At 51.6% G+C, this 127,840-nt stretch overlaps 4 protein-coding genes across 8 annotated transcripts; 1 reads left to right on the forward strand and 3 right to left on the reverse strand.

The window, feature by feature from the left end:
• Positions 1-14,284: 14,284 nt before the first annotated feature.
• Positions 14,285-24,426, forward strand: CTSB (cathepsin B). Of its 2 annotated transcripts, none has more exons than XM_066995082.1 (10): positions 14,285-14,309; positions 18,811-18,962; positions 19,229-19,314; positions 19,731-19,845; positions 20,109-20,227; positions 20,731-20,816; positions 21,456-21,602; positions 22,206-22,322; positions 22,832-22,960; positions 23,067-24,426. In XM_066995082.1, exons 2-10 carry the CDS (start codon positions 18,837-18,839, stop codon positions 23,162-23,164), a joined length of 1,023 nt encoding a protein of 340 aa, XP_066851183.1. In that variant the 5' UTR covers positions 14,285-14,309; positions 18,811-18,836; the 3' UTR covers positions 23,165-24,426. The 2 variants fall into 2 exon arrangements, with proteins under 2 accessions (XP_066851183.1, XP_066851182.1); XM_066995081.1 differs by lacking the exon at positions 14,285-14,309 and adding an exon at positions 14,364-14,521.
• Positions 24,171-38,541, reverse strand: FDFT1 (farnesyl-diphosphate farnesyltransferase 1). The gene is made up of 8 exons (XM_048079337.2): positions 38,357-38,541; positions 36,537-36,634; positions 33,206-33,389; positions 31,725-31,853; positions 31,109-31,300; positions 29,977-30,153; positions 28,842-28,994; positions 24,171-26,924 (listed from the first exon to the last, which is right to left on the reverse strand). Exons 1-8 carry the CDS (start codon positions 38,456-38,458, stop codon positions 26,703-26,705), a joined length of 1,257 nt encoding a protein of 418 aa, XP_047935294.1. The 5' UTR covers positions 38,459-38,541; the 3' UTR covers positions 24,171-26,702.
• A 1,791-nt stretch (positions 38,542-40,332) lies between these two features.
• NEIL2 (nei like DNA glycosylase 2) lies at positions 40,333-45,508 on the reverse strand. Of its 2 annotated transcripts, none has more exons than XM_013184421.3 (5): positions 45,297-45,508; positions 42,923-43,114; positions 42,300-42,616; positions 41,176-41,372; positions 40,333-40,847 (listed from the first exon to the last, which is right to left on the reverse strand). In XM_013184421.3, exons 2-5 carry the CDS (start codon positions 43,058-43,060, stop codon positions 40,531-40,533), a joined length of 969 nt encoding a protein of 322 aa, XP_013039875.3. In that variant the 5' UTR covers positions 43,061-43,114; positions 45,297-45,508; the 3' UTR covers positions 40,333-40,530. The 2 variants fall into 2 exon arrangements, with proteins under 2 accessions (XP_013039875.3, XP_047935297.2); XM_048079340.2 differs by lacking the exon at positions 45,297-45,508 and adding an exon at positions 43,360-43,992.
• Positions 45,509-47,759: 2,251 nt separating this feature from the next.
• Positions 47,760-73,033, reverse strand: GATA4 (GATA binding protein 4). 3 transcript variants are annotated; one of them, XM_066995079.1, is made up of 7 exons: positions 72,887-73,030; positions 72,044-72,285; positions 54,685-54,854; positions 52,645-52,770; positions 51,639-51,726; positions 51,231-51,373; positions 47,760-50,106 (listed from the first exon to the last, which is right to left on the reverse strand). In XM_066995079.1, exons 2-7 carry the CDS (start codon positions 72,138-72,140, stop codon positions 49,924-49,926), a joined length of 807 nt encoding a protein of 268 aa, XP_066851180.1. In that variant the 5' UTR covers positions 72,141-72,285; positions 72,887-73,030; the 3' UTR covers positions 47,760-49,923. The 3 variants fall into 3 exon arrangements, with proteins under 3 accessions (XP_066851180.1, XP_047935296.1, XP_013039877.2); XM_048079339.2 differs by having other exon boundaries at positions 54,685-54,851; positions 72,044-73,033; XM_013184423.3 differs by having other exon boundaries at positions 72,044-73,033.
• Positions 73,034-127,840: the final 54,807 nt, after the last annotated feature.

Raw genomic sequence — 127,840 nt, forward strand, 5'->3', positions numbered from 1 at the left:
GGCGCCGGGAGCAACTGGGAGCCTTCCTTTCGCAGCCGCCTCCGCGCCTTATCAGGGGCAGGATGAGATCTCGGGGACCGCGCCGATGCCGGGGCTGCGAGGGGAAGGAGGTGGGGAGAGCTTGAATGTGAGCCTTGTGAGAAGCACACCCGGACGGACGCGTGCGTGTGAGTGCGTGTGTGTGTGTGTGTGTGCGCTCACTGCTGGAAGCCGCTCCTGGCAGGAGCCACGCCGGGAAATTGCTCCCAGCAGGATGGAGCCAGCTATCAGCCGAGAAGAAAGCGCCTCTGTGCCCTGTCGCCCTGCTCCTGCTGAGTTTAACCTCTCCCGTTCCGGGCAGGCAACCTGGAAAATCCTACGGGACTATCTGCGAAGGGTTCAGAAGGACCCCTTGCCATCAAAGGAGGAGGCCAAGCCCTGTGGGTGGAGGGAGGGAGGTGGTGGCATCCGTCCCCTGCCCAAAGTGGGGCTGGAGGTGCTCTCAGGAAGGGCTGGCTGCAGATTTACCATGGAAATGGTTTTGAGATGGAGCATCGGGTCCTCCTCCAAAAGATCTTGGCAATTCTTTTCCTTCTCGGGACAGAAAACCTTCATCCTCCATAAAACAGCAATAACCCCTAACGCCACTCATTCTGCTTCTCTCCCCAAAATTAGGGTTTGATCAGAAAATAAATCAATATTTTTAGATAAACCCCAAATCAGACTGTGCTTCCTCTCTCCTACAATGCTGCCATGGGGAGAGAATAGCCTTTCGGACGTGCGAGCTGCAGCCCAAGGAGAGAGGCAGCTCCAGAGAGCCATAATCTCCAAATGTTTCTGACCATGCACCCCATCGGTAAAATATTTTTCAGCATGAACCTCCAATATGCATATGTTTCTGGATTTATGACATTATCTACATATAATACTGTACTACCATATTGAATACATTATCAAACATACATGAAAATATAAATTAAAAAAGGATGAGATGAAATAAGCATTAATTTTATTATAGTATTTTATTTATTGGTGGTGTGAAAAAATTTTCTTCCTGCACCCTAACAGGTTATCTTGTGCATGACCCACTTTGGAGACCCTGCTCTAGAGGAAAAAGGGGGTTTGGGACTACAGCCCTCAAGGCATGGGGCAGTAATGTAAACACTGAGCGGTTCTCTTTCCAGCTGGAAATTTTTAAAATTGATTTTTCCACTTGGAAAAAAAGAATAGCATTTTGAGTAAAAATCAAATAGATCTTGAAAAACTAGGAATGCTTTAAAATCTGGGTCACCTTCAGGGGCTCCTCCACACCTAGCTGCTGTTTCGGGATAGCCCTTCCCATCCCAGCAGAGCCGAGCCTCACGCGGGGTGAGCGATCCGAATACCTGCAGCACAAAGGTCTCCGTTTCCTCTGGCCTCCCTGGCTCCCCTGAGAGCCAAAGGAATGGGCTCTGAGCACCAAGAATCACGTCTTACAAAAGTTTTCTTATCTCTGCAGAAGGAGAAGGGAGCCAAGCCGACCAGGCACCATGGAGACACTTGTGGCTGTTAAATTAACCCTGCCCGCAATGCTTGGCACCTTTTTTAACGTGAATAAATGGATGTCCTATTTGGATGCCCCTGTGGGAAAGGGTACGGCCATGGAGGCTGCTCCGTGCTGACCTCTCCTCGTCCACGTCAGCGCAGAAGCGTGTCAGTTGGTCAGCGCCGATGGCTCGGCGTGTACCGAAGCACATTGTCCGGGCGTAAATAAATGACTTCATCCTCTTGGCGAGGCGCTCGGGGCTCTTTCGGGAGCGCCACGTGGAGGAATGACAGCGCGGGGGCCACGCAGCCCCGCTCTCTGCAGGGATGGAGCCGGTGGAGGGCTCCAAGACAAACACCGCTGAAAGCTTGTGGCTCTTGGCCTGGAGACGTCCTGGGACGAAATGCAGGGCTGAATTTGGGGAAAGCCCCCCGAGGAGAGGTGCCGGGTGAGCCTGTTCTCCTCTCCATCCTCATTTCCCCGTGGAAATGGGCCGTCAGCTCCGCCAAGCATCGCTCCTCCAGCCCGCAGTGTTCAGTGGAGCAGGACCCTTCCCCAGGCCTGGGAGGGACGCGGGAGCTGTCAGGAGGCGTTATTGTCCAGATCTTCGGGCTGCTATCAGCGACTCCCACGCGCTGGAAGTGAGATATGCGTGACAACATTTTTTCCACATGCCGGCTTATCGGGGCCAAGAAGAGGGGAAGGGGCTGGGGAAGGTGATGGGGAGGAGAGGGGGGATGGAGGGGAGGTGTGTGGGTATGAAAACCCAACCACCTTGTCCTTCACCCGCCCTGTGCCCTATGAAAGGAGAGAAAAATATTTTTTGGGGGGGAGGAATGCGTTCACGACGTAGTTGTGTTGGATCCGCAGCCTGCTGGCCCACTGGGGACCATCCTGAATTCCTTGGGTAAGATCCTAAAACCTGCTTCCTGAAAACCTCTCTCTCAATTCATATGGGTGTATGTACAAATGGAAAGACCTTCTGCAAGGATATTGGCCGGGCTAGCAAGACCCCACGGGGTACGATCCCAGTTGTCAACTGCATCTCGTTGAGTTTTTTCAAGCCCTGGGAAGGCAGGGTCTTGGCCCACAACCCTGTTTTGCAGAGCAGAGCCTGAAACCTGGCTTTCCCAGTCTTTGGAGAAGACAGGGGGAGCAGAAATCCAGCACAGCTCTTCAGTCCATCGCCAGCCTCTGATCAGAGTCGGTACCACCAGGGTCACGTACGTAAAAACCTTCAAAATGCCTTCTGAGGCCAGGCAGAGCCATCCCACCAGCCACTGCCAGCCCCCAGGCCACCAGCTGGACCATCCTGAGACAAAAACAAACCCCAAAACATGTGGGGACACATCCTGTGCCTCGAGCGTGGGAGAGGCAAGTGGGTTTTGCATGGACAAGCCTGCAACAGCAATGCTCTCATGAGGGCTGTGGTCGTCCTTTGCTCAATAAATGAGGTTTGTAAAGGAAAGTGGTGTTATAAAACCAATAAATACCCTTGGCAGGGCGGGTGACTCGTTTTTCTGGAAATTCTCTCCTTTCTGTGCATAAGGACAATGCATCCATGTCCAGCTCTTGAGAACAGAAGACACTTGCCACCTTGTCCTTCCACTGTCCAGGAGATTGAAGAGGAGAGCTTCACTTAGCTCATGAAAGGTCTTCCAAACTCAAACACCCAAAAGATAAGTGGTCCAGCTGAGCTGCAGGGTTGGCAGCCTGGCAGAGGGCAGAGCCACCTCCCGTTGTGTCCTTGCCCAGGCTCTTTTTGCTCTTCCCTTTGCTGTTAGCTCTGCCCTTGTGGCTTGTGGTCACCAAAGGGTGACCTGCTCGGGGTGGGTGGTAAGTGCACCAGGGGGAATGAAATTGGGGTAAGGGCCATGGACTGGGTAACATAAAGGCTGGCCAGCTTGCATGTGCACACAGAATTAGGAACAGGGAAAAAAAATATATGGGCCCAGTGTCAGAGGACAAACCGCCACACGTCATTGGGAACAGAAAGAAGGCAGCTCTCACACGGAGCAAAAAAGCCATCCTTTTTTCCTTGAAAAGACAATATTTTTCAACCTGCCGTGCACATGCGTCTGTGTGAGCAGCAAGCTGTCCCCAGGGGTCACGCCACCCGAGCTGGCAGCCCTGCTCCCTGTTCCTGGGACTGTCCTTTGCACTCACGAGGTTAAACACTGGGGAGCAGAGCACGCACTGCCTTCCTCCTTTCCTTTCCTTCCCTCCCCTCTCCTTTTCCCTACAGCAATGGGGCAGTGAGTACACAGACAGGCTTGTGACGTCTGCATGGGGAAGGATCAAACCAGACTGGGTTGATTTTTGAGAGATGTGGGGAAAAAAGTGCTTGTTAGCAGGGAAAACCTGACGTAGCAGATGGCAAATGCCAAGGCATCAGTGCACCACGAAGCCTTTTGGGAACTCGTTGTGGGCCCAGCAAGCAACCACCCAGCAAAAGGTTGTGGGGCTGCAGACCTGATCCCATGGTCGGCAAAACCACCAAAATTGGGGTTCCCTTCCCTCGACAAGCAGCGGCCATAAGAGTCAGAAGTGGCTGCGCATGGCTTTGCCATAAGCACGTGGGGCAGCACTTGCTGAGTGTGCCGATGCTTCTGGAGGCAGACAGATCCCAAATGAGCATTCAGCCATGATCAGCTGTAGAAATCACTTGTATGAGGCACGGGGAGAACAGACAGGAGGCATCCCCCAGTGTCTCGTCCTCCTTGAGACATCCTGGGACTAAACTAGGTCTTTGGACTCCTTTAGCCACAAAATCAAAAAACACATGGAGCAAAACAATTACCGGTAACATCTAACTTTCATGGTGCATCCGATGCTGATGCCAAAACATCCCCAGTGCTGATGCATCTTCCAGGCAGCGACACAACTGCTGAATCAAAACTCTGTGTTTTATTCCGGGCTGAGCCTGCCTGAGCCCATGTTGTGGCAAACAGGAGGTCAATAAAGGCTCGCCGTGGGAAATAATCTTATTTTAGGTTTGGCGCTTTTTCAGCTGCGGGGTAGAGCTGTTCCTACGGCACGTGATCTGTCACGTGGAGGGCTGGCCTCCGTTCTTCTGAACGGCTCTGCAGGCTTCTCTGCCTCAGTTTACCTATCTGTAAGATTAAAGCAAAGATAAAGCGGTGTCCCAAAGCTGAACGCTCATGAAGAGATGGAGGAATTGAGGCTGGATGGGACCTCAGGGTGTCTCTGATCTTCCACTTGCTCCCAGGATAAGCTGAAGAAGATGCCCCAGGGTGTCAAATGCCATTTATTAGATTTATAAGAAATACCCTAATATATTATCTTTATAATACCTTTGCAATAGTGAAGGCTATCTTGGGATGTGGACCGTTGAAGACATCTCTACCAAAGAAAGTGATTTTTGACGTGATTAAACCTCCCACAGAAACATCTCGTGACCCTGATATATTTTCTTTCCCTTGAGTAAATTGAAAAGAGGAAGCAGTCAGCATGAAAATCCCTCCATATACCGTCCAGAAAAGAAAGAAAAAAAATCTAAAAAAAGCGATTTTCACCTCTTACCATGCAACTTTCCTTCTCTGGGGGGGGGATGTGAACTCATTTCCCTCCCCACCCGCCGTCCCTGGAGAAGACAGATTGGAGGGGGTCACCCTGTCACCCTGAGCCTCCCCCACCGGTCCCCAGGGTGCCCGGCTGTGCCTGCAGAGGCCGTGGGAGTTTGGCTACCGTTATCCGGCTCTTATCAGCCCTAATGTGCAGCCTGTCACCGATCCCACTTAGCTCAACGACCCCGGAGCGAGCCCCGTCTCCAGAGGACCCCGCTATCTCCGGACCGGCGCAGACCTTGGCTGGAGCCGGCGTCTTCTGACGACAGAGGAGCTGCCCCAGCTCCCCACCCTCTCCCGTTGCTTCTCTCCCGGGTCTGGCACGGGCTCGCCTGCTTCTTGCTGACTGAAATAGCAGCAGAGATAACAGCCCCAGGCGGGGAGGCAGCGGTAAAATTTCCATTCACAAAACCGACCTCCCCAGCGCCCCGGGGAGGACAGCCTGGCCACAGCCGTCCCCTCCTCCCCATCTTCTCTTCTCCCTCCGTCTCTCGTGCCTTCAACTTCAGGGTCTCCAGCCTTACAGGTAGGGAAATGGGGGTGTGGAGATGTCCGTGGTGGAGCTGGTGGCTGCCGGGTTCCTGAGCTCTCTCCCAGACCCACAGTGTCTCTGTCGAGGCAGGCTGGAGGCCTGTTTTCATGTGTGGAGTTACCCAGATTTTCTTTTTGGAGGCATTTTACCACCTGGAAGGCCACGAGGGAGCTTGTCCTTCCCCATCCCAGGCACCTCCACCTCATCTCCGCGTTCCATGTCATGCCCACGACGTGGTCTCATGTCCACTTGCAGACCCGTCAGATGAGGACACACAGTACCCATCCCTAGGGACTGCTTGGAGACACCCAGATGGATGCCGAGGGATCACACAGCCCCTGGAGTTCCCTGATTGCTTTCTCCCCTTGGTTTGACCAGGCTCACCACCACATGTTTGTGGTCCAACCCACCTCTGCTGATACCAGCTGGAGACCTGTGGGCAATCTCTTCCCTCCTCCCCTCTTCTCAAGGCTGCCCAAGCCATGTCTGGAAATGTAGTTTGGCTACCATAATGCAGATGTTGTCACCACATGATGTCCCATCCTGCTTCAGAGAGATGGGACCCAGATCATCCCTCCTACCAAGGAGGGAATTAAACAAGTGTCTTTGTCCACACTCTTTAAGGACTAGGCCATTGCTCTCAACCCCAACCAAGGAGCACTGAGCCTTACAAACCTTGGGCAAATTTTGTCCATCAGTACATGTCAGAGACCATTCCCAACAAGCTCTCCTGTAGTGAAGAGGTCTTAGACCTAACACACTCCCAGCAGACCATGAGACTTTTGAGCAGTCCAAAAGACTTTCCTGGTCTGCCTTTGTCTTGGTGGCTTCCTCTCTGTCTGCAGTAAGAGAATTTTAATTTCCATCCTTCCCTCCATTATTCCCCTATATTCCTCTTCCAGCTTCTTCTCCTTATCTCCCACCACCTTCCTGTTTTTCTTCCTCGCCCAGCACCCTCCAGCCGCCCCGGCTCCTGGACCATTGGCTTCCTCCTCCGGCCAGTGTCCTCCTGGAGATAGCCCCAGGCCTCCCCGGGGGCCACAAGCAACCCACGGGGCCCCCATCAGGAGAGGGTGGTGGTGCTGACCCCGTGCTGAAGGAAATGGTGCTCGAAGGAAACAACAGCAGAGGGCTCCCAGAATATCTCCTCATAGGGCTACCCCAGGGATGCGGAGATAAGCAAAAATAAGCCGCCTTCAGGGAGGAAGGAGGAGGAGGTCAGGGCTGTTCGCCTGAGATGTTTGTACATAAACACCAGTCCTGCCTTTCCCGGCGGGATCCTGCATCCTTTTCGGAGCGGGGATAATTTTTATTCAGGCTCTGCTCACCTTGGGACGTGCAGCTTGGCATCCAGGGAGGAAGATGCTCCAAGCCATGGGGGTGATGTTAAGGGGGGCAGACCCTGACGCAGCCATTCCCAGCAGAAGAGCCTCACTTTTTTTTGGTGTTTGTTCCTTGGGTGGGTGCCAGTTCAGGGTTAGGACCTCATTTGATGCTGGAAAGACTCAGGCCTGTGAGATGGGACCACCACTTGTCCCTTGGGTGAGGCCTACAGGCTCTTGGAGGACACATGGGCCCACAGGCCCTGTCCACCACGCACCTCGGTGGGCCGGTTCCAGAGGCCTATGGCTAACAACCCATTTCAATCTAGCTGAATTGCTACCTAGTCAGCTAGAAAACACCCCAACTTCTGACTTTCCTCCCCAAAAAAGACTTCTCCAAAGCCCCACGACAGAGTCATTCTACCCTGAAGTCTCAGTTTAAACACATGCATCTGGTTCTACTGCAATTAGCACAGAACACATTCACCGTCTCCATCTGCTCTTCCCAAGCCGAACCTGCTGCCCTCCTCCCGCTGAATTTATCAGATATTTGGCTGGAAAGCACTTCAGGAGGCAGCGGGGGTGGCGAGACCTTGGGAATGAGCCCTGGGAGGAACCCGCAGCTGCCTGCTTCCCCCGTGCTGTTGTGGCTGTCACGAGACGCTCTCCCGGCTCCCCCGGGTAATCCCACCGCAAAGCTGCTCCTCATTAGCTCCTGCTCTGCCTATCTTTTCTTTTCAGCACCTTTGTGTGCACAGCCAGCTGGGCCCATCATGCAGGAGGCCTCTCAAACCTTCACCATCCTCGTCTCCAGCTGGAGGTTTCCAGGATCTGCCAGTGCCACGTTTCCTTTGCGCAGGAGATGGGCTGGAGCAAGTCATCGCCGCCCTGCCCCCCCTCCTTGCTGTCCCTGTAATCCTGTAGAGACATCCAGCCGAGGATGGCAATGCAAGTTCTCGCTGACGAAAGCGAGACTGGTGCATTTAAGTACCTAAAAATACGTCGACACCTCCACAGCAACCTGTGGCAGTGAGACCCAAGACGAATAATGCACAAAACCTTTCCGAGGTGGTGAGAAAGGACAGCATGCAGCTGCAGTTTGCTCCCCGCTTTTCTGCATCCCTTGGCAAGACCCGTTCCCAGCTGGAAGCCCCAGCCAGGAGGCACTTGCCCAAACCTCTGTTTGCAGCTGCAAGGGTTGAGGAAGCCTCTCGAGCACACGGGCTCCTGTTAGGCAACCGGGTGTGCAGCAGCAGGGGTTCAGTCCCCTGGCCACAGAGATTTTATGGTGCTCAGCTTCCTATTCATTCCTGGTGCACATGTCCCTGTCCCTGTTTTTTTTTTATTTATTTATTTATTTTATTTTTTATTTTCTGGTGCGTTTTATTTATTTATTTTTTCCTTTCTGTGCTGTGCTGAAGCAGGGCTCCTTGCTTAGCAGCCAGCGGGCATTGGAGATGCTCCCACCAATTTCTGCTGGGGTCAATCCTTGCTAGGAGCTGTGACACCAGCAGGGCTGGGACTTGATCCAATCCCTCCTGGAGGCACAGAGAAGGATCCTGCAGCTCTGTCTCACCCAGGAGATGGGATGAGAAGCAGCAGACTGTCCCACCTCCCTAGGGGAGCCATTCCCAAGCATCCACGGGTTGGGATGACAGCAATCATCCCCCAGCAGTGAGATCTGCTCCAAGATGGGCCCTTTTGTGATGCCCTGCAGCACTTTTTTTCTGTAGTTTTCTGCACAAATTCCTCCTGCATTTTATAAAACCTTCCCGGACCACCAGGTGGCACCAAAACCCAGCCCAGCCCGCAGCAGTTTGCTTTCCCCTCGGGTCTGGCCTCATCCTGCAAACCCTGAGGTCCCCAGCGGGCTGCTGCTGGGATGGGTGCGCACAGGCTCTGTCCCCGCAGGGCCTCCCTTCCACCCGTGGGAACTTCCCCATCAGCCTCTGCACAGTTTTTTTTTCTAAATAAATTAAAATTAAAATTTCCTTAGATGACTTTTAAGGTCCCTTACAGCCCAAACTGTTTTGCGATTCTATGACTCTGTGATAGGAACAAGCCCATCAGCCAGGAGGCCAGGTGCCCACCCAGCTCAGGGTCTTGTCTTGGCCGTGGCCAACCTCTGAGCCTGCAGAGAGAGGCGAAATTATTGAAATTATTAAATACTTTCCCCAAAGGAAGAGGGTGAACAGGCAGAGCTGCTTTCGATGGAGGACACCGGAGTGCCGCTCCTGCAGGAGAGCAAAGGACACAGGAGGGGATTTTGCTTTATCCATCCCAATGTCCGTGTGTGAAGCACCCACAGCAAAATGCTCTGCATGCAAATTGTCACAGCGTGTGTCAGTGCCTCAGCTGCTCTCTCACTTCTTCTTTGCAGTTGATTTCCTCCTCCGGGGCCAGCTGGAGGTTTCTGTCAGGCATGAGAGCAGTCCCTTCCCTGGTGCCTCTTGTGCAAGCCCACCATCTGAGCAGGGGCTGACCGCAGGAGGACGAGGAGGGGAAGCCGGTTCTCACTTCCCATCACAAGCTGGGACAGACGGACAGAGATTGCATCCGTCACAAGCCGGGACAGACGGACGGAGATTTCAAAGCACAAGCTCAGCAAGTGCTGGAGGGAGGAGGTCAGGAAGAGGCGCACGGGGAAAGCAGCTGACGTTTGGCTCACACTAAACCACCTCTCCTGGGTTTTCTGGGGATCGGGGTAGGGTATGAGTAAGAACAAAGGCAGGCAGGTCCCGCAAAGGGAAATGAAAGCACAGTGTCGGCCCCAAAGGGTTTCAACCCTCCTGACACGTGGGTGGAGAGCACGTGGGAAAGGTGCCCCGGAGGGCAGGTGTTTCCCAAGAGGGACACCATGGTCAGCCTGGGATCCTATCACCTGCTGAAGCCCCAACCACAGGAGCGAAGAGAGCGCTTTTTTCCAAAACAGCTGCGGCAGCAGCCCCCCCAAGAAAAGAGCGAAGCAGTTCCCATGGATTTAAAACTCACTCCAAAATCCATCCTGGACTGCTAAACACAAAGGCTCGCTGATGGTTGTGCCTGCTTGAAGTCAAAGGAGGGGAGACACCAAAGGGAGATGATGAAGCAAAAGGATATTTTCCATGTTTTACATACAAAACGCAAAAAAAAAAAAAAAAAGCAATTAATGTTTAATTTAGATGAGGATTTTGCCTTGCCAAGGATTAAGCGTGCCCAAACTCAAAGTCCTGGCAGCAGCTGGAAAGCACCAGGAGCAGAAGCCTGGAGTGGTTTCTGCCTTCATCCTCCCCTCTGCCCATAGCCAGAGCTGTGCAGAGGGACAGAGAAACACAGAATCCCAGAATCATTAAGGTTGGAAGAGACCTCCAAGATCACCTGCTCCAACCATTCCCCTACCACCAGTGTCACCCACTGAACCATGTCCCTAAGCACCACGTCCAACCTCTCCTTGAACACCCCCAGGGACGGTGACTCCTCCACCTCCCCGGGCAACCCGTCCCAATGCCTGGCTGCTCTTTCTGAGCAGAAATGTCTCCTCATTTCCAACCTGAACCTCCCCTGGCACAACCTGAGGCCTGATGAACCTCCCAGGAACAAATGATATTCCTGGCATTGCCTCCCCGTGGGGCTCTGCTCTCACCAGCTCTCTGCTCACCCAGAGCTGGATTTGCTGCTTCCCAGCCACGGTGGGAAGAAGCTTTTTGCTTTTTGCTTATGTCGTCCGGCAAAGTCACTTGATTCCTCGTGAGCTCACTGAGTCACCAGGGCTTGCACAACCAGAGTTCCCTGTTTGTGAGGATCTGCTGGGAGAAGGGGGAGGATGCTGCAGGACGAGTACCGAGCAAGAAATAACCCCAGCAGGGACCTTCAGCCTCGCGGGGAGCTGTAAAGCAAAAAGGGCTCAGAGGGGGGTTAAGGTCCCAGACTCGAGCTGCTGCTGGGCAAGCTGAAATCCAGCAGAATTAGCTGACAACCAGCATATTTGTTGATTTTTTTTTTTTTAAAGCCACATGCTTCGAGAGTTAGGGTTTGAGCTCAGGCATCCCAACTCCCACACCAAGCTGAGAGTTGCATCCTTGTCCAGCTCCTACAGCCAGCAATTCTCAGGCAGGGTCAGGGCTTCCCTGTCCTTTTAGAGACGAAAAACACAGATACGTTGTCTAAAATGACACAGGGGACCGATGTAGGCTGGCTAATTCTCAGCTGAAAGCAATAAAACCTGGCACATGTACTTGAAGGCAAAAATACGTTTCTATTTCACTACTGTTGAAGAAGCAAAGTCCTCAGGTTGGGTAATCTGCAACGTTTTGTAGACCGGGTGCTTCACCGCCCCGTGATGGGAAGAGGAAAGCTGGTGCTGAGCTGGGCAACGTCAGCTTTGGAGGGTGAACCGTCAGCAGAAGATGCTCGAAGAGGGCTGCAGTGACACAAAGTCAAGGAGAGCCACGTGAGGGAATGGGGTGAGGGCAGGAATATTAAAGATCTTCAAAGAAAATACTATAGTGCTGTTTCAGAAGTTAAATATTAGTGATTAAAAGTGGCCTATTAGGGTGAATTAGGAAAAAATGTGGATGCACATACCCAGAAAGAACCCACGTGGAGAAGCACACTTGCTCTTATCCCAAGCCAAGGTTTTTGCTTATTAACAAAACCTGATTTCCATCCCCTGGTCCTGTGTGATAATGGTTTGAAACCCTAGAAATGCAAAAAATATGCCTATATTATTTAGTTCTTTCTTTCTTTCTTTCTTTCTTTCTTTCTTTCTTTCTTTCTTTCTTTCTTTCTTTTTCTTTCTTTCTTTCTCTTTCTTTCTTTCTTTCTTTCTTTCTTTCTTTCTTTCTTTCTTTCTTTCTTTCTTTCTTTCTTTCTTTCTTTCTTTCTTTCTTTCTTTCTTTCTTCCTTCCTTCCTTCCTTCCTTCCTTCCTTCCTTTCTTTCTTTCTTTCTTTTTCAGTGAAACTCTTTCTGAATTTAGCCATGTGAATCCTGCAGCAGCCCCTTAGCAGCTCGCTGCCACGTGATGTTGAGGCAGGTGATTTTACCAGAGATAAGAGGAGGTTGCCCAAGACCTCCTGCTGGTTTCCTTATCTCATTCCTGTAGTGGTGGATTTTGCTCCAAAGGCTGAAGCTTGCCACAACCAGAGCAAACATCTTTTTCTCTGATACTCTAAAAATCCCTGCGAGAGTAAAAATTAAAATTAAAAATATTATTATTAATAACAAGAATAATGATAATAATAGTGATCATAGTAAAAAGAAGAAGAAAAGGTTTTCTTTCCTGCCTCATTTGGGCACATGAAAGATTTGTAGGCTCCTTGGAAAGCATCTGTAATGGAGAACCTTTCTGGGCTGGATTCAGTTTCGTCTACCAAAGGAACCCACCTCAAAAATGGGCATTTCTCCTGCCCAAATGGACTGAAAAAGGAACGGCGACTTCATCACTTCCTCAGAGAAGAGAGAGGCCAGCTCCCCGTGCAAAGCCTTACTTTGTGCTTTCATTTCTTGAAAAAGACAACGAAGCATTTGCCAAAAACCAGGTGGCTGCTCCGGGAGGATCAAAAAGGACAGCTCAGAGACCCCAGAGCAAGGCAAAATAAATGCTTTTGTAAAGGTGCTGGTATGCCACTTGTAGAAAAATAAAATAAATAAAAATAAATAAAAATAAAATAAATAAAAATAAAATAAAATAAAATAAAATAAAATAAAATAAAATAAAATAATAAAATAAAATAAAATAAAATAAAATAAAATAAAATAAAATAAAATAAAATAAAATAAAATAAAGAGCAGCAAAAAAACTATTTGGAAATAAGGAGGTATTGGAAAAAAGGGTAAGGAGCTTGAGTGACGGTCTGCAGCACGCATGGCCAGCGGTGCTGAGCACTTGCGAGCTGCGTCGTGCAAAGGTCAGGCCACAAGTCGGGTCCTTCTGCCTGTTGTCAGCCAACAAAACCTCACGGCAGCAAGGAAATATCTGCAAAAGCAAACAAGGACCGGCACCGCGAGGGATCGCTGCGTGAGGCAGAGTCTGAGCGAGGCTGGGCAGGCCACGAGGGGTTTATTTGCGTTTCGCTGATGATTTTCATTTCCAAAGCACGGAGAAAAACACAGCGAAGGGTGTCTTTGCTGGTTAAAGATTATATTGAAAGGAAGCTGCTGGTCCAAGGGCCTTTGCCCAGTGTATCGAAGCATAAACACACCTAAGGACATGCCCCAGTGTTTGTGCAGTGTTTATTGGAGATGTTACTGGTGTATTTAAGTTTATTAAATGCAATTGCTCCTTTTTCTTTTTTTTTTTTTTTGTTATGTTTTGTTTTTTCTTGCTTTGCCCAAGCTCAGCAGGACGAAGCTGGGAAGAAGAGGATAAATGGCCCGATTTATCTGGTGCTGCTTGGCATCACCTTGTGCCCTGCAAGTTCCCACAAGGCACACATCACATCTAAACCCAGCAGAGCCCACCAGCTCCTCACATCCCTCCCGCTGTGTGTGCAGGGCTGAGCATCTGCTCCCTGCTCCTGCTCGCGGAGGATCTGTTGTATCCCCACCTCTCCCAGAGGGGGCTGAGAAAAATGTATATACACGGTTTTTCTGTTTAAAGTGAACCTTCGGCACCCTCGTGGTCTGGAACAGGACATGAAACCGGGTCTTAGAATGACCTGCGGTGTTCACGGTTCTTGCGAGAGCTGGCCAAAATGTCAAGTGGAGAAGAAGTAAATTGGCACGGTGCGGATTTGCTGGGCTTCCGGGGGAAAACTGCAGGGGATGGTGGCAGGATGGGGGTGGGATGGGCGGGGGGTGGAGGTGGGATGGAGATGGGGTGGAGGTGAGGTGGTGGTGAGAAGGAGATGGGAAGGAGATGGGAAGGAGGTGGGATGGAGGTGGGATGGCCATGGCATGGAGGTGAGATGGAGGTGGGATGGAGGTGGGATGGAGGTGGGAAGGAGGTGGGATGGAGATGGGATGGAGGTGGGATGGAGGTGGGATGGAGGTGGGATGGCCATGGCATGGAGGTGAGATGGAGGTGGGATGGAGGTGGGATGGAGGTGGGCAGGGAGGAGGAAGGAAGCAGTGGGATGGAGGCAGAAAGCAGGCAGGCTGGAGGAAGGAATCACACAGGTTGGAGAAGGGAAGCAGCCCGGATGGAAGCAGGACAGAGGAGGGAAGCAAACGGGCTGGAGGCAGGAAAACAGGCTGCAGGCAGGCTGCAGAAGGGAACTGGGAAGGCTGGAGGAGGGAATTAGGCAGGATGGGGTGGGAAACGGATGGGGTGGAGGCGGGCCGGAGAAGGAGGAGGAGGAGGAGGAGAAAGAGGAGGAGCAGAAGGAGGAGGAGAAGCAGGAGGAAGAGGAGGAGAGCAGCGGGCTGCAGGCAGGAAGGGCACAAGGTGTGGGGGGGCGGAGGCGGGGAGCAGCAGTGGGCGGGCGGGGAAAGGGAAAGGGGCAGGGAAAGGGGCAGGGAAAAAGGGGCAGGGGCTGGCAAAGGGGCAGGGAAAGGGGCCGGGGCAGAGGAGGAGCCGCCTGCCCGTGACTCAGCCGCCCGGAGCTGCCCCTTCGCGCAGCGGGGCCGGGGCGAGCAGCGGGAGCGCAGCGGGGGACGGTGAGGACCGGGGCGGGGGGGACCCGGGGAAGGGACGGGTTCAGCCTTTGGGGGGGCTTTGGGGGGCTCCGTGCTGCGGCTTTGCAGCGGAACCGGGGGCAGGGCTCGCAGCTCCGCTTGTTTTTCCGGCTTGGTTTTGGGGTCGGGGGTTCGGGGGGGGGATGCTGGCGCAAGGGGAAAGAGCAGGGGAAGGGCAGGGGAAGGGCAGGGAGGGGGAGGACGCCCTAATTTCCTAACAGGGGTCGGGTGGGAGCGGAAGACGGCGGGGTTGTTGCTGAAGGGCGATGAGGAATGTCCTGTGGGGCTCGCCTGGCTGGGGACGGGGATGGGGATGGGGATGGGGTTGGGGATGAGGGTGGGGATGGGGAAGGGGATGGGGGTGGCCATTCAAGGGGACCCTCTCCCATCCCATGGCTTTCAGATGGAGAGGTGAGTGCCGCCACTTGCATCAAGATGCCCTTCCCATTTGGCCAGGTATCCAGCCTGTGCCAGTGGCTTGGCTTTCCTGGGAAGGGTTGGGTGTGGGGACGAGTGGCTGACGCATATATATATATATTATTATTTTTTTTTTCAAAAAGGCCAAAAACCAAATCTAATTCTCCCCATACAGTCACAGGTGGAATGGAGTCACCACGCCACGGGTCTGGTGCGTGCCCCTGGGCCACCAAGCTCACCCGGCTGGGCTGGCCAGCTCCGTCCCGACCCTGGCTTTGTTGTGGCTCCGTCACACCGGCAGTCACACCGGCAGCCGGAACAAAGGACAAAGCTCATTTGGGGCAAAAGGCTGGAGGAAAGCACATGACAAGGGCTTTGCTGAGCACCTCCTGCCCCCGAGGGCTGGGGGTACTGCAGCTGCAGGGGTGGGCCAGCTTTTATCTTCCTCACCCCTATGGAAAAGGGCGTGCGGGTGCCTCCCTGGGTGCCCGGAGGGCTTGGTGACAGACGCTGAAGGAGCCACGAGGTGCTTCAGGGCTCTGACTTATCTCAGGGCCTGAGCTGCCCAAAGTGGGTGCTGGTATGAGCAGCCTGTTTTGGTGTGGTTTCTGTTCTGACTGGGGCAGGAGGGCGGGGAAACGCCCGCTTAGACGGGGCTGACACACAGATCTGGGGGCGAGAAGACCTTTGCGGTGGGGCGCTGCAGCGGAGGGGTTTGCTCAGCATCCGCTGCGTGACCCTGCCCGGCTCCGGGCTGAATATTTGCGGCTCTGTCCGTGGGAAAACAGGCAGGGGAGCGCCTCTGGCTTCGAGATTTGATCAGGAGAGATGGAGAGAGCAGCTGGGCCGTGTCTCCTGCCCCCCCTGCAGACACCCGTCTCGCTGCGGCTGCTTTCCTCCCTCGCTCGCTGCAGCTCCTCTCCGTGAGCCTGAGGGTTGCGCTCAGCCCAAATTTCTTTTCAAGCCTCCAGATGGCTGAATTGCAGGCGTTCTGCCCAGGTAGCTGCTTTCTGGCCTCAACTTCTTGCTCTTTATTCGAGAAATGTCATTACTGGATACGTTGGGGCCCAAAGCAGTGGGGCAGGGGATTTGCTGCAGCCCAGGAGGAGGTGGAGCAGCTCGGGGGGCTCGTTGCACGCCCCAAGCACCCTCCTGCGACCTGGAGAATCGCCCAGGTGAAGTCTCAAGAAGTCCAACAACCTTTGCCAGGGCAATATTGAAGCTGTGAGGCTGTGAGTCCTGCAGGAGAAAGGACTGGGCTGTGCACGAGGCCAGGCTGGGTTTGCTGCTGCCTTTTGGGTTTTCCAGGGCTCGTACAGACCAGGCGGTGGTTCCTCCACCCACGTAGGCGAGGAACAGGGGCATTTGGTGGTAGGGACCCTCCCCAAAACCAGCTTTGCCTTTCCCTGTTGCTTCTTCCCAGCACTGCAAGCCTGGTGAACGGGGCGAGTCGTGGCTTTTATTGCTGAATTAGCCTGCACCACCCCTGGGAGAGCTGCACAGAAGCAGAACCGGCGCGCGTGGGGACGGTGCCAAGGCCGGGAGGGGCAGCAGAGGCTGCCTGCAGGTGCCCCCCCCCCCTTTGGAGACCTCTGGGGGCAAAACCAGGGCTGGAAAGGGAAAAGATCTCGCTGGAGCAGCGTGCAGGAGGAAGCAGAGATCTGCAGGCACGGCTGCCCTTACGCAAGTTTGGGTTTTGGTGCCGTTTTCGGGGTGGCGGTGTCTGAAATGGCCGCAAAGGTCTCCGGGGAGGGGACGGGTGCGCAGGGGAGATAGCGGCAGTGAGGAGCGGTGACGGAGCCACGGGGGGGCCGTCTTCCTCTGCCTTTTCAGGGGGGGGGAAAGAGGGTGAAGGCAGGAGCCAGCAGCCTGTTTTCCCGGCCGCAGGCTGCCCCCGTGACTCGCTCTCAGCGGAAATTCGCTCTCTGCAGCCAAGATTTACCGCACGCAGGGCGCTTGCTAAAGCTGGGGGGGTGGGGTGGGGAGGAAGAAATCACGTGAGATCGAGGCTTTCCCCTTCCTTCTCCACCCAAATCCTCCGGCAAACCTTGGGATAGCGTCATCCAGCTGAGAGCATCGGTCTTTACCCCCCAAAAATGCCCTCTCTCAGCCCGTTGCAGGCTCGGCAAGGGGGTTGTTTGCTGAAATGGCCGTCAGGCCGCGGGTTGTTTGGGTTGCACAGAAGGAGACGAGGCTGCTCCTGGCCACGAGCCACGTTTTGGGGTGTAAGCAAGCTTGCAAGTGGCGGTGTCCTCTTTCAGCTCCGTCTCTGCTTGGCTGCAGCTGGAGGTGTGCAGCCCGTGCGGTCTCGTAACCTGAGGATTAACCAGGCTGTTGTGCTGCCAGACCTGGGGTGGTGTAAACTGGGGGGGACTGGGCTCATCCTGGGGGACAGAGGGGTTTGAGCCCACTCTGTTGCTGCTGCACTGTGCATCTTGGGGCATGGAAATGCCCTGGGTGCAGCTCAGCTGCCTCTGGTCAGGCTGCTGCAGCTTTATCCGGGTGCTGGGAGATAAATCCATGCCTTGCCCGCCAGCGTTTGGGTGCTGTGACTGTCCAACCCAACGGGCAGGGTCCCATTTAGACCCACTTGATGCAGAAAAGGCCTCCCAGAGAGGCCAAATGGTCCTGTGATTGGACTGGGAACACCTTCAGAAAGGTGAGATTTGGGGGGCAGGAGGCCCCACGCGTTGCTGAAACTCAGCTCAGCTTTTGGGCTGAGCATCCTGCCGAAAGCACGAAGGGCTATGGGGGGGAAAAAATCGATAAGTGGTGGATGAATGGGGGAGAAAAATGAAAGGGGGAGGCTGCAGGCGCCTGGGCTTGCTGCTGGCAGAAAGTAGGACACTGCTGCTGGGCTTTCTTCCCTGGAAAGGCTAAACTTGGCTGCGAGTGGGTGGAGGCAGCCTGGAGATGTGTGCGCGTGTCCCCATTGCTCGCAGAGCTGCTGATGGGAGCTGTGGGGCTGCTCCGGCGTGTTTGGCCACAGGGGTTTAAGCCTGGGCTTGCAAAGGTGATTACGCACCCGGCTTGCTGAGATGAGTAGGAATTAGAGCCTCAGCCTCTGCCGCTCAGCGCTGCTGTGAGTATCCGAGGTTTTTAGGGCTGCTCAGGGGGGGTTTGGAGAAGGGTTTTGGTGGAGGGGGGCACCTGAGTGTTTTTGCAGAGGTCGAAGAGCTCGTGGCGTGCCCGAGTCAGGTGTGGGGACGTGGAACCAGCTTGTGCTCTGACATGGGGGGGCTATGTTGAGGGCTTGCCATGCCCCTGTATTTCCCCTGTGTCTCCGTTCCCCAAACTGGGACTTTCTTGGCATGCTGCCACTTTTCAAAGCCTCCTGAGAAGTCCCCATGGGATGGGAGCTGGTCGCGGGTCACCTCTGCGTGGGCTTGAGCTCCCCACTCTGTGATGTGAGCACGTTTAGGGTCCTCAGGGCCACTAGCTGGCCAAAATGAGGCCATAAACCCCGAAAATGTGCTCTGCAGAAGCATCTTCAAAGAGTGTTGCAGCAAAGAAGGGACTGGCGAGTTTCCTGGGGCTGCAGCCCTGCAGTTTGATCATTTATTCCTTATCCTTTGGTTTTATGGAAGCAAACACAGCTCTTAATGCACTCTAAACTCAATCCCTTGGATCTGCTTCAAAAGGGACTTTTCCTGCTGCTGCTAATCCCGCAGCAGACGATGAGCAGGGGTGCCTTGTCCGACGCACTTCTGAGTGGCAGGGGGGATTATTAGTGTGCTCTCATGTCTTCTCCTGACCTTTGGGGTAAATTGGGGTTGTCAAGGGCTTTGTGTGGGCAAGTTGTGGTCAGAGCCCACGCTGGGGAGGTTTCCAACGATTCCCAAATCTGGCTGCAGGTTGAGCGACCCGTGCCGTAGCCAAGATGTGGCCATCCGTGTCCATCCTGTGCGTCCTGGTGGCCTTGGCCAATGCCCGCAGCGTTCCTTACTACCCGCCGCTCTCCAGCGACCTGGTCAACCACATCAACAAGCTCAACACCACCTGGAAGGTGAGTACTGGGATGGTGTTGGGGGAGGACAAAGGGACGATCTCCGTGGGGCTCGGTGGCTGTGGTTTGGGTTTCTCGTCGCCGTGGTTGCATCAAACCAGCTTTGGTCCCAGTTGGCTTCTCCGCTGAGCTGGTGCCATCACGGATTCCTGCTGTGGTGGTAATTGGTGATGAGCTCATAGACCAGAATGAAGATCTGGAGCACCAGGCTTGTGCCCTTGGTGGCTGTGGAGAGTCCTGTGCCACCTCTCCTTGTCTCTCCCCAGGCAGGACACAACTTCCACAACACTGACATGAGCTACGTGAAGAAGCTCTGTGGCACCTTCCTAGGTGGGCCCAAGCTCCCCGAGAGGTGAGTGCTGGGGGAAGAAGACGAGGGCCCCGCAAAAGCTGCTGTAGATGCTCCTGGTGTGTCTGCAGTGGGTGGGGGGTCTTTCCTGGCAGGCTGTGAGCGGGGTTCCCCTGGGTACAGCTCACTTTTTGGTACCTTGTGGACATCTCGCGTGGAGTTAGTGTGGTGGGGAACTTCCATCCCGTGTTGTGCCAGCTACTTGAGCAATCATGTAAGTTGTAAGCCTCAAAACTCAGAGCACTGGAGGAGCTGCTGGCCTGGTCCGAGGACTTCAGCAGTGTTCATTCTCCTTCAGCAGTTAATAACAGGAGCAGTCCTCCTCCAGATCACCTCCTGAGCTGGCTGGAGAGGGCACTGCCTCCGGTCCTGCTTCACTGGGGTTCCTATAACAGGACTTCCCTCTTTCTCCCTTGCAGGGTCGATTTTGCTGCAGATCTGGACTTGCCAGATAACTTTGACTCACGGAAGCAGTGGCCCAACTGTCCCACCATCAGCGAGATAAGAGACCAGGGCTCCTGTGGCTCTTGCTGGGTAAGAGCACGGGTTTCAGGTCCTGTCGATACGGGGTTTGGCAAACAGCAAGCAGGCTGCTGAGTTTGCTACTGAGCTTTAAAACTGGGGGGCACGGGGGATTCTGCGATGTCTTAGCACTTCAGTGGGCTTGTCCCAGCCACACTTGAGCTTGGTGCTCTCAACTCCTTCCCAGGAGGGGACAGAAATCTGCCTGGTTTCTCTCCCATGGCCTACCCTAACCACCTTGCCTTGTATATTTTTTTTGGGGGGGTTGCCCACAGGCCTTTGGTGCTGTAGAGGCCATTTCAGACAGGATCTGTGTCCACACAAACGCCAAGGTGAGCGTGGAGGTGTCGGCAGAGGACTTGCTGTCGTGCTGCGGCTTCGAGTGCGGCATGGGGTGAGCTGCTGGGGGCACTTGTTGGCTTCAAAGCGGGGTGGGAGGAGCGGGGACACAGCCCGAAGATGCTGGTGTTGTTTTGGTCTTGTTTTTTTAGTCTTCCCCCTCAGCACAAAGCCCCACCGGTGGCTTGTGCTGTAGATGGTGGAGTTGGGTGGGAACATGGAGGTGACTGCATGGCCTGAAGGCCCATCTGGGCCATGTCCTGCCTCCACCAGTAGCTGGCCAAAGGGAGGATCTTTCAGTAGCCCCAAAGCCTTGTTTTTTTGGCAAAATTATTTTACCTGTGGCTTTTGCAGTCTTTGGGAGCAGGGCTGGGAGTTCGGTCTCCGAGCTGTGTGGTTCTGGGTGCAGAAGCTGACCAGGGACCTGGTGAGGAGGCCCCACTACTTTGGGATTTGGAGACATGGCTGCTCTTAGCTCCTTCTTGCCCTGAGGCTTTAAAGGATCAACTTCAGCTTCCTCGGCCTGGCTGGAGGTCGAACTTCTGCCTCTTTCCACAGGTGCAATGGTGGTTACCCCTCCGGTGCATGGAGGTACTGGACAGAGCGGGGCCTCGTGTCCGGGGGCCTCTACGACTCCCACGTGGGTAAGTCCTGGATCATAGCCTTGTGAAGGCCAAGAGGAGCATCCGCACTAAGTTATGGGACAGTGCCCTTCCGGACGTGCTGGTCTGCGTCCTCATGGCTGTACCATGGCCTTGAGCACCTCCGCTAGCCCTGCTGGCTGCTCCTGTCCCCATGGCTCCCTCTGGCCCCCCATGTGGGACAAGACACCCATGTGGCACAGTAGTCACACCTACCACCCCACAAAACTGGGGTTGGGGCAGGTCTGAATCAGTCCGTGGATGTTTTTGTTGGCCTTGGACCAATTTAATATATTTTGGCTGGGGGCAGGAGTCTTCCTGCCGTGTTTCACCTTCCAAAAGCAACTTCCAGACTGGAAACCTCTGCCACCACCTCCTAGCAGGGCCATAAGGTGGTTCAGGTTTCCATCTTTTCCCTCACCTTGTCAAGAGGGTGGCGGTGGGAAGCAGGTCCAAAAGGAAACCTGCAGCGATTGCTCATCTGGTGATGACCTCCTCTTGCCCTCACCGCACTGATCTATGGGGTTTCTGGGTTAAAAGGATCATAATTTTGCTCAGGGCATCTGTTGCCTTCTTCAGCTTGACTGCTGGGGCTGAGGGGTTGCTCGGGGACAGCCGGCTCATGCTACCTCTGCCTTCCAGGCTGCCGTCCCTACTCCATCCCACCCTGTGAGCACCACGTCAATGGCTCCCGGCCACCGTGCACTGGGGAGGGAGGAGAAACCCCCAGGTGCAGCCGGCACTGCGAGCCTGGCTACTCGCCCTCGTACAAGGAAGACAAGCACTATGGTAAGGAGGTGGCCTCCCAGCAGCAGCTCCGTGGGGTGCGTGGGATGAGACCTCTTCCCAAGCAGTTGTATGGCCAACATCCTCAGGATGGGTGCCGTGAGCCCGTCTGACGTGCCCATTTGTGCTAATTGAGATGGGGGAGGTGATCTGGGTCCTCTTGGTTGTGGTAATGTGGGTGCAGGAGGTGACCACCTGGGTTGAAGAGCACGGTGCTGAGTCTGGCCTCACATCTGCTTCCTTCCTCCCTACTGGTAGCCGCTGGGACTCTACGCGGAGGGTTGTCTGGCTGCTTTTTCCAGATTTGTCTTAGCATTAAGTAATTTTTCTTTTAGAAGTGAATCTGGAAAAGGGGAGAACTTCCCTTTCCACAGCTGTCTGGTATAGGTCTTTGGGTACAGAATGGGACCCTTGGGTTAAGCCAAGGGAAGAGGGATGGTTGGAGCCCACTTCCCCTGCTGAGCTATGCCTGTGTCTCCAGAGCAGCTGGGTTTGAATTTAAGCTTTAAGTGGAGAAAGGGCACACTGAGCGGTTATAGTGCAGCCATTTGGAGATACGGGCCCAACAAAGCTGGGCTGATGGTAGGACTTCTTCCACCTTGCTAGGCATCACATCCTACGGCGTCCCTCACAGCGAGAAGGAAATCATGGCTGAGATCTACAAGAACGGACCGGTGGAAGGAGCCTTTATTGTCTACGAGGACTTCCTGATGTACAAGTCTGGTGAGCATCGGCACTGAGGCTGGTCCCTACCTCGCCCATAGGGTCTGTCCTGTGTGGCCCTTGTCCCTGTACCCAAATCTGAAGGGAGATGTCGGGTTCATATTTGAGTATTTGGTGTTCTGAGAACACGAGCAGATAACATCTCCTTTATCCATTGGTTTGTAGCAAGGGGAATAGGTTTTTAAGAGTGGTTCAAAGGGAAGCCCCAAGAAGGAACTCCCAAAACCGCATCAGAGTTAGGATTTTAGGTAAAATCGTGGCAGATGGACCCCAGTTCCTTGCTCTGGGCTGCACTGCCTCTGGGCCTCTTGTTGAGTGCCTCCTTCCCAACTCTCTCTCTCCATTTTATCTTCAGGTTTGAGTTCATTTAACCAAAAAGGGAGAACCCCCCCAAAAAAAACACCAAAAAACCTTTCTCAGCTGGTCTCTGTTTTTTCATATCGAATATTTTGAAAGCTGGCAGCGCTCTGCGGGGGGAAAGCTGTTGATGTGTTGGTGCTGCCTTGCAGGGGTGTACCAGCACGTGTCCGGGGAGCAGGTCGGAGGCCACGCGATCCGGATCCTGGGCTGGGGGGTCGAAAACGGGACCCCCTACTGGCTGGCTGCTAACTCCTGGAACACCGACTGGGGGGATAACGGTGAGGAGCACAAAGCTATCGGTGTCAAGGGGGCTGCCCCCATTCCCTGGTCTCCTTGGGCACTCGGTGAGGCAGGGGAACTGACGTGCCCCTGGTGTTCTTCCAGGATTCTTCAAAATCCTCCGAGGAGAGGACCACTGCGGCATCGAGTCCGAAATCGTGGCCGGCATCCCCCGGACGGAGCAATACTGGAAGAGGGTGTAACTGGCCTCGTGCATCACTGCTGAGTTGATCAAACCACAAATAATCCCGAGTCCCTGATGCTTTTAACCGATAGCGGGTTGGGCGCAGAGCCCCCACTCTAAGAGACGATAGTTGAGGTTACTTTATTAAAGCTTTTTATCTTTTTGTTTTGTTTTTATTTTTTATTTTTATTTTTTAGTTGTATGATGGAGCTGGAGGTGGCAGGTCCTGTACTGGTGTCAGCTGCCGTCTGCAAGCCCTCTGCTCCTGGTGGGTTGCAGCTGGGGGCATTCCCTGCTCAAAGGACTGCTCGGGGGCTTGCTGGCCTCTTTGTGTCGTGGTTTTTGGCTAGCCCGGACCCCTTCCAGCCCAGTCTGTTACTGGGAGGGAGGGAAGCAGTAGCTTTGCACTGGGAGCAGGGATTTGGTGGGGCAGCAGAGACGGAGGCTGCTGGCAAATCCAGGCATGGCCGGTGCACCCCTGGCTGGGGCGGTCTGACTGTTAGCAGAGAGCGTGTGCCTTGTTGAATTGGCTAAACGTAGTCCCATTAGTGACAAAATACTGATGAACTTGATGCGGGGCTCCCTACAGCCCCTCCTGCCTGTGACACGTCCTTTCTGCATCGCTTGCTCTGCTCCATTATTTCGGCTGCTTTTTAAACCACTCATTCCTCAGCTGCTGTTTTGTTTTAATTATTTTTTTTTTCTTTTTCTGCTGTAATCTGGGGTTATTGATCCTAGGGAAGGGCCTGGCTGGAGCTCCATGAGCTTTGATCGAATGTCCTGCAGCATTCAGGAGCACGCTGGGAAGGGCAAACTGCTTTTGGCCAGGGCTACACAGCTCGGGCCATGCCTTGGCAAGGGTGCTGCTGCGTGTTGCGAGCTGGTGTAGTACTTTGGGACTGCAGATGATGTTCTCCAGGTCTGCCACAGGGAGCTCATGCAGATGCTTGGAGGTACCTGGCGAACTTGCACGCAACTGAAGCTTTCTTTGAGCCACAGGTGGCAAGGAAGTAGAAATAATCTTATTTTTGTTATTGGGGGAAGTGTAATAGCAGTGTAGGAGGAATCATGCGATTTGCCAACACTAATATAGTGAAAGAGCTTTTGATTTTCTTTTAAAGCACAAAGTATATTGCTGAGCTAATGCTACAGGGCTGAAATAAGTGAAGCAGGCTCTCCCTTGTACTGTAAAATAGCCCCTTACCTCTGCCTACTGAACCAGTGAGACAGAGCTTTGGTGTGTGTGAATGAAACAACCGTGCCAATAAACGATTTCTCCAACGTCTCGTCTCCTGCCCCTTGTTGACTTCTCCTTCAGGAGCTAAAACCATCCTAAACTCTTCTGCTGTTGCTTTGCTGTTGTGGAAGCCGGGTGAGGCCCTTTTGTGCCAGTGCAAGCTGTCCCTGCCCCATCCTCTGGCCATGCTGATGGCAGCGGGGCTGCAGCTGCTGCTTGGGACCTGCACTGGCCCCCGAGCAGTGCCAAGTCCTGGTGGCACAGAGGATGCTCCACCAGGGACCAGAGGGAAGCCAGGGGTGCAGGGCTGGGGAAACAGGGATGCAGCCAGGCACCGGAAAGCACGGCAGCAGCCCAAGGGTGCTGTGCCCCGATCCCTGCTGAACACACTGCGTTCAGCCCCTTGGACCTTCTGCTGCAGGCTTTTAGGCAAGGAAACCTCCAGACCAAGCCCAGGGCTACAAAGCTGGCACTGCTACGAGAGTATGGAGTAAAACGAGAGGTGGGATACAGCTAGCTGGGTAGGGTATAGCAAGGCTGGAGCTCAAGAGATGAGCAAGCAGCAGCTGTAGAATAGACCGGTCTTGACCTTTAAATGTTTCTAGAGAGCAGCAGAGCCCCCAGAAGGGCTGCCTGTAGTCTCCCAGCCTGCAACATGCTCTAAGGCTCCAACTCACCTCCTGCCCGGCTCCAGCTCCATCCCAGAAGAGCAGAGAAGGTCCCCAGTGTAGGCACAGCTTCCCCACTCCTCCTCTTCCCAACAGGGACCGGTATAAAAGTCAACATACTGAGCTTTAGCTGTCTCCCCCCTGGTTACGATTCAGTTTTCAGGCCCAACCTATAGGCTATTACTGTGATGCCCTGCAAGGAAGCATCTGCACTTCATGTAACTTGTGCAACAGTGGGGAACTAGCACAATAAGAGAAATAAAGGCAGAAGAAATTCTCAAACGCTTTTTTTTCCAAAGAAAACTTTAATGTCAACAAGACAGGAAGCTGCACAAAGGGAGCTACCGCAAGTTTCTTAAACAACAGCTTAAAACTATCTACATAGGTACTCGTGGAGTAGGGCTGCTTCCTCCAAGTAACAGTCTGGCCACACAGGCTTGGCCTTGCAAAGGCCACCAAACACCCCTGGTAGGGGTAGGCTTTGCCCTGTCCTGCCCCAGGCTGTCCCCCCCCCATCACACAGTCAAAGCAGCAGTGAGGGATTAGGGTCACTGAAAGCAAAAATCCAGGAAAACGGGACTTGAAAGTCGTTTCCTCTTCCCACCCCCGGCGTTCCCTGTGGGAACGCAGCCTGCTTGAAGTCCAGGCTTATGGGTTTCGAAGCAGCAGTGGAAAGCTCTTCCAGTTTGCACGTCAGACTCACTCGCAGCACCCCGAGCTGCAGCCAAGTGGGCCAGGAAAACCCGCCTGGGCCACCCCAGGCTCCCTCTGGGCTACTAAAGTGCAGAGCCCAGAGCATGCAGCAAAGGTGGGTGGCTGTCCTCACATCGCGCTCGGGGTTATTAGCCCAGGGCAACTCCTGCCCACTCCCTTTCACCACCTCCCCAGCTGCTAAAACCCAAAGCTTTGCAACGCACAGTGCCACCTGTACGAAGGAGCTGCAAGAGCTGGCTTTGGGCACGGTGCACGTTCCAGCAGCCAGAGCAGCACGCCTCCGACACTGAGCAAGGAAAGGGCTCGTTTCAAGCCTAGCAGCCTCCTCAAATACAACAACAGAAAGGTGAAGATCGCCCCTGGTTCCAGGTGCCAGGAGGGCAACCAGCCCGGGCTGGTGGCCAGAAGATGGCCAGAGCTTTCTGCTGGCTAAGTGCAGGGCCTCCTGGCTGAAGCCAGAGCCCTCCGCGGGGGGAAAAGGGGCTGTGTAAGGAAGGGAGGCCAAACCCAAAAAAGGCTCCTGTCCCGCGGCTCTGAGCTGGAAAGGGGTCTCAAATTTCAAGCAAGAAAAGAGGCAGCTGGAGTTTCTACTTCAACCTTCTGAACCAAAAAAAAAATAAAAATCAACTCAGTAGTAATCAGGTAAACCGTCCAAGAGGAAAGGAGGGAAAAACCAAAATCCAAATTCAACCCCAAACAGTAAGACTCCGATTGGTGCTTGCAACCAGCCACGCAGGCAGCAAGAGAGGTGAGGAGCGGAGCCTGGCGACGCCATGCTGTCCCCCCAGGGGCTCCAGGCCACCGGCGCCCCGTCCTCATCACCGCCCGCGGGCCCGGTGGCACCCGGCTGTCCCCACCAGCAGGGGCAAGGAGCCTCCCGCCTCTGCTGCCCGTCCGCCGACCCGACCTTCTCTTGTCTCCCACTGCCTGCCCGCCCTTCAGTTCTCGCCCGCCTGGACGTACTCTTCGGCGGCCTTGGAGATGGTGCTGAGGTACTGCCAGCTGAGGGCGGCCAGCAGCATGGCGCACGACAGGTAGATGGGGGAGTAGTGGTGGCGCGAGGCCATGGGGCCGCCGGGCAGGCTCATGGCGCGGATGGAGGCGATGATCTGCTGCGTCTTGTTGGACGAAGGGTCCGTGCTGGGGATCTTCTGGTAGATCTGGGGAGGGGAAGGAGGAATAATGGGCTCCCTAAACAAGGGAAACACATGCACGGAAGAGGAAGGCTCGTGGGGCACAAGGCATGGTCCTCAGGAGTAGACTCAGTGGGGGACTGCCCTGGAGCAGCAGGCCCAGGGAGGTGATCGTCCCCCTGAACTCTGCTCTGCTGAGGCTGCACCTCGAGGGCTGTGCTCACTTATGGGTCCCTCACTACAAGAAGGACATCGAGGCCCTGGAGCGTGTCCAGAGCAGGGCTACGGAGCTGGTGAAGGGCCTGGAGCACAAGTCCTGTGAGGAGCGGCTGAGGGCACTGGGGGTGTTTGGTCTGGGGAAGAGGAGGCTCAGGGGAAGCCTTATTGCTCTCTGCAACTGCCTGAAAGGTGTGGGGAGCTGGGGGTCGGCCTCTTCCCACAGGTGATAGGACTGTGATAGGACTATTAGGAAGAACTTCTTTACTGAAAGGGTTGTTAGGCACTGGAATAGGCTGCCCAGGGAAGTGGTTGAGTCACCACCCCTGGAGGTCTTTAAAAGCCGTTTAGATGTAGAGCTTAGTGATCTGGTTTAGTGGAGGACTGCTTAGTGTTAGGTCAGAGGTTTGACTCGGTGATCTTGGAGGTCTCTTCCAACCTAGATGATTCTGTGATTCTGTGACTAGAGGGAATGGCCTGAAGTTGTGCGCTAGCTGAGGTTCAGGTTGGACATGAGGAGACATTTCTGCTCCGAAAGAGCAGTCAGGCATTGGGACGGGTTGCCCAGGGAGGTGATGGCGTCAGAGTCCCTGGGGGTGTTCAAGGAAAGGTTGGACGTGGTGGTTAGGGACATGGTTTAGTGGGTGACATTGGTGGTAGGGGGATGGTTGGACCAGATCATCTCGGAGGTCTTTTCCAACTTTCATGACTCTGTGATTCTGTGATTCTAAGGCCCAGCTGCTGCATGGGGCCAGGGCCCGCTTCCCTTGAGAAGTGCATTAAGCCAGGCAGCCTCTTGAGGGCACCCCGTGATGGGAGATGGGCTGCAGGGCCTCCAACACAATCCATTGACTGACTACAAGCGGTTCTGCTGGGGCAAGCGGCTCTAGCCCAGCAAACCTCACTCACTGCTGGCATGCTGCAGCCCACCCCAAACCAGGTAACAGCCACCTCAGTCGGATAATCCCATTGTTTTGGGGGTCTTCTTTTCATGGTCTGCATGAGTTTTCTGGTGGCCAGCAGACCTTCCTCTAGGCTAAGGCGTCACTGTCCCTTCTCATAGGTTTGGTCTGCCTGCACAAGAAGCTCTAATAACTCACGGTTTTGGGTCTCCCGGATGCAGAATTATCTAACAGCCCTTTTCATCTAACAGCCCTCACTGGATTATTTTTTCCCCTAGGAGTCCACCCACCAGCTGTCCTTCCGCATAAACTCTTAACATCCACAGCGCTCCAAAGCCAGGAGTCCCACTGCTTAACAACCTGAGATGAGCTGCCCTCATTTACTGCTGCCCATGAAGTGGAACCACAGACTGCATCACACTCGCTGCAACTCCGGACACGGTGTAAACAAGAGCGCTCCCCATGGAGCTGTCTGCGGGCAGGTGATGCAACCTGTTCAGAAGCAGCAGTCCTCTTGCCCGCTCAGAGAGAGGAAGCCCTCACGCTGGGAAAGCTGACTCATCTTGCTCTTGACCAGAATGAAGGCGAGACCTTGGTCTCTGCCTCTCAACGCAGGCGCAGACCGAGGGCGTATTTAAAGAATGTCAAGCAGCCAGTTTGGTCCAGGCCAAAACCATGTCAGGCATCGCCATGCCCTGGTGATGGACTAATAGAGACGTAACGAAGGGATTAACAGGTTCATGGGTCTGCAAGGGACTGCCAGTTCCACACCAGGAACAAGAACAGCAACAGCCAGAAATGACTCGAAGCAAGCTGCTCAACCTACCTCTTCCACATACTGGTACATGATGGCTTTGACAGCCTGTATGTTTGTGGCATCCATCATCAGAGTGACGGCTTGTCCCTTCCGGATCTTCACTACGCCCCTGAACACCTGCTTGTTGTTATAGCAGGCGGCCAGAGTGGCGATGGCCATCACCTAAGCAGAAAAACAAAGAGCCCTCACTGCATTGCAAGGAGCCTGCCCAGGGAATAACCACGGCCCAAGCAAAATCAACGGCAAAACACCGGAGTGGAACCACAATCCCACCTACAGCACGCACAAGCAAAGAAAGAAGAGAGAAGAGAATAAAACAGGTCGGAGTTTGCTCTAAATAAAGATACCTTCACTGGGTGCATTTCCTGGCTCTCTGATGAATTATTGCAGCTGCAGGATGACTTGACAAAGAGGCAGCATGCATTATGTCAATTAATAATGTGGGTGAATTTGACAACCCAAATGTTGCCTGCCATTCCTCCCCCCAGCCCCATTTTGGACATTCAAGCCCTCTTCCATAGTTTTTTGGTTTGGTTTGGTTTAGATTTTAAAGACACACAAAATTTCTACATCTCTCAAATTTGTTTCAATTCAGTGAATAAGCCTAAAAGTGAATTGCGATTGAGGGTCACGTATCTATCCCCATGTTTTTGGCCTGACTTCAAATGGGAGGACAAAGAGGCCTTTGCATTCATGCCGTGGATATCCCCTGCCAACTGGGGAACCGGGCTTGGCAACCTGCAGCAGCCTGGGAAGGCGCTGCTGGCCTCCTGCAAGTGCAGCCTAAGGGTACCTAAGAACCAGAGACTTCCTCAAGATACCACCACCAAGGGCAAAAGCAAGGAACTAGAAGAACAACGGGCTGTCTAAGAAGGAGCAATTGCCTTGGGAAAGGTGCCTTTCTCAGAGACTAGGAAGTATCGGTGTCTATCGCTTGTCTCAGGCAAAGCACAGAAATTAGCAGCGTCTTTTGGCTGCTCCAAGGAGGTGGTGTCCTAGATTGGACTAGATGATCTTTCAAGGTCCCTTCCAATCCCCAGCATTCTGTGATTCTCTCACAGATCTGATACGTAACCCTTCTGCCTCCAACTCCTCATCAGCTGCGCTGCAGATGACGAAGAACCACTCGAAAGCGATAACCTACCTGGGGGATCGCACAGAAGTTGAAGACGCTTTGGTTTTTCAGGCGGGACAGATACGTAAGGACATCGGGGACGTGGTGGAGAGCGTTGGTGATGAGCTCGTTCAGACACTGGACAGCCATATCTATGTTCTCTGGTTTGGCAAGGTCCGAGAGCTTTTTTGCATATCTGCTCCAAACCTGAAGAGCAAGGTAAGAACTCAAGTTAGAGGGTACATTCATGCTGCGAAGGAGACATCAGTGAGTCTGAGGTCTGGGGGAAGAACCCCCACAGCCTTGAAGGGCTAAGGCTTATGAGGCTAAAGAAGAAAGGAAAGGCTCCGGAAACCTGACAGTAGCCTTCATATATGCTAAGACTATGAAGAAAAAGGATGTATCTTCATGTCTTCTATAGGTAGGGCAAAGAAGTACAGCTCATGTGCCAGGCTGGTATCGGGAAATGTTCTATCAGACAAGGTCTGCCATGTGGGGAGAGAAAGAAAATTCCTTGGAGGGCTTCAAGAACAGCAGACAAGCATCTGTCTGACAGGCAGAGTTGATCCTGCCTTCGGGAATAGACTAGGTAACCTCCCAAAAACCTCACCCAGTCTTTTTCTCCCTCATTCCCGGATCTGACTTAATAGGGAGAGGGGAAAAAGCTGCCCAACAAGCTCTTAGCAGTGGGGGGAAGACATCATCTTGTCACCACATCAGTACCCAACAGCTGTAGATAGATGTAGGACTTCTGAGTCAGGTGTCATTTGAAGAACTGCTATTATTAAAGGAATGTACAACCAACAGCAGCAACCTTAAAATTGAAGCAGACTGTCAAATCTCTCCCATTAACTTCGATTTAAAGGGATGTGAAAGACACCACAATTTTAGCTGTGCGTGGCCCATTAGCTACATCCACAACAGATCTTGGACAGAAGTCCGAGAAGATTGTCAAGGGACACGAACAAACAAGCCAAAGCAGTGGAAAAACCCTGGCCGTAGGGATTTTGAAGAAAATTCTAGGAGGAACTCTTCCAACGAGAGGCTGCAATGCACTATCAGAGCAGCCAAGACAGTACCTACATTATTTATTAGCACAGTACGTGCAGTTCCTCATGAAGCACAGCAGAAAAGCTTGCCCAACAGCAGTGCTCCCCCTTACCTCTCTGGGCCAGAACTCCCTTCCCTCCAGCTGGTCCTCCAGATAGTCACGGATGATGTTGGTTTTCTGCAGGAAGAGGCCCATGGAGTTTGCCAGCTCCGTGTCCTGTCCGACAATCGGATCTTCTAGCTCTGATGCAGAGAAGAGACGGGAAAGGCCTATCCCCACCAGCCCAGCTACGTAGTGACAGTACTGGGACGCACCGGGAGGGCAAGGGACAAAAAAAAAAAAAAAGATAAAAGGAACAGTTACAAAGAGCTGCCCAGTTTGCACAGCACATTTTACAAAAGTGATGCTTAGGAGGTAATTCGTGGTGGGTTTTCTGCAAGTTCTCCTTACACATCAGCTTTCCCATGCCCAAACACCTTGCCAAGGGTGTCCTCTGTCATGTCTGTGACTGTTGGTGCTACCAAATGAGCTGCCCGCAAGGGGACCCAGAAACACGTGCTGGTGGGGGACACCACCAAGCCGCTGGTGAAATCTTCCACACCATCCCTCCACAGCTGCCCTGCATTGAGGAATAGCTCCCCACAATAAGGGAAGCTGCACATGCAGACCTTCAGGCCCCAGCAAGGTAACTTTCCTACTGATGTTGAGCGTGTCTGGGTTGACTTACCTTATCCCACTCACGCTGAGAATCCACCTTCTTCTCCAAGAACTCGGCCATCCCGACGCCCATCTTGTGACAAATGTCTGAAATCACATCCTGGTAGACTTTCGACAGGTTCCTGAACTCCATGGAGATCTGCAGCACAAGCCAGCAAGAGGAAACAAAGACAGCAGGAAAAAAAATAAAAGTCAGCAGAATTCAACATTTACTAGCGGACGAGAAAAAGACTTGTTTAGCAGGCTCTTATCCCACACTGGCTAGAGATCTAGGACAACTCCCCCAGCAAGAGTTGTTTCAAGGCCCGCCAAGCACAGGCTCTCTCCGTCCTCAATCTCAACGGTACAATCTCTGGCAGCAGATCAGACACGGCGATATCTTTGGGAGGACTCTGCAGCCTTGGACCGGTATCATCTGGGAGGTGCAGGACAAAACTAGCTACGTGCAAAGTTGTTTCTCGAAATTTATGAGAGCATCCCATCATGACAACCATGGGAAGGAAAGGGGAGGTTCCTGGTGCTCTGTTCTCCTGAGCCTTTCCAGCTTTGGCTCTTGCAAGACACATGAGTGCCCTTCGCACAACGGGAAAGGCATCAAACAACAGGGAGAGTGTGAGATCCCCCTCCTGCATCTCCACAATCTTCTCAGTGATTCAGCTGCTGTGTAAATTAAGCGTATGGGCCCAGCTTCAGTCTGAGGGGCTGGGATCCCCTGCGCAGAGAAGAACTGCTGGTGAGCGCATCCCTACCAAATATTATTAAAATCATACCTGAATATGAACTGCCATCACCTGAGCGCATAACGCAAACAAAACGGAGAACAATGAAGTTCCCCAAACAGCTTACCTACAGAAAATCTCTTCTAAAGTACCACGGCAGTGGCATACAAGCCACGTCTCTATCGCCATACACTAACAACTCCCTGGCACAGCTCCCTCCTATCCCATGCGTCCCAGGCAGAGCCTCGAAATTTCCACTACCCCTTGTTTCTCCAGACGACTACCCCTTTCCCACTGCTACGGAAAGCCTGACAAGGACAGAAGAAATTTAAAGCGGAAGAAGGCTGAGCAAAGCAGAACTTCCTCCAAAAAAATGAAATGCTTTTTTCTATATTATACCGTTTCTTCAACAGAGCTTTAAAAACAAAGCAAAAAACCCAATCCACCAGCTATTTTTGATCAACGTGAGCAACAGCAAGACAGGTTTAATACTGTTTAACTTGCTGCGGGAGATGCAGATCCCCTGCGCCTTCACTTTAGAAAGATCCTTAAACTATGAACAGCAGCGGTGCTTTTTATCGTAAGCTCTACGCTGAAGACCTCCAGACTCCTGCAGATCCCGAGCAGATCCTGCAGGACTGCTGCAAACGTTGTTCCTCCCATAAGCTGGACACCAGGCAAGTCTTCCTCTGCTCGAAGGGTCATAGGACAGCAAACCCATAAAATGTACGGGCTCTGCACCAGGAACCCGATGCTCCTGCGGGTGCCTTACCGTGGGGAAGTCCTCCAGCACCTGGCGGTCCTTCTCCTTGCTCTCCATGTACTTCCAGTCCGGTTGATAGAGATAGGAGTGAAACTCGTGCAGCATCGGGACCTTTACGTCCAAGCTGATGGTCATGTCATCCTCTATGGTGTCCAGGGCACGCAGAACTAGGTAGAAGATACAGACGGCATGTCTGCGGGGGGAGAGAAAACAATCGTCCCTTACTCAGGATTGCTTGTTATTTGGGAAAAGCAGCTTAGGTTCATCGCACAGCCTCATTTCCAGCTCGCCACCACGCACGTGCCGCCAGATTGACGGTGTAACGTAACAATAAATGTCTTAGGAATGAGCTGCTCAAACACCAGGGCAGCAGGAGCGGGTTGGGGATGGGGAGCACCCGTCTGCCCTGCTCAGGACCCCGCAGCCCTGCTCTGACTCCAACCTAAAGCTCCACACAAGCTCCTCGTGGGCTGACCCCTGGGAAAGCTGCAGCACACCCGAGCCGGGGTTGGAAACCCGGCTTTCTCCTCGGAGCAGAGCGTTCCTTGCAAGGCTTTTCTGGCTATTTACCACTGGGCAGGGCACTGCAAAATCCAAGCCCGCGAGCGAGCTCCGAGGCTCTCGGCCAGCGCTCGCTAGGACCCGGGGGACAGAGCCCGAGGTCTGTTTACAGGAAAAAAAGCAAATTCCAAGCAAGGACGGGGAGGAAAGCAGGTGGGACTGTTCCTACTGCTGCCTCCGCTCTGCACCTGGAGCCCTTTTAGCAAGCCTGGGGGGAATAAGAGGACCTCTTACGGTGCAACGGGAACATCAGGGTGGGCAGACAGAGCCAAAAAGGCTCCAGATTTATCTCAGGCTTGCCACACCCAAGCCACGCAGGAAGGAATCGCAGAGGAAGGGCACTGCTGCGAGGGGAAGCCCAGAGAAGATGGCATTTCCCTCCCGTCCCCCTGGCACGAGGCACTGAGGCTCTGGCAGCGCCCAGCCCGCGTGCCCGAGCACCCCGGCAGAAACCTTGGGCTCCCCGCTTCCCCAGAAACCTCCCCAAATGAGAAATGCTGGATTTATGCAGTAATTCCCCAAATCTTAATGAGCAGCGACGCTTCGAAGAGGCGATGCGCTCATTAATTGCTTGCCAAACAGCCACTAGCTGGGATTGCTTAAGCGTTAATTGTTAGGTGAAGGCAGCGCTCTCCTGGGATGAGCAACGCACAAGCAGCAATTTGGCAGAGAAAAGAGTGGTCTTTCAAGGCAGCACTTCAATTTGGCACTTTTTTCCTTTAATTAAGGGATATCAGAAGGGTAATCTGAGTTGAACAAAAGCCACCGGCGAAGCCAGGCTTTGTTTGAGGACAGCAGCACGGTCCTGGAAGAAAATCACGGTGGATGAGAAGAGCTCGCTCCTACAGAAGAAGGCCCCCTTCCCAAAAAGATGCCCTAAACACACGGCAACAGGCTGGATAGGGCCCTGGCACACGCAGCACAGGATTTATAGGGCCAAAAAGAAACCAAGCCAGATGAGGCCAAGCCTCCCAGCCCAGCAAATCGATTCCTCCGGTACCGCTGCTGCTCCGGCGCCGCGAGCACCACCTGCCAGTCCTGCCTCTCTCTCCCTCACCCCCAAACTCTCCAAACGCAGCTTCGGAAAACGAATTTCTCCTGATCCGCTACAGAGCCGGGGCCATAATTCAGCAGCAATCCCCGCACGTAGGTTGCAAACAGCCGCCGACAGCATTTTTAGGATGCCAGGCAGGAGTTTCCGTGCCCTGGGGACAGGGAGCCTTCACCGTCCCGGTAAGCTACAACAAGGGGAGGATTAAAGAGCAGAAAAGACAGACAGGAAAAACCACCAGCACCCCGCGCAGATTACAAGACTAGCAGCACCCCATACAGACACCGCAAACACGTTGCGAGGTGTTTTATGGATTGGCACCTTCGCTTCTCCTTTTGGCTGTTATAACAGGGGAAAAAATAAGTTCGGTTTTTGGCCCCGCTGACGCTTTTCCAAGCCGCTGGATTTCTTGGCTTTTCCTGCAAACCGTTTCACAAACGCTGGAGCGCGGCCGCGGGGCAGCGTCCCAAACGCCAGCCCCGGGCTCGGGAACCAGCAGCTTCCCTGGGATTCGGGCACAACACACGCACCTAGTCCTGGGAACCCCCGCTTTTAACCGTTAACACGGTGCGGGATTGATCGGGGAAGCTCCCCAGACTGAAAATTAGGAACGTAAGGGAATATTTGGTGGGCGGAAAGAGATGCACAAGACCCCAAGCTTGCATCCCCCTTTTCTGCAGGGGTCAGCCAGGGCTGTAAAGCAAACCTGGGCGCCCAGCGAGCCTCGAAGACCCCCGGGATGGAGGTCTGGAGGCTGCTGCTTCCACACCCACCTCTCTGTCAGGCTCCAGACCCTCGGTCAGCCCCGGCTTTCTGCTCGCCTCCTCCCGCCGTGCCTCTCCAGCCCTCCCGGCCGGCGTGGCACCCAACGCCAGCTCCCGACGCTGCCAGGACGCGCATTCCCAGGGTGTCACGGACAGCACACGGGCTCTGCCTTTAACCTCCTGCTGCCAGACGAAATGCAGCGACCGTCGGCGGGCCCAAAAAAACCCCGGAGCCCTGCTGCGTGGGGAGGGAGCAGCCGCGCCAAGGAGCCCGGGGGCATCGCGTGGGCACCGCCGCGCTGATTTGGGCGGGAGGGCCTGGGGTCCAAGGTTCCCCCCTCAAAAAAAAAATAATCCCAAATGAGCAGACCTGGTGCTTAGGGGCACTGCACAGACCCCCCCAGTACCCAAACTGAGCAGCCCCAGTACTTGGGGGCATTACAAAGACCCAAGCAATGCCCAAACTGAGAAGCCCCAGTGCCTGGGGGCGTTGCACAGACCCCCCCACAGTACCCCCCAAACAGCCCCAGCGCTTGGGGGCATTGCGCAGACCCCCCCAGTACCCAAACTGAGCAGCCCCAACGCTTGGGGACACTGCACGAACCCCCCCAGCACCCTTCCTAAGCAACCCGAGTGCCTGGGGGCATTGCACAGACCCCTCCAATACCCCAACCAAGCGACCCCAGTGCTTGGGGTCACTGCACGGATCCCCCCCAATACCCGAACCGAGCAACCCCAATGCTCGGGGGCATTGCACAGACCCCCCCCCCCCCCCCCCCCCCCAAAGCAACCCCAGTACCTGGTGGCATTGCACAGACCCCCCCCAGCACCCCCGCCAAGCAACCCCAATGCTCGGGGGCACCGCGCAGCGCCCTCCCACACCCCCCAAGCAGCCCTGGTGCCCGGTACCATTGCACCCACACCCCCCCCACCCTCAGCTGTGCCTCCCCCCCCCCCAGCTCACCGCAGCTCTCCGTCCAGGGCCTGGATGACGGCGGCGAAGCTGCGGCTGGTCTGGTTGAGGTAGCGGTAGCAGGTGCGGAGGCCGAGTCCCAGCGAGTCCTGGGGGGACAACGGGGGGCACAGGGCGGGTTGGAGGCGAGGTGGGGCCGGAGGAGACGGGGGGCAGGGGGCGGCAGCCCCGCTGCGCTGCCCCCGCCGCCCCCCGCCCCGCAGCCGCCCCAGGGCTGCCCGGGGGGGTCCCCGCGGGGGGGACAGCGCCAGGGTGCGCTTGAACAGGGACACGGCTTTGGTGCTGGCCGCCATCGGGGAGGAGGCGGCGGGGGGGGGGGGCACCAAGGGGGGGTCACCGAGCCCGCTCCGCCCCGTGACCGCCCCCTTAACCCGCTGAGCGCCCGGCATGGCGCTGGGCACGGCACGGGAGGCTGCAAGCTGCTGGGAAGCACTGGGCAGGGGCAATGCATGGGAAGCACCGAGCTGTTGCAAGGCACAGGGGGCCAGGGCAATGCATGGGAAGCACCAAGCTGCTGCGAAGCTCCGGGCTGGGGCGATGCACGGGAAGCACGAAGGTGCTGGGAAGCTCTGGGGCAATGCACACGAAGCACCAAGCCGCTGCAAGGCACGGGGGCTGGTGCAATACAAGGGAAGAACCAAGCTGCTGCAAGGCACCAGGGCCGGGGTAATTAATGCACGGGAAGCACCGGGGCAATGCACAGAGGTAGCAAGCTGATGGGAAACTCCCGGGGTGCTGCAATGCATGGGAAGCACCAAGCTGCTTGGAAGAGCTGGTGCCCATGCGATGCATGGCAAACACCAAGACACTGCAAAGCCCCTGGGCCGGTGCAATGCACGGGAAGCACCAAGCTGCTGCAAAGCATCAGGGCCGGGGCAATGCATGGCAAACACCAAGCTGCCGGGAAGCACCGGGACAACGCAGGGGATGCACGAAGCTGCTGGGAAGCACCAGGGCCGGTGCAATGCACAGGAAGCATCAAGCTGCTACAAGGTGCCAGTGCAATGCACGGGAAGCACCAAGCAGCTGCCGGGGTAATGCACAAGAAGGAACCATCAAGCTGCTGCAAGGCGCCGGTGCAATGCATAGGAAGCCCCGTGCTGCTGCAAGGCATCGGGGCAGTGCAACGCACGGGAAACACCAGGACAACGCATGGCAATCACCGAGCTGCTGGGAAGCACCGGTGCAGTGCACGAGAAGCTCCAAGCAGCTGCAAGGCAGCCGGGCCGGTGCAACGCAAAGGAAGCACCAAGCTGCTGCAAGCAGCCGGGCTCGGCGCAATGCACGGGAAGCCGGTAACCGGTGCAAAGCACGGGCAGGACCAAGTCGCTGCAAAGCGCCGCTGTCGGTGCAATGCCCCGGGAGCAAGAAGCACGCTGCAGGGCAGCACCGGGGGCCTCGGATGCTCCGAACCGGGCGCACCGCCCCAGCTGCTGCAACGCACCGCGAGCACCGAGCCGCTTGCATGGGGGCTGCTGCGATGCGTGCAGCACCCGGGGGCGCCCAGGACCCCCGAACCCGCTGCAATACGCACGGGAAGCACCAAACCGGGGGGCGCGCAACGCCCGCAACCGGCTCCGTGCACGCCAAGCAGCGGTGCGCGCCCAGCTGGGCGCCGATGCAAAGCACGGGGGGCCGCGCAAATCCCGGGGAGCGATGCTCAGCGCGATGCCAAGCCCCGGGAGCATCGCAAAGCTCCCCCCCGGGCATCGCAAAACCCCCCCAAAACCCGCAGCGGGGCCGCGCACGGAGCCCTCCCGCCCCCCTCCATCACCCCGGGGCCGCGCCCCGGGGCATCCCCAGCCTCTCACCGGGTCGATGCGCGGCATGACGGCCCGGTAGCCGCCCATCTTGAAGCGCAGCAGGTTGTAGATGTCCTCGGGGTGCCCCAGCCATGTCCGCAGCAGCTCCATGGGGGCCCCGCTGCCCGCGCGCTCCCGACGCCGCCAGGCGCGCTCCCGACGCCGCTCCCCCCCCCTCCTCCTCACCCCCCTCCCGCCGCTTAACCGCTGAGGGGGCGGGCCCCTCGGGCCCCCTCTCCGCCAATCAGCCCGCTCGCCCCATGGCTCGGCAGGCAGGCGGGAGCGGCTATTGGTCGGCTGCTCGTCGCACCAGAGGGGCGCCGGCCAATAGGAGGGCGGCGCGGCTGGGGTGACAGCCGGCGGCGGGCGCTGAGTGGGCGGCGGGCGCCGCGGGCACTCGCGTGGCGCCGGGAGCGCTGAGAGGGAGGAGCTAAGATGGCGGCCGGCCTCCCCTCAGCGCCCGCGGGGCTCAGTTGCCGGCTGCCCTTGGTGGAGAGCTTGCTCCTAGCTCCCACCTGAGCCCTAGGAGCATTAAAATTGGAGAAGACCTCCCAGACTATCTCGTCCAGGCATCCCCTGACACCACTATCACCCATTAAGCCATGCCCCCAAGCACCACATCCAACCTTAAGTTCCCCCTTTCACTAATATCTCCACTAAACCCTGTCCCTAAGCACCCTATCCAACCATGAACTCCCCCTTCCACCACTATCACACACTAGACCCTGTCCCTAAGCACCCCATCCAACCCTTAAACATACCCAGGGACTGTGATTCCACCACCTTCCCAGGCAACCCATTCCAATGCCATGACACAATTTCACCTCAATTTTTATTGAGAAAGGGCACCCAAATCACCATACTTCATTTTCATTTCATACTTCATTTTTACTTCTCTTTCACTAAGAACTTGTCTCCCTCTGACAAACAGCCTCTCAGGCCTGGGCACAAGCTGAAAAACAGCTTGCAGGGCACACTCAGAAGTGACATTAGCCACCCCTTTTGTTACCAAAACCCCATAAATTCAGCAGCCCCATCACCCACAACCACTCAAAGGCATTGCAGTTCACAGGGGAGAGGCCATGAAACTCCTCTGGGAAGGAGCCTGCTATTGAGGCCTTGAATTCCAGCATTCCCAGGTGATTCACAATCCACCTTTAGATCCATGAGGTGTTTTCCTGCTGAGACACCCATACAGCTGAGCCAAGCTGCTGGTGGCATCCTCTAACAGGGCAGCAAGAGATTCTGGAGTCCTCCCATTTGTGCTTATACCTCATGTTTTAACCAAGAAACCATCAAAAGAGACACAATGAACTTCAGCTGAACATCACCAGTTCTGTAATTCAGTTTTTATTTTTCACTCAAAAGTCAACAATCCATTGTTAAATTAAAGCCAAACTCAGGGAGAGAGAACTGCAACACTTTCTGCCCTACTGCATGGAGAGAGACAGCTCTGACAAGCTAGGGACGTTATCATCTATTTCCAAATCTTTCTACTTTCAAGATACCTTGAAGATCATGAGTTTTATGCAGTCCCCATCACAAACATTGTTAGATACCCCCACGTTGGTCAGGCTTGTGATCCTAGTTGTAACTGGGGTCCTTTCTGAGTCCCTCTCTTTGGAACCACCCCAGTACTTTGTTAAAGCTGATTTTTTTGACATCAAGACCTGGATTTGGCAGAGTTTGCCAGAAAACATCAGCCTGTGGGGGCAGATGCTCTGGGAGGCAGAGCTGAGCTACACCAAGCACTGCTGAGGTTTTCATCCCTTGGAAGGAGGCAGCTGTTCTCACAAGAGCTGACAGAGGAACAAACACTCATTTTTTAACCACACCTAAATCACAGCCCAACACACGCTTAACTCTGCTATAAACAGAGGTAGGATTATCTAACACTGAAGCAATCAAGCTGTGTAGACAGCCAGACCTACTCCTTTAACTCAACTCCATCTGAAGTCACTTTATTTGTACCAGGGTCAAGGATAAGAGTCTCAGTGACAGTAGTCACCTGCTCAACACCCTAAGCTTCCCATTTGCTGAAGCACAGACACCTCAGAACTGCTCAAACTTTTTACACTGTTTTGTCACCAAAAAAAATGCAACCACTTTCTCCTTTTTGCATCTCAGGAGACCCTTCAGGGACACCTAGACACCTTCCAGGAATCGAGGAACATAAAACCAGGTCACTCAGTGACTGGGGTAGGCTCCCTGACCCCTGACAGCACTGCAGGCTGGCACTGAGGACACCACCATGTGAGTCTCTTATATCCACTCAAGGGTCCAAAGGTTGCCTTCATCACTGCGTGCCCAAGGGGACACCGCTCCTTGTGGTAGATCTGAAGGTGCAACCCTTCGCCACGCAGCTTGCTCTGTAGCCAGTCTGAGCTGAACTGAATGGCACAGTCAAGCAGATGCTCGAGATCTGAAGGCGCCAAAACAGATCCTCGTGTTAATGGATGGATCTTTGCCAGGTACAGGATCTCATTTTTTATTATGTTCCCTGCAAAGGGTCAGAAATAAGGAGACCATAAGGATATTTCTTATCGAGATGATGCAGACCAACAGCTTCCAGTCACTGTGACTTCTGCCTGGAAGATCACATCCAGCAATGCCATTCCCCATATCACAGATGGCATACAACAAGCAGACTTATAGGTGGGAATAAACCAGAGGACAAGTCCCTTCCCACTATCCATCGAGCAGATCTTCCTTTCTTTCACAAGTACAAGCCACCCACACTAAGACATTTCACTCAGCTCACAGGGTACACCCAAGTATACAAAACCTTTCCTCCCTTTCTTGCTCTACCACTAAGCCCTGGAACTCACCCAGCCCTGAAAAATATCTCTGGTCCAAGAGGGTGTAGCAGACAGGGCTGGGTGCGCGGAGGGCATCCAGTGCCTGGCCACGGTGGAACTCAGCAGAGAGGATATCAGACGCGGGATCAGCCACTGGAGACGAGCACCACTGCATTTGGCAGTTGTAGAAAACAAGGAAGCCTCCATTCTCAAAATGCAGAACCAGTCTGGGAGAAGCAGAGAAGTTAGTCTCTACCATAAACATCCCTAAACCATCTGTTATATTCTGGTCTGGCTGAAGAGATTTGCACAAAATAGAGCAGAAAGGCAGCAGCTTAGAGTTAAAAAACACACTCAAAGATTAGAAAGGGTCTGCACATAAGTTTGGAGAAAAACAGACTGAACATATTAGGCATCAGCCCATGGAGAGCAAATGCCCATCAGTTCCCATGAGAGCCAGGGAAACCTCTTGGAGGTACCAGTACCCCAAGGCTCCAAGGTCACCAGCTATAGTTTGGGCTCCGATAGAGGTATTTCGACTGCTGTCTCTAATAGCATCACTACAACCAGTGGTTTCAGCTACCCCAGATGTTCATCCAGAGCTTTTTTAGACATAACTGGGAGAAACTGGCATTTGGGGGCTATGATTCACTTTAGCAACCTAAAAGTTGTCTTTGAATAAAAGTCTTCACTGAACTGACACTGTGATTCGCCAGGCTGGCAGGCAACATGAAGCCCACAAGTGCCATCACTTAGATCTCTGATGAGATGAAACAAAGGAGATAAAACAGCAGAAAAAGGAAAGCATTGGAGAGGCCGTGGCTGGATGGAGGAGGCAGAAGGCAGCAGAGAGCAGAACACTTCTCACTAAGGGTAGAAGAATACTACTAAAACAAGGCATGTCCAAGGTAAACCACACCCAACTGATATTGCTGACAGGCTTCCACGACACCTACAGAACAGGAATCCCCAAACAGCAACCTACTATGGGGTCCCTGGTTGAACACACCCCAGACCTACTTAAAGACATACTTTTAAGATTTTAAGAGGAAGAAAACAAAAGGACAGAAGTACGCCCCCCCCCCCCACACACACACAAATTTAGTCTGCAACAGAAGACTGCCTCTCCAGAACGACAGAAGAACACCAAGTACCTGGGCATGGGGTCCTTCCAGTCTCCCCTCTTATTGGCCCGGTTTGCTCTTGAGAACTCGTTTGTCCGAACGCTGCCGAACAAGCCGAAGTGGAAGCGCAGCCAGCTGCCCGGACCCCCTACTGCACCTGGGGCATCAGGTCTGGAGCACTGGAGCTCCTGCGGCTCCTCTTCCTCAGGTTGTGTCTGTGGAGCACTGACCTGGGCAGGAGAACTTGTCCCGCTAGCAGCTTCTCCTTGCGGCACTGGCTCTTCCGTGCTTGGTCGTAAGGGACAGCCAGCTGCCACAAAGGCCAGGAATAAATTCTTCCCATGAACCTGAAGGAAAGGAAGGTGGGATGGACTGAGGATCTGCATTGCCTCCAACTGTTTCTGTACAAAGGGCTGTTATCTACAGCTTCTTCTAAGCAGAAAGCACATCACCCAACCCTTCACAGGATTCATTCGCATCTGAACCAGCCCTGGCAGAGCTCAGATCATCCCTTCTTCATCTACATGAAGCACAAAGCATCCAGATACTACTCTCATGTGAAGGCCTCTCAGAGGCTCCTGGCAGGCCAAAGGGCAGTGGCTTCCCTCCAGGGCCCACCATGGAGGGACATGGTCACCTTCAGCACAGCTCACCTGGGAGTCCTGGAGCCTCAAGGCATTCAGGTCATTCACATTTATCTTCCCGGTGCTTCCCCCCACCTTGGTCACCACCTGCCCCACAAAACGGGAGGCCAGCAGCTGGAACTTCCTCACCGAGGGGCCCTCTGGCATCCTGGCCAGCTGGTGGAGGAATGGCAGGACCTCCAAACACTGGGGACCCTAGAGCTGCAGGAAAATTTCCAGCTCAGAAACACAGTTAACAGTCAGAGGCTGAGCTCACATCCCCAGGAAGAGCTCACCACAAACCCCTCACCCCTGTTTTCCTCCTCAAGCCCCTTTGGCAGCATCCATGGAGAGAGACAGGTCCATTCCAGGACCAGGGAGGTGAGGAACCCCCATCCTTGGGGAATTTCACAATCCAGGTCCACCGGGCCCTGGGCAACCTGTTCTAACACTAGTTTTAAATTCACTTCAAGCAGGAAGTCGATGTGCAGATTGTCAGAAGCCTTTTTCCACCCCAGGTTTTCCAGGAATCAAGAAGGTCTTAGACTGCTTAGCATCTCTCCTCACAAGGAAGAGAAGCTCACTGAACTCCAGCCACTGCTTCAGTCCCAGCACAAAGCAGGAACACAACCTTACACAGATGTTCCCAAAACAAAGCCAGCTGAGGCCATGGCAGCCATCCTTTTGCTGATAAGGGCACAGAGGCAAGCACAGCTCCCTGATCACCACTGGAGTTAGCACATCCCCTTGCTTTATCAGCTGCTTGTCCCTCCGTCACGGCATGGAGCAGGTTAGGGAGCAGGCACACTCTATTAACAGAGCCTGGGATCAGAGCCGAGACAAGGCAACACCATCCCACAGCATCCTGTTCCTCCCCGGAGGAAGCCACATCAGAACAACGTGGTTATTTCCAGCACAAGATCCCCACCACACGCTGCCGGCAGTCCTGAGGATTTCTGCCAGGACTGAGAGTACAAGAAACTCGAGGACACGGGAAGCAAGGCTTGGCTGCCATCCCACGGTGCCAATTCCCCCTGCAGACCAATCCCAGAGACCAGAGGCTCTGCTTCAAACCCCACAGCACCCAGAGAAAGGCTCTGAGCTACTTGGCACCACTCTGAGCTTGGTTTTCACATCAAGCATGCACGTGGGCGCCCACCAGCAGAGGCATCTGGGCTGGCTCTGACACAGCTGCTCCCAACTGCTGATCCCACAGGGCCAGGCAAGGCAGCGTGGCTATAAAAGCCTTCATGTGCTGCAACGAGCACAAGCCCTTTTGGAAGAGCTCCAAGAGGAAAATGCGTCAGAGAACATTACCTGGATCCGGTACCTTTCATTTAATGCCTTAACTGGTCACACGAACTGGAGAGCTTTTGCAGCAGTAAAAACCTGAGCTTTATCCCTGTGTCTCCTAGGGCAGGAGGTAATTATTCGCAGGCTGGCTCCAGTTACACCCATTTAGCTACGTGTTGTGTTCTGTAGGCTAAAGCCAGTACCAGGTCAAGAGTCACCCAGGAGGTGACAGATCCCCAGGATCAGCTGCTGGCCCTGGACACCGCTCAGCCAAGTGGCCTGCCCACGCCCCAGGTCCTTTTGGTCCTCCTCCCGATTATGTAGGCACAGGATTTGCACAAGGCAGCACAAAATGAGCCTCAGAGCAGCTCACGGCCAGAGCTGAGAGCTGCAGATCACCTGCAGAGCTTCACAGCTGTGGTGCCACTGCCATGTTCTCCTACAAACGCTCCTCCACACAAACAAGAAGAGTGGTGGCACCTCCTGGGTGAGCAAGGGACATGCACTGGGAAAAAACAACCCATATCCCACCACAGCTTCACGGTGCTAACAGGGGTTTTGATGCACATGGGCCTGACTTTCCACATGCAGTTATAGGGGCACAGCCCTGCTCAGCCTACCACCTTCTACCTTCTCACCCTATAAAACCATTATCTCTCCAGTTTGCTCCAAACTTATGCACCAACAAGCCCAAGCCCCTCTACAAGGAGCCCCTGTAGCCACACACCAGCCAAGACCCCACAAGATGGGGGCCTTTACTTTTGCCTCCTGCCAGCTCCGCACTCCCTTCTCCCACCCCCCAAAATTGTATCCAATGCTCACTTCACACCACTCCAAAACAACCTAGAGCTTCCCCCCCATTCTCCCAGGGGCAGCAGAAGGAACCATATTATACCACATTCCTGGGGATAGGGTTCATCCAATGCCTTCACACACACAGCACAGCCCCCCCCAAAACAAGCACCCATTGCACATCCCCTGTCCCAAAATCCTACAGCCAGCCCCCCCAACTACTGCCCTTCCCCAGGGGCTGAGCAGTCCCCTCCCTTCTCCCCCTACCCGATTGCCTGCTTCTACTACCCCCAACCACCTCCCAAACCAGCATCATCACCTTCTTTCCAGCCTTCACAGCCCAACCTCTTCCACTCACATGCTTTAATGGAGAAAATGAGACCCTTCCCCTCCAAAAAAATTAGCAGGGGAGCTCCCTAATTGGCTGGCGTGGGAGAAATGGGTAAGGTTTCAAGTGGTGGCCCCACCCAGCCCACCAGTTGCCCCAGGGACTGGATGAACTGGGAAGGAGCCTGGACTCCCCATGGCTGGGGGGATTGTGTGAGGGTTGTGAGCGCAGCCTTTGGTGGAAAAGTGATTTTGGCTTATGGGGGGCAGCTGGGAGCTCAGCTGGGAACTGTCAGGCTGAATCAGCAGAACAACTGTTAGTAAAAAGAGCAAAAAAAAGGTAAATTATGAGGGTATCAAAGTGCCTGGAGGAGCTTATCCTCTCTCCTTTGTGCTAGTGGAATTACCTGCAGGTTGGAAAACATGTTGGGTGCTTTCCCCCCTGTGCATTAAAATAATCTTTGCTTCTTCAGGTGCACCGAATACAAGAATATTTACCCCCAGCCTTCCCAAGGAAGCCCCCCAGGACAGTCAGAGTCAGGCAGCAGCCTTCTGGTTTTATTGTCATTATTTTATTTCCATTAGTTCTAAAGGTGTAGAAGTTAAGTGGATCGGTAGCCATACTACTTCTTAATATATATTTTTTTACATCTTTAAATAATTACAGCTTGTTCAGTTGGTTGGTTTCCCTCTCCCCCTTACAAATAAGTGTCTGTTTCCACGGGACCTTCCCAGCTGACCTGGGAAGCTTCAAACTTTATACATGGAGGAAAAATAAAAGGCAAAACAAGACACCACCCCTGGCATAGTCACAGCTTCAGAGTTACACTGAGAGTCATTGATCGGTTTGAAAGCTCTTTTACAATATTCCTGAGCTCCTCCTGATTGGAGAGGGTCCAATCATCCCGTACGATTGCAAAGTGGAATACGGATCTCTTCTGATCGATTCACGCAACAAGATCTGACGCGATTCTAGATATTGCACTTTCACAACTCGGAAAGACATTTAGAGGTGGTGAATGACCTTTCCACCCCTCTCGCTCCCCACCCTGGTTCTCATCTGCCCATCTCGCTCCGGTGAGCACCGAGCCGCATGAAGAGGGCTTGGCACAATCCCACCTTGTGCTGCAAACCCTTAGGCATCAAAATTCCCGTGTGCCATTAACGATGAGCTCTAAGGGAACAACTTCCACAAATAGGTTTATATAAATGCTTAAGTGTTTTGCAGGACTGGGCCTTTTGCTCTTGAGGACAGGGATGTTTTTTGGTTCTGTTTGTGTAGGACCCATCCTGGTGTCACAGAAGGGTTGAGGTTGGAAGGGACCTCTGGAAGTCATCTGGTCCAACCCCCTGCTCACGGTGCTCAGCAGGACCTCCAGCCACGCCGCAATGGAACAAATAACAGCAATAATTGTCTTGTCGTATTGTCTCTGCTAATTGTATCTAATTTCCTTAGCAAAGCAGGCTCTGAATGCCTCCCCCATCACTTGAAGGAAAGCAGAGCTGGAATGTAACCCTGAATTTTGTAAGTCGCCCCTCTCACTAGAACAAGCTGAATCTCCTGGTGGTTTCCTTCCTTCATCCTGTGCGAATCCCTTCACGGGTCACCTCTGGTGCTTGTCGTCCTGAGGTGACAATCCCAGGCGCATCTGAAACATCAGCTGCTGGTGGTGTAAAGGAGCCTCACCTTTTGAAAGCAGACGTCTTGTTATCTAGGTCCATGTAAATGCTCTTCGCTGTGTTTCAACATCCGTTTTTTAAGGCTTTGTGGGAAGCGGAGAGGCAGTCAACCAAATTGTGCCACGGTCATTTAGATAACCTAAAGGGACATGAGCCAGAGGGCTACCAGGCTTATGTCTTGCAGGGTTTTTCCACCTTGCTTTGCAGGCAGACTCCTCTGTGGCACCTAGGAGTGTGGTTTAAGGGCAGGAGAGAATTTCAGCCAGGGAATTCGGCTTTGAGGGCAGTAGGAGGAGCACAGCAACGGGGCAAAGCAGGCAAAGCCCTCGGGAGCATCACCACGGAGAGAAACGCTGCGTGTGTTTGGTCTGCACCTTAGATCCTCTCCAGGAGGCCACCTGCTTCCCTCCTCCTCGGGCTGTGCAGGGTGGTTTTAGGTATCTCAGGTGTGTGCGTTGCCAAGAGGCATCTCCGGGGTGCTTCGGTGTCACAGAGAAGAATTCACAGCAAGACCCCAAGAGACCTCAACTGCCAGGTGCAAAGGAATATAGGACAAGGAGCAGGCTGGCTAAAGACCTGCATGCCCGGGGAGACAGACTGTAATGTTTTTACCCCAAATTCATATTTGTTAGGTGCTATTTCTGGCCTCTCTGCAGGCTACTGGCCTCAGCAGAATCACAGATTTTCAGGGTAACATTTTATTCATGTTTCACTGAATGTCTGTAGTTAACACACTAATGAGGTTAGACCCTACATTAGCTCCGTGGGTCAGAGTGCAAACTCTGGGGGCATCATGTGGGGGATGGAAAAAGTGCCCAGTTTGTGGGCTTCATTCCCATGAGCTAGTGAAGGGCACTTCTTGTCAACGGGAGGACCACACTTCGTATGGGGATGCTCACAGAGGAGCCTCAAGGTGCAAACAGCATCCAGCCATCCCTGTGGCATCGCTGTGTCCTCCTCCAGGGAGTGCAAAGGCTCCGTCACCCCTCCAAACCCCTGCAAATCTGAGCTACTACAGGGATTGTGGAGGGGCCCAGCTCTCTGCTGTGACTCCATTCCCAGTCTCTGTCGTGACCAGTCCAGTTGAATCCTTCTCCTTAAAGAAGCTTTTCAACCATCAGGAGGAAATTGGAGAGTTCAAACAAATACAAGTCATGCTTTTGCTTCAACCGTGTATGTGGCTTTCCTCTTTGCCAAGCCCTGTATCTTGGTACTTGGTCGGAAACACTCCTTGAGGGAATGGTAAAGAGTGAAAGCCAGAGGACGGCACCTTACACCCTTCAGCACATTTCGGGAGGGTACACGATCCCTCATCCAGGTAGCACTCAGTCGTTCCATAGTCAAGTTGAGGATGCAGGGAGGAAAGAGAAGAGCTTGGAAGGCGAGAAGAAGAGTGACGGAGTTTGGGAGCGGACAAAAACAAGAGTGGAGAATCTCGTAGGATGCGGTCTCCCAGAAATTCTCTTCTGTTCAGGCAGAGCTCTCCCTCCTTGGAAATGCCAGTGAAAACATCCTGGCAAGCATCCGGTGAAGCACTTAGATGGCACAGGGGAGCTGTGGTGTGTGCAGTGCTGGATTTTGTTCAGCACTTGCTGGAGGAAGAGCAGCCAGGGCTAGGTTACGTAGAATTGATCCCTTTGGGACAAGGGAATGAGTCAGCGACCTCTCAGCATCTCTCCCAGCTCCATTTTCTATGATTCCCCGGTTGCTGAGAGCCTTACAGGTAAGCAAAACCATGAGTTTAACACTTGTGTATGAATGGAGTTAGACTCCTCTTGCAGGCAAGCAAGTCTATGCACATGCCTGGTAAAGAAGATGGCTCCTGCCTGCATCCATTAAAGGCTGAAGGGTTTTCTTGTTGTGAAAGGTGAAATCCTTAAGGGTTGGACACGGAAAATGGTCACGAGCCAGCTGCTAGGGGCCAAGTGGGCACTCACAGTACAACAACAGATAAATGACAATAGGACTTCATCAATGACATCAAAAACAACAGAGAAGTATGCAAAATAATTAAATTAACTGTCTGAAAAGTGACAGCACAGCAGCGTTAAAGAGCAACTTTCACTTGCTGTGCTCTACAATAATCTCTAAGCCTGGCCTGTAGCTATTTGTGAGGAAAAGCCCAACACTTTCCTCCAGGATTCGATGACCAACGTGGGTCTCCTCTACCCACTTCCAGAAGGTTTCTCCTTCCAAAATCCCCCTTTGATTTCAGACAGACCTTCTCCAGGCTCTGACAACAACCTTTTGGAAACACATGATATTGTAATGATAAATAGGAAAGGAGTTACTATTAAATACGGACATTCATCAGGTTTCCAGACCATCTAGGAGAATGAAGGTAATGCTCTAGGTACGTGAGCTGAGGATGAGGAGGGGGGCCTCTTTTTTCTCTGCCCTAGATCATACCAAATCCACTAAAGACACCACAGCATGTCTCCTGCAGTCTGTTCACCAAACTGATCTGGATCTGGCTCCATTTGGTGGAAGATCACTGAATTTCAGTCATGAGAAGGTGACGGCATTTCCTCTGGTCGGGAAACAAACGGATGGTGACAGAAGAAAAAAATGTCTTTGTGCCACCATTGTCTAAGTCTCAAATGGCAGATGTTTTTAAATAAAACCCCAAAGCTTTGTCCATCTTTGTGTTTCTGGCTATTTCGTAGAAGGTGGTGACAATCTAATAAAGAGAGGCTTGTTGAAAAGGGGGGAAAGGCTTCAAATCCATCAGTTTCTTTGAGATTTGAGTCTTGGTCTCTTTTGTAAGAGCTCTCCTACACCTCAAATAAGTCCTCTTTACCTCTTTGCTGGAACATCTCGAAAGGGGAGAGAAGGCAGGAGAGCAGGGGAGGTGGGGAACAACATTGACTTGATTATTACGTGGCATCTTCTTTGTCTCTCAAGCCGGTCAGCCTGAAGTCTCTGGGTGGAAGACCAGGTTATGCAGTTATGATGTCCCCATGGTTTTCAGCTAAGACCAGGCTGTTCCAGGAGTCCTGTTTGGAGCTGGTTTGTGGAGACTGGCTGATGGCTGACTGGTAAGCCTGCGGGGAAAGCTTCAGGGCTGAAATCGCAGGGTGAATTGAAGATCCATGTCCAGACATGGCAGAGACTGAGAATGCCTACGGGAAAAGGAAAATCCCGTAAACAACACTTCAAACCATTGAGGACCCTCTGATTCCCTGTATGTGGGGCTGGTGCCACTGTAATAACACATCTGAGGATTTGCTAGAGTTTGCAGCTTAGATGTGATGCTTTGGACAGACTCTCCTTCTAGACCATGCTCTTTACTATTTGTGCACACGGGACATAGTGTTCTCTTCTAAATGACAGAAACGATCATTTAGCCTCCCAAGGCTTGAGATTTCATCGGCTTCGGGCACTCCTAGCTCACAAATGCCCTCCTGTGGACTGCAGGACACATAACAGCGCTGCAAAGGGTTGCAGGTGCAGGATCAGTCCGGCCCAACAATGCCATTTTTTCCCCCATTCTGTTTAAACGCTGCAGCTCCCTGTATGAACCCAAGGGGAAGGCAACTACCACATACCACCGTCTCTTAGCTGTGCTGGGCCATGGGGATCCTTAACACAGTTATTAAACCCAGAGAGGCTCCCAGACCAGCTCCCAGCTGAGGGTGCTGCTCAGCAGGACGCACGCCTTGCTGGAGGCAGGGCTCTTCCCAAGACATCTAGTGGTGGACGTGGCACACAGCACCCACTCACCCTGCAGCTCTCTGCCGTCACGCTGGCTTGCTTTTACCTTCACAGGGACTTAAATTTGGGCTACGTGAGTTTATTCTCACGCTGCATTTCTCATACCGTTCAACACACAGCCAGCCAGTGCAGATGAAGTAGAGTATTGCCAAGTTTTTCCTTGCTCAAGACAAATCAAACCGAGTCATATATAGGAAAGGGGTATTTTCTTGCCGTGGGACCCATACAGCTGCCCAGCTAGAAGGAATTTCATTTTTTCATCAAGGCTGCTACCTCTTGTTGTCCATTCAGAACTGCTATATGTCATTAAAAAGCCATCTGTAAAAAAGATGTTGTAAAAAAAAGGCATCTGTAAACATGATGCCAAGACCGTGTATTTTTACCCTGTCCCAGAGAATAGATCTCCTGCTGTGAAATCCTAGATCCCTGGGTTAAAAAGAGGCAACCTTCTACTACAGAGAAGGTTTTGGGGATACTCCCCTCACCATACCAACCATCCTAGTTCCCATGTCTGTCCCACCACCCCAAGTACCTGAGAAATGGGGCTGGGGTGCCCGTAGTGAGATGAGAGCCCTGGTTCTGTTTTTATGGGGCGCATTTCCTCGGTGGTTGTGGCACTGCTGCTGCTACTGGTGGAGCTGGTGGTCGGGGTAAGACTCTCACTGCTGGATGGACCTGTGAGAAAGCGAGTGGTAAGCCAGGCTCTTCCCAAGGACCTAGAGCAGTACAGATCTGTACCCACCCACCCAAAGTTAAAAAAAATAGGTTAAAAAAAATAGCAGGAAAGGCTTTGTTACTGCTGAAAGGCATTCAGACATTCCCCATTTTTAAGACGCAGCCCGTTTTGTGGTTGGGTGTTGGACTTGGGACATAAATCCAAATGGCCAGAAGCACGAGCACACACATATACACGCAATAAACTCCCTTGTTCAACACTTACCTGCTGGCGTCTTTGTTTTGTTAAGGTTCTTCGGCTTACGCTTCCTCGTTTGAATGCCCTCTTTTCTCATCGCTAAAGGCCGTGGAACCTATGGACCCAAATATAAAAGCACATTGGTTTTTGTATGTCCCTGTGGTCACCTAGAACATGGTTCCAGCTCTACCTTGTCGAACCTATGCAAAATTATCTGATTTAATTGCAAACAACAACAAAATGGAGCCCAAAGTCACAGATCAGCACTGCTGTATGAAGAGCGATGTCAAAGCTGCAAGGTGTGCTTCCGAGTGGGACCAGATGGGCTTTTTACAGCGTAGGTATTGAGAGATTGTTTTAAGGCCAGAAGGGAGCAGCCCATCTGATTTACTTTCCTGTTGAATTCAGAGCTGAAGCTGTCTTTCTGGACAATGCTTATTTTCTAGAAAACTACTAAATCTGTATTGGGGGACCTCCCTATGCAACTGATCCCACTGAGCCAGTCATCCTCAGAGTCAGAAACATGCTGGGAGTCCTAACAACATTTGTGGGGTCAGGTAAAGCTTCCCCTCATCCGTTGTATCTTCCAGCTTTGACCTATCTCTCCTGGATGCTCCCCCATCTGCTCTGAAGCACTGGAAATCCTTGAGAGCATGGGAGGGTATTAAAAAACAGGAGTAGCAATGGGGAGAAAAATGGGGGAGAAGAATGGGGTTTTCTTCTGCAGTCGCAAGGGTGGTGAAGGTCTCTGTCTCTGCCACTACTACTCTCCCACTGACTGGTGGAAGAAGGATGGGATATTTGCATCCTGAAGTCCTGCTTTGCCTTGGGCTCCAGCAGGACTCTTCTAGATCTATCAGACACGACATGAATGCATGGAGCCCCTACTATTAGGAAGAGACTATCCGGGCACCCGTGCAAGGGAAATCATCATCAGGAAAACCAAGACAAGAGAGCACAGAGTTGTACCCCGAAGCCAATCCCCACCACAGTGCCATCCACACCCTCCCCATAAGAGCAACGAAGGCTTTACCCCGTGGAGCTTCATGTAGAGCCCGCAGGCGTTGCAGACGGGCTCTCCCTCGGCGTTTCTGCGCCAGAGCGTGGTCGTCGTCGTGTGGCAGTTGGCACAGGAGAGGCCGACGCGGCGGGAGGCCGACTGGGATTAAAAACAGAAGAAGAAAAAGCATCAACCCTCCGCTGCTCCCGCCGGCAGCATCTCAGGTCCCTACGAGCTTGCTCCAGGTCCCCTGTCCTCTCCCAGCACCACCAGGCACACGGATGCTGTGGCTCTGGAAGTCCTCTGGTCTCCCTCTTTCCTCTCTAATAAGGAAAAGAGAGCTTCCAGCTTCCAGCAGCATTGTCTCCCTCAAGATAAAGAGGGATAAGTAATAGGAACCCCCAGTAATTAAATGTTGCAGGGAACAGGTCTTTTCCCTGTCTGGGTGAACTGGTTTAGGCTCAAAAGGCCGCAGGAGGAAGACAATGAGCTTGAGACCATGTAAAATAGCAAACGTGAGCTTGGAAGCGGTGGGAGGAAGAAAAAGCGTCGTCCTCCAAGCCTGCCTGACTCTCCCCAGCACCTTCAAAGCAGAGGTCTTAAGAGGCCTTCAGTTATCCACCTTTGTCAGTGGAAGAGGAGCTTAGAAGAGAGCTTGCAGCAATGGCAAAGATTTCGCCTTGCAGGGCTCTCTGGCAAATCTCGGGCTCTGAAAATAAATACTGAATGTATTCATTGAGGTAGAGGAGCTGGCGTTGCTTTAACCTTCCCCCTACGCTATATCCCTAGACGTGTCCCCCTTTTCTTCATGGCAATTGTTTTCCAGAGGAAAAAGCAGGAATCTGGCCATTTGGGCAAGATTTCCAGTTGCCAGCACTGGACCAAGTCTGGTTCCCAGCCGGCAACACCTGACCACACAGAAGCGCCCAGGGATAACACGGATACCAGAAAATGAAACAGGGCAAGGGCTTGGGTGCCAGGTTGCAGACACTGATGGTATTATGTTTCTCCTGGCCAGCAGTGTTGTATATACCCTGCAGAACCGAGATAGGTTTTGCAGGGACTCAGCACCCTCTGGAACAGACACGCAGGAGATCCCTTCCCCCAAAAAAGCAGTGGGAGCATCCAGTCCTTCTCTGGGGCAACCAGGGGTGGGCAGTCCCCAGATCCCAGTCCCTTTGGAGCTGAGGACAGCCCAGCTTGGCCCAGTTACTGGTAGAGGTGGTGGTGGAGCTCGGCTCCATCCATCACCACCAAGCGGTTTTCACAAGAGGGCGCTGGGTAGCTGCGGCCGGTGGCAGCGCTCAAACTACAAGCGACATTTTTTGGCACTTGCAGGGAATTGGCTGGGTTTGAGCAGAGATGGGTTTGGGCTAGGTGGAGGGCAGGGCAGCTGGGGATGGAGCCTCCAGGATGACGAGGAGCCCCGAGGGAAGGCTTGCTGGCTCCTTGCTACATGGGGTCAGGACAGCCCCGTGTCCCTGCGGCACGGACTGCAGAGGCCTTCCCAAAACTCCTCACCCAAACAGGCCGGGACAGGCAGGATATCATCACCGAGATATTCCACATTCCCCGTGCATGCCCCATCCCGATCCCACAGCCTTTGGGACACCCTGACCTGCCCCACAAGCTCTGCTTCAGCTTGCCCAAGGGAACAGCAAGCCGGGTGTCCAGGAGAGGTGGCCGGCCACCATGAAGTGAAGGGGGTCAGCCAGCAAGAGAAGATCAGCTGGAGGTGTGGTGGAGCTGGAAGGGGTTTCCATTGCTGCTGAAATGCCTACAGAGGTACTAAAGCATAGCTGGCTTTCTAGTTGACCTGTAGGCCCTTCCCTGCAGCCCCTTTCACCACCTGGCCTGGATCAGGTCTCTGCACAACTAGTCTGGACAGTACGAGGCCTTGCAGCTCACCAAACTCAAGGTAATCCTGCTTATTTTGGAAATCCGGTCCCAAACCACCTGCGCCGGACAGATGGGGACCCGAGGAGCTGAAATACCCCCGCCACCTCCACCTGGCCGAGGCCTTTTCGCCTCGTCCTGGCAGGCAGCCTTGCCCCACGTGTGATGCTGACTCACCAGCCTCCTCTGGGGTTTGAACAAGGGCCGGTTGATGCCGTTCATCTTGTGGTAGAGCCCGCAGGCGTTGCAGAGGTAGTGCCCCGTGCCGTCCCTCCTCCAGAGCGGGGTGGACATGGCCCCGCAGTTGACACACTCTCGCCCCTCGGAATAGTCATCAAAAAATTCTGCTGCCATGACGGGAGAGAAGGGAAAAGATTCGGTTAATTAAGCGGCTTTACGTTAAATTTCTGCTCTGCTTCTCAGTATTTGAACCCAGCAGTGACATTTAAAGAAATCACAATTGGATTTTATAGGGTGCAAGAAGCATCTCTTCCTTTCACGGGGAAGCCCCCAAGATTACAGGGAAGAGGAACCCCTTTCCCTGCCATACAGTGTTGGCTGAAGGACCTGTGTGGCAGCAGGGATGTGCTGGGACACAGATACAGGGAGACAGAAATAGAAACCTTCCCTTCTGCTCTGACGTTATCCAGTTTTCAAGATTGGACATAGCCAGGGCAAACAGATCAGGGCAGGCAAGCGGCCGTGTTTGCAACCCAGATGAATTGCCTGCGACCGGGGACAAAGAGAAGCCCGGACCCACGAAGCAGAACTGGCCAGAGAGCAGAGAGCTCCCCAGGCATCCCCTGTCGGAGCTCAAGTATGTGTGAGCAGAGAAAATCCTGCCTGTGCACCCTGCAGCCCCTGGCTCCCACCTGCCCCTCTGCAGAATTGCCGCAGAGAGCCAAAAACCAGAAATATTCACATGCCGTCACTCTATTCTCTGCACAAGAAGCAGCTCCTGAAAGGCAGGAATCCACAGGTATTTCCATGATAAACCCATTCCTGCCCCTGTATCCCCTCTGCACCCAAAGACAGTGACCGAGGCACGCACATGTCCTGCTACGGGCACCAGGAAGGGAAGACCAGATGATAAACTCATTGTGGAGAAGAAGAAGAGGGCAAACAGGCTGGGAATAAACTGTGCTGCTGAAAAAGCCTGATCCCCAACATACTGCAACACACATGAGACTTTTGGAGGATGGCAAGAGCTTTGCACTGGGGCCTTCAGCCGTTACATGCCAGCGTAGCATTAACTCTTCCAGTACTATTGTCCAACTTGCTCTATTTTCTGCCTGCCCACCTGATTGTTAGACAGATCTCACTTTCTGCTGGAGGACGAGGGTTCCCCAAACGGCAAACCAGCAAAATTTGACTTTTTGTGGATCTACGTCTCAATCCCTTGTGGATTCTCTGATATCTTGTAAGCGTTACGTTCAACCATCAGCCTTACGTTCTCTCTTCTTCTGCTCTGCAGGCTCTTTTTGGGAAATCTGTGGGAAGCTACGTAACCATAACACAACCAAAGGATTAAAAAATGACTGAAGTGGGGCCGGTAAACAGAGACACAGAGAAGGATTCATACAAGCCTAGTTATCCCTAGAAAACCAGTCTAAAAATGAGAAGAGATTACACCCTGTGGCAATAGGGAAATACTAGAAGAGAGGAAAAGAGTACACCTAAGGGGCTCTGGAGCCAGAAAAGAAGAAATACAATGTCTTCTAATCACCTTAGGGAACCCTCATTACATTTGTGCAGTTCTGGTGGTTTAGGAAAGATGGGAATCCCTCCAGGTGAGTTTTGGACTCGGTACTGTAACCATGCCTCACTTTCCCCTTTAAAATCACCACCGAGCCACAGCCAAAACCCAGATCAAATAAACTTCCTTCGAAAAGAGGAGGAATTGGAAGAGCTAGTCAGGAAAGAACTCATTTCCTTGAAAAATCTCAAGAAAGGAAAACACTTTGCTATTTTCTTTCTTAGAAGTAGCTGAGGTTTTTGATTATAATTTTACCTTAAAGAATCTATATTACATGTTTTCGGGGTAATTTTCATCTTATGAAAAAATCTTTTCATCTCTGAAAATAGTTCAGTACAAAGTCTTTGACACAATCCAGGGAGAAATGAGCAGAGAAGGGGTAGTCCAAAGACAATAGTTAAAACTCTTCACTGATTTAAATTGTTCTTGGGAGTTATTATAAAATGTTGCCGTTCCTGGAGAATTTCCCACCAGAAAACCAAAATCCGAAGGCTTTTAATCAAAGAAACAAAAGGGAAAAATTTCTAGCTGTCCCTCAGAAATGTTAAGAGTTTGACTAGCCCTTGAATAGGAAGGTACCTCAAAATGGGTATGATAAGAAGAAATGTCAAGTATGGAAATGCTTTTGTTTTTAAAGAAAACAGCCTGTGGAGTCCAAACCAGACAAGCTGTAAGTCTTTTGTTTTCTGATAATAATCAAATTTGCTACTGTAACCTAGCTCCGTGGTCCGTATTATTTTCACTGGCATGTAATCTGCCATCCAAAATCAAAATACAAAGCAGTCTTCAGACCTGCTCCCTTTGCTCTCCCCAGTCCATCTGCGTTTGTTTGAGCTATATTCTCCACTATTTTTTCTTTCTTTCTTTTGGGTTTGCAGGGGATTTGGACTGGAGCTTCTCTCCTGAGGGACTTTCACCGATTTACGTTTCTGGAAGACCTTTTCTGCTTCTGTAGTAACAGCATTTGTGCGATTTCTTCCTCTCAGCTGCAGGCAAAGGTGAGCTTCGTGAACATGACCAACTGGGAGTCGCTGGAGCTGGAGACCGTGAAGGAGCAGACTTTGCTCGCAGGGCACACGGCGGCTCCACTCAATGGGTGGCTCTCCCTGACCGCGGCCCTCACAGAGCGATATCGGATGGGTGCGTCCCCTGCGGACACCGCCCAGAGCTGAGTCAGAAGATGACATCTGTGGAGTGCAATCTCATTAAAAACATTCCCAGAGCCCCGCCGGGGCAGGGACAGCTCCTTGACCTCACTAGATCTCACCTGGAGGAGAAATATTGCATCAAGGTATGCCTGATGATGGCAAATTCCTCTCGGCAGAGGTGCTGGCTAGAAGGATGTGTCATGGAAATGACTGAATGTCTGCTCAGGGAAGACGACTTAGGCTTAATGCATGCCTGAATGAAAGGGTGACTCGTTTTGGTGCCAGTGGAGAAATGGAAGGCAAGGGACCGGATTTCTTTCAAAAAGAGGTGCTCTCATTTCACACCATCACTGAAATCAGGGTTGGGGTTGTGGAGGGGAGCCTTCTGAGCTGGCCTTCCAGCCATCCCAGCTGCTCTTGAAAACCTGGGCATCTATGAAATGCCAAGAAATGCCAAGAAAGTATCACCTTAACAGCAGCAACCCCTGCAGTTTGACACGGGCAGATGTTCAAGACCTAGGTAACGCAATAGCTGCTCATTTTGGAAGGTGTGGGCCATGGCCTCTGCCTCCCTCCCTCCCTCCCTCCCTCCTCCAGGGGCACAACCAGGGGCAAGGCTGAGCTATATTGGGCATGGAGGTCACTGGGTTTCAAGTGCACCCATTGCTTAATCTGCCCTTGTTATTAATAACGGGGCACCGTAGACCGGAGGATCCCCAGGAGAAGCAGTAAAGTGTTTTCTTGGCTGCCGTCTCGGGGCTGGAGCTCTAAATCCCGGCGTTATGAGATCCCCTGACACTTATTCGTTCCCTCTCCTCGCACTAGCAGCCGGCAGAGGAAACGTTTATTCAGGCAGCAAATTGCCCGAGCGGCTCCCGGCGGGACCCGAACAATGGGAATGGAAGGAAAGGCTCCCCCAGTCGCACTCAGGGCAACAATTTCCGTTTCGCGGCACAGGAGCCACCGCCTGATAATGGAGATTTATGGGTCCGGCCAGTGACCTCTACAACAGCCCTTCTGCTTGGAGGTCCTCCTGGAAAGGTCTGCTCCCTCTCCCAAAGCCGGGTATGGCCAGCAAGGCCAAGGAGAGGACAACGTGTATGTGCCAGTTGGGCTGAGGAGAAAACAGGCCCATGGCAGGAATAACCTCCTTCACTACATGTGCCTCAAGGTCTCAAGCTCCTCTCTGAAGGCTCAGCTCCCCTAAGTGCCTTTGCCCAGCCCTTATCTCAGATAATATCGGTCTTGGGGTAGTTCAGGCCTTGCTATGGGGTGAGTCCCTGAGCCTGGCGTTGACTAATGCTAATGGCTTTCTGCTGCATGCTTCATAAGACCCTGCCCCAAGACCATGAAGGAGCTTCTCACATGAGATCAGATCGTGAAATGGTGCTGAACAAGCCGGCCTGTTGAGGACTGGGGCCTGTCCCTGTCCCAGCCACCAGCTTGCCACATAAAAGGAGGTCCTTTTCCCCTCACACCTACCCCTTACAAAGACTGCAAGGTCCCCAGGGCAGGAAATGTCACTTGAATGTTGCACAACAGTCTCCTAATCTTGGGTGAGGCCTTGAGCATGCTAATGTCAGGAATGCTTTCCACAATGGGACGCTTAGTCCCTAGGGAGCCGGGAGCGATTCTGAAGTGGGGCACTGGGGTCTGTTAGGGGAAAAGCATTCTTGAAGGTGGCCTTTCATGGCTCTTAGTCACTGGGAGCGGCCCTTTACATCCACCACCAGGTCCACAGAGATCAGCCAGGGAGGACAATGCAGAGCTCGATGAAAAGAGAATTGGGAGCCGCCGGCCAGCCCACACCTACAGGCACTTCTTCCAGCATGGCTAGGATGTGACAGCATCTCTGGCCAAGGATATCAAGTCTGGGTACTTCTGCCTTCCCAACCAGGAGAATCAGGTCCCCGTGGACAACAGCTGGGAAGCAGGGGAAGGATGCCCAGGGCTTGGGTCTGAAGGGAGACTTGAACTCCCCTCTGATCCTTCCAGCATCTCTGCAAACCCCAGCTCTGCCATCATGTCCATTCCTAGGTCTTTAGCAAGCTTAAATTTGGAAGCCTTGGAGAGATATCTTGAACAGGTGAACCTGAGGGATCAGGACCCGAAAGAATGGTAAGAGTGAAAGCACCTCTGACGGAGAGGTTTTGATTCCTCCAGTTCAAAGCCAGCAGCCAGTTTATAAGTTTTTGTTCCCAAACCAGCCTCCAGAAGGGGACAAAGAACCCTCCTTGCACGAGTTTGGGTGAGATCTGGTTGTCTCTGCTTGAGAAACAACAACGAGGTTGTCTCCTTTCTTCTGCCCCCTCCTGCCCTCACCCCCTCTCTCTACTTGCTGGGGAGAAAGAGACTTCCATTAATATAGCACTGGAGTTTTGTTTACAGATGGAGGGATATTTAATATCAACATTTCCCCCTGCAGAAGTGTCTTCTCAACCCAGTGAAGCAACTCGGCAAAGGAGAAGCTGTCCTTCAAACACAGCCAGGCACTTAGAGGCTCTAAACAGAGCCTGAGAGCAGTTCTCCCTGCAGAGAAGCAGTTTCCTAAAACAATTTGTTATGATAAGAGGTGAGAGCCACGTTCCTGTGTATACAGAATCCCAAATGGACTCTCAGGGGCACTCGCAGCTGAGGCAAAGGACACTGGTCCCTCGGACACATGGACACCTTGGGCTCCAAGAGGATCCCAAGCCACCAGCACCTTCTGCTTCGAGGGACAGCCACAACAGCATGGCAGCAGGAAATGGGATTTACCATTCTTGGCTACTCAGGATGGTTTGTCCCAAATCCCAAGATTGTTCCTATTAAAAAAGAGACAGTATGGAAATCCTTCCTACCATTCAAGCCTTTGGGTGTCCCTTTAATAAGCGTTTTGCTGCAGCGAGTGGCTCAGAAAGTCACATCTCTTTCTTTTAAATGGGTTGAGGTTCTCCCATGACTTGTATGACTACAGGAGTTGCAGCTTTATGGAAAAAAAAATAAAAAAGAAAAAATGCCAAAAACCTTCTGGTCAGATCACAGCTGTTAAAAGTGCTTCTTGTTCCAGTGCTGTGTCTGAGTACAGGGCTAGAAAGGAAAACAGAGCAGCAGAAAACGAGAGACAAAAGCAGAAGAGGCAGGGAGTGATCGAAAATAAAAGAGCCCAGACCTATGCCTGAGAGAGCTCTGCAGCCAAGAGAAAGCTGTCTGTGAGCCTTTCCTTTTTCTATGGGGACATCATCAGCGTGGCATGCAGATGGGGATCAGAAAGCCCATGTGCATTATCAGCTACCAGAGCTGAGGATGTTTCTGTAAAATTAGGTTCTGCCCATTGGCTTTTTTTTTTTTCTTTTTTTCTTTTAACCCCTCCTCTTCTCTGCATGTTTCCCCTCTGACAGAATTTGGGGGAAATTCGTCCAGTTACCCACTGGTTTAGAGACCATTGGGACCTATGCACAAGGTTGGCAAGGGGAAGCAGGACGTTGCCTGAGTAGTGCCCATCAGTGAGCTGGTTGTGGCTCTCACCCTCCCATCATCTGGATTAGCAGAAGACATCCCCTGTGTGTTTGTTGATCCACAGGGAATGGAAAAGGAGGCAATTTCCCCAGCGTTAACCAGAAATGCTCTTTCAAGCAAAATGCGTCATTGTGAAGCTTCACAGAAAGGGCTTGATGCCGTCCCTGAATGTTTTGGGGTTTATCTGACATGTCTAAAATGGTCGGTCACTCAGTTGGCTGCTCAGAGCGAGTAGCTTTCCCCATGCAGACCTACAGCCCCTATTTAATTGCTCAGGAAGCATTTCACCTGTAATCTGCCTGAGCCACACGCCACTTTTGAGAAGGCAAAGAACTCTCTTGCCTCATGAAACACCGAGACTGTTCCTGCACGACCGTTCCCAGCCAAGTGTTTCACGTCAAGGCAAAGGGAACATTGCGTCCCTCCCCTGCAAAGCTCCCCGCTCTGCCTGCAGCAAGCCAAGGTCTATGGCACACACCACTGCCAACAGCCAAGCATACTCCTTTCCTTCACGGATATGTTTTCCCCAGCGTGAAGGACAGTGGAGGTAGAAGCAGCCAAGGGACCAGCTGAGATCATGTGCTAGAGGTACACGAAGGGAAGGCTGGTCAAAGCCTGGGCCTGGATTTGAGTTCAGTCTCGGCTCTGTCCTTGGGAGCAGGAGCAAAGGCTCTTCCATGCCTCACCGCGTGCCCACACGGGGGAAGGTGGAAAACACCAGGCCTGGGGCTCCGGGGACATCTCAGTGTGTAGTTTTGGGAAGGGGCAAGAGGTGGTACTGGGGGCTGGCCAGTGTGGCCACTGGGAAGGGCTCTCCACCACACCAGAGCCACCACCTCACAAGCCCAGAGGCTGTACCACAGCTGCACGGAGAGGTGGTCACCCCCATGCTGAAGCAGCATGGCCCAGACCCAAAAAGTGGGCAGCAGGCCGGGCAGGAGAAGGCCTGCAGCTCCCCTTGGGTTGTATTTGCACGGGGGGAAGGCCCAACAAGCTCTGTCCATGCTGCAGTGGAGACAGGCTCTCCTTTTTCCATGTCCACCATGAACACCACTCGTATATGGCCACTTACATGCATATGCGTGCAGGATGGGGGCTGTTCAGATGACAGAAACACAGCCAGACTGTTAGATCCCAGTCACCCCAGCATCCTAAATGGGCACAACCCCACACTACAGTCAGAAAAAGCAAACCCATTCCTTCTCCCCACCCATCCCTAGCAGCTCACCAGCAGGCCTGAGGCCCTCCATCAGATCCTGAGGAAAGCTTACGCAAAAAAAAAAAAAAAAAAAAAAGTTAAAAAAAAAAACAACAGCAAAAGCTGATTTTGGGCAGAGCACTTGCTGGCCACCCCTTTGATGGCAGAGTGGTGTCCTACAGCAACTTGTGCTGCCTGTGAAGTTGTGTGTAAGTGATCTCCAAGGCCTGCTTTCTTTTGCTGGGACGCAGGCCTGATCCCACCCACCAAGGTGACCTCCCCTTTCTTACTCCTACTTACAATTCTTACACTTGTAAATATCTGAGGCTCTTCTGATAAACAGGAGATTCCTCTGCTTATCGACTGTCCAAATATTTTTAACAAATCTCAGATTAGCATGGAGAGCTCAGGGAATGGCCAGGATGGGGCCATCCACAGCCTGGGGGCTGTTTGGCGGCAGGGACCTGGAAATGGTCTTTCTCTCACTAGACAAAGGAAAAAGAGCCACAGCATTTTCCCCCTTGAAATACATCCCATCTCCACGTGCACGTGCTTTAGCTCTCCTTTGATTACTGCAGGGACGATGGGGAGAAAATGGAGAGTGTCAGAGCCAAGGAAAGCTCTGTAGCCTTACGGCTGCTGGTGTGCCAGGCTCGGTGCCCATGTCTGGCACCTGGCACACGTTCATCAAGCATGACACAGCCTTCACGTGCCCTTGGCCTGCCTTGGTTGGCCACCTACAGCACGGTGGGTGAGCCGAAACACCTAAAACCACAGGAACCCGACGGTCTGTGGTCATACATCCTCCTGCAGCATCTGTCTGTCTGAGGGAGAGCATCTGTCCGTCTGTAGGGGTGGCCCAGGTGGACCAAAGTCAAGGCCCAGGCAAGTGGTGCTGCTTGGGGTCGTTACAAAGATATAACGAGGGAAGCTGTGCGGATATATGCTGACAGCAGGGCATTAGGGGAAGCTTTTTCATTAGGACATGGATTAGGTGCCCAGAGAGGTGAGGGCATTTCCATCCCTGGGCATTTCCAAACATCAAGACAAAGCCACAGCTGGCCTGAGCTAATTCAAGTGGCTAATTGCTTTGGGCAGGTTGGGGGCTAGAGATCTCCTGACACCCCTTCCAACCTGCCTTTCTGTAACCCTCCTACTCCAGAAACTCAGTGGTTGTTTTTTTTTTTATTTTTTTTTTCCAGACTAGTGCAGATCAGAGGAAAAAATATTTATCTGAATCAGGCCAAAATCCCTTATGGAAACACAACTGTATTATTAGTGTGTGTGTGTTACGTGTGTGTTTGCATGTATATATATACACACATACATACAGACATATATATTCAGTGTAGTTATACACTTACTGTGTCCTTAAGAACGCTGTTTTAGCCAGCTAGGAGTCATCTCTAATTAGCTGTCTTTGCTTTTGGTGTTAGAATTATTTTTCTATGGCTATGCAGAACATAGCTGTATAGAACTGCATATATATATATATGTGTGTGTGTACACCACTATAATGCACACACATATATACAAACACACACTTTATATATTCTATAAAGTATATATACACTGTATATAAAGTATATATACACTGTGTATATAAATACACACTTTATATATTATAAAATATATATACCACATATAGGAACATATGAAATATGTAGTCTATACATTGTATAATATGCCCAAGCCCTCTCTGAACATGACAACCTTAACAGAGACCTTCAGGTGCATATTCAAGCCCTGCCCCAGTATTTTGTTCAGACCCCGTGGGCTGACCAAAACCCACCAAAACCAGTGAGGTCGGATCCTGGCCTCTCTACGGGATGGCAGCCAGGCACAAACAGAAAGGTGTTTGGTACGGCATATGGGATGCTGGGTGCTCTGACCCCCGGCCCTCCTCTTTTCCTGTTTTAATCGTTATTCTGGACAGTAAAGTCAGCAGGGGTGGAGGACGGAGCGATTCTGCGATAAAGTATCTGCAGAGGTCAGCCCAGTGCTCGGCAAGCCCAGAAACTGCAGCCCAGGCCAACAAAACGGCAGGTACCTGACTTATCAGGGCAACATACAACTTGCAGTTTTTCTACCTCAATTGATTGGACTTTTTATCTAAAATAACAGACATTATAAGATAGGCGAAAGTCGAGATAAGGAGCAAAATTGAGTAGTCTTGAATCAGATCAGCTTGGGGACAGGTTCAAACTCCCACACCTGCCCCGGGGGAATCAATGAAAGTTTCTTGGCGTCGTCCACTCGTTTTGAAACGCTGCTCAAGTGGAGTGAACTTTGAGACCGTGGCGTTTATTCTGTGATTATAATTAACCTGCTCACCCGTTGTTATTGATTTCCTCGTGAAGGGAGGCGACGGGATGTTGGCTCAGGAATATAGATGGCTGGGGAGGGGAGGCGAGGGGGCACGCAGCCTAGCCCCTCTTTGTGAAACGATGAGGGGCAGGACATAGGCAGCTCCTGGAGAGAAGCCTCGGTCATGCCCAAGACCCTGGGCACGAGGGCATCCTCCCAGCCCAGGAGGCCAGGAGGAGAAGATATCCCACAAGCCAACTGCCTCCCTCTTGCTCGGAATCAGCAAGGCATGTCCCAGATCTGCATCCATCCCAGCAGTGAGCCCCTGGGGCCAGTAAGCCCTTCCCCAAACCCTCTCACACATCTGGGGCCAAAAGGGTCGTTCAGAGGAGTTCTGATGGCTGGGGCTCACCTCCTCACCCAGCACTGCGAGCTCTGAATATTAATTAAATAATGATGATGGCCTGCAAACCCAACAGCTTGACTTGGAAACTCATAGGATTTTAAATCATATATTTTTATGTCTCCTCTGGAGCACAAGCACGTAGGAATTGGGGGTTCCCAGGTTTCTTCTTGTCCGGAAAAGCTGCCTCTTTGCCTCCCTGCAAAAACAGAGCCTCACGTGTAACGCCACGGCTCCGGATGATGGAGCCTGGAGGAAAAGCGAGCCTCACCAAAGGGAACGAGGCACAAAAGCCGAGAGCCGAAAGGGAGCTGCCTGGGGACATTTGCATCGTCCCAGGACAGCCCGGGGGGACGGCTGCCCCAAGACAGCATCGAGGAGGCTGGGGAGGGCAGCGCCAGGACCTCTCCTGAGATGCTCCCCGGCAGACACCAGCCTCATTCCCAGGGATTAGGAGGAAACATTCCCAGGCAGGGATTTTGTTATCCCAGAGTCAGAAGCAGCCGGTACCAGGCCCTGTAGGAGACATGGGATCAGCCCCGCGCACCCCTGGTCCGCCTGCCCCGTCCCCACCTCTGCTGCCGATGGAAAACTTGCTTCCCCTGACTTTCCATGAATTATTTTTTCCCCTCCCTCACAAACAAGCCAAATTTCCGACTCCCTCTCAAGGCTGGCGTGGGCCGCGCGAGCCCAGCTGGCTCCGATAAGGGGCTCGCCAGCTTTGCGGGTCGCTAAAAATAAAAATAAAACAGCAAATCCCTTTGTGCTGCACCGCGTAAACCGAGCGGCTGCTTTCCAAGATGGAAAAAGGAAGGTGCTGCTGGCGTCTGGGAAGCTTTCCCGGCCAACAGCCTTCACCTCCCCGAGGAAAGCTGTAGGTTCCCAAATAGCTTGCAGGGGGCTGGGTTCCTGCCCTAGGGAAGCTTCTTGCACGGGCCTGATCCTGCAGCATCTCCCAGCCCTGGGCGAACCTCCTTTTGGGATGGTTTCAGCTCAGAGGGGGCAAGCTCCTCAAGTTTGCTTGGTTGGTTTTGGTTTTTTATTTTGCTAGTTTGTGCTTTTTTTTTTTCCGTAGCCCATACTGAATTTTTTTAGCGAGCGGGGGACTGATCCTGTAAGCACTGCCTGGGCAAAACCAGCAGGATTGGTCCTAGAAACATCCCTGCTGTAAATCCAGGGGAAAACTCGGTGCCCACCAGGAGGGGAGGTATTTCCAGCTCCCCTCCTGAAAGCAGGCTGGAAATACCTGGTGAAAGCCGGGGGAAACTGAGGCATGAGACAGCGTGCTGGGGCTGGGCATAGAGACAGGGGCATGAGACATTTCTGTGCATCCCCTACAGCTGATTTCAGCAGCAGAAAGACATGAGAAGGACACAATTTCGCCCCTCCAAGCAGAGCGTGAACCCTACAAGAACTATAGGTGTCCAGAGCCGCTAAATAAAATTACCCAAAGCTATCTCTGTGCGGGGAAATAACTGAGGAAAAATTTAAAAAAAAGTACACCGGGCATCTCTTGGGTAAAAATAATGATTTTCGCTTCCAGTTGATGCTTCCCCAGCCTTGGCTTTACAACCCAGGCCTTGCCAAAAGCAGAAGGCTGAAATGTTTCAGTGCTGCTGACGGGGTCAGACGTGCGGCCAGCCTGGGAAGTCTCTGCCCAGCTCCCTGCGAGCGGCCGCCCGGCTCTGAGCTGCCTGGAGGAGAAATCCCAGCTCCGGCTCAGCGCAGGGAAAGGGAAACGGCGACCAAGTGCATCGCCAGCTTTGCTCGAGCACGGGGGAAAGGCTGCAAACGCAGCTCTCCTGCGGGGATTTCTCCTCCGTGCTTTGCTTTTCCAGTGGGAAATGACCTGAAAAAGCAACAAGAAAAGCCCCTTCTTGCAACCACCCCGTATGAGCCCTAACAAAACATCCACGGCGTCGCTCGGCACGCTTCGACAGCAAAAGGGTTCCCAAAAAAAGCCCCGAAGCTGCTCGTCCCCCGCTACGAGTGGCAGTGACGGCCAAATTATTTTCAGCCGCTGTCACGCACAGGCGAGCACCCGCGTCTGAGGACCTCACTGCTCAGGAATGGCAGATAATTGGGTTTAATTTGTCATTATGGATGTATTTACAGCTTGGACTGGTCGCTGCGACTGATCATGTAAAGAAGGTTAGAGGGACTTGATATTTTGCCATACCACTGGAGGTTTAATAGGCAGCTGAGAGCCAACGTTGACCCAAAGGTTTTGTTTTTTTTTTTTTCTTCGCCCCCAAACCAAGCAAACCTCCACCAGACATCACGGTGAAATTTGCTTGTGTAATTTGGCGTCATTTGGGATGCAAAAGCACCTTCTCACCTATTTCCCTGCTTACTTAAGCAGCGTTTCGCAGTCGCGCACCAAAGGCGGTTTTGCACCTTCCTGCCAGACGGCCAGAAGGCAGCGGGAGCTCAGGACCCATCGAGGAGGCGAATATTTGAATATTCCCAATCCTCAGCCCCACAGGCATAATTACACACGATCCCCCCCCAAAAAGGGAGCCGGGACGGGGACAGCTCAACCTCGCCAACACGCACAAGGGGTTACGGCAGCGCGGCCGCCTTGCAAAAATCGGCATTTCAACAAAACTGGCTGCTTTCAGCCCAGGATCGGAGCCCCCCACTCATGTCCCTGCCTAGTTTTGCAGGCAGCAGCCAGCCCCAAAGGGGAGGCAGGAGCCTCGCAGGGCTTTTTTTATAGAAAAGGGGTGCAAAAGTCTCAAAGCACACAATATGTGCGGTGCTTCACTCCCCAAAGGATGTCTCCCGAGTGCAGAGACATCCCCAAGCGCTCTGTTTCTGCACCCTCTTTTCTGTAAGGGAACTGTAAGGAAGGACACACCAGGCTGGTGTGCAAGGAAGGGAATTTGGGGACAAAAGCTCCAAAAACGAGGTCTGTTTGCATCTCTTTTCCCTATGCACGCAAAGCTCTGTGGGTCTCAATGAGCAAAAAATTCAATCCGGAGCCCTGTGCCGATAAGAAAGCACGGAAAGTTTGGGGTTTGCTACTTCAGCTACGCTCTTAAAGGCTTTTTAATTAGATTTTCTTTGAAATTGCATTTTTTTCACCCATTTTTTGAACATTCCCTGTGCACGTCCCCCTGCAGCTGCCGACCTCCAGGCACAAAACCTCGCGCACCTCGCCGCGCGCCTGCTGCGTTTTCACCTGGGTTGGGATTTATTTGCAGGTCGGCGCATCGCTGGGGAGGGGGGGGGGAATTTCCCAAGGCAAACATTTCAAAGCCCCCGAAATATTGCAGCCGTCGGGGTTTTCGAAATAACTGGCCCCGTTTGGGATCACCAGGGAGCACCTCTGCCTGCCGAGCCAAGGTTTCTCCATCATCAGAAGAGCACGGAGACAGCAGGATCGGGTCCAATTTCCTTTGGTAAACACCGCCTGATACACGCTCCTCTCTCTTTCCAAGGATTTTGCCTCTTTCTACCCAAAACGGATGGAAATAAATGTGGAGAGAGTGAAACACGGGCTGTCCTCTTAAAAAAAGAAATCGCTGCTTTTGTTATGGGGGATAAAGATCAACGTGGGTGCGTGTACAGAAAAAATAATTCATCCTGGCTTAATAAATCTTAGATTTAGTGCCACTGCTCAATGCCTTCAATTTTGCTGCTTTGTAAAAAAAAAAATAATAAAAACCATGTATTATATAAAATATATATGGATATGATACAATACATGATATTATAGGTATTATATTACACTACACAACTATTCTATACAACTTGTATGATTGTATTCAGTAATTAAACCTCCCTTTCCAAGGATGGAGCTGTATCATTAACAAGGGTGGTGCAGCGTGACGATGATATTTTTACTATTATTGTTGCTTTATTTGCAATTTTAAATATGCTGTTTGGGGAGACGGGGAAGGGCATAAAAAGAAATCGCGTGCTCGAGCTTGAATCGTGTCTCCCCATCCCGTAGCCCTGCGGGTTTTGTCCCCAAAACTGCGGGGCTGTGGGGCTGGGGACCTCTCTCCTTGTCACCCGGTGACGAGAGCGCAGCAGCTTGTCGCGCCGGAGGGCTGCAGATGATGCATTTGCCTTTACCGGGGAATTTTGCAAATGGGGAAGGAGATGAGGGAGAAGCATGGCGCGATGCTTTCACCCTGAAGCCGCCGCGTTGGGAGCGGTGCCTTTGAGCACCCCTGCGAAATCCAGACCTCAGCCCTCCCTCCGCTGCCCTGGGGCATCGGCTGGTAGGGCAGGGGGACGTGACAAATGGGATGAGTCACTGGAAACGAAATGCCAGCCTGGGGATGCTACCCCGCCAAGCTCTTCGCATCCCTATGGGAAAGCGTAAGATCTGGTTCCCCGATCTCCCAGCAGCAGGAAAAAAAAAAAAAAAAAGAAAGAAAAAAAAAAACATTTTCCGACCGATGGCCGCATCTGCTGGGGGCTTTGATCTTCGCAGATGTGGTCCCGTGGAGCCTGGCCGGGGACTCCTGGTTCAGTGAAAGGCAAAACGAAATGCGAAGGCAGCCAAAGTGCCCCGTGCCCCGGCTCGCTCCCGACCGCAGCGGCAAAATTCAGCCTCCTAAAATATATATATATATACAGAAAAATAAAAAGAAGAAAAAAAAAAGACCCCCTACCTACCCCAAAAAAGAAAAATCCTTCAGTTTTACACGAGTTTGCGTTTTACACAAGTTTGCAGCTGAAGGGGAAAAAATAAAACAAAAGTGCACGGGGTGGGGATGGGAAAGCTGGATCTGGCCCCCCCATCCCCTGCGTAAAAGCCAGTGCATTGCCTCTGTTCGTGCTCGCCTCTCCCCAGCAAAGGGGGAACAGGGCAAATACACCTCCCGGCGGCTCTGGGGGCAGATTTTGGTGGCGGGGATGTCTCCTGGAGGATGTTTTGCCCCTCCTTAGCTGGGGAATTCACCCCAACCCCATGCCCCGGGGCAAGTTCATGGCTGCTGGGTCTGATCCTGCCCTTCAGGGTGAGGAAATGATCCCCAGACGTACCTCCAAACCCCAAGTTTGCTGAACAGGGGTGGTTTTATTTTATATATGCCCATGTGATTTATTTATGCCCCCAGTCTCCCCAGCATTTTATACCACTGAGCTGCTTTGGCACTTTTTAACCCCAAATTCTCCTGTTAGGGAAAAGCGAGAACATACATCTCTTAGTATCATTTTTTTTTATCACCTTTGAATGCAGTTTCACTAAAGTTTCACCAAACTTTTCCTGGAGCATTGCTTATCAGTGGAAAATAAACGCCATGCCCAGTTGCGTAGACCGCGCGTCTGAGTCTGCAATTCCAGCTCCATCTGCACGGACTTAACCTTCATTATTAAATAGTAACACTAATTAGTATTACAGTAACGGCCGGCTGCTCTGCAATTAGCACTGTCCGAAGGTGGTGTTTCTCCAGGAAATCACTGGAGGAAAACGAAAGCGCTGCAAAAATCCCTGGGCGCAGCAAAGCCTTGCGCCAAGGGTTGTGTTTCTCAGCGTGCAGAGAATAAGAATATCTCCGCTCCCAAGGAAAGGCAAAGAAAGGGTCTTGGGATTCACCATGCCCGGAGCTGCCCACCAGGGAGCTGCCTTCCACAAAATCCACTTTTCTGTTTGAATCCCGAATTTTTAGGCTCAATGCCTTTCAGGCCGTTTCATCCCATCTCCCTCATGCTACGCAAAAGCTCGAGCGAAGAGCACCCAGAGGCAGGCTCTGTCCACGGGACCGGCAACACAAACTGATCCCCAAACCCCAAAAACACCACAAACCTTAAAAGCTAACCCAGTATTTCTGCAGCTGCAATGCTTCATCTTGAATATTTCATTTTTAAGTTATTTTTCTTGCTAAGAGCCCATCAGTGACCGCTGCGAAAATGTGATTTTTTTTTTTTCCCCCCAAGGAAGAGATGGGCACTGAAATCAAATAAAAATGCACGACTGTCCTCAATGATACAAATCAATAGTTCCTGGTTTTCCTACATGTTCTGCCACCGCAGGCCTTCCCAAAATCCCTGCCTGGTCAACCAAAGCTTTATCTTTATAGCTGAGTTCCCCATTTTTACGCAATTTCTTAAAGCCCGAAGAAATGCAAAAGGCAATGGCAAGGCCAAGCCTTCACCGACACCCAACCTTCATTCCTATAATGCCTTAAAATAACTCTGAAGATTAAGAAAACCTTGCTGAAGGGAAATTTTACCCTCCTGAGTGCAACCCTAAAATGTATCGTCGGCCAAATTTGAGGCATTTGCTTCCGAGCGCCTTTATTTCTTTTCACTCCGGCGCCAGCAGCGAAGCCCCCACAGAGAGGTGGTGGGGAACAGAAATGGGTCTGGGGGAGCAGCCCCACAGCCCTGCTTTCCTCCCCATGTTGCCTTTTTCTTCCACGCAAAATACAAAAGCAATATTTTAAGCCTCTGGGAACAATTTCTGGTCTTAGGACCAGGGCGCTTAGAGAAATCAGCGTTTCGGCTCCAAGACGGGGATCAGCACAAGAAACCCGGGTGGGATTTTGGGCAGGGAGACCCCGAAATCCAGAGCTGGGGCACCCAGATGTGCTGAGCATCCCCCCCCAAAAGCAAAAGGGGTGCAAGAGGCTGTGGCTAATGGATTCGGATACATTTCTTCTTCTCTCTCACCTCTCCCCCTCGGCACTGAGTTTCCCTTCGCCTTCCCTTTCCCCGGCCTCTCCAACCATCCAACAGCTGCAAAAAGGACGTAACACAAAGCGGCCCGAGAGCGAGATGTGGGATTCACACACCAAACTTCGCTGGTTAATTCCATCCCTAAATTTCCCCCTTTTGCACCAAATCAGGCCGGGAAGGGGCTGCCCACCAGGGTTGCGCTCCCGCAGACCATCCCCGCCGCGGCCCCGAAATGCCTGCGGAGCTATCTGTGGAGCAAACCCTTCCACGGGAGCTCGGCACATGATTCTTGCAGCTCCAGGCCTACCCAAATTTCATTTAAATTATTATTTTTTTTTGCAACTGTGGCCTCAAGGACTTTTTGCAACGTTGCAGTGAAAGTGCATGAGTAAGGGTGTAACCGGCACCATGAGGACCCCGATATTCTGCATCCCCAGGAGCTCAAAAACCACAAGTTTCTCAATCCCACCCTCCTAAAACAGGGTCGCGCTGATGAAAACGGGGCGGGGGGGGGAAAAACATGAGAACGGACAGCACCCCATCCCAACGTACACCATCCCATCCCTGCCCCCGGGGGTTGCTGCGCTCACCGATGTTGGCATGCCGGGCGGCCGCGGGCGTCCCTCGGCTCTGCAGGTTGTGGAGCATGGGGCTGTCGAAGGGCGAAGAAGTCCAGGTGGTGGCCATTTCGGGGCTCACGTAGGCGGGGTAGGGGCTGGAGTAGGAGCCGCCGAAGCCCCGGCCGTACTGCTCCCTCCCGTTAGCAGAAAGGCTCAAGGAGCTGCTGTAAGCCGCCGCGGCCTCCCGGGAAGAGGTGGCAGGGATGGGGGTGCTGGTGGAGAAGGAGAACCGAGGTGACACGGGCGGGTGGGACGATCCGGGGTTGTAAGCGGCGCTTTCGGCTCCGGGTTGAGTCCAGATGGAGTGGCTGGAGACGGGGCTGCCTTGCTGGGAAGAGCCGCCGCTCTGCAGGTACGGCAGGCTGGGGAGCATGGAGGTGACCCTCGTGGTGGGCACATAGACGGGGGACGCTGCGGCCGCGCTGTGCATGAAGCCACCTGCCCCCTCGTAGGCCGGGGGGCCGGGGTTCGCCGCCATGGCTAAGCTCTGGTACATCTCGCCGCGGGCCCCCCCAAACCCCGGCCGGCTCCCCGGGCACAATCCAGAGCGGCGACGACGACGACGCGGGGGGGGGGAGCGGGGTGACAAAAAAAAGAACCCCGAAGCCCGACTCCCTTCTCCCCCGACGGAGACGCGGCGAGCGGCGGCCGGAGAGGTCTCGCCTTGGGGTGGGGGGTGGGGGTCCGGCCAAAACGCGGTCGGTGGGGCGAGTTTAATTTAAATTTCTTTTTTTTGTTTGTTTGTTTGTTTTTTGGATTTTTTTTTTTTTTTTTTTCCTCCACCCCCCCCTCCCCGCCGCCCACCTTCCCCACCTTCAGCAGGTCTGGCCGCCGCTTCCAGCCCCCCAGCAAGAAGTCCTGGTCCCTGCGGAGGAGAAGCTTTTAGCTCCCGCTTGGAATTAGCTTCTCCCACCGGGCTCCATCCATCAGCTCAAACTCTTCCCCCCCCCCCCCCCCTCCTCGACGGTGGGGCCGGGCTGCTTAAAACCCTCGGGCAGTCTCCTCCCCGTCCAACCCCCCCCAACCCCCCCCCCCCCCCCCCCCCGGCCCGGCCAACAGAGCCCCGGGAGATGCGGCTGGGGATGCGGGAGCCCCCCTCGGGGCGGGGTGGTGGTGGGGGGGGGAGATAAGGAGGTTAGAGCAGGGCCTAAAGCTTGGGGGGGGGATGGAGAAGAAGCCCCGGAGCCCCGGGGGGGGGGTTGTGGGAGCGGTCGGGAAGGTGAGAGACAGAGAAAAGCCGGGGGCAAAAAAAAAAAACCTTTGTCCCGCAGGTACGGGAGGTGCGATCCGCCGCTGATGGTCCCCGGGGGGGGGGAACCAGCTGGGAGGGTTTGGGGGGGGGTAAGGGAAGGGGTTTTGGGGGGTTCGGGGGGCACCAATTAAATTGGGGAAGGGGAAAGGGCGGGGGGGGGAAAGGAGGGCGGTTTGGGATCCCAGCGGCACGCCCCACGCGTGTCCGCGTCCTGCGCACCCCGCGGGGGGGTCCCCAAGGGGGGGGGGGGGGGGGGGTTTAAGCTCCCCGCTTAATTTCCCCGCAATTTCCCCGCTCTGAGGGTGCTGGAGGGGCTGGGAGCAAGACCCCCGCGAAGCAGAAGCGGCACCGACCTCCCCCTCCGTGGGTTTTTAATGCACCCCCCGGGCTCTTTTCACGAGTGGGGGGCGCTGGGGGAACCCCCCGGGGCCGGGCTTTTGGGGTCGGCGTTTCCCAGGGTGGGCGCTTCGGGGGCTTCTCCCCCGGCTGAGCTCCGGGTCCTGCTTTGGGCCCCTTGGGTTGTGGGGCAGAAAGTTGGGATTTTGGGGCACGCTGTGGGGCGCACAGCTCCTTTTGTGGGTTTTGCAGAGGCGAAACCCCAAAAAAAGCAGGAAGGGAAGGGGGGAATGGAATCCCCTATCGCCGATTTCTCTGCAGATCACGGAGGGATCCTCGAAAACCGCCTCGCACCCAGGCCAGGGCCGGCCACGGGAGTGGGGGGGGGGGGATGGATTTTGGCCGGAGAACTCACTCTTGGGACTGATTTAGGTTTAAGCAGCAGATTCCCCAGGCTGAACCCCTCGGCCGGGCTGAATTTAGCAGCAGCAGAGATAACCGGGAGATAAGGGCTGATACCCGGCAGGACAGCGGGAGCCGAGGGAAGGGGGAGAAGCCGGAGGCAGAGCCCCGTGGCGCGTTGGGAGCGGGTAAGGATGGCAGCGGGGTGGGAAAAAAAAAAAAAAAAAAGAAGGGGTTTTGGGGTGGATTTGCTTTTCCCCTAAACCCAGGGGACGGAGGGGCCGCTGTGAGTGCGCCCGTAACCGGCCTAGGACGGAGCCTTCCCACTGCGGGCTCTGAAAGGGAGCGGGGGATCAGAGGCAGGGGAGGGGAAGAAGAGCGAATTCCCCTCCTGTGGGCAATAATAACCACGATGGGAATAATTCCCAAAATCACAGGCAAATCAACCCCAAAGCGAATCTGAGCCCGTTTTCAAGCCCCGGGGAAACAATAGGAGGAAGCTCGCGGGGAGAGGCCTGGAGGGAAGGGGCTCGCCAGCAGCCAGGAGCGGGGGACAGAAAGCGCTACCCACCTCGGTGCTGGGGGCAGGGGGCGGCGGGGGGGCCTTTCGGGGGCCTTTTGGGGTGGGGGTCCGTGGGGCAGGGACCCGTCGCTGCGGGGATGGCGGGGGGGGGCTACGGGGTGCCTGGCTCCTGGTCCTGCTCCGCTGGGGAATGGGGTTGCGGAGGGGGCAGCGGGGTTCTGGTTGTGCGCTCCCCCCTTCAACCCCCCCCCCAACCAGCACCCCAAACAATTTCTCCCCACTGTGGCCAGTCTCCCCAGTCCCACCCGCTGACTGGTTTGCCCACGTCACGTGGAAGTGGGCGGCGATGGGAGGAAAAGAGGTGGTGGTATAGGAAAAAAAAAAAAAAATGGGGGGGGGGGGCTGGAGGGGGGGGGGGGTCCGTATCTGTTGCACCATCAGCCGGGCGCCAGGTTTCGTTGCCGTGCCAAAAATATAAATTAAAAAAAAAATAAATGAAAACGGAATAAAATCCTAAAATGAAGCCCCCGGGGCATGCCCACACGGCCGGCCCCACGCTGCAGGCAAAGTCCAGCCCTGCTCCGCACCTCCCCACGCACCTGGAGGGACACCCGTGGCCCCTAGCGAGGAGGGGGGGCTTGCTGGGGACTGGGGGGGGCACCCAGCACCCCGACCCCATTACCGGCGACCCCATTCCTTGGGGACATTTGAGGAGCAGGGGGGATTTCTCCGAGCTCCTGCCCCCAAATCCTTCATGCTCCGAGCAGAGCGAAGCGGTCGCTGCCACCCTGCCTCCCACCCCAGCATATTTAGGGGTGCCCCCCCCCCCCCAAAATAGACCCCCCCTCCCCAAATCTAGACCCCCCCCACCCCCCCCCCTGTGCGCTGCTGCAGGGTCTAAAGGTTCCTGGTGCAATGCGGGTCCAGCCCAGCCGGCCGCAATTTGGGGTCCCGCTGAACCGAGGAGGGTCTGGGGGGGCTCTGCCCCCCCCGGAATGATGCTCACACCCCCTATAATTCCTGAAAAAAATCCACCATGGCCATTAATTGCCCCTGATAATCACAGGGGTTTGCAGTGGGCTGATGGGCACCTCGGGGGGGGGGGCTCCGAGGTACCCCCAGATTTTGGGGTCTGACCCAGGGGGAGGGGGGGGGGGGGGGGAGGCTGGCAGCGGATTTTGGGGCTGGAAAAGTGAAATCCCCTAGAAAATTAAAAATCTCCAACTGAAAGATTTCTCTTCTTTACGTTTCAATAGTGGAAAAAAAAAAAAAAAAAAGGTGAAAAAAGCAATTTATGGGAGCGGAGCGCGAGCCCCCCGGTCCCATTGAGCCCCTTATTCCCCCCCGGGGAGGGGGGGCACGGGGGCTGCCCCAAAACGGGGGCTGTATTAGGGCCGGGTGTGGGGCGTCGGGGCCGGGCGGCCGGAGCCGGGCAGCAGGGCTATAGGTGCGGGCACCTATAGAAATGTCGGTGCGGGCGCAGAAACACGGGGCGATGGCACGGATTTCTTTTAGGACCGCGGTCCTAACCCGGGGGTTGTTATCCCTGCTGCGGGTATAGGGTTAGGGACATCTAGACAAAATGATTTCTGCTGCGGGTTTGTACATCGAAATGCAAATATTGCGTGTGGACGGGACTTAAAACGTGTTAATGTATAGGAATATACAGGGTATATTGGTGTATAGGGTATAAAGACGGAAATTCACCCCTTCCTAAATACCCAGCGCGATGTGCTCGCGGACATCAACAGGGGAATGGACTTAAACAGGGGCATGGCGTCGGGCAGGGGAAGGCGGCAGAATTAAATCCCTTTTATTTTTATTTTTACTTTTTTTTTTTTCCCCCCAGCAGCTGCGGATCCAGATGTGCCGCCATCCCAAGGGACGCGCATCTCCCTGCAAAACCCACCGGATTTTCTCCAGAGAAGAGTTTTTTGGTTTTTTGTTTTGGAAACTTCGTTGATTTTTTACGGAATCTCATCCCTTTATTTCAAATAATAATAATAAGAGGGAGAAGAATTTCGATTAAAAGCGCTTAAAGCCTCCGCAGCAGCCCTGCCGGGAGCAGAGGGGATTTTAGGGACCTGCCTTGGCTTCGCCCCAAAAGCGCTGAGCTCAGCCCCGGCGGGATGGATATACGGGGAGGGGACGGACCCGTTCCTTTTTTAACCTTTTTTTGATAAGAAAACGAAAAAAAAAAAAAAAAAAATAAAAGCAGAGGTCGGGATGTAGCTGGGTCCCCGCGGCTGCGGCTCTCGGTGGCTGCAGCCGGGAACGGCGTCAGGGTTTTGGGGTCGGGGCTGGGAGGACGGGTTTGGGGAGGGATTTAAGGTTTTAAAAATCTGTGCCGGGAATTGATTTTTTTTATTATTATTATTATTATTTCCTTAAATCACGCACACGAAATGGTTGGGGGAGACGCGAGGCAGGAAGAAAAGTCGTTTTAGCACAGGGGGAGGGAGAACCGGGTACACGCGGCGCCGAGCGCGCAGGGGGCCGGGGTTTGGGATTTTTTTTATTCTGGCTGCGAGCCGGGGGGGGGTCGGGGGGGCCGGGATCGGGTGGCTCGGGGGGGCCGCCCCAAATGGTACGGGGGCAGCCGCGGGAGGTACGGAGCGGGGCTTGTAGGGCCGGGGAGCTGCGGTTGTAGGGGTTGGGGAGATGCGGTTATAGGGCTGGGGAGCTGAGGGTATAGGGGTTGGGAAGATAAGGCTATAGGGCTGGGGAGGTGCGTGTATAGGGCTGGAGAGCTGCGGATATAGGGTCGGAGAGCTGTGGGTATAGGGGTTTCGGTGCTGTGGGTATGGGGGTTTTGGTGGTGCGGCTATAGGGCTGGGGAGATGAGGCTGTAGGGCTGGGATCTGCGGTTATAGGGCTGGGGAGATGCGGCTATAGGGTTTACGGAGCTGCGGCTACAGGGGCTGAGGAGCTGTGGTTATAGGGCCGGGACCTTCGGCTCTAGGGCCGGGATCTGCGGCTGTAGGGCCGGGAGCAGCGGCTGTAGGGCTGGGATCCGCGGCCGTGCTTGGGGCCGGTCGGGGCCGTGCCGGGAGGAGCCGGGAGCGCCCCGGAGACGTCTCGGGGCCGCACCGCCGCCGCCTCCCCCCGCCCCCTGCCCAGCGCCTTCGGGGGGGGGAGGCGGGGGGTGCAGCTGAGCCCCCCCCATCCCAATTTCTCCCCCCCCCCCCCCAAACCGTCACAAACCCCAAACCAGCACCAAACCCCGCTGCCGCGGTAGGGCTGGATCCTTCTCCTCTCCCCCGGGCCCCGTCCTGGTGAATATTTGGGGACCCCCCCCCCCCCAAAAAAAAAACACACGGTGGTGTGTGGGCAGGAAGGGGGCAGAGCTGGGGGGCCCTGCTCCGCTCCCCCTCAAAATTATTATTTTATTTTATTTTATTTTATTTTATTTTATTCTATTTTATTTTATTTTATTTTATTTTATTTATTTTATTTCATTTCTTTTCATTTTGTTTCATTTCGTTTCATTTTATTTCATTTCGTTTCATTTCACTTTATTTTTTTACTTTATTTTACTTTCATTTCATTTCATTTCATTCTAGTTTACTTTATTCCGTTTTACTTCATTTCGTTTCACATTATTTCCCTTTATTTCCCTTCGTTTCGTTCCACCTCGCCCCATTTCGCTTTGCCCCGTTTCGCTTCATTCCGTCTCGTTTCCCTCGCCAAACGCCTGCGCGCTCCCGCTGCGGCGCCGTGACCGTGGGAACCCGCGGGAGCGCGCCCGGGGTGAACGGGAGCGCGCCGGGGGCGCGGCGGCGGCCGCCAAACCCCTGCCCGGGGGGGTCGTACAGCCAGACGTACAGCCATACAGACATACAGCCATACAGACATAAAGACATACAGCCATATAGACGTACAGCCATATATCGTACGGCCATCCTTCTACTCGTCTGCACATTTAGCCCCATAGGTACCTAGCCATATAGACACGTTACGCGACCTTCTAGCCATCGACTCATTTACATTTTTACCCATTTACCCATTTACTCATTTATCCACATATCCATATACCCATTTATCCATATATTCTTATATCCATTTATCCCCATATCCTTTTAGCCATATGCCCATACACCCATTTATCCATATACCCATACATCCATTTAACCCTATAGCTATATATCCATATATCCATTTATCCATACACCCATTAATCCATATATCCATACATCCATTTATCTATATACCCATTTATCTGTATAAGCATTTATCCATACACCCATTTATCCATACACCCACATGTCCATATACTCATTTACCCGTTTATCCATTTTTCCATATAGGTTTATATCCATTTATTTGTACATCCATATATCCATACATCCATTTTTCCATATCCCCAAATATCCATGCATTCATTTATCCATACATCCATGTATCCATTTATCTATATACCCATACAGCCATTCATCCCTAAAGCCATATATCCACTTATCCATATACCAGCTTTTCCGTATACCCACTTATCCATATATCCATTTCCCCATACATCCATTTCTCCATACATCCATTTATCCATACATCCATTTATCCATACACCCCCACACCCCCACACCACAGAGCCACCTGACCCTTTCTCCATGGGACATTCCCAACATTTCGGTGTCCCTGTGCCTGTCCGTGCCCCCTTCCTGACACAGCCACACATCTGCCCCTACATCCCCACCCACGCGTCCCCCTCCTGTGTGCCCACACCTGCACACCCCTCCCTGCCCCCGCAGGTCCGCAGGGACCTAACCCTAACCCCAACCCTAAGCCCCCAACCCTACCGCTAACCGTAACCCCAACCCCAAACCCAACCCTAACCCTAAACTGCCAAACCTAACCCTACCCCTAAACCACCAAACCTATCCCTAAACCTAAACCACAAAACCTAATCCTAACCCTAAACCACCAAACCTAACCCTAAACCTAAACCACCAAACCTTATCCTAACCCTAAACTGCCAACCTCAACCCCTAACCCCAACCCTAACCCTAAACCCCCAACCCTAACCTTAGCCCCAACCCCAACCCTAACCCTAAACCCCCCAACCCTACCTCTACCCCTAATCCCTAAACCCCCAGCCCCAACCCTAACCCTAACCCTAATCCCCAACCCTAACCCTAACTCTAAACCCCAACCGTACCCCCAACCCTAACCCCCAACCCTAACCCTAACCCCAGCCCTAAAGCCCCAACCCCACCCCTAACCCTAATCCCCAACCCTACCCCTAACCCCAACCCCAACTCCCTAAACCCCCAACCCTAACCCTAAACCCCCAACCCTACCCCTACCCCCCCGCCGGGGCCGTGCTGGGGGCCGTGCTGTCAGCCCCTATTGATGAGGTGTGGGCTGACGGCGGGGGGCGCCGGGGGGGGCGGTGGGGACGGCTCCGCTCCAGACTCCCCGGCGCTGGGGTCAGCGCCCCTGGCAGCCCCGACGCCGCCACGGCCCCGGGCACGGCCCCGGTCCTGGTCCTGGTCCTGGTCCTGGTCCTGGTCCTGGTCCCGGTCCCGGTCCCGATCCCGCATTTTGGGTTTTCATGCAGTTGATGCTTGAAGCTCAAGGGCAAGGGGGTGTTGGATAGGGATGCAGGCTCTGGTGGGGTGGGTGGTGAGGCTGGAGGCTGGATTGCAGGGGAAAAAAATAATAACAATAATAAAAAAATAAACCCACCAAAAGGAACAAACAAACAAGAAAACACTAAAAAAAAAACACAACTCACATTAAAAAAGAAACACCCACACTAAAATGGGGATCATTTTAAAATAGGGTTTTAAAATAAATAGGATTTTAAAATAAATAGGACTTTAGAATAAATAGGATTGTAAAATAGGATTTTAATATATATATATATATATTTTTAATCATGAAAGCATCTATATTTTTTCCCCAAGGAAAACCCAGCCTCTGGCTTGGGAACCCTCCCCAGTTCACCCCGACCTGTCCCAACCCCGTTCCCCATGGGGCCGGGACACAGCAGAGCCTCCCCCAGCCCCAGGTTTGGGAGGGGAAGGAGGTCCCAAAGCCCCTGTAGGATCGGGAACCCCAATCCCCCCCAGGCTGAGGGGTGTCCCTATAACTGCAGGTGGGGAGGACTCGGCTCCGGTAGTGGGGTCGGCATCAGCAGAGCTCGTAAATAATTAGCCTTTATTCTCCAACCTGCTGCCGGGCCCCCTTGGGGTTAACGCTGAATTTCCATGCGGTTTACACCCCCATTTCTGGAGCTGAGGCAGCGACATGGGCATTTTCTTCCTACAAAACCACGGGCCCAGCTTCCCAGAGATATCCTACAAAAAAAAAACCAAAAAAACGCTCGGGGCAGCCCATGCACTGCCGCTCCCCAGGCAAGGAACAGCGCAGATTTCCCCAGCTTAGCCCAGCCCAGCAGGAATTCGGACTATGCTGCCGAGATTCCTAAGGCCGTGCAAATAAAGCTTCCAGCTTCCATTTGGGAAGAGCCTGCCTGCTTCCCCGCTGCCACCCTTTTGGGATTTGCACGGAGAGAAGCGTTGCTGGCGCTGACGCTGACGGTGCATTGGTGTTGCTCAGAGCCGCTGACCCCTTGGCAAGGTGTTTGGGCTCAGATAGGGCTGGGAGAGCCGGGACACGGTGGGTGTTTCACCCCAGGGGGCTCATCCTGAGGAAAAAGGGAGAAAATGCCCCAAAATGTAGCGCAACATCATAGGGCGTTTGTCATAAATGAGGTTCTCGCGGGGCAGAGCCCTAGCGCAGCACCCCGTGGGAGAAACGTTGTATTGGCAGACTTATACCCAATTAGCCGTCATTCTTAGGTCATTAATTATTCTTAGATCATTAATTTGGTGTTTAATTAATAGAACTGTAATACCCACAGGGCAATGTGCCTGGAGGCAGCGGGCACGGATTATGTTTCCTCTTGTGGTCTCCAGCACTGCCGATGCTGCACCATGGGGCTGGAAGTGCCAGAGGGGGCTCCTGGGCACCACCTGAGTCCTGGGGGGGGGACAAAAAAATGCTGGGGGGAGCAGGGGGGAGCCTGGTCTTGTGTCATCCTGCTCTGCAAGGGATGGGCTCACCAAGGGATGGCTCCCCAAGGACACCTCCAAGAGAGACGTCCGACCCCGTGCCATCTGCGGTAACTCCCTGGCTAGGTGGGAGCAACCATTTGGTTGTCTTCTTTTTTTAATTATTATTATTTTTTTGCTCTGATTGTCTTTTTATTTTATTTTATTTTATTTTATTTTATTTTATTTTATTTTATTTTATTTTATTTTATTTTATTTTATTTTATTGTATTTTATTTTATTTTATTTTATTTTATTTTATTTTATTTTATTTTATTTTATTTTATTTTATTTTATTTTATTTTATTTTATTTTATTTTATTTTATTTTATTTTATTTTATTTTATTTTATTTTATTTTAATTTCTCTTCTGCAAAAGATCCCGGAGCGCTTTATGAAGATCACCCACTTAAACCTCCCAACAGCGCCGTGGGCAGATCCCATTACCTGGGACGAGAAGGGAGAGGATGATTGAGAGGCTGGTGGGGACAGCAGACCTGCGGCAGACCTGTGGCAGGGCCGGACACTTGGTGCCTGGCCTTAGCACATGGTTATTTCGGGGGGGCATGCACCCCATGCACCCACAGAGGACACGTCTCCAAAATGCGTTATTTTAATTTTCTGGCTTCTCCCGACACGCCAGGAGGACAATTTTCAGCACCTTTCCATTCAGGCTGCCATAGAGCTGTACATTCATTCCCCAAAAAACAGGTGTCAGAAGTAGAACCGAGTAAGAAAAACATTTTTCAGTTCAGCAGAAAGTCAGGAATAAAAAGTCAAATTCAAGAGGAAGGATGTTTGTGTTTCAGCTGGAAGATGCAGAAATACAAAATCAACCAACTGGGAAGCTCAATATTTTTTGTTTCTGGCCGAACGAAGCTGTGAAGTGCAATATTTTTGCTCATTTTCCGGTTTTCTTTTTTAACACTTTCACTTTCCTCGTTGGCTTGCAATTTTTGTGTAAGATTCGAAGACATTTCAGGCTGAATAACTGTTTAAACTCAATAAAAAAGAAAAGCTGTGTTTGAACTGATATGAGCAAGACGTTTAAACATTTCTAATTGTTTTTGGTTACATTTAGGGTTGAGTTTTTGTTCTCGAAAGGACAACAAAATGTGTGCACAAATCCAGATGTCCTTTACCAGTATAAGCTGAAAATTATTTGAATTATTTTCCTTAGCTTGACCTAAAAATATACTCCTTCTTCCAAGAATCTTCTTTTCTGAGGATTTATGTAGAGAGTAAAGAACATTTTTTAACTCCTGTCTTCTTTCTGCACGCCTGCCCGTCTGAACAGCCTTGGCTGTTAATAACTTGCAGTGGGAAAACTGCAGAATGGGCCAAAAACGTTACATTTTCTGTTGTTGTAGGCAAAACAAAACAAAACAAAACAGCAGGGCTTTTGTTGTTCAGCTGTTTCCTAGCTTCTCACCTTCCAGGGAAAATGCTATCGAAGCTGCAACTCTCCTCCAGAAATGCCAACAAAGGCTTTAACAGAGAGCTCGCCATATTTTTTTATTATTTTTATTTTTATTTTTATTTTTATTTTTATTTTTATTTTTATTTTTATTTTTATTTTTATTTTTATTTTTATTTTTATTTTTATTTTTATTTTTATTTTTATTTTTATTTTTATTTTTGTATTATTTTTATTTTTATTTTTTGTATTTTTTTGTATTATTTTTATTTTTATTTTTTATTTTTATTTTATTTTTGTTTCGATTTCTATTTTGATTTTGATTTTAGCCAAGGAATCATCCAGGAGAGCAGGGCAGAAACAGGACCTGCTGCCATCCCCATGAATAGCAAGGTTTGTCCCTTCCCTGCCTCCAGGTGCCCACAGGGTGAAGCTGGTGGAGTCCCATCAAGCGTGGTCATCATGAGATGTTGGCAGCAAGCAGTTTGGGGTCCACCTGCTCTGCTTTTAGCTACGGTGCCTCTGAGAGGGTCTCCAGGTATGGGGTCTTCTCCTGGGTTCAGCTGTATTGGAGGGCTGTAGGGCCCAAACCACAGACATCCCCCAAACCTTTTGTGAGGATGGGCCAGGATCGTGCCCAAAGGATGATAGATTCATCAGGTCATCAAAACACCTTGGTCCTATGACATGTGGGACCTTCAGGGTTCCTAAGCCCAGCCGTGAGGGGGTTTGGATGTGGCCGCTCTGTGTTGGCAACCATGGTTCATGGGATGGATGCGGCCAGCCCAGGCCCTGATGTACTTCACTCCATGTAGCTGAGCTTTTTGGGGCCAAATCCCTTCCCCCGGGAGCCTTAGGGCAAATTATGTGGGTCTGATGGCCCTCTGCAGCCCTCCAGAAGGCTGGTTCTTCTCACCTGGAGGAGCCAACCCTCACTGACTTAGACATCACCAGGCAGCATCCCAAGACAGGTGGGTCCCAGTGGGCCACCAAGCCAGGCCCCAGTCACGTAAAATGTTCTTTGTTTCCTTCCCTTGTATCGACTTGGCCATCAGTGTTAAACACACGGTAGAGAGTGAGGACATCTGATGGTGTTGGTTTTTTTTTTCCTTTTCCAGAATTCTTGGCTAATATCACATATTCATGTTTGAAAAAAAAAATGGAGGTGAAAATATGTAGAGTTTTTACCCATTTTTATCCAGATGTCCTGGTTTTACTTTCCCCTTCTCCCATTTTTTCTTCTGCTGTTAATGCAGTGTTGAAGCCCAAATGCCTCACACTGCCATTTTTGATTAAAAAAAAGAGAAGGGGGGAGAGCTCCACCGTTCGGATTTGGCCTGTTTTGGATCCCGCACGATCAATGAGCTTTACTTTTACTTATTTTTCCCTCTTCTCCTCTCTATTCTCATCCTGCCTGATGAATCCTGATTGCCCCAAGACCTCAGCATGGGTTTATCTCCGCTCTGTTGGCTGGAAGAGGGTTTCTCAGTAAATAAAGCAAAGCAAATGCTCACGTCCTCAACAGATACCAGGGCTTTAGAGGGAAAGTGCCTCCAGCCTGTGCTTGGCTCTCAGCACGATGGTGCCCTGGCTTCTCCAAGATTGTTGAAGGAGAAGGATGTCCCAAGGCTTGGGGACCCCTAGCTCACTTCTCAATAACCCCAGGACTTTGGAGAGCCCACCACACCTCTACTGCCCCCCCCCCCCCCAGCTGCCCAGATCCTAAAGCAGAGGTAATAAAACCCCAAGTGGTGAATCTTTGACCCGCCGTTGAGGGCTGTCCACGTAACTGGGCTCTGGGATGCCCACCCCAATGCAGACAACGGAGGGAGGGATTTGCAAACAGAGATTAAGCCGTTGATCAAGGCAAGCCCAGGTATCCTCAATGGGCTGGTAGATAGGTCTATCAGCAGCCAGAGCTCGGTGTTGTCCCCCCTAAACGTGCAGGGCAGTGGTGATAAGATGATAACGTTGACCAAGGGCGTTATCAGGCTCGGGACAATGCGAGGACATGAGCAAACGCCGGGCAGCGGCATCACAAGGAAGGCTTTGGGAGCCGGCGGGGCGATGCTATCTCACTGGGACGGTGCAAGGCAGACCCCAGGAGCTTTCTTCTCTGCTCAGGTGATGTTGGGAGAAGGTTGGTGGCAGCAGCAGCCCTAGGTAGTGAAGGAAGGAGGGTACAAGCCAATGGTGTGCGGTGGCAGCGCTGGAAAATCAGTGTACAACGCGGGAGATGTCTTCAGCTCTCAAGTGCCCTTAAATCACCAGCTCTCAGCCTCACCTTGTGCAAGTTTGGGCTAGGGAAGGCTGCTGGAAAGCTGTCCCAGTGTTAGCTCTGTAGCCTCCTTCATAAAAACAAAAATCCACGAGTGTGCTGGCTGCTCTTTATCCAAACAGCACTTGAATTTACTGATTAGTTCGAGCCAGGCTTGGCCGAGGGGTGGAGAACTGTGGGCAGAAGTAGGAATGGGTATTTTGTGCTTGTGAAGTGGTTTCCCCCACACCTCGATGAAAGAGAAATCCCATTTCCCCTTGCAGATCCTCAGGTGCTGTGCTCAGGCCATTGGACCAATGTCTCCACGGACAGCAAATGTGCCACCCAAAATTGAGACCGGCAGCCTAGCCTAAGCCAGGCTATGCACAAACTTCCCTTGAAGTGACTTATTTTGTTACCAGTGCTGTCTCCCAGGAAAACTTTCTGCCCAAAGCCATCTGGATGATGATGATGATTATTGTTATTATTATTTTATCTCCCTGCCTGCTCATTTCAGTAGCTCTTGCAAAGGAAATCTGAAGGAGAAGGAATTAGAGCCAGAAACGAGCAACAAGGGACATTTTTCACTGGAAGTGTTTGATGCAGTATTTGCACCCTGCATGCTCTTGCTTGCTGCTCATACAAGCTGCAGCATGGACAGACTCTAGCTGGGATCAACACTGGGCTGTTTGCACATCCAGGCTGTGGACAGGCTGCAAGACCAGCTAAAGGTGAAGCAGATGTCCCAGTCTGTGAAAAATCACATTATTTTATTCCTCCCCCATCCCTCCCAACAAAGGGATTTTAGCTTTTGCAGGAAGAGAAATCTGCTCACGGAACGGGATGTTTTGAGACCACCGATTTTCACCCGTTTCCCCTAGGTCTGTATTAACCAAAGCGCCTGGAGCCATCAGCCCTGCGAAGTTCGCACATTTAAATGTTCCCATCAAAACAAAATGAACATCCAGAAACTTGGCAGTAATTGGATCACGAAGTGCAAGCTCCTGTGATTAGATCAGGAGCACTCTGCCGGGATTACACTAAATCAAAAGAAATAATCAGACTGCTAGAAAAGGGAGCAGCTCTTCATTTAAACTTCATTAATTTCCTGTCTGCTTGGCAGAGCCCACGAATTATGCACTTAAAGATGCAGGAGTTATTTTAGCGAGCATGGGCTGCTGCTGCACCAAGAGAAGCCTTCCTAATCCACACAAAGCGAAGAAGCGAAGCCCGCGCTCCAATTTTCCCTGATACGCCTTGTCTAAAGAAAATATTTGGCTGCCTGCTGTATTTTCTGTTCGGCTTGGCAGGTTGCTGCTCTGCTTTCCAGGGCTCCCGGGTCAGCCGAGGTCCTTCGCTGCTGGACCAAGGGGTAGCATCCCCAGGGGAGAAGTCTGGGGAGGGTGAGAAAAGGAGATAAAGACCTTGATGATGACCACTTGGACAGGCTCATGAGAGGAGAGAGAAGAAATGCAGAGAAGTGACCGTATTATCTTCTTTTTGGGCTGATCTAAGGTTGCTCAGAGGTTTGAGAGGTCTCCAGCTTTCTGCTAGATGGAAGGCTTTCAGCCCTCGTGTTACTGCTCAGGAGATTTGTCTACAAGTAAAGCCACACGCTTCCTGCCTGAAAAGGATTTTACTAGTAAATAATGAGCATCCACGGGTTTAGCCCTGCTTGGCTGCAGCCGGGATTATTTTTTGCCAGATCATTGTTTACATCTTCACCTACTAAAGTAAGCCCTGACACTTTGCTGGCGAAGATGCTTCTTGGTGAGTTGGACAAAAACATGAGCCAGCCTCTTCCTGCTACACATCTGATGGCCACACAGCCCACGTCTCTATGAGGCTTAGCTTCGAGCTGAATTTACAGCTTGTGTGTCTTACCCAAGCCAGGAGCCCCATGGATTCACATGGGAGGACTTGGGAGAGTGAAGGCTGTTGGGGCCGAGCCCAAATTTCGGGAGGTATCACCAGGTGGTGCTATCATATGCTCATCTTCTGGCAGCGTGCGAGCAAGTGCTCAGCCTTAGGAAGACACGTACTATGGCAAGGTTTCTTGTACCAAACTTTGTGTGGCAGTTTCCTGAAGTTGTACCACAAGTGCATGGCAACAACATAGCAGATTCAGGATATTGGTGAAAAACAAAGAAGATGCTGTTCAGAATAAATTCAGGTTTGTGTCACTGATGTTTCTCTGTGAGCTGACCTGTAAGTGCTCAGACTTTTTGTAACTGCAATCCCATGGCACTGGCCAAGGGTGCTCATCTGATCCAACCTAATTCCATTTTTATTGTATTTGGCTTCAGATTAATGCACCATGGCAGGTAGGTGTAGGGGTATTAACCTGGTCAATAAGGTTGTCCCTACCATAGCCCAAATTAATACGGATATTTGAAGGACTGGGCATCCCAACCTGCTGGACCAGGAGGGACTAGAAATGTTCTGGGCTGCAACGGCTCACGTGGCGTACCTTCCTCAGGAGGACACCGAGGTTTTAGCCAGAGTTTTTCAGGGCCATGACAGCAGCTTATAACACTTGCTACTTTGAAAAGGTGTGCTTGCTTTTTTATTAATCAGAAAATTCCCCCAAACCCCTTGATTTTTGGTTTGAAAGCAAAAAGCAAGGGAGTTGCCGTCAGCAGAAGGTTAATTCATCTTAAAAGAGAAGACAGACATTCCAGCCAAATTAAATAATAAAAGAGGTGATAAAACCCACCTGCTTTTTAACTCCAGGCTTCTGTTTCTTTTTAAACCAGGTCAGTGTATTAAAGGTTTCGTGCTGAGATTGTGTGTGGAGGTATTGGGCCAGATCTGTATCAGTTCCAAGCGGGAAGTGGTGCATCCTAATTGCCATCATGGTTCTTGACACCTCTCTTCACCAGGAGATCTCAGAAAAACAAATTTCACCCCTCTTTTACAGGTGTGGAAATGGAAGCAGGTGACTTTCCCGAAGTTCCCCAAGAGGCAAGGGAGAGGGCTGGGAAGACAGGGAGGACTCCGTGCCTCTTTGTTGCTCTGGGCACAAGGTCGTGCTTCAAACCAAGACCTCCTGACTCCCTCAGAGATGGGTCTGCCCTTTTCTACCTCCTAGATTTATTGGGTTTTTGGTCTACAGGTGAACACTGACCATGCGAGAGGATGGTGAAACGAGGAGGCAAGGAGCAGTGGCAAACACCTGGGCACTCAGCACCACCTCTGCCTCCACAGCTGTCCCCAGGTGGATGTCCGACCACAGCCATGTTTCCCCCGTGGCAATACCTAGCTGGACATTTCTCTACAGGTGGAACTTTATGGTGGCATAACTGCACCTTATGAAGCCTGCCATAGGCATACAGGTATGTCTATGTCTGGAAAACCTCGGAAATAACACAGTCTCCTGAGACCTGGAGTTGAGCATCCATACTGCCTTTGAAACTGGGGCTGCTGCAATTCACAGCTGCTCATGGAGCAGGGTTCTTCTCAGGATGTCTGATTAATTCAAGGAAGGACCTTGGCAGGTTTTGTTTCTGGATTTTTTTCTTTTTTTGGTTTCTTCTTATTATTATTATTATTTTCTTGATCTGGCCACAGGGAGCAGGATGCTGCAAGGAAGTGAATTCAGTTGCCTGAATTAACAATATATCTGAAGACTCTGCATGTGTTCAAAATGGATGGTAGTTCATTTGGTCTCCAGGGCTCTAAAGACCTCTGTGCCCAGCACTGTATCCTTAATTTAGGGGACAGGCATGTAGCACAGTTACAGTGCAATCCTAAAAAAGCCGTCCTGAGCGAGAAGTGCAGCTCTTGGCACAGCTAGCTCAGCTGCTCAGTCTGGGACGGACAAGGCTGAGGGGTGGAAGGGGCTGATACCTTGAGTCAAGGAAGGAGGGAACCTGGTCAAAAAGGTGTTAATAACTGGGCTGGACCACTACTGGAAAAGCCAAGAATAACAGAGGTTTCTTAGTTAAGGGCTACCTTAGTTAATATTAGACTTAAGAATATAGTTCCCACCATAGTATGGGGAGTATTAACTTAAGGTAGAAGCTTTGGTTGTGTTTGGTGCTGCACAAACATATTCTGTTCCCGCCCCCCCCCAAAAAAGAAAAAAAAAAAAAAAGCAACTTCTATAACTAGAGAATTTGCTGGAGGGGGAGAAAGAGGTGCAAATAAGTGGAGGAACCTGCCTAGGGCTAAGCAAAGTCAGTGGTGAAGTTCAGCAAGAGCTGGGGTCTCCTGGCTCCTGCTGGTGGCACCAGCTTGGCTCAGGAGCCAGAAACAAGGAGTGACAGTGAATAATGAGCTGCGGTGGCAATTTTTTATTGCTCCTTTTCACAGACACCCTTTAGGGACTAGCACATTGAATTGACCAGGATCTCTTAATGGAAAAGACGGTCCCTGCTCCATGGAGGTCAGAGTGCAACCACTTCCCTGGGGTCTGCAAGAGATTTTGGGTGTCCCGTCTCCCCCATATCAAGATCTCCAGCAAAGCAACCCATTTTGTGGCTTTCTCCTTACTGTTCCCCCTGTATGATTGGACTGAGAGTGACAGGGTGTTTTTTAACAGATCTTCCTGGCATTTGATGCAAGCCCAGGGGATCGGTGGGAAGGCAAGCTGTAAAATGGTATGCCCTGGCTGTCTCTCAGCTCCCAGCCTTTCCCTTGGAGTTAGATAAGAGGAACAACAGATAAGAGGAAAAGTGGTTCTTTAATTCGGCCAGAATTCACTTAGTGTAAAGGAAAATGTCTAGTGAGAGAATTAGGCTAAGCCAGGAAATATCCTCTTAAACCTCAGCTCTCCTGTGCTAAAAGTATATTTAGCATTTTTTATACATGCATATCAATGTATCTGTCTTTCTCTATACCACTACAAAATCCCCGTTTTCTAACTGTGTGTTGGCCAAGAAATTCTTTTAAACTCATAAAAGCAAGTCAAAAAAATGCTGCCTTTTCAGCTCCGTAGATTGGGGCATTTTCACCCAACACACTTATGAATAATGGCTCAGCCAAGGCTTTGCACTGAGCAAAAGCTTCTGGGGAGGCTGAGGAGGGACCAGGCTTTGAGTCGTTCTCTTTCTGCCTACCACTGGGAAGAAGGCCTTATCTAGCCTCCTTATTTATCCAGCACTTGCTGGCAGGGAGCAACGTTGCTCCCATCGGAACAGCGGTGTGGAATTGGCACGTGGGATATCGCTGTGGTTTGGGAAGGTTTGCCATGGCAAAGCACTGCTGCACCTGCACTGCGATCTGGTGGGTTCACACCAAGGGGACGATCTGGCCTAATTAAAGACCTTCTGGCACTCCTGTATCATCCCGGCAAGGAGCTAGGGAATCACCCAGATTCACCTTTTCTTTTGGGAAGATCCAAACATCCTTTCACAGCCCTTGTATGGGATCTTCCAAGTCTGCAGCTCACTGAACTGATGGTTGCTATCAGGAGCTCTCAAGGGATCCCCACAGTCCCGTGCTGCTGTCCACACCTCTGCCACCGCTGTTTCCAGGGGCTTGTCGTAGGATGAAGTGAAAAGTTGTAGGCTGGTACGAAAACTCAAGATGGAAGCAGAAGAAATTGCCTTGCTGCTAGCGGCCTGCTTCCTCATTGCTTCTCTGAGTTCAGCCTGCCTAAAGACATCAGTCAGAGAGAGCAAACACTGGGCCATTTCTTACCAAAAATGAGTATTTTGATTAGTCATTCACATCCCATTTCTGCAGTCCTCTGGCCCCCAAAGCCTGCAGGTGGGAGATTCAGGCCGATCACCATCTTGTCTTCTTTCTTCATCTGTTTCCAGCCATGCTTGTTTGTGGAAGATCGGCTGCTTTTATTTTGTTAGAAGTAAAGCCGTTGCCTCTTGGGACAACAACATCTGCCTAAAGGTGGTATTGGCCAAGGCAAGGGCTGTGGTTTCTCATCTGAGAAGTCCCACTTCATGGCAGTCACCCACTTCTCTACTGGGCTCCTTTTCTGGTTTGTTTTTACTCCTCAGACTTACCAGGCTTTGAGCTGTCTCAGGGCCTCTGACATTCAGTGCAGAGAGGTCTTGGTATGCTGAGGGTCAGAGATTGCTGCTCTCAAGCACACATTAGTAATATTTCTGTCACACTACAAGCCTGAAATGCTGCTAAGATGAGTAATTAAAGCAGCCACAGAAGGACATGGCAGCACATCTGCGCTAGGCCCCGCAGGCCCCAGCAGGCTGGGCCAAGGGTAGAGCTGAATCTAAAGGGTGCACTCGGGGATTTTTCTTCTGTAATTTTTTGCCACCGTGGTTTGAATACACCTTGACTTTTAGCATCTGCAGAATCCTTGTTGTCCAACACCTGGGGGCCGAGGCAAAGCCAAGGGACATTCTCCCTGCACCTAGCAAGGAAAGGTAAAGTCAAGCAAGGCCTGTGGACTGATGCTGAGATAGCAGCTCGGTATCTAAACAGGTAACACCCAATTACAACAGAACTGTGTTGACTTACACTTTCCCTTATCAGAAGAATCAGGTATTCATGTAAATCACAAAAGAGTTTGATGGATGCCAGTTCACAGTGAGCCCCAAACCAAGGAACGAGGGCCTAGTTAAACAAAATGTATGTTCTTCTTATCTTTAAGCTGTGACTATTGCTATGAAATAAAAAACTATAAAAGAAAGTGCCTTATCACGGGGGTTATAATTCTTTAATGTTCCCCAGAGGCTGTGTCTGTGCTGGAATCAAACCCTTGGGACCACTTTCCGAACCCCACTGAAGTAATTTTCTCGCAGACAGATGATCTTTCCTTATCACGCGTTGTCTTGGCAATAAAAAAGTCTCTTTCTTGAGATGCATGTTTAGACTAAGCCTGGTGAAAAAAAAAGAAAAGGAAAAGAAGGGGCGGCTAAATTGGTCTTAATTCTGATGCTCGCCTGAAAGTAAACAGTGAGGTCCGGGGACAACCTTCATTAGACCCTCCTGGGCCAGGAAGCGGGGCAAGGAAAGCAGATGTGGGAAGGAGCCTTCAGACAGCCCTGCTGGGGACCAGCGCGGAGCCCGGTCTGAACGCCGTGGCTAATCAGACCCCTTATCACATTTACTGGGAGATGGGTGATGCCCATAAAACCAAGTCAGGCTGAGTGCACTTAGTGGAGCCAAAAAGCTAATTGTTAATAGATGCCTGCAGCCCAGAGCTCAGGAAAGCCAGGTGGCCCCCTCCGTTCTGCCTCACCCCCAGCAGCGCCTGGCAGGAGCTCGGATTTGGGATATTCCCAAGCCCTGCCAGTATGGACGGGCACATAGCATTTTATTGGTATTTAGCCTGATTATGGGGTGTATAGGTGCCCTAGTTGAGGTCAAGACCTTATTAACATGACAGCAGTCCAGCCACCCCAGTGTCTCCAAGGGCAGCAATAAAATCAGGCTTGTGCTTTGCACCAGGGGCATGCTAAGCCCTGATTTTCCCAAACATGAACAACTGAAATGCATGATTTGTGACAGAGATGGGCTGCATTTAAAACTCCTCCCTCCAAATTGAAAATAGTGGCTGTGGAAAAAGATGAGGATGAGGTGAGCTTGCAGTGAGTTTCTCTGGTATGATCCCTTTGACTCTAGAAAAGTAAAGGATATGCAGAACCAGAATTGATCGAGATATGTTTAAATCCTTATCTTCAACATTTTTTCTGCCAACAAATGTCCATGTATTTAAAACCTTGTCTGCTCCTCTGCTTGTTCTGCTTCTTTGGTTGGACTGGGATATCCCACCTCACTGCAATGCTCATCTTCTGCGGGACACAGCTCCATCACAGAGACCTCACAGCTTAAAAAACTATACATTTTCTTTTTATTTCTTGATAATTTAAGCTAGCTAGCTGGATTGATAAATATAGAGAGCCTTAAAAACCAACAGCATAGCTACAAGGCCCAAAGGCAGGTGGCAGGCAGAGTTTGCTAGCTGCAGGCTCCAGCAAAAACATCCCACACCCTGCAGTGATGAATTCCCTCTCTGCTCCTGGGGAAGCCTCCAGCTCCTGCTCCCATGTCCAGCAGCTTCAAGAACCTTTGCTGGGCCTGTGTGAGGGTGAGCATGCAAAGCAGCTCAGGATCCAGCTTCATCCCTCCTTAATTCATATCCCTGAGGGGAGGCACAAGGTGAGAGAGCCTGTCTGGGTCCAGCCGGCGCTCCCCACAGAGGAGCAGAGGGCAGAGATCTCTGTTTCTCCAAGCCCCTTGAGCCCCTGACACAAGCACAGGTTAAGGGCTGTGATTTTGAGAGGCAACCCCTTCGCATCACCAGTAGCTGCCTTGCCGAGGCTGCCATCTCCGAACCCTAATGATGCCCTGATATCATGGGGCATGCAAGAAGAATTTAAGGTGGTTGCTGGAGAGGAGCAGCAGGGCCATCCTTCCACAGAAGGAAGCCAGGTGGCCACTGCAGCAGTTTTGCAGGTTTATTTCCCATCACTCAGTTTGTTGGAGGGCATGCTGCGATGCAAACCTCCCTCCCATTTCACTCTGTCCTGAGATACATATTCTGGTCCCCATGTGCAGAGACCTGGTGATCCCGGGCCACCCATCTGCAAAAAGGGGACTGGGAAAGCGGCCGGCGGAGAAGGTAAATGGGCTGCGAGTGTGAAGGGGCTCGGCTGCAGGTGTGCAAACACAGCTCGTCCCTGGCATCAGCTGGGAACACGGGGACCCACTGCCTTTATCTCTTGACCTCTTGCTCCCCTGCCCTGGGGACCCAGATGCGGTGACTCCGAGCGCATCCCAGCCAGCCCGCCCGGCTCCCACCCCGCAGCACAGCCCAGACATTCACAAAGAGGACGAACAAAATTCCTCTACAGATCCCTGCGGTGGGATGCTCCTTCCAAAATTTGCATCCAGCTCCACTGAAGTAGAGTCCTCTGGATGTGTCTGCACCTTTCCCGGGGTCTTGTGCCAGCACGTCTGCATCGTTCATGTTCACATCTGCCCCGTGGGATCTGCAGCGGGCTTTTTTGAAGCTACTGCTCATGGGGGCTAAGCTGCCTTTATGGCAGGTCACACACCCTCTCGAACAGCGGCGGATTTAGATGCCATAAAACCCCTGCTCCAGCACTCCCCAGGAGTCTCCCATCGCCCTGTATTCGTTGCAAAAGCATCCTTCATCTCCGTGCTGGCACCGCGCGTCGCTCAGCTGTCAGGGAAATAACAGCAGCCCCCGGCACCCTCTTGCTCCTCCCCACTGCTCACAGGCATCGCTTCTGCGGCCGGCTTGCTTTATTTTTCTGGCAACGGAGGCAAAAGGAAAAAAAAAAAACTCGTGTGAAAATTATTTATTTGGTATTAATAGCTCAGAGTCAAAGCCTCAGCAGACACTTGGGATAAACAGGATCACTCAAAATACAGTTGTTTGAAATCAGAGCTTTTCTCTGACCCTGGGGTTTCTTGCCAAAGCCAGAAAAAAGCTGTATATATAGAATCCCTTAATATATTTTTTTTTCCTGTTAATCCGCAGTACAAGCCTTGGTTGTAGCCAAAGGACTTTGACCAGGACGATTAAACCAACATTTCATTTAGGCAGTCGCACGCATGGTTGTATAGGTGGTCAAGATGTAAAGTAATCCTCCCTATCTGACTAATAACCTCTTTTACACTTCCAGTCCCATTTGTACTCTAGCATTTTCCACTTCTCTTCCGTCACTCTTCTCCTTTCATCATTTTCCTTCTCAAAAATATATTTTTTTTTTCAGTCGACTAGCCAATATATTTTTTTTTTTCATTCGGCAGCTGTCGAGTGAAAAACTGTGTTTTGGAAGAAATTTTCTGGACTCTTGACTTGAGAAAGAAAGAAAGAAGAAACAACAGCACTTTTGTTTTTGTTTTTCCTTCCTCTTTCGTTTTCTTTTACTCCCTGTCCTGCACAGCCTGTTTTTCAGACAGATAAAAGGAGGAAAAAAAAGGGAAATAAAACAAGTGAGCTTATATTTTTATCTGCCTTCAGTGTGGATTTCCTCTCTTCCCCCTTTTTCCACCAAATAACAGAAATGTTCCCAGCCAAGAAATAGAGCATCTCAGCTCATTAAAATTACTGTGCATCTAGCAGCACATCTCTTTATGAGTTCAGCTCTTTAATTGTGGTTACTCCATGCATTTAACCCTGTGGTACTGCTGCAGTCGAGGCACAGAGGAGGAATGGTCTATGCACACCTTGAGAAACCTGGGTTCAAGACTTAAACCTCCTTTCCTGACTCCGAATCACCCCTAGAGCTCCTTTTTGTCCCATTTCTTTGTGAAACGGGGATGGTAGCCCAGAACCCATGGTTTTGCAGAGAGCAATGCATAGGATACCTTGCAGGGTCCCGCACCGCAGCGGTGCAGGGTAAGGGATAAGCACACACGAAGAAGACAACCAAGCAGGGATGCTCCTGGAGCAGCTCTGATAAAACTGCCCTAAACTTTTTCCTATTGCAAAGCTTCATTATTCCCTACCTAAGCTGAAATTAAAAGGTTTTCTAGGGGTGAACACTGGCTTTACCCCCTCTGCCCCTCAGCATCCTTGATGGAGACGGCTCCAGCAGGGCTGCTGAGCCTTCACACTTGCTGGGGTTCTTGGAAAGCCTCAGCTAGCAGCTTCCCCTCTCCCCGCCGGCTGTTATAATCACACATTGTTCCTGGTCACTGCCTCGATGCTTGCAGCACTTGGAAAATGTCAAATGTGGGAGTCCGGCAGCCTTAGGTTAGAGTAAAAACTCCCAAACATATTTGGAGGGCTGCCAGCGCTGTGCAAGCCCTTTGCAAAGGCAGATAAGGGGCGACCTTGCAGGCAGCGGGCTAGGCCAGGAGTTTATTAAATCCCCCGCTTGCTTGGGTTGAGCTCCCTCAATATTGTGATCATCCTGTCCCCTTCCATAGTTGCCTGGTGCCCCTGGGTGGGAAAGCGCCGGGCAAAAACACGGGCTGGTGGCCACGGTGACCTTCACGGGGACATCCGGAGGTCGAGGCGGGGGGAGCCCGAGGAGATGGGACGTCTGGAGCCAGCGGGGACGGGACCCCTGAGCAAAGGGGGTCGGATCTGTCACGGCTGAGTGAGAGAACCCAGCGGCTGGTTTCGATGGAGCCGAGCAGCCCCGGGGTTCCCGATGTTGGCCCCAAATCGCTGGGGTTTTGCAGTGACTTTGCGGGGCTTGAAAGCGCGGCTGGGGAAGGATGGCAACGCCGCCTCGCGAGGAGGGGGAGGAAGGGTTGAGTTTGGGGCTTCGTGTTGAACCGAAACGAAATCTAAACATTTTGAAATTCTTCCCCAAATGACAAATAATGTCAAATACTGAGATAGCACCGGGCTGGATTTGAGCCGCGAGGCACCTTCTTATATTCCTAACTTCTGATAAAAAGGATGGAACACAGTCAGGAAAACTTTCCTCTCCTTCCCCTCATTATTTTTCTTCTAAAAAAAAAAAATAAAAATACACAACCCCAGTGAAATCAGCAACGTCTCCTGAAATGTTCCAGTTTGGATGGAAGAGCGTTTCTCCGCAGGAAACGTTTCCCTCCGGGTTTTCCTGGCTGGCGGCACGTCCCCGACCCGCTGCCGCCGGGCTGGGGCTCAGCCCAGGGCTGGGAAAGACCCCCCCCCCCGAACAGCACTGGGGGCCTGTTTGCAGTTTGTTCGCTTTCCTCCTGCAAACATAGCTTGTTTTCTCTCCAGGTCAACTAACTGCTGTGGAAATGGCAGGGTATGAGCTACCTGAGAACTGTTCACCCCTCGCATCCCACCAGGGACCCTCTGAGCTTCCTGGTGATAGCCCAGCTACCCGAAATAAAAGGAAAGGGGTTTTCTGGCCCCAAAAAAATCATCCAGGTGGATTCTCGCTGGCTTTCAAATTCATAAGAAATTCAACGTCTGTTTTCCCAGGCAAATTCATAGCTCCCAGATTTGAGAAAAGCTCACTTTTATAGGCAAAAATATTTGCAGCCATCTTTTGGGGCTGCTTGGTGATCTGGGCTTTCCCCAGTTCTTCTTAACCCTTCTCAGTATATCAGAGGGAGTTAGGTAGCTTCTTTTTTTGTCCACATGTGGAGGAAAACCCTGCTATTTTTATATTTTCAGCTTCCTGTTCCTTTTGCCCCTGTGCCCCATGGATGGCTCCATGTCTCAGCCCTGTCTGGGCAAAGTGCACATCCCCAGGCTGCGCGCGAAGGCAATAACCCGCAGCCCATCACGGCATGGCTCTGCTACGTCTGCCTGCTTTTCCTTCAGGAAAATTGAAGGAAAAGGTCTGTACCACCAGGTGCTGTAACCCCAAAATGCTTCCGTCCTGGAGTCAGGGCTCAGATTGAAAAACTTTACCCCAAGGCTAGATTTTGACTCAGGACGGCAAAGCCAGCCCCAGGCTGGGCGAGCACGGAAGGTCTCCAAACCAGAGCACGCAGCAGACCCCTGCTCCCCCCTTTTGCACAAACCAACCTTGGATCCCCTCCCTTTAATTTTTTTTATCTCTTATTTTTTTTCCCTCCCCTTCTTTTTTCATGCCTTCTCTCTCCCCTCTCTCAGCCAGCGCGGAGCATTCAGCAGTTAATATCCTCCTGCCTCCAATTGTGCTTTAAGAGGTGTAGCATTTGATAAGCCCCATTTAACTTGGCTGTATTACATTGTTTAAATAATTCAAATACAGATTGGCCCTTTAGAAGGATTTCTGCTCTATTGACCCTGCTGGTCATGAGTTACCAGGAAGTCAGGGAGGGGCCCAGCCTCAGCTTCCAGGGCTGAAAGCCTGAAAATCAATTCCAGCTCTTTAGTGCCCCAATCACACCCCATTATTCCCAGGTAATTGCAGACCTGCTTTGCTGTTAACTCTTTGGGAACAATGCGGCCTTTGACGGGAAGGGGGAGACCAAGGAGAGCTTTCTTCTCCGTCAGGGTCCTCATTTGCATGGACAGTGCCATGGGCTTATCGTTAGGGTTTGGATGAATAACGATTTACAGGTAGAAGTGTCAAATTGCTTGGGTATTTTTTTTTGTTTGCTCTTTTGCTGTTGTTGTTTGCTTTCTTTTTTTTTTTCCCTTCCCTTTCATAATACCTGGTTTGCTGTAGGTGGTTGGCTGGACTGCAGCATTAATAGTGCGTTTTTTATTTTTATTTTTGTTTTTGCTGTTGGCATCTCTCTCTCTTTGCAAGATTGATTCACGAGGAATAAGGAACAAGATCCAGTAATACAGCTCATCCTTACCAGTGCTTGTCTTTCATGCATGGGTCACATTAAATACCTTTCTGAATGCTCTCCAGACGTATGGAGATCCTACATGAGAGGCTGTGGAGGAGCAAGAAGAAATGCTGGTTTTGTACATCAGCCAGTGGGGTGGACATGCATGGGTGGGTCAGGGTAGCCAAATGGTTGGTCTTGAGCACATGATGTCCACTCTGCACACATTTCATAAGGGGGTTATTCTGGGCTAACCCCGCTCTGGTCCCATAGACAGCAAGACCCATTATCAGCTGTAGTACATCTTCTGGGTTAGCTTCATTGAAAAGGAGTCCAGGATTTTAGACACAGTTGGGCCTTAGGGGGAATTTTTCAGTCTCAAACAGAGACTGAAGTGTGGCGATGCTTCAGAAATTAATTGAGTCAACACCGCAAGATGACTCTGGTCTTTGGAAGCTAGGAAAAAAAAAAAAAAAAAAAAAAAAAAAAAAGCAACAAGATTTGGCACATCTAAAAATGCCAAATCTGATAATAACGTCCTTTGTCTCCTCTCCTAACAGGACAAACCTGTCCTGATGAGAAGGGGGCTGTTGTCCCGGCACCTTTGGCTTGTGAGAGAACAGGAGTCACAGCAGGAATTTTTTGTGAAATAGGCTGGGGACAACATGCAGGTGAAAATACCCCAAATTCCATCTGTGAGGTGCTGCCTTCACTCAAGTGCCTTCTTCAGCTCTTGCTACTCCTCTGATATGAGGCAAACTGGACATGACCCAGGGCTAATGACATAATAGGCACAAAAATCTGCCCTTTTTCCTTCCTGGCATGTGAAGGTTAAGTCACCTACCCCGGCATCCAGCCCGATCTGTCCTGTGGCAAAAGCCACGGCCTCACCCCGTCACCCAGCGTGACCCCCAGCTGCTGGTGGCATTTGGGGTGGGAATGTCAACTTGGATGGAAAACTTCAGGTGATGGGCACCTGACCATGCTCGGGCCACTGAATCCCCACCCCGTTTACAAATGGGTACCTTATCTCTGGTGACTACTTATCCAGGAACATGGAGCAGAGGACAGGGAGGAGCAGCAGCAGCCTCTGCCCCAGGTCACCACACCAGCAGCTGCTCAGAGTCCACCTCCAGGTTGGGTGGGCTTCTCATCCCATCTACTGCTTCTGGGTTGCTGTCCCAGCACCTCTCTCCCGTGTAGGTTAAGAGCCATCCCCTAATGCCCAGCTGATGTCTCCTTGTAGTGCTGGAACATCCCTGGTGCCTTCCCAGAGTAGGTCTTTGGCACCAAAGAGACCTTTGGTGACCGTCTGTGTTGGTCTGAATTGTTGACCCAGCCTGCAGACCGGGGACCCTTCTGGATTTCAGGGTGTTGGCAGGGATGCGGTGATGTCTCAAGGCAACCAGTGAAGGGATGTGTGTGCTGGCCCGCTTGCAGCATTTAATTTAGCAGGTGACATTGTCCTGTGGTCTCTGCCAGCAGGGTCTTCCAGGGGACGATACAGAACACGAGCCTAACTTGGATGGGCTAAATCATCCTCAGGATGTGCCACCATTAATTCCTTCACTACAGAGTGCCTACAGAGATCTTCTGGCTAATTTAGCTGGCTAAATAAATGTTAATAAGTCAAGGGCCTGAAAACCTTTCTCAACCTCATGTTTCAAGGCAGGAACACGCTCTGCTACACACGTCTGAGATTAAAACAGCAACGAGGCAAGACGGTGGCTGGTCTTGCCGTGGAGACACCAGGTTAGGCTAAGTGGGGCCATTCGTGCCTGCCATTTTGTGCCCTCATGTGAAACCTGGGGAGAAGGAGTGTGTCCGATTATCTCTGTGCTGTTCAGAGTGGACATCATCCCATTACATTGGGACAGGCTGCCCACGGGAATAGTTGAGTCACCATCATTGGAGGTCTTCAAAGGATGATGGCGGACCTGGCACTGCTAGGTTGAAGGTTGGACTTGATGACCTTAGAGGTCTTTTCCTACCTGAATGATTCTGCGATTCTGGATGTGCACAGCAGCGAGGGCAGAGGAATTGTAGCCACGGGCTGCCTGGTGAAGCCCAACAGCAAACACTGCTGCGGGAGTGTGAATGGCACCTGATATTTGAAACAGAATGAAGAGGAAGCAAACCCTATGATAACTTTTGAGGGTCAATGACAGGGATTTCAAGGGATTTTGAAGCAGTTGCTTGGCTCCCACTGGAAAGGGATGTCTTTGTATGTAGGTACCAAACTCAACTGAAGGGGTGGGGAGACCGTTTCAGAACCGAAGCTCGCAGGAGATCTGCCACTACCTCCAGCTACTCAGAAGGGACTCCTGGGACCCTGATTTTAGACAAAGCAGGGTTGTGCTCACCTCCCTCTCCTCTCTAACCTGCAAAGGGTTAAAGGGTGGGGGAGCCGTTTGATTAATAGATGTCGTGTGAACATGCACATTTGCCTATGACTGCATTCCTGGGGCTTTCGGCTGGGCGATAAGCTGCGACCAAAGTCCTCTGGCTCCGGGCAAGGAGAGCAAACAGGGCCCCAATGGAGCAGTTATTAATTCCAGCCCCGCGTCTCTCAGGGCTGTCTCTCAGCAACGGGGCTCCCGAAAGGCCTTTCACACACCAATCGATAGAGCTCGCCTCTCCCCTTGCCTTCTCCATCCTAATTTTCCTCTTTGGTGCAGGCACCCCATTGCTGTGCTGGGACCTTCAGCGCCGGGACCCTTCCCGATCGATCAGGAGCACGGGAAGGAGGGGATGACATTCCCATTGGGGTGATGAGAACAGCCCCCAGCCCCTAAACTTCTGTTGTAGCTGGCCCATGCAACCATGCCCACCACACTTCAGGACGTGGGGCAGTGGGGAAGGAATGGTCCTTTTTTGGGTCAAAAAAGGGGAATTCAGTGGCAATATTGGCAAAGGACGTATCTGCTCTTCTGCAGATGTGGAAGGATGCTCTCTGACATCAGTGCTTTTCTTCAAAGTAAATTTAATAAAAAAATCCCCAACACACCTAATTTAGAATGTCTTTGGCTGCAAATTTTCCTTTTCCCTCCAGGCAGTTTCAGATTGATTTAAGACACGAGCTCTCTTTTCAACTCCAAGCTTTGACACGAGGATGTTGGTTGAAAATGAAACTCCTTTCCCTCCCTGAAAAGCAAAACAAACCCAAACAACCTGGACCTTTCAACTTGTTTGTCTTCAGATAGGACATTGTCACATTACTCATGAGCCAGCTTTCACAGGGGTGTATTTTTAGTGGCGATGATCACGGAGGATTTCTGCGAGCCATTGGGTTGGTTTGAACAGGAATTTGAGGGCAGCATTATCAGGGCCAAAAGTGGCATTCTGCTTGCTGGTGTGCGTCTCCTAACCCCACGGCTGCTCTCAGGAGACTGGCAGTGACGGTGCTCAGCTGGGACTTCTGCAGGAAAAGGGATTCCTTGGGATGGACCAGGGCTTTCACTAATGGTTCTGGGAAGATTTGTCTCCAGCCACTCTGCAAGGGCTGAGTTTCATCTGAGAGGTGGAGAAGGTATGTGGTGCTGTATGGAACACAGATGTCCCTACGTTGTGTCAAGCTGATTGCATCCAAAATGAACATGAGAAAACGCTGCAATCAAAGAGTGCTGTGATATGAGATGCTGTTTTTTGAGAGGTTGTACATTTCCTATTTTATTTTATTTCAAGACAAGCGCAAAAAAAGTGTATGATGTCATGCAGGGCTGAAATCCTGACACAATTTTCAGGTGAGAAAGCCATTCTTCAGCCTCTTATTCACAAAGCAGTAGACCCTTGTGCCTAGTTCTGGATAGTTACAGAGAAACATTAAAATGAGATGTCAAAGAGTAAAAGCGAATTTCTGTGCTGAGAAACTGAGAATTAAATCCCTGCCTTGGGCTGTAGGGATCTTGAAATCTGTGTGATGAGAAATGTGATCACCGTGGGCCAGAAATCCCATCCACAACTGAGGATTTTCATAGGATTCACCGAAACAAGTACATTTCCACAGAGAAGCCTCAGCTCAAACAACTAAAAAAAGAGTAGTTTTGTCCAAAAATTCCCAGTGGGCTCACGTTAGGCCTATATCTGTGGTAGAAGATATGAAAAAGGCATACTGAGGTCATCTACTCCAGGGGCTGGAAAACTTTCAAGGGGTGAGTGCCAGACTGTTTTTCTCCCCCCGCAGAAACTCAGCGGTCTCTGTCTCTCTTGAAAAAGGATGAGTGGACGGGTGGGATCCCAGCTCTCCGAATATAAACCATCTGCAGCAGCACAGCTGCACCCTCTGGAGTTTGTCCTCATAGCCCCTCTCCCAACACGTGCATGAAGGCTGATCTCCCACAGCAGTCACTGGAGATCCCGTCCATGCAGGCAGATAAAAACTAATCCAGGCACCAGGCTTTAGTCAGCCTTGGGGTATCCCCACTTAATCCCCTGTTGCTGGTGCAGAAGGACATGAATTACCTCTATTTCCTTTACCTTCTAGCCCGGGTGGGCATCTCAGCTGCTCCAGTGCATCTTCAATGAGGACGACTATCAGAAGTCCTAAATTTAGGTCCCTAAATCTTTCGGTTGAATTCCATCCAAGATCTTTGCAAGAGGACAAGCGCCGTGCATTTCTCTGCAGATAAAGAAGATCTCCCCGTGGGTTTTGTAGTAGGGGAGTTAAAGGTTTTTCACAAGAGCGCCGTCATATCGATAAGGAAATCCCATTGGCTTCAAAAGATCTTTGAGGATCTGGTCTGGAAACCCTCGTGTTTCGTAACTTTTCTTACTGAGGCATTTCCAAAACACAGCACGGGGCATCTGCAAGAAGCTGAGACCAGACCCGAGCTGTTCTGTTTCCTGAAATCCAGAACTGACCCCACATCCCCCATCCCTGGGTCTCTGAAGCCTGTTCCCCAGTCCAACCACGTCTGCAGCTAACACAACACAGTTTCTGCCTTTCAAAGCCAGATCTAAGAATCGGTGAGGTCAGGGGAGGGAAACAGCTCAGCACTGAGGTCATTTCAACTGTGTGTTGAGCCCTTGGGCAGCTTTGATCATTTCAACAGAGAAATGTGTCGCGTAGAAACTCTTTCATCTTTTTTTTGGGCTGCAGTACGGCGCTGCAAGTCCCCAATTCTTCAAGGGGCCTTGAGAAAAAGGTGGCATGGCCTCATCTGGAAAAGAGACAGGGAGGTTGTTCCAGGGACCGTGTGCTGCCAGGATGGGTGATGCTGTTAGTTGCATGCATCATTTCACACAATTATTAACATCCTGGAGGATACGGAGCTCTGAGGGAGCGTGGGTCAACCTCTAAAATACCACTTCATCCTGATTGACTCAGAAGAAGCCTTTAGCATTTTGGAAGCACTTTCTGGAAGGTTGTCCTTGTCCTTCACAACACCTCCACAAGGTAATGGAACCAGGGCTCAAACTGTAACCCCAGCAGTCCTAAAGAGTAAGGCAGTTAATCCTGAAGCACTCTCTTCTTCCAAAAGGAGAAGATCTTCTGTCCTTCCTTGTGCACCAAAGAACTAAGGCCAGGCACCGTGATAGCAAAGTCAAGCACCCTCCATCCATTCTGTTGGCATCAGAAGGAGGTTTGCTCCACACTCACAAGAGTTTGAAGAAGGGCTGGTGGGGGAGGCTCCTTCAGTTGGTCATTGTCATTTTATTAATGGAGAGAGAGCATAGGTAGATCAAGATGTACGAGTCAGGTGCAGATGTAAATCATGGAGGAGACCCTGCTGAGTAAGGGTCTCCTCCAAAATCTTCCACCTTCAGAAGTTTTTTCTGGCCATCTTGGCTTCTTCCCCATCATGTGGGTGTTGGTTCTCCATCCTCCTGTCTCACTTTTCAAGTTTTTGGGGTTTGCTTCTACTTTGGATAATGAGGAACTGGTCCCCAAGTGTCTGACTAGTAAGAAGTCTGGGAGAAGAGAAAGGTTTCCACCAGAAATGTTTCAGAAAGGAAAATACAAAGGAATGTTTTGTTAAACACAATTTTTGATGGTTACTTTTCCGCGAAAGTCTCCACTTTTGGTGAAACAGGAGGGAAATCCATGAAGAATTTCAGCCAGATCTGGCTGTATGTCACCAAAGTTTCAAGTCTTCTTCCCCTGTAGCAATGACCTTGTCGCTCTGCTCCCCTTCCAAGGGCCTGGGTGTTCTCACGGAGCGTGAGCCTGCACGGACAGAGGGACTAGGGCTGGTTCCCGAGCATCTCCTGGCTCCCATCTGTCTGGCCCAGATTTTCACTGGAGCACAAGGTCTTTGCAGCATCCCCACCGCGGTGTTTCTCAGGGATCGATCTGGCCAGTGAGCGCAGTGCCGGCCCGAAAAACAAGCGAAAAGCCAGGCTGGCACATCCGCTGGAAAAATGACATAACCCCATCCTGTAATCTGGAGTTCCTCCTGTGGGGCAGCCTCGCAGGCTGGGACTGTGCGCGAGGAGATCAAAGGGCAGGACAGGAAAACGAGAGTGGAGCCTCGAGAGAGAAAAACACCCTCGCCCACCGGCCGGGGGACTAATCACGGCCCTGGGCAGGCTTTGGGAGTTCCCGTTCACAGGAGGGATGGAGACAGACATCCTCCTCTGGCTCCGGGCACCGGGGTGTGGGCATGGTGTCTTTCTCCATGCCTCTCCCACCTTATCACTTGGATTGGTATGAGATGGTGGCCTGAACTGGGACCCAACCCCTCTTGCCTGGTGCTGTTCAAGCCCTGTAGAAGAGATGATCTTGACCCAAAAGAGTTTGGAGACAGGGCAGTGCAGTCAGCATCCCATCCCCTGCGTATCTCCAGATAGCTTCCCACCCTCCCTGACTCCAGAGTACCCAGGGAATAGAGATGGAGAGGGGTGGGGTAGCAGGAGGGAGGTGTAACAGCAAGGAAATAATGCTAAAATTGGTGGGTCCCATGCCAGGACTGGTGGTGCTGAGGAATCTGCACCGGGTACATCCCTGTACACGGAGTCTGGAGCAGCCTTGAAGCCTGGCTCCTTCTCCTCCTGCCTCTCTCCTCACCCCTGCAGCCACGGGGGACTTGCCACCACCTGCGCCTCCCCATCGCATCCTCCCACCTCAGCTCCGTCTGCCCACCAGTGCCCACGCTGGGGGATTTGCATCGTCCAGGTCCTGTGGTTTCTGACCCCTGACTTGCCCGTTGCCACTGGAATTCCCTATCGCTCCATGACTCAGCTGACAGAAAGGGAGACAATGGCATTTTACATCAGCCCAGGCTATCAGGAGCCTGCCTTATCTGAGCTGTGTTTTTCTATTAGTCTAACACTCCATTGTGCATCCCTTTATCAGCTGCAATGTTGATGTAATGCTGGCTTGGAAGTGGTTTCTGCATCCTAGCACTAAGACAGCTCACTTTTATTTCGGGGGGGAAGGGGAAGGCGCGAGAGGAGGGTTTATCGGGATTCTCAGGAGATAGGAGCCCCTCTCCAGCACGGCGCAGGGAGGGAGGGGGACGGGGTGATGGCAGGGGGCTGCCAGCCTGAGCTGAGCAAGCTATTTGCAGCCAGCACTTTATTGAACGTAATTTCTGCCCACCTCCATGATCAGTATTTTTAACTGGTGTGCTTATTTGTCAGGATTAATGTCCTGTCTGGTTCCCTCTGCAAGTTCCAGAAGGTGCAGACCTGGCTGTCTGCAGCCGAATTGGCCCAGTGGGGTGAGCGCAGGCTCGTCCTGCAGTGGGGGTCATCCCTAACAGCACTTTCCTGGGTGTTTTTTCACCAGCTGTTATTCTATTTGAGCTCCCACCGTGGCTTTTCATGTCTCTTTCACATACCTAGATATCTATTTTCACAAAACACCCAGCAACTTAACATATTGAAGCAGTCAATGGATTAAAAACTGTTGGGGATGGAGATGAAGGACAAAGAAGAGCTACCCACATAAAGTAAAAACATGACAAGGTGACATCATGGGCATTTTTTTCTTGCAGTTAATAAACTTCAAAACCTATCCCCTATATAACAACATGCAAACACAGTTACTTCAGCTGCTACATGGAAAGAGAAGCACATTCAATGTATGCTAACACAGCAAGGTGAGATATGGTCAGGTAGGAGCAAGCATGCTCAATTTGGTCTATCGGGCAATGGTAAGAGCAGCAATGATGTTATCAACCCAGAGCATGGGCTATTTGTGGTGCTGAGCATCATCCCTGAGTACTGCAACCTGCTTTCACTTGGATACCCACCAACCTTGGCTACCACCCTTTGGCCGAAGTCAGCAGCACCACTATTTTCAAGCCCACTGTAGACTCTGGTGGGAGGAAGGTGGGCAGCAGGAGGTGCTCTCTGCTCCCTCCTTGGTGGGATTTTATGCTTCTTCTTCCCTCTTAGCTCTATGTGTGGGGTTAGGATCAGAAGGTGTTTGCAGGCAGATGTGCCAGCTTGGGTTCCCGCTGATCATTTCTTGTTTTGCTTTGATCAAGCCCAGTAGGCTGGTAAAGAAGTAAAGAAGCAGTAAAGAAGCTGCAGCCGGGATACTTCCTCATAAAGTATGTATATCCAGTAGTCACTTGTAGAAGCCATAAAATAATTAATGTCTTCTTAATAAGAAGCCACTATGAATCATACTTGGGCTGTTTCACTGGTGCCTGGTTCGCAGTGCCACCACGCAGAGGACAGCTCTGATTTTGGACCTTGGGTTCAGCTGGTGAGTGCCTCCCCCTGGGCGAGGGGATGCATTATGTGGCTCTAGCTGCACATCCATCACCCCAGCGGCTCAGCAGTGCTGGTGTCAGCTCAGCTGGCTTGTTTGATGTGGAAGGATAAGCAATCACGTCACGCTACAGACCCCTGCACTCCCGTTTAATAGATAGAGTCAAAGCTTTTCTGCGATGCCTAGGAAGAGTCTGCAGAGCTCTTAAAAGCTACTCAGGAACAATTTCGATCCTTCCAGAGTTTATTCTCGAGACAAGACTAATTTAAGTGAATTGCAAATATGAACCCTGGGCAAACTCTCTGCACAGGTGCCAGCATTGCCCTCTGGGACATTGTCTAAGGTGGGATGCAGGTGGCTCTCCAGCTGCAGAAGCTATGAGTAATCCCACCCAAGATGCTTTCCCCAGGGGAGAAGGTACATGGTACATGCATATGCACCTTGCGTCAGTTTCTATTGAGGTCTGATGTTGGAAATTACTTCATACCTGGTAGTGTGCCCTGTCTACCACTTATTCAGACATGAACAACAGCACTTTTCATGCATACCACACAGGCTTCAGCCTGGGACTTTGGCATTTGCCTACCAGTACTTTTGCATCTGTGTTTGCATACCCCGGATGCCTACGTTTGCATGTTGACCCCTGGAGATGTGTGAAGACCACAGCACGCTTCACTTGCAATGGAGAACCCAGAACAGACCTTTCTGAGAGGGCCTTCAGAGTTAGCTTGATTTATTGCTCCTTTGTACAGGACAGCACCTATCAGATTAGAGGAAATCCTACTGTGATGGGGGTTTGGCAGACCTGGTGCTCAAGGGGTAGCATCTGAAGTACCAAAACAAGGAAAGCGAATCTAGGAACATGAGCCATGGTGAGCAGAAAAAGTTATCATAAATGGTTACAGCCCATCCCTGCACACGTTTATGCTATGAGTTTGGTGTTGAGTCTTCAGACCCCAAATAAAAATGTGGAAGCACTCATGAAGCAGGCCTGGAAGTTCTCAGCTCACGGAGGTCCTACCTGGGCCAGACCTCACCACAGAGCACAGCTCATGCACCAAAGCTTTTTGTGCTCTCTTCTCTTCCTCTTCAGCCTCTGGCTGCTCTGGCTGTGCTCTCTCTGCCCAGTGATGGCTGCGGTTTCGTCTCAGTCATCATTTCTATTGTTATCTGCCCATTATCTGATCCTCTCCCAGCCTGGGCCAGGAAACGTCCTCCTGTCTCTGTCTTCGACGGCGCTCCATCCTCTTCCTCCTCTGAGAAGACAAAAGCAAAACAAGCGCATAATGAATCAGACGTTTCCCTTCTCACTTTGCCCCTTACTTCCCCCTCTCATTTTTTACGCGGACCAATTTCTGTCTTTCCCCTCCTGTTTATTGGGACCGTGGCCGTCGCAGTTCCCCTGCGCTCAGCATCCCGGAGAGTCTGGCCGGCTCCTCTCGGTGTCAGCAGGAGTTCAGCGGCGGGTAAGGCTGATAGGGCTCCTCTGGCCCCCGCCGCCTCTTCCACCTCACGCCTGCGAGAGGCTTGGCCTCGTGACACCAGGGCACGGGATCAAACCCAGCGAGATGAACTCAAGCCCAGCTAGAGGTTCATGCGGGTTCAGAAAAGCAACCGGACAGTTGAGTGGAAGAAAAACAGTCTATCGAGGGCCATTAAGCATGAGATCAGCTCGTCCTGCTCAGGATGTCATGTGCGTGCAACTCGCTAGAGGCTGGAAGAGAGTATTGGGGAAGCATTGCTCCGTCCTTGCCCTGATTTTATATTCTTTCATTAGCATTGCTAGGATGCCCACTTTTACGCACTCTATGGGTTTTATTTTGGCTGCAGGACAGGATGGTGCAAAGCTCTGCCTGTGAAACCCAGCACTCCTTGGGCTCTTCTGTTTCTTAGCCACCTTTCTCGGGAGCCAGAGGCAAGGAAAAGGCTAAACATACCTGCAGCTCAGGGTCAGTAGTGCTGTGGGTAGGGAATCCCTGCTTGTGCAGGTCACATCTTCTAGGCAGGACTTCAGACTTCGGATGCTCAACCTTTTGTTGAGAAGCTCAACAGCTGGCTGGTCAAGGGCAAAGGCTATGGCAAGGTGTGGGTGACCATGGGCTGGTGCCTGCAGGTGCTCCCCATTTCCTTGAATGGTATACCTAGGTGGAAAGGGAAAAAAAAAGTAGGAAATGTTCCCATTTATGACAATTTCTCACTCTTTTCAGAAAACGGAGTTGAAAAATAACATCCTCACAGATACAAGAATTTTCCCAAATATCGCCTATAGTCAACTTTTTATTATTATTTTTCACTGAAAACAGGAAAGAAGGAATGAAAATATGAAAACATAAAGTGAAAGATGAAGACATCCCAATTTGCCTTTGTAAAACCTCTTGTCTCTTTTTCTTGCCATGTCTAACAAGGCTACATAACTTAAATCAAAGAAGCATTCTCTCTGCAAATGCAAGTCGTCAGACTATGGGAAAGCCATGACTCTGCTTTAAAGAAGATGCTGAAAAATGAGAAAGGGCATGGAAAAAAGGGCTACAGAAATTATCTGAAGAGTGAAGAGAAAGCCTTAGCATGACAGGCTCAGAAAACTTGTTCTGGTCGGCTTATCAGAAAAGGAGATGGAGAGGTGACTGGAGAAGAATTGCTTGGGGAGAAAAATGCCTGATGCAAAAGGTCTCTTTAATCTAGTAAAAACTGGCCTTCCCAGGGCTGCAGAGCAGAGCCAAACCACCCAGGCTTGTGGTTACTGCTGAGGATAATTAGTCAGTAGGCTACCCAGGTTCTTCATCCCTGGATACCTTTAAATTAAGAGCAGATGTCTTTCTGGTTGTGAAGTTTTAGCCAAGTGCAAGCTCTTGAGTTACGGGAGGGAGCTATATTAGAATATCATACTTGCAGGGGTGAAATATAATGGGTTGTGCTATATGGGAGGTGAGACCATCAGGGCTTTGAATGCCATGACTCATGAAAAGTGAAGGGAGATTTAGGAAAAGGATGTGGGCAGATATTTTTCCTTACCCAGCTGATGGATAGAGATTCCAGACTTCAACATACCTGGGAGAACTGTTGAGGGAGACTTGCCACCTATTTCCTGGCCAATTAGGTAAATGAACTCTAAGATTTCCTACTCTTTTGAGGGCACAGCTCTTTCCATGGCCATGGTGTTTCTGCTCAAGGGAAGGTTTATTGCTCAGGAAATCAAAGTAGATAGAGAAACCAGAGTGAGAATTTTCACTGGGAAAACTTGGAGTGATCCAGGAAGTGTTTTCTTAACCTTTTACACTGAGAGGTTTGCAGTTCATAATCAAACAGCAAGGCTGTGTGATTTAGAGCTACACCTCCTCAGAACAGACTCATCCTTTCTCTGTTACCTTTTTTTTTTTTTTCTTTAAAGGCAGGTTTCACTCACTTTCATATACTTCACTATCAATGTGCAATTCTCTTACTAGTCAAGAGTTGCAGGAGAGACTTTCTGTACATGTGCTGCTTGGAAAATGCTTTACCTGAGCTCTGCCTGCAATTCTGAGCAAAGCTCTTGATAGATCTTTATTGAGGAGAGCAAACAAATGGGGTCCAAAATATCCTTTTAGGCCACAGGCTAAAAGGTTTGACAATGAGGAGGGAGACTTGAGCTAATCTTGAGCAAATCTGCAGCAACAGAGGAATAAAAAGAGAAGAGGATTGAAGAATACTGTAACAGGTAGGAGCCCTTGAAATCTCAGCTAGTCCAAACACTCCTCCCTTGGCTCTCCCTAACCTTTCCTCCTTGTGCAGTCTGTTCTTGTAAACCACCGGTGTTGGAGACACTGTTCTCCCCCTCTTCTCTCTCCCTAGACAGTTAGGCAAATGAGGTACATATCACATTTACCCTGTGTTTTATCTATGAGCTAAACACTCTGTGTCCTTCAACTGTTCCTCATTGGCTGTGTTTTCCAGTCTCCTGCTCATCCTTGTTACCGTCTTCTGCATTCCCTCTGGTTTCTCCCACATCCTCATGTGATGCTGCAAGTTGGAACTTGTGCTCCAGCACCGAGCTGTCTGGAGCTCCCACATCCCAGGCTCTGCACCGGTTTGTACGCCCCAGTGTGGAGTTAACATCCTTTGCACCAGATGACTTATGCCCAGATTCTGATCTGCAATCAGATCCTATTCTGCTCCTGCTGATCTGTTGCCTTCTGGTTGGCCTCCATCAGTCCTAGATTGCTGTGTGCAGGATCTCTTTATTAAATCCTCCTTTTCCCCTGACCCTGCAATACTGGAGATCACCTTATATTCTCACAAATTCACCTTGCATTCTCACAAATTCTTGGCTCTCAGCACAGATTCTCTATACCGAGATGCCAATGTTTGTTTGTTTGTTTGTTTGTTTGTTTTATGTTAATTTGCTCTGACACCCACAGAAACAGTGGTGCTCCAGACCCTTTGGAAATCAGGCTGGTCATCTGCACATGAGGAGGAGGTGGGATCCCAGCCCTGGGGAGCATGCAGTGCTTTTTTGGTCTGTGTACACAGCCCTCAGCATGTCAGGGAGGGGCTGTAGGCTCTTGCATATAGAGACGCCTTTCATTGCATGGCTGAAGAAAAGAAACCCCCCATTCAATCCTTCTGAGCAGGTTTTCCAGCCCCTCCCGTCTTGGCCCTGATTGCTTATCAGCTGGGATATGTTTATCCTACATCTTTCTTTTCTCCTTTTCTCGTCTCCCCCTCCACCTCTTCCCTTCCTGCTTTTTCTCCCGCTGTTTCTCTCTCCCAGCAGCCCACACGCACGTCCCCTCTCCAAGGCCAGGGCTGAGCCTGCAGAGGAGTGGAGCTTCAGACTAAACTTTAGTTTGCACGCTCCCTCTTTCAAGGGCACAAGGCTTTTTCGCCTGTTGTTGTTCTCCACCGCAGAACTGGAAGGTTCTGGTTTGTGCCACTGTCGATCGAGACAGCACCAGAGTAATTACAGCGTGTTCCCTCCCTCTGGAATTTAGCAGAGACCAGCTCCTTTTATAGCCTGGCCGGAGCCCCTCTGAGGGAGCGTTCCTGTGCCTCTGACAGTCTTTCAACCTTTCTGTCCCTGGCACTGAAGTGACAGTGCTGTGGTGTTGGCCTCAAGCCCCACGGGTCCATTGGGAGGCTCCTTGAAGCCCCTCCTGTCACGGCCTTGCTCTGCCCTGGTGAGGCCATGACAGGCTTCGGCCTGCATCTCTCCAAAGACCCTGCTGGCACAGATGCTATGCAGGGGCTATAAAATCATAGAAACATCGAATGGCTTGGGTTGGGAGGGACCTTAAAGATCATCTAAATCCACCCCCCTGCCATAGAGAGGTATGCCACCCACTAGATCAGGTTGGCCAAGGCCCCATCCAGCCTGGCCCTGAACACCTCCAGGGATGGGACATCCACAGCTTCTCTGAGCAACCTGTGCCAGTGCCTCACTACCCTTACAGAGAAGAATTTCCTCATGATGTCTTGTCTAAATTTATCCTCTTTTAGTTTAAGACCATTCCCCCTTGTCCTATCATGTCCTTAGCAAGTTGACATTATGGAGGCTCCCGCGTGAACCACTCTGGAGCTGTGCACGTCTCCAGGAGCTCAACGTGGCTACCACCTCCTAGACAATTTGTGAGCCTTTTTCTCTAGTCTAGGTCTCACTCAAGGGGTGTCCATACCATCCCAACCACTCCTGCCTGCAGGGCAGATAAGGATGCAGATAAGGGATTAACCTCCCTCTGATGATCTCCTTCCCAAGCAGTGGTGGTGGTGGGGAAGAGGCAAGTGGTGGGGTGAGGCAGGGGGAGCCTTGCACTGCTCTTTTCTGAGATGTGCTCGTGCTGTGGGAAATCTGGGCCTCTCTAGCATCCTGATAGGTAACAGCAGTGGCATCTGCCTGGTCATGCTAATCAAACAGGAAGAAGAGAATCCCCCTACCACCAACACTACCAACTCAGATCTCAGCCCAAATCACATGGAAATAACAAGGTGCAAATGAGCATCATCTCTGCATGGAACTCCAGTTTGTTCTGCCTTTTCATCCCCTGCCTCTCTGAGAGCAATTTTCTCCTGCTGTCCCTCCTGGCCTGCTGCTGTTTTTCCACGTGTCTGTTGAACACCACTGATAAAAAGTCAAGTGCATGCAACTCTTTCCCAATCAAAGTTTCACAAAGGGGACTAGCAACTTCACCAGGACCTTTCTAAATAATCTTTCTTGCTGTCTTGTTCCTGTGAAAACATCCTTGAGTGTTCCTATTTAGACTCCTAGAACCTGTATATCGCAAAGTACCTAAAAAGTCTAGGAGATTATGACTTGGTGGAAACCAAGAAGCCTTGTTTTCCTGAATTGCTTGGATGCTTTGGCTTTTTTCATCACCGGGTCCATAGAATGGGGACAGAACACCTTAGGGTTACTGCAGTGTGCCTCGAGTCCTGTTCTGCCTTCCCCAGTAAACTAGGTAGCCAAGCATGGCATGGTTAGCTACCCAGGGAGTGGAGTGCTAGTCTGGAAAGCAAAATGGGGTTTAAGCTCCCCTTCTTGCAGTGTCTCATCAGGTAAACATGCATCTCCCCAGCTGTGAAATGCAGACAGTGCAAGAGTAGGATGACAAGAGCTCAGCGTTATCATGAATAACAAGAACAAGTGGCTTCCTAATCCTGGGAATGAGATGATCTTTTCCATTACAGGGCACTGATCTACTAATCATTTAAGCAGTGCCAAACACAGATACTGGAACTTGGCTGTCTGTATCATCAGTGAGATGCTTGGCACAGTTTTGGCTCAAACCAACAAGTGCCACCCTTATCCATCCTAAATCTGCACAGGGCAATGCCTTTGTGCTCCCAGCACGACAATCCTTCTTCATCCCAATGAGGTTCAGGCAGAGCACCCAGCTTTTTGGGGTGCTCCATCTGAACCACTCTGGGCACAGGGAGCATGTGGCCACAGCACAGCTGAGCCTGCTGATGTATCACTCCTCTTGCCCTGCTTCTTAAACCCTTTTCATAAACATTTGCTAGTGGCCAGGGTTGGGAAAGAGCATGTTAGCAGATAGAGCTCTGGTCTGACTCACTGCGGCTGCTCAGATGTTTTTGCCCTGCTTTTCATGCAGATGAGCTCAGACCATGGCAGAGGTCAAACCAGCACATGCTATCTTTAAAAAGCCCAGAGCTGAACCAGAGAGTTCTTCCCAAAAGCCGTTCCTGTCAAATACTTTTATTTCCTCCTGGTCTATCCACGCCATACCAGCATTTCTCTTTGCAATGCATAGAAAATCTAGCTACCACGTGTCAAAAAATGCTGGAGAAGAGAGAACGACAAAAGAAAAGGGCAGATAGCACAGGGTAGTTCTTGTTTATCTCACATGGGGGCTTGCAAGGTTGCTAAGATCCTCAGGCTGAGCTTGGATGGGGAAGAAAGCTCCATTAGCTCCGTTGCCCTCATTGCCCACGTGAAGCTTTCTCCCTACTTTGCCACTCCGGTCCCCCCAGCGTTGCCCCTGCCCCCCGCCCCATTAGGACCCTGCGGGCTGTCGGAAGCGTAATGGAAGAGAGAGCTTTCATCCATCACAGACCTTGAAGAGTTCAGCGAGGCAGAGCCATCAGAGAGGAGAAACATTCCTCCGCGAATCCCCTCTTGTCTCTCGGGTGGGAAGGGGGAGGAGGAGGGAGAGATAAGGCCAAACTAATTTGTCTTTTTTAATTGGCTCAGAATACTTGAACGAAAGCTGGTTTGTTATCCTTGGCTTTGCTCTGGCAGGCGTCCAGGATGTAGGGCAGAGACGGAGGCTTCTGAAGAGTTAACCTCTTCTAAATATCCTATTAGGATCCTCTCCATTTAGTGTAAGGACGATGTAAGCAGAGACAGAGTGGGAGGGCCTCCTCTTCTTTCTTTTTTTCCCCTTTTTTCCTATTAGGAGCCCAGCCTTGGAAGGGACACGGGGACATGCAGAATAGCAAAGGCCCAAGGGTGAGATTCTTCTGGTCAAACTTTGCCGTGCGCGTTGTAAACATCCCAGAGCTGAGCTAATCACCCCAAGCTCCTTTGTAGTCAGCGAAGAGAGACAGGCACTTCCAAAGGCACTGCTCATCCCAGCCTAAGGCAGGCATTTCAGAGAGGTCAAACAATTCATGCCTGTCTGCAAGGGTCTGCAGTATTGGAAAGGGAGCCTAGAGTCATTAGCTTGAACGGAGACATCCATGCATCTGCACACAGGTGGGCACCTAGTGTCCTCTGAGATGCTCTAGCCTTGCTAGAGCATTCTGGTTGCATGGACATGGCACCAGATCTGTAGGAGACCCGTGCAAACCCTGAAGAGCAGCTGGATGGAGGCTGAGGGCAGCTAAAATATCACTCAATGCCTACTCGTAGTGAATCAAGCTGCTCATGGCAAAGCTGATCACTTGGGCTCTGGATGTCTGGACCCAACTGGCCAAGTTTTGTGTACATAGCTGGGAAGAAGTGGCTCCAAAGTCAGGCTTGAGGTCAGACCAACTGGCAAGCCATGGTTTCTGTTTCTGTGCTTCAAGTGGCTGTTGAGTGAGCCATTCATGCTGGAAGAGAGATCACCAAAACACACAGAAAACAAACCCAAAGGCCTATTTACGAGATCATTTAGACATAAACCGCACCATGTGTGTCCTCTGTCAGCCCTTGTGGTCATGATGAACAGACAAAGTGGTCCAACATGCTTCCTGGAAGGGCCCCACCTCGGTCATTCCTGAGGACAGATGGTGTGAATAGAGCTGAGTTCAGGACCACATGAGGGAATGGCCTTAAGTTGTGCCAGGGGAGGTTCAGGTTGGAAATGAGGAGACATTTCTGCTCAGAAAGAGCAGTCAGGCGTTGGGACGGGTTGCCCAGGGAGGTGGTGGCGTCACCGTCCCTGGGGGTGTTCAAGGAGAGGTTGGACGTGGTGCTTAGGGACATGGTTTAATGGGTGACATTGGTGGTAGGGGGATGGTTGGAGCAGATGATCTTGGAGGGCTTTTCCAACCTTAATGATTCCATAACATGGGCCTTAGAACAACCCTGGACTTTGCATGAGGTTCCTCACACAGCCAGCTCAGGTCTGGTGGAGAGGCAGAATGCCAGAAATATTGCATGCTTTGGTTTCTTCTCGTGTTCAGATGGGTGGATCCGCTGTCTGAAGATAGTTACAGTCACAGGCCAAGGCCTGTGCCCTCCGCACATCTGGGAGCATCAGATTTGCTTTGGTCTCTGACAACATTACTGCAAAGTAATTTCTCTCTTCGGGCCATGCGACTCCACCAAGCAAAGAGGCGAGAGGCAGTGCTCGCTGTGCAGCTTGATGTACAGTTTGCGAGGCCTGGGGTTAATTCTGTGCTCAGTTATAAACCTCTCTGTAGAGTTGGCAGGCCTAATTGATTTAGGTGCCAAATTCCCATTTCTCAACAACAACAAAAAAAAAGGACTTATCTGGACTTGTAAAAACTGTAGCTTGCTTTCAACCCCCGAAGCTGGAGAGTTAACATTCTCTCCAGACCATTTGCCATCTTAAATCATGTTAATTAACCATGTCATTTAATTCATACAAATGTCTGATTCCTTTTTTGAAACCCGTGTTCCTATCAAAACCGATCATGTGTGCAGTTCAGCCATGTTCCGCTGTCTTATGCAAAGAATGGTGCAGAATCTAGTTTTCATGTTTGATTTTTTTCTGATCTTTTAAGTGAAATCCTACAAAGTGAGAAAAAGAAAAATGTCTCAGAGAAATGTGGCAAGCCTAGTACAGCCAGGGCTGGAAATCCCTGCCCCTTGAAGTAATGCCATGAAAAGACAGTCCCTGTCCCTGGGTTTTCCTCCTTAATCTGTCGTTTCTACTCCTTTAGTTGTGCTCTTTGCCTTTTTTTTTAGGTTGGCCCCAGTTTGACCCCTTTTTCCCTCAAAACACAGGTCCCAGGAGGTAGCCCCGTGCTCCAGCTGAGACCTCCCCAGCACTGAGATCACTCCAGAGCCAACTTCAGAGATAACGCCCCAGCCCCACGGAGCTCCCCAAAGGGTCAGACACTTCCCGGTTTCCCCAGGGACTGGGAAGAGCCATTCCCATTACAACGGGCATGGACATGGGTCTGCAGAGGTGGGACACCCACATTTCGGTGACCGCTTGTTGTCGGTCCAGCTGGCCAACCAAGCCTTGGTCTCTGTGAAGAGCAGAGCAAGAAGCTGTGGCAGCTCCAGGCAATAGTGGGGTGGGATTTGGTGTCCACAAGGGTGCCTAAGGTGGCTGGGCACCCTGTTCAGAGGGGTGAAAGTCTTGTGCCATAGCTGCTGGCCCTCTGTTGATATGGCAGCATCTCTGACGCTTGTAGACATCTCGAGTGTCATTATTCAATCCACTGAATGCTGTCTGAGGGTACCAGAGGGAATAAAGGGAATATAAAGAGAATTTAGACATCCAGCTCACAGGGAGACATTGGCTGGGACAAATTGATTAGTCTTAATCCAGACCTGAGTCCTGATTTAGCACAAGTCCCCTAGGGAGCTCTACAACCTCCCTCGCTCTGTTTTCACATCTCCATTTCCAGCCTTCCCTTCCTGCAGAGACTCCACTTGCCTTGCTCAGTGGAGGCACTGCAGAACCCCAACCACGTCCCCAAACACCCCTTGGGAGCAGGGCACCAAGCCACCTCCCACCCTTGGTCCTCAGAAGAACCTCAGCATCCATGAGTCAGGGCTGGTAAAACACCTCCCCTCAGCTTCATTATCCGCCTCCTGCTCAACGGGGATGTGCTGGAGGCCGAGCAGAGCCTGTGGCTCTCCCCAAACCCCCCTTCCCTCCCTGTTCCCGGGCACCCCCAGCCCACCGAGGGCTCTGACAGTAACCATGCCGCGGGGGGCTGTCAGTCAAGCCAACGTTGGCCAGTGTCAGCCACAGTTCGCCGTAATCTCCCGGTGCCAGAAGTGACAGCTACCTTTATCCACATCCCGGGGATATAAACAATATCGTGAAATAATGACAGGGGGAGCATAAGCATCAATATCCTTCAGCCGCTTCGCCCCCCCCCTCCGCCTGGAGTACGTTCCTGAAAAGCCTCGTTGCCTAATACCTGGGGTTTCTTTGCTTATTAGCCTTATCTGCTGGAGCAAAGTACCTCGGTGAAAGACATTTTTGGTGCTGGTGCCTTTTTTTTTTTTCTTTTTTCGGAATGTTTTTGTAATCCTTGCATTTATAGGCAAAGACAAGGAGATCAAAGCAACCCGGGGTTTATAAAGCATGTCAGGCTGAAAGTTTGACATCAATTAAAGTGATATACATATTGCTCAGATTTATGAGAAAACGCTGCTTTCGCCCCATCCCCTGCTCCCCCCCGGGTCGGTGGGACGCTTTGGATGGCTTGCATCTCCTTTCAGAGCCTGCCGGTGAGTGGCCGGGGATCTGAGAGCAGCTCGGAGGGGACACGGTGCTTCCCCCCAGCTGCATGTCCTGGCCCTGCATGAGCTGAGTTTGTAGGTCTCAGCAGCATCCTTCGTGCTGCCATGTGAGATGGTAGCTCAGAATTAAGGAATAATTCAGAAGTTATTCATTTGAGGTGTTTTTGGAAGGGAGAAAGGGACACAATTATTTTTTCATGTTTTATTCTTAGTGGTTTTTTTTAGGGGGGTGAAATGCTTTCTTTTTGCAGCAGAAATCGGTCTGTTACCACCCAAAGGAATGGCTGAAAATTGTAAACGGCTGCAGATGGATAAATTTCTCTCTTTCAAGGCTGCTGAAGGATTTCCTAGTGAGAGCAGTTTGGGTCCCCATCCCCACCAGGGTCCCAAATGCTGTCCCATCGTGGATACCCTCTCTGTGGCACTTCTTGGAAGGGGCAGAATTGGATTGCTTGGGAGAGGAGAAGCAGATTTCAGTTCCCAGTCCCTCTCAGGCTCAGGAAACTGAGACCAAAATCATCTCTTTCCTAGGAAGGTGCTATGACCCCCACCTCCAGCCCTCTTGCTAAAGTTGGCCAGCTATGTATCAAAAATATAAGTGACTTCCAGACCGTGAAGGTAAGCCAGGGGAGGGAAGTCTGGCTAACATTTCATCCTCACAGTGCTCCCCTGCACAGGTGGACTCTGCTGAAGTGGAAGACAGTGGGGATGGAGGCTGGAGCCCCCTGCCCCAGCAGCCCCTGATCGATAAGCACAGACCCCTTCTCCCTCTGGTCTTCCGCAATTTGCATCGCTTGTGCCGGGTGATAACATTTAGAGTGGCAAAACCTAAGAAGAATGTCTTGGAAAATATTTTTCAGAGCTCACAGAATCACAGAATGAGCTTGGAAGGGACCCCTGGAGGCCAGCAGGTCCTAGAGCAGGTTGCATGAAAACAATCTTGAATATCTGAAAACCTAATAAAGGTTTCTGGATCTACAAATGGCCAAAGGAAAGGCAAGGGGGTGAGGATAATGAATGCAAATTGGACAGTTCGTCCCTAAATTAGGTCTTGCTTTCATCTCATTTCCCCTGCTGTGATTCAGATGTCCTGAGTGTTTCCTGGCAGTCCCTCTGCATTTTTTAACATCTCAATTTTGTTCATTTGTCCCAGCGTTCAGTGCTCTTCCTGTGTCTTGTGACCGACGGTTGTTTGAAATGAACATTATTCCTCAAGAACAGGACAGCAGCTGATTGTCCCTTTAACCCTCCTCGAAACAAATCCACCCAAAACAAGGAAGACTCTGAGATCACCTGGGAAGTGATGTTGCCCATCATGGATTTTCTGCAAATCCGCTGTTGGCTTGGCCTTTTTTGGCAACCCCCAGACCTCAGTACAAAGCGAAGACCTTGCACTTTCAGCTTCAAAAGTTGCCAGCCCCCACATTCGTGGAGAAAACATGAAATCATCCAGGAGGGGGAAGATAGCTGAAAGCCAGCAATGTTTGTAAAACATCGTTGGGTTTGTGTAAACCTGAAAGCTTCCTCAGGGACTCGAGATATGACACGTGGGAAGGTGCCACAAAGCCTGGCTTTGCCTGTGTGCTCCAGGATGTCTCAAGCAAACCGAGACAAACTGACTCTGAATTTCCTCTGTGAAAAAAATATCTTCACATTTCACCAAAAAACGCCTTCAGGTTTCCCACCTGCACCATGCTGGTGACTCAAAGGAAAATTATTCCGTGACTGCTTGGAGCTGCCAGTCCCAAGGGGTGGCATCACCTGAGCAACTGCATTTGGAGAGAAATAAATGGAAGTGAAGCCACTCTCTGAGCTTTCTTTTGGTTGTTGTCTGCAGCATTTTACAGGTGTTTGGGAACAAACCCTTCCAGACGCCAAGGGTCTCGTGCCAGGTTTTATTCCCTGTGGCTGTGAGCCAATTTGGGGGCATCTGGCCCTAATGATGTCCCCCAGGTCTGTGTCCCAGGCTGCCAAACCTGCAGTTACACCAGTGAAAAAAATTGTGATGCTGTGCCAGGTCTTTGTAAGAACTGGGGTTGCAATAAAATAAAATAAAAATAATATATATAATAATATATTATTGTTACATATATATTATATATTATATATATATGGAGTTCAGACTGGTCTCAAAGCAATAGGATGAGAGTCTTTGCTTCCTCTGATTGCTATATATTGTTCCTTGACCTTTCTAAACCAGCTTTCTCATCAGAGGCAATATCACCTAGAACTGCTTAAGTCATGGGACAGATCCTTCTCCTGATAGACACGTGCACCAAACCTGGCAGGTCATGCTGGAGACCACGCTGGAGAAACTGTGCTTTCAACATCCCCTAGCAGCCACTGGCTTCCTTAAAATACCCCAGAAGGTGTGGGGTTTGATTACAAAAAAATAAGGACAATATGACTTATGGGAAACTGCACCGTGGGGAAGTGATGAGATTTAGTTTCTGCCCAAACCACAGGGCTTCGGAGCTGCTGAAGCAAGACATGAGTTGTGGGGAGCTGCTGGTGGCGGTGCTGCAGGGAATGGGCTGGGAGATGTGTGCTGTGATTTCTAGCTTTGCTCTGAACACGAGTAGAAAAGGGAGCAGACATTTTCCTCTTCCTCCAAGCGAAACCCAGTGCTTGAAAGATCTTCCCGAATCTTAAGACACTGGGCCTTCTCCTACACGTTTCAACACCTCCTCCAGACCAGACTGTGATCTAAGGATAACATTTGATCATTAATTGCCTCTGCATTGAACAATATTGTGGCAAAGCAGTTTTTCAGCTTCTTTGCTCACAACGGCAGTTTAATGTGCCTTCCTATTCCAGTCACTGGAGGTGTCGTCCAGACAGCAGAGCTTGGAGGGACTCAGCTCCTGCTAAGGCAGACGTCTGCATCCAGCTGGACTGCTTTACTGGCTGTACTGGCTGTACTGGGGAGGATGAATTTAGATGCCTAAACACTGGTGTTTAGCATGTGCCTCCAGAACACTGAAATTTGTGTCTCAGCACCAAGGGATGCTGAGAAGGGACCAAAGCTGACATTTATGCACCAAATAATCAATGCAAGGCTTTCCACTACTGCCATCCTAAGCTGAAAACGAACCAGAAGTCCCTATAGGAGCCCCTATACTGCCCTTTTGCTCATCCCTGGAACTATCTGGGACCTTGGGGTGTACAGGTTTTCTTGAAAGACAGATGTTAGTTTCTGCAGTTTGCTGTTTTCTATTACAGAAATGGGGTACGGGGCTGTAGCTTCAGCTTTTCTGGGTTGCAGTGATTCTTCTTTTGCTTGCAGTAGGAAAGAAAATGGGAATAAGTGTTTTTACCATGAGAGGGGCATGGGGTGGAAATAGCTCCCCATGGAAGCAGTGGGGACAAGAGATGGAGCCAGGTTAGGCTGGCTTGGGGGAGTTTCTCAAAGGACAAATAAAACACAGCTCTGATTTTGGCTGAAAAGATCAGAAAAATGGGCTAAAGGGATGTTACATTGTACAGTGAGAAGAGGAAAATGCAGAGGAACAAGCTGCAGCAGGTCGAGCTCCCTCACATCACCATCACAGTGTCTCCTGGTGGAGATTTCTCTGCTTTAACTGTGACTGCTTCCACATCACATCTCCCAAAGCTGGGGAGAAGACCTGGAGACCCTGTGCTGGCAGGAGACCCAGGATAACTGCAAATTATTCTGGCAAACCTGGGCTCTCTATCATTTAGCCTGCTTGGTTCAGACATTGAAGCTGCTGTTGTGCAGTGGCTGTGTCCTGGCATCAATATTCAGGTAAGCTGGAAGGTGTAACGAGGGGAAGTGGACTTCTGGGTTAGGGGACAAATCCCTTCCTTCCCCCCAAAAAGAACACAGATAATTCGTTTCAGGTGAAAGAGAAATGATGCCAAATATTTCATTTTCTCTGGTTTTCTGACTTAATCTCAAAGGTACTGAATAGGGAAGCACAGCTTCCTTTCGAGGCAAAACCACTGCACAAAAAAAAAAAAAAAAAAAGGCAAGAAATTTCATTTCAGAACTCAGGGCAAACCGCTTTAAAGTTTTTTTTTCCATTTTTTGGCTGAAACGGCTTGCCAAAATTGACCTGAACTTGCAAAGAGTCTCGATCTGCCAAGAAACTGCATTTTTTCCAGTGAATTAATGATTGTCATGAAAAATTTCAGTTAGCTCAGACAAAGCCCAGAGCAGTTTCGAAGAGATAAAGTTAAAATGGTGCAAAAGTCTTCCCAGACAAGCCTTTATGGCTAGCTTCTTAAAGGAATGCATGTACCTAACTCCCTCTCAGATCCCGGAGAGTTAGTGCTTCATTCTTGGATGACACTGGCCCTTCATGCTTGTACGATGACGGCACTTTCCGACAGCAGAAGGGACTGAAATGGTGGCCACCGAGGGCAAAAAGTCCTATTTACCCCATCTGAAGATGACCACAGTACAATTTGAGCTTCATTTGGTGGCACACCAGCCAATGTTAGTGGATCTGACCTGCACAGTTTGGCCTTTCTTTCTCCCTAGGAGCAAATTTCTGCACTTGGCAGGTTTCAGGCCCAGCTATAAAATGCACATTCTGTTGAAAAATCCCAGCGACCAGCTCTGCTCTTTGACCTTGCTTCATTTTCAAAGCAAAGAACAGCCTCAGCATCCTCCCTCATCCTCCCTTTTATTTCCCTCTTGGCAAAATATAAACGTGTATATTTTTCCTAGGACGCTGGTATCTCTGCCCAGAACATGCCATGATATTATTTTTAACTCTGTTTTCTCTTCCTTGCTTTTCTTTATGGAAGAGCCTTGGAAGCTCTTTTTTTTGATTTTTTTTTCATCTGCATCCACATCTGCTTTGCCCTTTCCTTCCCTTCCTCACTCCTGATAAAACGCCCTGGTCCGATTCCAGCAAACTGCCAAATGCACGGAGCTGGGCATGAAATACCTTGGCTGATTAAATCACCCTTTTTAAATAGCCCGAGCAGTTAATGTCAGCTCTCTCTGCCAAACAGCTTCTTGCCTACCCATATCCGTGCGGCCAACCTCTCTCCTGCTTGTCGCTCTTGTTCTTGACTTGTGCTGAGAAAAGGCAGCTCAAAAGGCAGCCAGATATGCAGACATCCCCTGAAACAAAGAGCAAATAAATAAATTTTCAAGCGAATAGAGAGAAGCATTGCTGGGCAGATCGGACACTGTATTTCAGCTAAATTTTATTTCTTTGCTGAGTGTGGATTGAATGCCATGGCCTTAAGAGGATGGACTTCTTAGTTGCAGCGTTCCTGGGGGCTGTATGTGAGCCTGGAGCTTCACTGTGCTGGGGTTGTTGTAGATGAACGTAGGGAGCCTAAAATCTAGCCTTCTTTGTGGAGTGAGGCTGGTGCCTCTGAGGAAAGGCTGAGGGGGACTTGGTGAGGTGAAAAAGATGCTGTCTGGAAAGCCACGGGGCAATTATGTGCTTTTTAGGGGGGTCAGATGTGGCTTGGAGATCCACCAAGGTCCTGCCTTGTCTCTGAGATATTGCAGTGCCTCGAGGTGTCTTATAGAGGATGTGGATCAAAGCGACATCCCTGCTCACATGTGGTGAGCTCCCAGCAGACCTGAGGCTCCTGTTCCCACAGGGAGGAGGTGAGCTGGCCCTACTGAGCCCTCAGGATCTTCCCGATGCTGCAAATCACAGAATCACAGAATTGTAGGGGTTAGAAGGGACCTCAAGGGATCATCGGGTCCAACCCCATAATAAATCAGGCAAACGTCTGATGGAGAAGAGGCAGGAGGAGGCAATACAACATCCTCTGCACCGGTTGTGGTCAGGGGATGACCAGGAAAAGAGAGGCCCTTCTCTGGCTAAGAACCAGCTTTTTCTTCAGGATGGAAAATTCTCTTTTTTTTCTTTCTTTTTTTTTTTTTTTTTTTTCCATCAGTACTGGCTGGCTGGACTGCCCCAAAGGCTGAGATGTTGTCCTGTGTACAGCACCTGCTGGTCCCGGTGCACTTCTGCATCTGCAGTGCCCTTCGGATCTCTAGGCAGCTTTGGACATGGGAGGGACTTAATGTTTCCTTGTCTTCATTCCCTGGAAGACCCCTCAATCCCCTCCTACGGGATCATCCCCTCCATTAGCCTGCTGTCATGAAGGCTCAGATCCTGATCTCATCATAGGATGAGGGCTCGATCTGCTCACCCCCAAGTTGCTATTAGGGAACCCACACTGGCGTGATGTGGGACAAATGGGCCTTCATCCCGTTTCTTCTTCCCTTATCTCCCAGTTATGGAGCCAGAAGGGAAGAGTGTGGCTCCAATTTCCCAACCTCCACTGGAAATTAGATCTGGGTGAGCTACGGCCAGGAAACTTCATGGGGAAATGGGCAATTAGTGCCATGAACCGGGGGAAATCCTTTCCATGGGAAGTCACAGGGGACACAGATCACAGGGGGCTTACAGTCCATGTGCAAACAGCAAGAAAATCCAAAAAAGACTTTAAATAACATGCTTTGTAAGGGATACTATGCCTAATATCTGAAGGGTCAAGGCAGACGGGGTCTAGGATAAATATCCTGTGGTGCTGCTAAGGCTGCTGAGGGCATCCGGCACCTTCCTTGGGTGCAGCCCTGTGCTGCCCAGCGAAGCAGCACCCTGGGGTCTGGAGAGGGGACCCCAGCCCCGTTCTTGCCCTCTGGAAGCACAGCCCTGTCCTTCCCGCTGCCAGCCACCAGTCAAGGCCCCCCGGCGGGAGGGCCTGACGCAGGCATCCCCCCCCCCCCCGTGACGCTCCTGCGCCCGGGTACAGAACATTCCCCTGGGGGGGCTGGGGCACAGATGTGCGCCTCCCGTTACCTTGAGCCCCAGGGAAGGGCTCCGGAGCGAGCGGGGGATACGGCCGGCTTGTTTTGCAGCCCTCCTGCAAGCTGAGGAGGAGGAGGAGGAGGAGGAGGAGCGGGGACTGCATGGGAGAGTGTGGTGGAAAGAGCCGGCACAGCTGGGCTCCGTCCCGTGGCCTTCACCTCACCGCCTTGCTGGGGGAAAAGGGAAGAAGGGGAGGACGTGGCTGGGGAGCACTTTGATTTCTCCTGCCTTCGTGCTTTGTGTTTTTTTTTTCTTTTTTTTTTTTTTTTTTTTTCCCAGGTGCAGGAGGATGGGAACACAGGGGCTCAATTCACAGTTCACTCAAATAGGCAAATACAGCATTCTCTGGTCCCAAAGGCAAGCAGGGCAGCAGGGATCCATCCTATTAAACTCTCTTCCCCATCAGAGAAGGATGGCCATGATCAAACTGACCATTTTGGGGTGACAACCCCAAAACCATGCCTGGGACTCACCTGGGGCAGTGCTCATGGGGCCAGGCCAAACAGGACGGACAATTTGAATGCGGTGGTTCACAGGAGCTCTGTATCCCAGTGCCACACAGCACAGCTGGAAAGTCCCTGTTCCCTCTCCCTGTCTTTGTGATCTCTCCCTGCTTCACAGGGGACACTGGCTGGGTTTCCCCCCCATGGTGAACCATCCTAATATCTGCTTCTTCTGCACCCATGAGAGTTAAGGCTGTAAGAAACCCCCTGAGCGAGGTGCAGCCCATCTCTGGTGCTCACACCACCCATATGTGTGTGCAAGGAGCTGAGACTGGGAAACAGGCAGCAAAACCCACCATCGCCTGGTGGGTGTTGCTTTTATCTCAACAGATGGCTTTAGGCTTGCAGGTCACGCTTGGGGTTAAGGTGTGATAGGTGTGTGGCCAGGGCTTTACACAATCTGCACTCTTTTTAGATCAAATGTGTTAAAAAGAAATCAAGGCAATGCAGACATCAACTTCCTTGCTTTCTCTTCTCTTTGGAAGTCAGTCCTGGCAGACCTGGGACTTGATCCATGGTTCATTGGGGTTTCTTTCCACTGATTTCCCTTGAAGCCAACCCCAAATCACTGTCACATTCCCTGAGCAATGGAGAGGTTCCCCCCACCCCGTGCAGGGCAAGCTGTGCATGCAGGGTGGACATGCACACATTCCTGCTCCCACCCCTTCAACACTCTTTGACTCTCCAGCCCACCATCGCTGACACTCAGCTACAAAATGAGCTGCTCTTGGTGATTTTGGCCCCGAGCAACTCTCTCCCTCAGGCTCCCAGTGCCATAGCAGTGAGAAGAGGGATGCGGGATCAGGGGGAAGGCTGTAAATTGCTCACCGAGGATGCTATCACATCGAGCCCACTGTTTACAGGCTGCTGCCAGGTTATTGAAGATCAGAGAGTCGCTGTCTCTAAACACAGCTACTCCTGGAGTGCAGCACGTCGAGGCTGGTTGATACATGTCCACCCGCTGCCCTTGGGCTGACCTTTAAGACCCCGGAGTTATCAGAGGGAAGCGACCATGCGGTGGGGCTGGAGGACCACCTACGGTGCGACGTGAGCTGTGCGGCGATCCTGCACAGCTCCAGGAGAGGAGATCTACAGATACAGCCTGCATGGGGGGCTTCTGGCCCACGTGGATCCAGGGATGAGAGCCTCTACGAGCATCTAAACACCTGGCAAAAATAATTGCCGGTCCGTAGTTGGTAGAGGTGCTTTTTCCCAGTCCATCCAATTGGGCTGACTAACCCCCTCTGCAGCACTGGCCCAAGGAGTGGGATAGCTCTGTCCACCAGATGAAAACCAGTCCTAGTGATTTCCAGCAAAACCAGGCTTAGTTTGTGTATTTATAGTAGTAAATGCAATATTGCTGACAATTTGATGATCCACACCATTAAATTATCAACATACTCCCAGCATCAGCTCGGCCGAGGTTGAACAGCGTAGACCCGAACAATCCCTGTGCGTGGATCTGGAGGTTGCACACATCATTCCCCAAATGTATTTTGGATGTGTCCACTCTGTTCTGGAGGCTGAGAGGTTTTCGTAGCATGGACATGGCCAGCTGGCCTCAGGGTCAGAGGACAAGCCAGGTGCTTTTTTTTGTTTACCAGCAGTCATAATGTGTGAGCTCAAAAGTTTAAGGTAAAGAAGAGTCAACACCACGCAGAACAGGGTTTGTCCTACAGAAGGAAGGCCGGCAAGGTCCTCAGTTGCAGACGGCAAAGGAAGAGGTCATTCAATGAAAATGGCAAAGGCAAATTTGTGATATTCAAGGGAGAGCATCAGGCACATAGGGAAGAAGGTCTGTTGTTGGTCACATCCCATTACCAGTCCTCAGCAGAGAGAAATGTAGAGGCCAGGCCAGATCTTCCTTCCCAAATAAAACACATGAGCTCAGCTCTGGGCTGGCTTCCTACATGCCACTCTTCACTTGGAAACAGGCTGCAATCGCTGCTCTGGAGTTGTTCCTCTGTTTTTCTCCCGGAGTCCCCAGGCAGAGGCTCAGGATCCAGGAAAACTCAGAAAACTGACTTAAATCCCTGTTAATGTCACACACAGAGGGACGCACGCATT

Source organism: Anser cygnoides, chromosome 3, assembly GCF_040182565.1.
Source record: "Anser cygnoides isolate HZ-2024a breed goose chromosome 3, Taihu_goose_T2T_genome, whole genome shotgun sequence".
NCBI lineage: Eukaryota > Metazoa > Chordata > Aves > Anseriformes > Anatidae > Anser > Anser cygnoides.

Coding starts and splice junctions, on each gene's coding strand:
- CTSB (XM_066995082.1), top strand. CDS start 18,837: ATGTGGCCATCCGTGTCCATCCTGTGCGTCCTGGTGGCCTTGGCCAAT. Junction 22,323..22,831: donor CTTCCTGATGTACAAGTCTG/GTGAGCATCGGC, acceptor GCTGCCTTGCAG/GGGTGTACCAGCACGTGTCC. Junction 22,961..23,066: donor CACCGACTGGGGGGATAACG/GTGAGGAGCACA, acceptor GTGTTCTTCCAG/GATTCTTCAAAATCCTCCGA.
- FDFT1 (XM_048079337.2), bottom strand. CDS start 38,458: ATGGAGCTGCTGCGGACATGGCTGGGGCACCCCGAGGACATCTACAAC. Junction 36,635..38,356: donor TCATGCCGCGCATCGACCCG/GTGAGAGGCTGG, acceptor TTGTCCCCCCAG/GACTCGCTGGGACTCGGCCT. Junction 31,854..33,205: donor TGCTGGAGGACTTCCCCACG/GTAAGGCACCCG, acceptor CTTGTGCTGCAG/ATCTCCATGGAGTTCAGGAA.
- NEIL2 (XM_013184421.3), bottom strand. CDS start 43,060: ATGCCAGAGGGCCCCTCGGTGAGGAAGTTCCAGCTGCTGGCCTCCCGT. Junction 41,373..42,299: donor TGGAAGGACCCCATGCCCAG/GTACTTGGTGTT, acceptor TGCTTCTCCCAG/ACTGGTTCTGCATTTTGAGA. Junction 40,848..41,175: donor GAGATATTTTTCAGGGCTGG/GTGAGTTCCAGG, acceptor GACCCTTTGCAG/GGAACATAATAAAAAATGAG.
- GATA4 (XM_013184423.3), bottom strand. CDS start 72,569: ATGTACCAGAGCTTAGCCATGGCGGCGAACCCCGGCCCCCCGGCCTAC. Junction 52,771..54,684: donor TCAAACCCCAGAGGAGGCTG/GTGAGTCAGCAT, acceptor TTTTAATCCCAG/TCGGCCTCCCGCCGCGTCGG. Junction 50,107..51,230: donor ACCCCAGCCCCATTTCTCAG/GTACTTGGGGTG, acceptor CTTTTCCCGTAG/GCATTCTCAGTCTCTGCCAT.